General features: G+C 35.2%; 3 protein-coding genes across 3 annotated transcripts; 2 read left to right on the top strand and 1 right to left on the bottom strand.

Moving 5' to 3' along the window:
* Positions 1–36,050: 36,050 nt before the first annotated feature.
* On the top strand, positions 36,051–46,011 carry LOC137396542 (retinol dehydrogenase 13-like). The gene is made up of 8 exons (XM_068082854.1): positions 36,051–36,150; positions 37,030–37,148; positions 37,586–37,741; positions 38,560–38,670; positions 40,559–40,768; positions 41,243–41,360; positions 42,913–42,993; positions 45,225–46,011. The coding sequence occupies exons 1-8, from the start codon at positions 36,074–36,076 to the stop codon at positions 45,352–45,354; spliced, it is 1,002 nt and encodes a 333-aa protein (XP_067938955.1). The 5' UTR covers positions 36,051–36,073; the 3' UTR covers positions 45,355–46,011.
* Positions 46,012–46,226: 215 nt separating this feature from the next.
* On the bottom strand, positions 46,227–55,490 carry LOC137396299 (coiled-coil domain-containing protein 170-like). Its single transcript, XM_068082505.1, has 13 exons — positions 55,205–55,490; positions 55,026–55,097; positions 54,742–54,910; positions 54,048–54,225; positions 53,517–53,646; positions 52,771–52,962; positions 51,616–51,770; positions 50,847–50,994; positions 49,894–50,094; positions 49,078–49,334; positions 48,650–48,809; positions 47,450–47,686; positions 46,227–46,975 (listed from the first exon to the last, which is right to left on the bottom strand). Exons 1-13 carry the CDS (start codon positions 55,478–55,480, stop codon positions 46,613–46,615), a joined length of 2,538 nt encoding a protein of 845 aa, XP_067938606.1. The 5' UTR covers positions 55,481–55,490; the 3' UTR covers positions 46,227–46,612.
* Positions 55,491–55,841: 351 nt separating this feature from the next.
* Positions 55,842–96,666, top strand: LOC137397431 (uncharacterized). Its single transcript, XM_068083720.1, has 20 exons — positions 55,842–56,008; positions 57,588–57,792; positions 58,268–58,434; positions 58,806–58,984; positions 59,450–59,568; positions 60,196–60,269; positions 60,846–61,011; positions 61,676–61,851; positions 62,826–62,954; positions 69,928–70,029; positions 71,179–71,387; positions 73,722–73,859; positions 74,575–74,715; positions 76,560–76,782; positions 77,595–77,796; positions 79,366–79,577; positions 81,247–81,376; positions 88,929–89,095; positions 90,624–90,840; positions 96,428–96,666. The coding sequence occupies exons 1-20, from the start codon at positions 55,847–55,849 to the stop codon at positions 96,565–96,567; spliced, it is 3,258 nt and encodes a 1,085-aa protein (XP_067939821.1). The 5' UTR covers positions 55,842–55,846; the 3' UTR covers positions 96,568–96,666.
* The last annotated feature ends 13,228 nt before the right edge of the window (positions 96,667–109,894 follow it).

Below are 109,894 nucleotides of genomic sequence, written 5' to 3'. Positions count from 1 at the left end.
TATGAGCAATAGATCAGTTGTTTGAGTCACATAAGGACTATCAGTGGTGTTAGGAAGGCCATTTACCCACAATTGCTCCTGTGCAAATTTGGGTCACTGGAAACCAAAACGAATCCCCATTAATGCTCCAGCATGGATAAGGAGGGTGGCTAGCAACGCTGCGACATTAAAAATAAAACCTTGTTTTTAAGGAGAGGGAGATCCTCTGTGAGCCAACGACCATTTTACTAGGAATGGTGTCTAAATAAAAACACCCAACAGAAGGCAATGGCAAACCACTGTTGAAACCTGCCAAGAACAGTCAGGGTTATAGGAAGTAGGAGAAAATGATGATTGCTTACGTCTCACAGGACATGGCATTTAAAAAAAGATGCTATCAATAGAATATTTTTATGCTCTGGGCTCACATAGGTGATCACTTAAGTTTGTTTTAATGGCTCAAGTTTCTGGCTAATTCTACGATCTATTAACATACTTTTTATGTTTTGAAACAATACCTAAATGATAAGGCAGTCATCGTAATAACTGTTTTAATTTTATTTAAATTAAAACAGTTATTACACAGGTAACAGACACTGAGATTTATATATATATATATACATATACATATATACATATATATATACATATATATATATTGTATATATACATGTATATATATATGTATACATATATATATTGTATATATACATGTATATATATATATATGTATACATATATATATATACATATATATATTGTATATATCAACAGAGTAATTACGTTATTAGTTGCGCATCCTAGAAATGGATATGTAGAAGAAACTTCAATTAAGATTGTAGAAGTTTTTTTAGTTAGGTGTTGTCTTACTTTATAGACAGCAACGGCCTAAGTTTTATAACAACGCATCGAGTAAATTTTGTATCATTTCATAGCGTATACATTTTATACTTTGTATGAAACAATTTTAGCGGTTTTTTCATAGTATGAATGTTATACTTTTCCATAGAATAAGTATTGTATCATAGCATAAAACGACAGAAATCACAAGAAGAATGACAGTAACAGGAGTTTTGTAGCTGACAATCTCATAGCATTACGTATAGAGAATTATGTTCTTACGCAAAAAGGAAACCATGTATGTTTATTTTGAGCAAATCGTATCACTTTTTTATGAAACTTTCTACCTTCTCCGCAACAAAAATTGTTTTTGCATTTTAATATGTTACTCTTTTGTTTTTATTTTTTTTGGCTAAAACTCTTAAAAATAAATTTTGAAAGTTTTTGTTTTGATTACTGCTTATCTACAGCATCTTACATAGAATGCGTTTACTTGTCCACCCTTGCACACCTTGGTTAGACGCCAAAACCATAGATTCCAATAAATAATTGTAAAAAGCTTGTCATTCCGAAATCCATACAAAATAATATGATTGATGGGTCGACCCAAAACTTTTGCAATAAGAGTACTTGTACTTTTATCTTCTCCCTGGTTAGTGATCCCACCTGTTGAAGAGTTAATCACGCAGCTGCCAGGTATATATCAATGATCAGGTATTATATTATTATTATATTATATCCAAGTATTAATATCAAAACGGTATGAATATTTTAAAGCTGGATTTATAACAAAGTTAATCTCCTTTCTGAGAGCCTTCTTTTCAGCTTCAGCTACAAAAAGTAAAAAAAGGTTTTAAACACGCATAAAAAAACAAATTCATTCTTTTTGAAAAGACTTGGCTGACAAGAAGCATAGTATACTGTTTATTAACTCAGTTTCAGATTAAAATGAACTACCCTTCTGCAGGTCTATTAAACTGTTGACAGTTCTAATAGCTCCTATTGTTGCGTAAGTATTGCTACTGCTTTAAATTGACATCTGAAAAATAATGCGTAAAAAGGCATAAATTATGCAAATAATGTAATTGAAGTTTATAACGAAAGAAATAAAGTACAGTTTTTTTCCTACACTTCACCACACTTGGACACACCGGACCAATAAATGAGAGCTGGTGAACTTGTCAAAGTATTTGAACAGTGTAATCATCTCTCATTCTCCGTAAATCCTATTATTATTAAGTCTGAAATACAGTCCTTAGTTTAGTTAATCTTTATCTATTTTCGAGTTGATCCTACAATTTCTGTACCCAATATATATATATATATATATATATATATATATATATATATATATATATATATATATATATATATATATATATATATATATATATATATATATATATATATATATATATTAGTAGTTCAATACGTGTTTCCTGAACTCATCTTCTACTATAAGAACATTTTGGTCTGTTTATGCTCAACTTTATTAGCCTTTAAAATCTCTAAGTTTTTTGTAATCTGCACTTTTTCTAACTGCTGTGTTTTTTGACCTTATAGTACTTAAATTGGGTTACTCATAGTGAGCTTTTTTGTTAGCGTTATGACAGGGCATTTCTCTAATCCAACTTTACTTCCAAATTAGTATTATTATTCCTATATTTCCTTTGGTATGTAGTTTTGTCACAGCAGTAGTAGCTGGCGTATCCATATCATGCAATCAGTTTCATTAGGTTTTGATGGATATGATCTTCTCTTGGATGTTCGCTGATACCAACAGTGCAACCTGTTATATTCCAAACTTCCAAACTTCTTCACATAGATTTTCACCCAGAGCCACCTAGTCTTGGATTTTGTGATTCATGATTGGTTCCAACTGATCCAATCACAATCGGGATCACCTTACTCAAAAACCTCTAATAAGGGTCAGTGCTCGGGTTTGGTATTTTTCGGTCTTTTCTGTTTCTTTCTTCTTCAGGTAATCACCAGTGACAACAGTATCTACCATAGGTATTTTGAAGTGTCACTTGTTGATTATCACCATATCAGGTCTACAAGCTTCAGCTACCCTTTTAGTGGGAATATTGATGTTCCACAAAATATTGATTTTATCATTGTCTATTACGGGTTCAGCTTGGATAGCAAACCAAATTTACTCATCTGGATTCCATGTTGGGCACATAATTCCAAACGAGTGATTGAAGCCACAAAGTCATGTCTTTTCTTGTTTACACCTTATGCTAACTTTTCACACTCATTAATTCTATGAATCGCTGTTTCATTGCCTCGGTAGAAGTTTGCCCTTGACCGAAATCACTAATGTTGGTTTAGGGCTCGAAGCTTAACTGAGCCCAAGGAAAAAATCCTGGCAGAAAACTCCCAAATGTCTCAAGGTATTGTGCCTAAAAGAAGCTCACAAAAGTAATGTTGATGAACCCCCCTCTCCACCATTGCCTTGTGGGATTGATGGACAAGCACAAAGGCCAAAGCAGCACTCCCTAAAAAAAATATATAAGGGAGTGCATGCTGACAAAAAACAAAACCACTGACACATACCCATGATGAACTCAAAGAATGAACAGCAGATTAACAATGTGGGAATAGCCTAACTAGCCAATCTTTTGTTCAGCATTAGGGACAAGGAGGATCAAGTAACTCGCGGTTGTCAACCTGGTTCTGGCTTGTCATGTAGGAATTTTCAGCAGTGGGATCATGGAGGATCAGGATTTTTTCTAAGGATAAGGAAATATTCTAGGGAAAAAAACAAGACTGTGACGCATTCTCCTGTAAGAGTAAATCGGAAGTGAAAGATTAAAAGAGACATATATACAGTACATAACATCTGGATTGAGCAAGGAGGTTCTGTTAGCAGTAAACACCAACTGGCAGATTAAGTGAGAGCAATTATCATTGACATTATGTGGTTTTGTCACAGCATTAACTGTTATTTATTCTGATCATCGACTTTGCATTGGAAGTTCACCGATTATTATTATCATTACTATTATTATTACTATGGCATAGTCTTTTCAGTCTTTAAGATTTCAAGGTGAGTTTGGTTTTATTCAAGGACCAAAGAGTTTTCTTTTTGATGCTATTTAGCACTTTTTTAGCATCCATGCTGACTCTGGATTGCTGACTTTTCAATTGTTTCAAAAAACATGTCTGACCATACATCAGCATGGTGTAACTTTATAGTTTTGAAAGCTACAACAATGGTAAGTACTACTTCCGGTTTTACACCCACATTCTTTCCAACTTGAACCCTAGCTATTCATACTTGTCTATTTTCTGTGCCCATTTTATTGTCACACGCGTGTCACTTGACATAGTGGTATAATATGTAGTATAATCTGTCATTATCTTGATCTCCATCTACCAGTACCAGGCCCAGTCTTTATGTCTCAATCACTCTGGCTGTCCAAATAATAAAACTACAGAGTAATTTTACCTATTCATTTGCCCTGACTGGCTCAGTATGATGGTTGTACCAGTTTTCGGTCTGCAGTAAGTTGCGCTTTGTCCATGCACATCAACCTCGGCTTGACAATGTCTTTAGTTGTATTCTGTCAGAACAATTTTTCACTTAAAAGGGACTTATGTTCTCTTTTTTTTTCTTTGCATGATCTGTGTTTTATATCTTGATAGGACTTTTCAAGCTTCATTTTTTGATAATCAGTTCATAGTCCTTGATCTTCAGCAACTTATTACTAAGGAGCAATTACACATGGGTGATTTTATTGCGGGTGTCATGAAAAGTGTGGAGATATTGCTGCAGTTTTTGGCATGTGCCCAAACACACTAGTGTGATCAACCATTGTAACGCGGACACGCTCGCAAACATTCAACAACATCACCAAACCCCAACACACCAAACACCAACAACATCATCAAACCCCTAACACCGAAAGCTCCAACCACAATGGAGATAACTTGAGATGTTGCCGTCCACATCCAGGTTACCTTTAGCACCAGGCTCTGGTCTTCTTCGCTGATTCTTTCTGTCTCATTTGGAAAGCACCAGGGTCAGCAACATCTACAATCAATGTTTCTGACCTCAGCTTATCCACTACTATAATATCATGGCCTTCTAGCCTCTATGACCCTGTCAGTATGTATACTGAAATTCCACAAGAACTTTCCATTACCATTATCTAACACTGATTCAGTGTGGCGGTCAAATCAGTTCCTGCTATTCGGGAATTCATAGGCACTATACAGTTCCCAATGAATTATTGAAGCCACATGGTTGTCCATCTTTTTATATTCTCCCTTTGCTAACTTTTTACATTTGAGGACCAGGTGCATCACCATTTCATCCCACTCACCACACATCCTAGACCTCTTGCTGCCTAATTCTTTCATGATGTTCACAGTGTAATTGGGGGAGTGCTTGATTTTGAGTGGCTAGAATTTATCATTCTGTTTCCTTCTTCAGCCATTCAGTCTTCAACCAATGTCAAGAGTGGGTATGTTCTACTTACCTACGATACTGGCTATGAAGAGGCATATTTTTCTGTTCCTCAATCCTTTCTGTGTTACCTTCTTTTTTCTGCACTGCAGCAGTCTTTTCTTTCATAAAATCACCCAAAACCAATCTACATCCAAAGTAATTCTTTTTACGTGTTTTACAAACTGCATTCCTCTATCCTCCCACATTCCTCAATTAAAACCATTCCTCCACATCATACATCTCTGCTAATGTACAGTCTGTCTACATCTGCTTTTGGATGGAATGCATGCTTCATTGTCATCAGTTCTTTTATCTTGCTATCCGTCTTTTTCAATGCGTCAACAGTTTAATCAACTAGGCGGCAGTGGCAGCTGTGCAACCCACTGGTGCATGTGTTCATTACTTTAATTATAGTCCATCCTTCAGTGTTGACTCGAACACTGTTGTATTCTTCAGTAATGTTCCTTTCTGGCCTTTTTTTGTCATATCTCTCATCTTAATCTGATCTGCCTCTAATACTCTTAGGTACTTATAGGATCCCTCTCCTAGGTTTTGCAACGCCTGTCCTTCTGGCATACTATTACCTGAACCCTTTATCTTCTTTCCTTTTCTCATCACCAATTTTTCATCACCAGCGCACTTTCCAATCTAAACTTCCTACGTATATCACTTGTAAATATTCTGACTATGTTTACTAAGGTTTCTAGTTCTTCTTTAGACTTTTTACAAAGCTCCTAATCATTTGTGCATGAGAGGTGATTGACCTTTCTGCTTTGTCAAAACTTGTATCCCTGAGTAGCTTCTCTCTCAGAGGTACAAGTTCTGACAAAGCAACAATATTACTATTACTATTATTGTTATTATTTCAGAAAAAGTTTTGCTTGTAACATGTAAGGTTGGTAGAACATGAGCAATGAATCCAAGCTAAAAGTTTAAAGGTTGACATATTTGTCCTTCTACTCTAGAGCCTTCCACAAAATTTGTGCCATTAATAAAACTACTGGATTTTGGAGAGTTTCATAAGACATATTTGCTCTAATATATGCCAAATACAATATATGAAACCATATTGAAATTTATAATGCAGAAGGGACTAACGACAACGAGTAGCATCCCTAGTTTTTAATTATAGGAGCTCACATCTGAGTTCCACTTTGTCCTTATTCATCTTTTTCTTTATTCACACACTTGTATCCGCTGCTATAGTTATGTCACCAATCTCACACTCTTCCTATATCAACTAACCAAACTTAGTCCGAAAGTCTCAAATGACATTTTGTTTAAGTGATACAATCTTTGAGTAGTTTATTTGGTTACTTTAAATCAGCTTCAACAAAAAAAAACAACAATTGTTTTGTTGTTTTTAATCGAGGTGTTATATGCTCACCTCGATGTTCATGCCACTTTTTAGAGTGAAGCTGACAGTATAGTCATACCTTTCTTGTATTTAATCTACTGCGTTTTTGAACACTCATCGATCAGGTAACTCACTGTCTCTCCTTTTTCGTTACATAGTTTTTATTTTGGATCATTTTCTGTATTTCTCTATAATTCTTGCTTTCCTATCATTTGTGTACGGTGTTTGATTTTGAGCAGCAGTTATAAGGCTTGAAATATCTCTTCCAGTGTGCATCTTTTCATCCACCTTGATTATTATTTGGTGTTTTATTATGGTGGTGTCTCACATATGAGACCCACCAGCATAAGTATAAGTGTTGTCTATCTAAAGGTCTGTTTGTCTATTCTTCACACCAGTTTTCTTTAGACCTAACGGTTTTTCCGCAACCTTCTTCGTTGCTAGACATAATGAGTTTTTGTCTAGTCCTTATCTTTTTTACATTACTAGGCTCTGTCCATCTCTTCAAACTGAGGATTTTATTTATCAATGCTCATCAGTTCTTTCTTTCTCTCTCTCTCTCTCTCTCTCTCTCTCTCTCTCTCTCTCTCTTTTGTCTCTGTTAACCTTCAACCTGTACACGTCAGACATTGGCTGTAGAACTTTGCACATAGTGACAAGCTTTCTGGTTTTCTAGTCATAAGCTCTTCTTTATTTCATTTGATTATGTCTGACCATATTTATACAGGAGTGTTGATAGCAGTGAACATGTTTCCTGAACCTATTTTTATTATTGTTCTCAACTTGGTTGTTAGCTGTTGTTTTATACCAAAAATGAGATTGGATCAACTAAATGTAGAATTCTAGAACTTTCCTTAAATTATTGCTGATCTTACAGTGCAGAAAATTGTATAAGTCAATGCCTAACTTACACAGTTCCTTTTTACATCTTCCTACAGTCTCCAGTAATTCTATCTCTATAAACACTAAATATACATTAGTTTCCACATTTTTCCCAGTTCTCTCACTAAATCTTGATATTTCTCTATTTGTCTTTCTCGTTGTCTCACTCTTCTGTCACTAAGTGCGGCAATGTTCATCGGCCAGATGTGTTCAAGCTTGTAACCTTTCACAATATGTCGGGCAGTATCTTCTGCATCCTTAGATCAGTTTGAATACTCTTGTCTCACAACATCTTTGTCTCAGGTCATACTACTTTTCAACCAGCTTGAATTCATAGTTCTGTAGCGTGTTCCAATATAGCAATCTTATCACTACGTCATGTCATTCCTTGTACTATCATCCTTCAATTAGTTTACTATATTTGCTCAATATATGAAATGTTCTTTCTGCTGACTTGTTGCACATTTTACACAACTTTTTTCTAGGTTGACTTTAATATTTATTTTGCTCCATCTTGTTGGTATAACTTAAGCACCACTCCTTAAGTTTCTCTTTATATGTGTCCAACTTTTATCCATCTCAATATTTCACTATGATCTGTCTGTGTTATTAGTTTAGGCTATTGTTCATTAGAAGGTTTTCTTTTCAATCATTTCTCTTTGCTTCGTTGGTTTTATCATTGGCTTCTCTCTTGCTCTTTTTTATTATTTATGTTAATAGTCAATTATATTTTTATCTATATTTTTTAGTTTGATAGTATGTATTATTCTACTAGAATTGCATCTACTGCTGACAAAAGTCCTCTTCCTTCTTTGTCTCGAAGCATGCCTGAGCTCATCATATTATTTTGAAAATATGATTGCTAGCTGTTTTAATAACCTCCAACTTAATATCTGTTCTCTTAGTAGAGAAAGGTATTTTAATGCTACATATCAAACCATTAAATTGATTTTATTAGTTAACTGTTGTCCTCTTTTCTTTTTTTTTGTTTCAAGATTCTTGTATGACATTATTTAGAAAACACTTTTGTTTGAAAAAAAACTATTTTCAATTCTCAGTATTCACAGTATTTTCTTTTTTCTTTCTGTCTTCATCTCTCAACATGTCCTCTTCACCTCTCAACATGTCCTCTTCATCTCTCAACATGTCCTCTTCACCTCTCAACATGTCCTCTTCACCCCTCAACATGTCCTCTTCACCTCTCAACATGTCCTCTTCACCTCTCAACGTGTCCTCTTCACCTCTCAACATGTCCTCTTCACCTCTCAACATGTCCTCTTCACCTCTCAACATGTCCTCTTCACCTCTCAACATGTCCTCTTCACCTCTCAACATGTCCTCTTCACCTCTCAACATGTCCTTTATTTAGTCGAGAATTCCTGCAGAACATCATACAACAGCCACTGCCCTTTTTGATGTTTTGCGTATTCAGTTGTAATTTTATTACCATTTTGACTGCTTTTGAGATTCATTTGTTACTTATTTTATTTTATTTATCCTTCTTGCTGGTAAACTCAAATGATTATGTTCCTCTTTCACTGTCTGTCTGTCAGGCAGCCATATTTCTACATCATCTTCCTTCTTCTAGTGGTAAGTATTGCACACTTCTGGGCTAACCTAAGCTCCAATCTCTAAGCATCTGTAAAACCTAGCTTGTCTATATAAGCATGACAAGATTATCTTTGTTTTTCTCCAACAGTTCAGGTTACTCATATAAAGGAGTGTTGGTTGTGTCATCTTTGTTTTTATTTAATATTTGTTTTGGTTTGATGTATTACTGTTATTATTATCATTATGATGATGATTATTAGTATTATTATTGTTATTATTATTACTGTTGTTAGAGTATTTCTTCACAGTCGTGTGGTGGTAGATGACTAATTTTAGTCCGTGTTGAGTCCGGGCCTTAACAAAAGGCCAAAAGATCCAACCTCTTCTTTAATTCCACTAAGAGAGGGCCTTCCACAATATGTGAGCTGTTCCTAAGATGGCTGTCTTCTGTATAGTCTCAAAAGACATGTTTACTCCTACCTCGGCCAGGTATGCTATATGCCTCATTGATATTGTTCCAAATGCACCAATTACTATTGATATCACTTCTGTCTTTATCTTCCAGTCTGTTTATCTCGAACCCAAGCTCTTTGTATTTACCAATCTTCTCATCTTCCTTCTGTACTACCCTTATGCCTCCAGGTATTGCTATGTCTATGACCTGACATTGTTTGGTTTCGTTGTTTATTAGTATCAGGTCTGGTCTTATAGCTTCAATAACCTTGTCTGTCTGCACATTGAAGTCTCATAGCAGCTTCACTTTCTCATTCTCCAATACAGCTTCTGCACGGTGGTAGTACCATTTTTCTGTGTGGGGCAACTCATGGTTCTTGCATATACTCATGTTTCTTGTATATGCTCCAGTGCAATGCACTGGAGCATATGCAATAATAATAATAATTATTATTATTAATGTTATTGTTATTATTATTATTATGGAGGCTGTTATCCGTTCAGAACCGTTATACCTAAAAAGACAGCACCTTCCTCAGAGTGTTTGCCAAACCCAATAAAGAAGTTTATTTGTTGTTACTCTTATTATTATTATTCTTATTATCAACATCATCATCCTCATCGTCTTCATCATAGAGAATCTCATCTTGTACTGGTAGATAAAATAAATAATAATTTCCTGATGATGTTAGACCATCCCAAAGCAAAAGTTTGTGGGATGTTAGTCAGCTGCCTGTAGTAAAGATGAAGTACTCCTATCTGTCACTCAGGTAACGAATAAATTTAATAAGTATCAGTATTATTGTTATTCTACATACATGTAATGACAACTTTTATTACTAGATATTTGTCTTTTGTTATTTCCTTCTGTTCTTTTTTCTTTCTTCTATAGTCTCCTAGCACAACAATGTTAAAATTGTTTTTAAGTTTTTCTTGTCCACCACAATTATTATTATAATTTTTGTTAATGTCATTATTATGGATAATATTACGGTTATAAATAGCAGAAAATTACTAGATCAACTAATGCAAAGTATTTATGGTTGATGGAATAACTCCAAAATTCAAGTGTCCAAACCTGCTCATATAACAAAATACTTTTATTGGAACCTCATGAGCGGCTATGATCGTTAAATGCTCTGCTGGTAGTGTTGATACATGATGACCCCATCCGGAAGGGAACAGATCCGTTGCGAGGCTAATCGACAAGGCTGGTAAGAGAGTGCTGAGTGCACTCAATGGACTACATATATAATCACATTTGTATATTGTAAATCATAATCCGCTTATATATTCGCCACTATATCAGGTACCTGCCAACTTGTCACGCTAGTCACATAAATTAGAATATTCACCTCCCACCTTTAAATAGCTATTTTCTTTTGTTGCAAAATAATAAGTAGCAACATTCCATTCTTTCATTTTAAATTAAATATTTACAAAGTAGTTGTACTTTGTGGAATTCTGACCAATATTGCTAATGACCTCGTATGAAGATTAGTGCAGAGAACTTCGTTGCAATAGAATTAAGTCTATTTAACTGGAGAGAAATATCTCAGTAGACAACAACAGGAAGTGCCTGTGATCACTTTAGAAAAAACCTTTCAAAGTTTACAATCTTACTAAAACTAATGCAGCGTATATAAAAGTTTTGTATTGTCATTAGCAATTAGCGGTTGTAATTAGTATGAAGTTGTCATTCTTCTGCTTGTTACATACCTTGGTATGTTTGAACTTTTTTCTTATAAATCTTTACTAAAATGAAAGCCACGTTTGCTCATCCTTGGACAGTTGAAAAAACATAGCATCATATAGGATTCGAACCCGTGCCATTCAGCTTGGTATACTGATACCCTAACAGTGAACGTAGTTATTCTCTGTGCTTTATCAGACACCTGATGATCTCTCACAGCACACTAGATTACTAGGGTACTGGTAGAAGTAATAGAATACAACAGCCTGTTAGTTGGTTTACATAACAACATTATATAATATATAGATAATACACATACATGTGTGGTAATAATCAACCATTTATTTATTTTTACACGTTTTTAACTTAGCTGAAGTTTTGACTCAACAAATGAAAGTGAATTTATCATTGTATTTGAGTGCCTTCCCCACCACCCTGATCAAAGACTGCAGGCTATTCAGTATGTTGTAAATAATAGCAGTGAATAGCTTTGCAATTATACATTGTATATTAATGTTAAAATGTTATTATGTTAAAATGTATATTAATGTTAAAATGAAATGTTAAAATATTTCATTTTTATTTTTTACCGGCATCATTGTAAACAAAAATGGATGAATTTATAACCTCGCAGTATAAGTTTTGTAAAATAATATAAATTGTGGTATGGTTCATGCTCTTTTAGGTTAGCCTAATTTTTTTGTAAAATGTAATCAAATTAAGTCAAGAAGATACGTATTGTTATAGTGCAGAATGGAAGCTACTGTATATTCTCTAATTAGCTACGGTATATTCTCAAATAAGCTACGGTATATTCTCTAATAAGCTACTGTATATTCTCTAATTAGCTACGGTATATTCTCTAATAAGCTACTGTATATTCTCTAATAAGCTACGGTATATTCTCTAATAAGCTACTGTATATTCTCTAACTAGCTACGGTATATTCTCTAATAAGCTACTGTATATTATCTAATAAGCTACTGTATATTCTCTAATAAGCTACGGTATATTCTCTAATAAGCTACAGTATATTCTCTAATAAGCTACGGTATATTCTCTAATAAGCTACTGTATATTCTCTAACTAGCTACGGTATATTCTCTAATAAGCTACTGCATATTCTCTAACTAGCTACGGTATATTCTCTAATAAGCTACTGTATATTATCTAATAAGCTACTGTATATTCTCTAATAAGCTACGGTATATTCTCTAATAAGCTACAGTATATTCTCTAATAAGCTACGGTATATTCTCTAATAAGCTACTGTATATTCTCTAACTAGCTACGGTATATTCTCTAATAAGCTACTGTATATTCTCTAACTAGCTACGGTATATTCTCTAATAAGCTACTGTATATTATCTAATAAGCTACTGTATATTCTCTAATAAGCTACGGTATATTCTCTAATAAGCTACAGTATATTCTCTAATAAGCTACGGTATATTCTCTAATAAGCTACTGTATATTCTCTAACTAGCTACGGTATATTCTTTAATAAGCTACTGTATATTCTCTAACTAGCTACGGTATATTCTCTAATAAGCTACTGTATATTATCTAATAAGCTACTGTATATTCTCTAATAAGCTACGGTATATTCTCTAATAAGCTACAGTATATTCTCTAATAAGCTACGGTATATTCTCTAATAAGCTACTGTATATTCTCTAACTAGCTACGGTATATTCTCTAATAAGCTACTGTATATTCTCTAATAAGCTACGGTATATTCTCTACTAAGCTACGGTATATTCTCTAATAAGCTACGGTATATTCTCTAATAAGCTACGGTATATTCTCTAATAAGCTACGGTATATTCTCTAATAAGCTACGGTATATTCTCTAATAAGCTACTGTATATTCTCTAATAAGCTACTGTATATTCTCGAATAAGCTACTGTATATTCTCGAATAAGATTGCGAACATAGCACTATGAATAGCTTGCTGTAAAAACATTTGAAGATTTAAGAATCAATTATAGTTGGTTAAACTGCCAGCTTTTTATTTTCATATTTTATTATGGATTTCTGTAACTTATCGGCAATTTTGTCCTAAAATGACTAACCGTTTGAATAAAAAGTATCAAAAATATACGAATATGCGAGAATTTTTAGAACCTAAAAGACAGACTTTAGGCTTAAAAATAATGTAATTTTTGTACCTTTCAGAAACAAAGTTTAAAATTATAAGTTGAAAAATTAACTCATGAATCAAAGATTTTTGTAATCTGATCAAAACCCAGCATTTGGCCATAGTTCTTCTAAAAGATACTTGGCCTGAACTTTAGCTAAATTTGTCCTTCTGAAGGATTCCATGGGTGATCAGGCCTGGCGGGTGTTGACAAACCTGGAAATCTTTTGGCAATCATCCAAGTGTCAACTGAGCCAAAAGCTTCTCCTGTTTATGATGAATAGTTGATAAGCTAAAATTGTTTCCAGTATTGTGTTGGTTTACTGGTTTGACTTAATGCTATCTAACCACTATTAACAAAGCTGGCATTTGGCTAACAAGCACTTCTCAGCGGACCGGCTGGCTTGGCATATTAAAAATATTATGAACTAGTTTAGGTGGGCAAACTGAATAAAATGACTGATAAATATTGAGTAGCGCTGCAATTTTCAAAAGTTTATCCAAGAGTTTTGTTTACGTGAAGAATTGTTTTGCAACTTTCTAAAAACTACCGTGGAGGTTTTGTCACTTGAGCCAGTAAATAATGCTCTCTATCGCTCCTAGTACCCTCTCAGTCTGGTGTGCGCTGTGAGAGATCATTAGCTGTAATAACCATATATACAATTATTCAGGAATGTAAGTGATTGAAGTATTGGAGTGGGTGGTAGGATGCCAGGTGGCAATACTGTATGTCGCCAGTTCAAATCCTGTATGATGTAATCTTTTTTCAACTTCTAACCGTGGTTCGGATGGACAACATGGCTTTTGTTATGCTAAAGATTAACAGCTTCAAAGATTTTATAATTCAGACAGTTTTCATTTCTATTTCATTCTATTTCAAGAGTTGTCCTTGAGTAAATGCGCTGGGTATTTGAGATTGCAATAATTAAAACTGTCTCATCATAGAAGCTTTTTAGTTTGTTTAGAAGCCATACCATCCTTTACTGAGGAAATAATAAATTATAAAAGAGAAGAACAAATAGCCCCAATTCTCTCAAATTTCACCTGAGCACATATTGACCAGAACAATCTCTTTTAGAACAAAACCATTTGTCATCTACCAGCTGCTATAAACAGTGCATAGTGTGTAGGCCGCGCTGAACCCTTTTGAGTTACTCCAAAGGCATATTTTTATTAATAGGTTCATAGGTTAGTAGATTAGTAGGTTAGTAGGTTGATAGCTCAAAGCGTGGAGGTCAAATAGGTCAATAGTTCTTCCCAGTTTTTTTCAGATCTTTCAAGCTTAATTTCCAAGCTTTACCTTTAAAGGTTGACTTGCACCAAAATTCATATTACAGCTATTTGGTATCAAAAGATTCACCATGTCTTACTCTGTTGTGTTATAGGTGCAAAATATGTGGAAAGGTGATTACAAGCTCTTAAAAGCTAAAAAACGAACAGAAAATCGCAGCCATCACGAAAACGCAGTAGGTTGGAATCCCTTTCCAAACTGGCTCAAATGGGACATAGTTGAACACAATGGCTTTTGTTTACACTTTCATGCAACCTTATTCGTCAAAATATTTTCACAAATATACTTCACGCATTCAACAAAACCATGTCTATTGTTCTTACGCGTCTGTGTTATTGTCATCGTAATGCTGTCACTTTTAGCAGTGATATCTTATAACTTGCCGTAAAAATTCGTTTAATTTTTTAGCCTTAGCTTGAAGGAGTACATATCATTGTCTGATAATCATGACGAGCCTGTTGGTCACTTGTGATAATCGAAAAGTGCTGCAGAAATTATTTGCGAAGTATTGGGTCACACGATTAGATTACGACTTGACGATTGAATAATGCCGAAGCAAAACTGTAAAGTAGCGAACATCTATATTTGATACAGGGTCTTCGGTAAAACCCGAAGTGTTTGTCATAAACTAGTGCTACAATAAGTTTTTATTGAGCTTTTTATTGGCCTTTCAATTCATGTGAGAACATCACATGACAAGACAATAACCAAATTTTGTGGCTACGTCATCGAAATAAAGAGATTCCAATCTACGGCGGCTTTTCGTTTTTGAGCTTTTAAGAGCTTGTAATCACATTTCCACATATTTGGCACCTATAACACAACAGAGTAAGACATGGTGAATCTTTTAAGACCAAATAACTGTAATGTGAATTTTATTGCAAGTCAACCTTAAAATATACAGCGGAGCTGCGGTGTCCTAGTGATACAGAACACTCGACATGCAAACAACAGGTTGAGGTTCAACCATTAAATTCCAAATAAAGGTCACCGGTGGTGGTAGGAATGAAATCCATCCTTAAATTGCTCTCGGCAACTGGCATGTCTCTAGACATCAAGGACTCAGGCATGTCCAGACAAGATTACAGAGCCACGATGTGTGCAATAATGCTCTTACAGACAAGCACAGCCTCTGCAAGCAGGAAGCTACGCAGACATCATATTCGATATTCCAGTGATTTCTCAACCATTATTCTCTTTCAAAATATTAGTTTCAGCTTTTCTACAAGTTCTTGCATATTTGTATATTCTCTTTCTTCTCATCCAAGACTGAGTTATTTTGATTGAAACTTAATACATTCTTATAGAATTACACAGATGGTGGTCTTCATTTATATCTATATATACATACATATATATATGTATATATATATATATATATATGTATATGTATATGTATATGTATATGTATATGTATATGTATATGTATATATATATATATATATATATATAAATATACATATATATACATATACATATATATATATACATATATATATACTCATGCTACAAACATTTATAATAGATATATTATATATACTCATGCTACATATATTTATAGTAGATATATTATACGTAAATATTATATATATAAATAACATATATATAAATATTATATATATAATGTAAATAATATATATAATATAAATATTATATATATAAATAATATATATAATATAAATACTATATATATAAATAATATATATAATATAAATATTATATATATAAATAATATATATATACTATAAATATTATATATATAAATAATATATATAATATAAATATTATATATATAAATAATATATATATAATATAAATATTATCACTCACAATGTTAGGCCAATTTATAACTGGAGGCCTATAGGTAGCATATACATGTAGGTTTCCAATTCGCATGTCTACATACTCACAAGAGGTTAAAGGTCAAGATTAGACACTGCTCTTCTGCGTTTAATGTAACCAATTTTAAGTATCTTAAAAAGAAACTTTCCATCAAGAATTATTTTCCATATAAAAGAACAGCATCAAAAAGTTTTTCTATCATGTTTAAGTTTTTGAGTCACAATTTGACGCATGATCTGTCGAGACAGACCACAGCGGCAAATATTCCTTTCTATAATCTGGCAGGTCTGACAAGTCTTGACAGGTAGATTGCAAAGACGGTACTTATAATTACATTTAAACTGATTGCACCATACATAAACGCTTTTATAAAGTTAAGTACATCCGTTGTGTCATTTGAAATGAGCCATTCTTTTTTTAACATGCTTAGCTTTCTCTTTGACCTTTAACATGCTTAGCTTTCTCTTTGACCTTTAACATGCTTAGCTTTCTCTTTGACCTTTGACCTTAGTGTTTATCACTCTTTATTCTTTTTTAAACTTTTTGCCCCTCTTCTTTTCTGATAGTTATTTATCTCTCTTTATCCTTCTCTCATCGTTACTCATCTCCCTTACAGCTTTTTCTCTTCTTATCCTCAGTACATTCACATATAAATTCATTGCCTGAATACAATCAAGTACTTAGTGTTTTTTTCTCTGACACAGCGGTTTCAAAAAAGTAGGTTAAAAGATTTTAAAACCTTATAGAGCACTTTCACCGAGTATTTAGTAATTACATCGTTCCTTAGCTAAAAGCTCAGCAGCGATGTGCGGCTGCGCGAGAGTAACACAGCTGTCGCAAAATAATTTTGTTGTCTAAACCTTTTACATCACGAAGGTTTGTACTCAAAGCAAATTTTAAATGGTCTTACCATAGATTTAGCGCAAAAAGGAATCTCTGCAAATCCGTAAAGAATAAGCGCGGTTTGATTACGGATACTAAATTGAATGGTTATTGTGGGGGTGTGGGCAATGAAAACAATATTCATAAATGGATATTAGTCATAGAGTGATTGACATGCCAGGATCCAGCCAATGTTGGAATAGTTATTTTTCACATGCAATCCCTAGGCCCACGCAGCTGTCTATGCCAGTGACATATAAAGTATAATTGATTTACCGTTAACACAGATTGAATATGGTATGACAGCTGAAGTAAGTCCTGTTCTCTTTTATTGCCCTTACTTAAATTGGAAACAGTAAAGCACGGTTACTTTATTGTTTGTTTTCAAGAAAACAACGCTGTAGATTAAATATGCATGTGTATTTTAAAATAGGTCTTAATCATAACTACAGCAATACCCATGCGTATACACTCTACAGCCAACTCCTTAAAAATGAATAGTAAAAAATAACCATGATTATTTAAATAAAATAAAGTAAATAAGAAGAATGTAAATTAACATCAACCGCTGTACTATATTATAGTCAGGTTGGTGATGGACTCCTCGTACTTTAGCTGTGCACAAATTATGGACTATTATTCATGAGAGTTCCTGTATCTGACAAAAAGAGATAAATTATTTGTTTTACATTCGAATGTCTGTCAACATTCAAATGAAAATTTTTCTTGGGAGAAAGATTGGCGGAAATGAGTTGGCGCTATTGTGTCAGCCACTTCACACTTGATTTATGTTTCCAATTGAAATTATAACTTTATGTTATAATTTGCAGTGTCATATACTCATTTTTGTTTACCTGAACCATCAACAACCATCATCCACAATTTACCTATCGATGTTGACAGCAAAGAATTAAATTGTATTATATATGATGCACGTCTTCTTCCCATATTTTAGTAAGCTTTACTAGTTTTAATTATCAAATGTTACCAAGTAAAGTCTTGCTATAAAGACTTAAATTTTTTCATTCAAAGTTGGTGATTTTGAATAAAAACATGGTTTTGAATTTTAATTTTTTTTCTGTTCCCTTTTGCAGTTTATCATAAGGTGGTACTTCATATGTAATTAATGAAAAGTGTTAAATAACATTTGAATTGTTTTCGTGTTTAATAATATTTTTATGAAGGCTGCAAACCCCTCTGAAATTGATTTACATGGTATTCAAGTATAGCTGGAAAACCTAAAAACTCTTTGAATCAAAATTAAATAAATAAAGTGTCAAAAGAATAACTACCTGTAAAAGCATTAGACTTACGTACACTTTTAGTCTATCCTTTCTAAAATTAACCTTCTTACTTATCTGTCATATTATTGTAAATCAATGTGCATAAACTGCACCAGTGAACTTAAAATTTACTTAAAGGTTGACTTGCAACAAAATTCACATTACAGTTATTTGGTATCAAAAGATTCACCATGTCTTACTCTGTTGTGTTGTAAGTGCCAAATATGTGGAAACGTGATTACAAGCTCTTAAAAGCTCAAAAACGAAGTCAACCTTTGATGCAAGTCAACCTTTAAAGGTTTAGGATGCAGCCTATACACAGTGACGACTCATGCATAAGGATTTACAGCAATCTTCGTTGCCTATGTACTTTTTGGAGTTTCCCACGAACTAATTGTGTGTAGTGTCTATGTGTGTAGTGTATATCTATGTAGTGTCTATGTGTGTAGCGTCTATGTATGAAGTGCATATGTGTACTGTGTCTATGTGTGCAGTGTTTATTTATTTAGTGTCTATGTGTGTAGCGTCTATGTCTGTAGAATAGACCAATCACAATTCTGATTTGATTTAAATTAAAAATAGTACAGAGCAATTTATCATCAGCAGACAAATATGAAGCTATAACCAAAACCAAAGATCTGTTTACCACTGACTGGCCAACCAATTAGAAGGATCTATAAGTTCTTAGTAAAACCTTACGGCGTGATGATATCGGTTTACAAAAATGTAATGTCTATTATGACTGCCTTAGTATTCTCAATGTTGCAAAGATGAGATGGGGCGGGTTAAACCTTCCCTCACTAAATTACAAGAATCTAGCTATTGGCTGCTACAAACCATAAACCGCTTTAGCCACTATCTTTAATACAACCAGACTCTGTATACGTGACAGATTAAATAGCACACCCTAAACCAATGATCTGGTAAGGTGCATAAAAGTAATTTGATAAGCATGAAGGAACATGTAAGCTTACCTGGAGACATGTATCTCTAAATATATTGCGCTATACATAGTCGTAATGCCATCGCACTCTGTAAGCTGCGATAAAAACAACGCGAATGTAAAATCTGGCATGACCTAAGCTTTTTTAGCATGCCACAAAGCTATGATCTATGGTAATATCTCATTTAGCTTCTATTGCCAAGAATAACACAAACTATTATTTTGCAAATGGTGCATTTCTTAGATATTTACCCGATAACCGTAAATTATCATCCCTTTTATAACCTGATTGATTTATATCCTGTTTAAACAGATGTTACTCAATCAGCAATACTAACAACCAACAATGGGACTTACTAGGCAGTGGTCAAAATGTAAAATATTTGGTTGAGAAAGTTGACAGTAATTTATGCGTTACTAGAAAGGATTGGTGATACAAATGAAGTACATCAAAAAACTTGACATTCACTTTAACCAGGACTAGAAAAAAATAACTTCTATTTTTAATGGAATAATACCACAGCAATGGGTTAGTTGTCACCATGTTTAGTGGGCAGGAAAGGGAAATTCCCTCTTTGCATGGGTTATCCCCTCTGGCAGTTTCCTTCCTCAACAATTGATTCAGCAACTCTATGACAGTGAATTTTCATAAAAAGGATATAAAGCAGCAATAAAAAGGATGGCAAAGAAATCAGTCATTCAGATCAATCAGATTCAAAAGCAAATCAAAATCAAATTACATTCAAGGTCAAATCAAATTCAAAGATCAAATCATTCAGAAAGTGAAAAGAGCTATGAGTTCCACATAAGTAGACAGGTGAGTTTTTATGCTGGAACTACCAAACATAAATATAATGTCATGTGTGAACTGTTCGGACATCAGAAAGACCCTAAAAACTAATACAAAGACACGTTTCAACTCTAAGCATGAAACAATATATAGCCATTCTTTACCATGAATCTATAAAGTTTGGTGCTCTTTTCAACCACGTAATAAACAAAATGAAATTGGACTGGCTGGCTAATGGTCACTACGCCGGACCTGTATCCTAGAGAAGGTATGTGAACACTGGATATAAAAACAACCTGTCTCTAGATCTATGTTACCCTATTATCACATCTTTGACACCTTGCTTCATAGTCATTGTTGAGAACATGTCATAAGTCAACTGTATCAATTACCATGGACATTCGTGTAATGCAAGATAGCTGACCCTGCAATTTTGTAGTTGTCCAATGTATGTGTATATACAGTATTTTAAAGAATAATAAATAGACAATTGTTTGCTCATACTAAAAGGCAATAATTGTAACATTGTTCAGCAGTAAAATAATACAGCAGTGTATGGCGAAGTCTCTTATTAAGCCCAACCAAAGAACCATCTTAGCAAGTCTGAAGATAGTTACAGAATCAGCAGGTATGGGAAAACTGTTTCCGAATGGGAAGTTAACCAGAATTGCAATGAAGATGCAGCTGTTCTTATATGTTCTGATAGAAAAACAGGTATACACCTTTCACACCATTCAGTGGCTCATCAAACCGAGGCTTTATGTTAGCGTATGCAGTGACAGCAAGAAAATATATTGCAAAGTCTAGCAGCATATTCCACTGCACTCGGTGAACTGGCAGATGCAACAGATACAGCCTTGTTAGCTGTGTTCCTTTGTGGAATAGACAAAGAGCTCACTATTACTAAACATTTGTACTCTGTGCTACATGCGGGGTCATACAACAGAAAAATATGTTTTGGCTAAGATATGGAAAGTCGTAGTGAAAGTTCTGTTTTATAGCAATAGAAAGTGCTCAGGTTTTGATTGTGATATATGGCTATATGAAAAAGCTGAAATTTAGCTCAAAGCTAACATTGCATTACATAGGATTATTGCTTTGTTCAACTATGTGAAGTACATCTATAGCATTGTAAAGTACATCTATAGACATATCTAATGGGAACATAAACTATGTTTTCAGATCGGCGGTTCATCGCTTACTTCAGAGTAAATAAACTACATCTATTATACTTCAATTGCAACTCAAATTCATTTAGATAAACTAAATTACTCTTGTAATATACTTTTACACACTATAATGTTGTATTGTGTGTATTGTACTATGTACGGGTCATTTCATCACATACTTGAGATTGCATAAATTACATTTAATATATTTCTAATATTACTCATACAGAGAGACAATCGCATGGTCGTGTCATCAGTTTGTTGAAAAAACAGCTCAAGAAAAATTAAATGAATTCGCTTACTTTGCAGTTCCACTGCATTCTACATTGTTTTGCAACATATACTAGATGCCGGAAAGCAGTCGATGGGTGAAGGTATTAGGGTGTCACTATACTGAGCTGAATATCGAATGTTTGAATTCCATACAATGCAATTATTTTGCATGACTTGCAACCGTGGTTGTGGACAGGAGGATGACACAATAGAATGCAGTGGAATGCATTCCAGTAAAACCTGGCTGTGAAAATAATGAAATTTGACCTTGTTGTGTTATCAAAGGTCATAACCCTTGATGTCGTAACCCTTTGTCATATCTGACAAAGGGTTAAGAAATCATCAATCTCGCCAGTTTCTCAATGATATCGAATGATATCATTATACTCAACAACACTCGTTATCGAAGAGAAAGATGTCACTCTGAGCTCTCAGCCTGTAAACTGATATAACATAATTTTATGGATAAAAAAGCAACTGCTTGAATTTCCCACTGTTCACTTTTTTAATGATTTCACCTCTTTTGTAGTTATGGTGATGCAGCTTAATAATTCTGCCAGTAAAATGTAAGGCTTAAATCAGATGATTAGTGACATGTCTCATGCTGTTGAAGGGTTTTACGACAAACTTAAAATGTGGGAATTACAGTAAAAGGTAGCATTATTAGTATGGAAAAAGCTTTCCAAGGCTTTGTGATCCGCCAAGTGAACCACGACTAGAAAATTATACTGGTGTGGTGTATGGTCCAGAACAAGAATTTCAAGCTAGCTTTTAGGACATAAAACATAAAAAGAGAGATTTGTTTGTTTTCAGCTATACTATTTATATATGACATATCACTTCCTTTTCAACTAGGCGTGGTTGATATTAGAGACAATCTCATCTACTCAACTCTGCTTAAACCTGGCTTAGACCCTGACCAAGCCTATCGTATGCTTCCCTATTTAAAAGTCTCCTCAGCACAAACCATAAAGATTCATGCACCTGTGTGCATAAATTTGTCTATCCATTATGTTAAAAATAAACACAGAGCATGGCTCACAGATGAACATATCATTAATATTTTATACCTCAATGCTATACACATTACTCTATGGTGTACTCAAGTTATGGATGACATTCAATGTCAAGTGTCTGATTGGAGGTATTCTGTGTAAAAATAATCTGCTATTAGCGTTTTAACACTATTCTATTTTTTGCTTTCTATTTGTAATAATTAATGTTTATTTGTATTCAAAGGAAATTAAAAGAATTAAAAGTGAATACTACTCATTGCAATACTGAGATGAAGTTGAGTTTCTTTAGATTTTTTTAATTTTCATGAATTATAACATGTAAAAACAATATCTGAAAATTTAGTTATCAGCATTTTGAAAAAGCGATAAACTGAAGTAAACATTTTTATTTTTAAAGTTTAAAGTTATTTAAAGTTATAAGAAACTGGTGACACTGATCTTTTATCAAATTATCCCCTAAACATGGCCTAAAACCTTTAGTCTAATTGGCCAGTCTTGCAGCAGAAGTCAGTAATAAAGCTCATAATTCGTGCTCGCAATGTAAATAAGCAGTACATGTAGGTGCTGTGAGGAGCTCAAGCTCGCTTAGTTAAACCAGTTGTCCACACTTGTTACATTGGTAAGACAACTCCTTTATATGAACAGCATTGATGCGCAAAGCAAAATGAAGGCCTGTATCATTGTTATTACATCTCTTGCTGTAGGTTTATGATCTTACCTTTAGTTTCACTTTTACTTTTTACTGTTAAAACTACCGCAGAGAAACAATTAAACAATGCTATAAAAAGTTGACATAAAATGAGATATTTAAGTGTTCTTTTTTCTTACAAGTACATACTCATATCTTGTAACTTTTACCAAACTGTATAAATTGTTTAGGCAATAATACTAATTAATTATAAACTCTGTAAAAATTTGAAAAGTTTGAATAAAATGCATAAATGTATTTTATTGCACTTATGCAATAAATGTATTTCTAATGCATAGAAAATTAAAAGAGCACCAGATAGTTGGTTTAAATAATATTTATCACAGCTTGCAATTGAATCTATATGATTCTGTCAACTTGCAATAACAGTTATCATGTACCACTATTGTTAACTGCTAATAAGGTGGCATTTGCTCTATACATGTAGTAATATGACACATGCATTAGCATGGTAAATAAACAGAAATATATTATTAGAATAATAGCACAGAACATTGAGCTAATTTATTGCATAATACTTACTAGCGATATACTTTATGCTGAAAAGCAGTCGACTGGTGGAGGTATTAGAGTATCAGTATACCAAGCTGAATGTTTTGAGTTTGAATTTCATACAATGCAATCGTTTTGCGTAACCTCTAACCAGGGTTTTGGAGAAGCAGGTGGACATGACTCCACGGTTTTGGAGAAGCAGGTGGACATGACTCCACGGTTTTGGAGAAGCAGGTGGACATGACTCCACGGTTTTGGAGAAGCAGGTGGACATGACTTTTATAATAGTAAAGTTTGTGTATAACTACTAGTGACATACTTGATGATATAAATATGTTAATCGCTGTCTGACAATTTACTTACTGGTAAGTTAACTCTTTACACTTAGTAATTTCAGCCTTATACATAAGTCAAACAAGAGAAGTTATCTCTGATATAAAAGAGATAAATGAAACTGCAAATCTTGATCAAAGAAAAGTATTAGATGATAGATACAGATATATATAGCAATGTTCACAATAAAGCTGTACAAGGTTCTGTTTGTATTAATTTTAGTTAAACGTGACAACTTTGCTATTGCATACCAGCATATTTAGCATACTCAGCTGCTCAAAAACTTTAAAGTGGCAAATGCATAAAATTTAAAATAAACTATTAAAATGATAACAATGAACATTCTATAAAATACTACAATCATTTAATTATTAAGCACTAGTAGCCTGCTAGTCTAACTGTAACTTGAGGCAGATAGGTAAATAAGGCTCTTATTATAGTAGACTGCGCATCCTACTTTCTGGTCGTATACTTTTTGGTCCAAATATGTCAATCAAGGTCTATTAATCTACTAAATGTAAATCTTGAGAATAATCTATCTGGTGGTATCCAATGTATTAGCTGTTTATGCTAATTGAAACTAATTTAGATAAAACAATCAGTAAAAAGTGGTAAAAAAATAAAAAATTGAAGCAGATATAAATAGGGAAACTTCACTACATAGCTTATTTTTTAAAGTTGCATAACATCCTTCTTAAGACAACACAATAGTTTTTGCTGACATATCAAATTCCTCAACATATTATTAAAGTCTTTCATTACAGAACCAGTGCTTTTTAGTATTTATTGATGTAACCCGTTATCTATATTATAGAGTCTGTTGAGGAGTTGTCATGTCATGCTGATATGGCTATTTTTAATTGCTAGAGTGAAATGGAAGATTACAAATTGCTCAAACATTTTGAGAACTCCAGTAAAAAAATTAAATGGTGTTGGTCAAATCGAACCAAATAAAACAAGCATTAATTAACCACGCTGGTATTTTAGCACACAACGTATAGTTTATTAAATCCTGCCATCTCTCTAAAATATCTTTATTTTCGGTTAGCACACCTTATCAAGTATGCAAAACTACGATGCATATAAGTAAAGTAGGAGTTGTATTCTCTTTCAAATAATGCACATAAGCAATATTACCATAACCCATTACCTAGTTTTTCAATGACCTGAAAACAAGGTTAGATAACTTACACCTCATTAACTAAATAGAACTCTAGTTTACGACTATCAGTAAATATACAACGACCTTGACATGAGTTTGTGGACAAGAATAAGGTACTCTTTTATTTTTATCCTCTCAGATATCTCTTTTCCCGCTGCACTGTTCCTTCTTTAGCAAAGATTTGAAACTTAAACTTTAAGATTTGATATAAACTTTTCGATCAAAAGCAATTTTGGACGTTTCACACATACAGTGGGTGTTTATTTACAAATTTCACACATACAGTGGGTGTGTATTTACAAGTTTCACACATACAGTGGGTGTGTATTTACAAGTTTCCCACATACAGTGGGTATGTATTTACAAGTTTCCCACATACAGTGGGTATGTATTTACAAGTTTCCCACATACAGTGGGTGAGTATTTACAAGTTTCACACATACAGTGGGTGTGTATTTACAAGTTTCACACATACAATGGTGTGTATTCACAAGTTCACACATACAATGGGTGTGTATTTACAACTTTCACACATACAGTGGGTGTGTATTTACAAATCTTTTTCACCTGCTCACCACAAGAGTTTAATTATTAAACAAACAGAACAGCAAAAAAACAAAGATGGCAAATTACTCAAATAAAATCATAAGTGTTAAATGTCATAGAGTAGCTATATTTATTAGCCTGTGCAGATTTCTGACAATAATGCTGACAAAAAGCAACAAATTTAATACTCTGTAATGCAATTTTTTTGCAATATATATGTACATGTATCACCAAATCTGTAATAGCATAGTGTTTCACTAAACTCACTTGTTAGATGTTTTATCTCTGCTGATTAGGGTATATAATCAGCTTCCACATTCACGGAATTTTGTGATTGATTATTAAGTTGTTTGCATATTAGTGTATTTCTCTTATGGGTTCATCTCTAGAATTTTACAGATTTTCAACCATCACTGCGCTGATAAACACATTTTTCAGTGCCAGTGAAACAAACTGATTAGAGCTAGAGTTGTCAGCTCACAATCTCAGAAAAAGATAACTCCTGCGTTATAAAGCTGTAGCATGGCACGTTTACTCATGAATGGATTCAATTTATAGCTGTAAGTTTCAATTCTGTGTTATAACAAAAGAAGTATTTTTCATTTATGAAACTTTACAAACATAAATAAATTCCACGCTGACAATTCCACTCCACACCGACACTCATCGTGAATAAGGCAATAACCACAAACGTCTTTGTCTAAGATTCATAAGTGCAATTTAATTTGAGCCTATACATCAACACTAATACATACATACACTTATCAGTCTAGTGTGTCGTGAGAGATTGTCAGGTGTGACTATAAAGCACATAGAATAAGTATGTGCACAAGTACTGTTACATTCCCAGAGGCGGATGATTAAAGTGTTGGTCTATTAAACTGAACTTTATGGATTTTAGTCCCATTTTAACTTTTAAATTTAATGTTTAAAATTTTTTTTAAACGCTTAAACTTTTAACCCAACCTCAAACACTGGTATAAGGACAGACAGGCAGACATCGGTGTTATTATAATGCAGCTAAGATATCCGTTAGTCAAAAGTGGGTCAGCTGTATTGAGCGTCCCGACTTGTAAATGAGTTGGGGTCTAATTCCCAGAAAAGCAACTGATGGTAGCAGGAAGGGTGTATCTCTCTCTCTCTGCCAGATTACCAATGTAGATGGGTCTACGCTCTAACAGACGATACCCTCACTAGAGTCTCAGACTTTTGCTACCTTTTATAGACAATAATCCAATGTTTGAACAATTATAGTCTGTCACAACACGTAGTCTTGTGGTTGTATGGATATCTCCCATCCAATACTCCTTATTGGTTCAAGGAGTACCCTTATGTTAGCATTAGTAAGTAACACAGCCTAAGTGACTGTCTGACTGCACAAAGGTTTTATCAAGCCGTTCTAACTGACACCAATTCTGACTGTTGTGTTACAATCTTGAACTTTCTTGTACTGACCAATTAAAGAGAAGACAACCCTTTTTTAACTATTGCTTGTTTATTTCCGAAATGCTTTGTCGGTTCAGCTTTGGTGAGATTTTATGAAAAACTACAAATTGCGTATGAACAAATCTAATACCACTGTGTATGCAATTCATCAACAGTTTTGAAAACAAATGAGAAATGAATGTTGGTGCAGATACGGCATTAGCCAATCAGCAGTCACCGGATATGCATACAGCCATCTAAGTATTGTCAGTAATGTATTCTCTAAAGTCACCATTTGCATGAATCAGATGGAATATATGTATATATATACATCCAATTTAAAAACAAAATTAAACCTTCAAAGTGATTCTCCGACCTGAATATTTCCTTTCATTACCAGATAGACCATATAACAGAGGAGTTGCTTTCTCTTTCACCATTTCACAGAACAACTAATAACAGCATACCTGAAACTTAGTTGACACTTGGTGATCTATATCATAGGGCTGTGATAATATTTACTGTAAAACGTAAAAACAATGAGGAATGAAACCAAGGATTAGCAGCTAAAAGTAATTGCAACCTGTAGGTATGCCTACAATCATCTCTGGTGCAAAATATCAAAGGAATGGCAGAGTTAACGTGTAGAATCGAGTTATTGTCCTGATACAGTATTACTATAAATACTATGTAATATAATATTGTCCTTTCTTTGGATGCATGGCAAGATCACTTGGACTTTTTAGAACTGGCGGCATGGGCTACAAAATACAACCAGTTTGTTACCATGGCAATGCTAGTCCAAAAGCACACTAAAAGAAAAACCATATTGCTACAGAGCAGTTAGACTAGGATCACAGAGAAGTACGGATGAACATTAACACCCCTACTGCTCTGTGGTTTTCTCATTGTTTATATTGTACAGATATTATGGCATTCTAATCCAACTAGAGCTACGGGAAACAACTTATACACCAAGTGATACCCAGCGTACTCTGTAGACATTTATTTGCAATGTAGAGTTTTAGCTAAATCTTTACAACCATATTAAAAAGAAATAACAGTTATGATCAATTTCTATTGATTGGATAATCAAACCAATACGTACTCAAGCAAAATGCTAACTTGGAAATGATGGCAATCCTAAAACTAATGCCAAAAAAGACAACTCCTGAAAAACTTAAATCATTGTTTCAAGGTTGAACAACTCCTCATGTAATGCCTATGAAGTGAAACGATATAGTACGACTCCTATTTGCGATTTGCATCAGAAACATTCTTTATTTGTATGTTGTAGTTGAACTCCTGACAATGACCTTGAAGGCTTTACTCTCTTGAACAAAGTTTTTTTTCTTCCCATGTTGGACCAAATATTACATAGAAGTAGGGAAATAATTCGCCGCCGAACCCACCGATAAAGAACTATCTACACAGGCTGGGCTCGTGTTTATGAGCACTCATTTCCACCACATGGAATTTCATACCAATACCCAAGTAGCTACACAGCCTAAGCATTCATGCCAATGCTGTCTTTATAATGCCATTTTATATACAGTTTTTATTATTTACACTATTTTTATAAACATTTTCATTAGTTATAGGCTACTATTTTCACAAATATTTTGTAATATCCATGCTGGCTGTGTATTGTCTAACAAAGGTTCCCACTCAAAGCTTGTTTCACCAGCAATTCCTTATTTCAAACTGCAATAGGAATCATCATAAAGGCTGGCTCAGTATTTTATAAGTTTAAAAAAGAGAAAAATGTGTTCGCTGATAACAGAAATAGCTAATGAGAATGAGCTACGGGTGATACAAAGCACCTTGAACAAGCACCAGCAAGCAACATAGCCTACATATCAGTGCCAAATATCTGCCAGCGTACTGTAACTTATCGAGTCACAATCCTAAATAATCTTTGGAATTTCTGATAGAATGTGTATGAATCACAGATGATATTCGAAACTTTTATACACAACACATTTGTATGCAACCTCAAAGAAACTGTTTACGCATATATTTATATATATATTATACATATGCGGAATACTGTCCTATAACCTTATTTGGTTGCAAGCTAACTAAATATATATATATATTTAATTAGCTTGCAACCAAATAAGGTTATAGGACAGCATTCATGCTGCCCTATAACCTTATTTGGTTATAACAGTGATGCGCTCCCTAGCGAAGTTGTTAACAAGTAAGTCATTAATGTTTCGAACTCGAGAGAGAGCAACAAACGATATTCCAGCAAATATTCAGAAATATTGGCAAATATTAGCAAATATTGAGAAATAACACCTAATCACACACAAAAAATCACACCTAATCTGCTACTATCTCAAACCTATGTTTTACAACAATAAAATAAATATTAATTAAAGCTGTAGGCCTAACCTACTGTAATGTATGTAATTTAACAACAACAATAAGGAAATATGTTTATTATAACTCTGAAATGCAGAAGTAGAAGTAAAATGGAAAGCTACTGTGTACTATACAGTTTGAAAGTCGGTTGTGTTGAATGTAGAATGGTTTTGATAGCAATCTTTAACAGAAAGCAAGTATGAGCGCTCACGCGTCTGAAAGTTTTCTGCAAACTGGAGCAAAATAAAAAAATGTTCTCATCATAAAGGGGCATTGTAGTTCGGCCCTAGCTTGTACATAAGTTGTAAAGAATTTCGGCTAACGTTTTAAATAATTTAATGAAACCTTCGGTATTTGGACAAAAAAACATAGGCTGATAAACTGTGTACCACAATTTCATACCTGTAAATCAGTCTACGCCTCAAACGGTCTACGTTTATTACAGAAACCTTCGGATAAATTCGATTAATTATTCTTATAATTAAATCTAACAAAAATATTAGAAACCTTGGCAAGTAAACAATGCCATAGACTGGTGAAATTAGCACTGTTTTCTCATGAAATGCACACTGCTAAATAGTTCTACTATCTGTCGCACGGCTTTATTGGCGTATCGTAGCCCGATCTTAACTATTATTAAACCAAGCTTTCCAAGCGTTTTGTGGCGATTTTTGGCCGAATTAATCTGTCTATTTATGTATAATCCGATCAGACGGGTATGTTTTAAGATACTGTCGACACTTTTCAAAGACTTGGTAATATATTTAAATAGGTTTATATGTGTTTTGTATCGTTATTATACTTAAACGACTCCACAGAAAAATGATTAAATTTGTTAATGAGATTTTGGTACAAGGGTTCGCGACGTTGTTGATGAATAATTTTCGTGAGTTGTGTGCACATGCATTTATCATAAAAACTCTCAAACATTCGATCCACTCGTTTGGTCGTGGGACAATCTATTCTCTCTTAACATGTGCCTGCTGATTACATGTTACACACATGTAATTCTATGTGAGCCCATTATTGATTTATAATCCAAGCACAAGAACAGACCTGCTTGAAAGGCAAAAATGGAAAAACCATTTGTAAAAGTACATCAAAATACCTGCTGTCAGTTGTAAAAACATTTCATAAACTTTGAGACAGCTAATAATTAGCAACTCAAGCAGTCGCCAACAAGATTGGATAATGCGAACCCACATAAACCTAATTCACCACAAATAACTCGATACATTGATAACTTTCCGTGTTCTTACTCTGCTGTTCTTCCAACAGTTTCGCGAATTGACAAAATTACATAAAAGTGTGAGGAGACAACCCAACTATTTAAAATATCGACTTCATCTATAATAACCAATGTCAAGTAAATAACATTTAACATTGCAAAGCTAAACAATTTTTTACTCCATGATGTACCAGAAGCCTGTCCAATGCTGAATGTGACAACACTACTTTTCTTACCCTTTTCTTTCTTCTGCTGCTTGGCTAGTTTTTTCTCTTCCTTTGCTCTTTGCTTTTCCCGAAGGCTAGATATGATTCTATAGGCTAAGAATGCTAAAATACAGCAACGGCTACAGTTACAGTTCTGAAGAGATGAGGCAATCAGAAAAATCATAATTTAGTCTAAAATCATTTTTCGCCGAAGCAATAATGATCAATAATCATTATTGATCATGATTATTTTTCATCTTGGTTTGTAGTTTACTTTATGAACCCAGCAACAAAGGGTTCATGAAGCAAACTAAAGAATAAGATAAACAATTGGACTTTGTTCATACTACTATTAGGGAAGCTGAAAATCATTAAAAAATAAATGAGAAAGAAGCCTGTGCTGGTATGGCATTCTCCTAAAACTTATAGTGATAGCGATTTGGTACCGAGAACAGATTTGGTATAAGGTATGAGCTGTGTAGAGACAGAATTAACTAGAAAGGCAATTTTCAGGTAAGGAGCTGTATGATTGACCCCTATCAGCTATGAGCCTGAAATGAGTGGTGAAAAGGCATCACAACAAACAAGTGCATGGCTTCGGTATTGGTTCTCCATCAAGGGTTAACACTTTTATGTATGAGCTAATATATCGGTAGGTAGTCACAAAAGTGTAAACATGAATTCAACAGCAGTTTTAGTAAAATTCTTCTAACACCAAGCTGATAAAAGATATCCAGAGAGACCATTTGTTTTTGTAGTAATTAATACCAAAACTTACAAAGCTGATACAATAGATCAAGTGGAAAGTTATATGTATTTTACAGACATTATAGAGATAGATAATTTAAAATGCGTGGTATTAGTAAATATGAAATGTATCATGGCAAAAATTCAATCCAAATAGGATAAACTGCAAGCCTCCATAGAATATACACGTACTTTGGGTTTTCATACTACCAATAAGTCTTCTCATGGAGGGTATGACTATTGCATATTATCTATGAAAATTAGTAGTGTTATAATGCTTGTGCATATTATTTGATTGTCTGAAGTAAGATGCACTACATACAATCAGAATGACAGCAAGCCTTTCCTGACTTGTGGAATTGGCTTATTGATGATAGACATATTGTGAGCTTCTGTCTAGCTGTATTTGGCATTCAGTCCTCTGTCAATTGCACAGCATTCCGCTGTACTTTGTCAATATCAGATTTCATTACATTTTTAAATAGATTTCCCATTGTGTCGGTATATTCTAGAACTAGCCTTGGTCTTAGATTTGTGATTAATCAAGCAGATGTATAGATATACAAAGCAGAAGCGCGCTTCTAAAATATATGAACAAATAAAATAAATGAAACATCTAATTATTATTTGTTGATAGAATAGAGAAGGCGCTGAACGTTGCCTCGCTAATGTTTTAGCGGCTAATTTTTTACTGTTGACTTACCGAAGACAAGCAGAACGATTACTGCAGCAACTAGAAGCACATTGTTGTCTACACTTTGTTTAAATGGGGAATCGTCTCCAGCGAGCTCTACCATAGTTTCTAATGGCTCTGATAACTCTCTGACCAAATAAACTAGTTAATAATCACAAGGTAGCAACAAGTTAATGAGCTTGCACAGCTGGCAATCGGAAAGTCTGCGAACGTGGCTAAGACAATGGTTTCTGGGACAGTAGTTTCGCTTTGTCTGGAGTTTTAATTGGCTGGTTAAAATAGTAACTAACCAACCTTCCTGTTCCAATAGACGTCTGTGGTTTGAAGCATTGACTTAAATATCAGCACAGCTTTGCCAATTTCAACATTTATAAATGTTTGTAAAACCGGCCGTTTTTGCCTGGCATGCCTAGTCCCTTGTTCAACTGATCTGCTCTGTAGTTTGGAATTTGAACATATAACGCACAGTCAGCTGCAGAGGTTCATACTCAGAGGGATTTTTTAAGCTTAAGTCAAAATAGATGGACAATACGTTTTTTCTCCGTCATGCGTGGACTCCGACCTGCCAACCCAAGAGTGGGGCAATGCGTGAGATTTGGTTTTGGGGCAATTGATGTATCAATTATAGTATATATAAAATTGTGGAAATTGGGGCAAAAATCTCACGCATTTCTCACGCATTTTCATGTTTTCTTTGGGGTGATTGTGTGAGCCTCACGCCCAATGCGTGAGAGTTGGCAGGCATGCGCGTAGTCTCGCAAATAACAAAATTTAATTGGTCTATCACATGTGCTAGGGCTTTGTCAGCGAGTTGCCTTTGCGCTCCCGCTTGAGAACAACTTCGCAACTTTTATTGGCAGGTTGCTAAAGTTACAATTTAAACGGCTCTCTGTGGATTACGTATTAAGCGTTCACACTTGTTGCAGAAAATCTAGCAGAATATTCTATGGATTAGGCAAAGATTAGTCTTAAATCCCACAATAAATGTGCACCAAACATAGCCGTCAATACACCAAGGCTATACATTAGTGTTGTGATACCTACCTACCTTACAGCAACTCATAAAAGCCTTTAAACCTATGCAATACATAACATAAATATTAGTCTTCCTAATGAATGATGGCACATAAACTGGTTGGTAGAGTATAAACCGTCAGAACCATTAAGTTATGAGTCTTAATGGTTTTTATGAATGTCTGGTCACAAGTAATATTGCATACACTGATTTGAAATTCAAAATATTCTAATTTTTTTGTGATTTGCCAACCCGATTAACCTACAATGTCAAAACTCTATGTTACAAAAGGTTTTATGATCTGTTGTCTATTATACTTTTACATCTCACTTTTGCTTCATGTCTCATTTTGTTATCAAATCTATTCATCTTAATATGAATTTTCTGTACAGTTTAAGGCTTTAAATAATTATAACCATTTTATATTGGACATGTTTTATATTGTGTTGTAAAGGAAACTGTCCACTCCTTTACTCTCCACAAGATGGAAATAAATACACAGAATGTTCAGCCACAGTAATATATATGTTTCCTCAAATATGTATAAAGGTACATGAATGCAATGTATGAGCAACAAATACAAAAATGCAGAGAGACTGCGCTAGCTCTGTCAAAATGATGTTAGCCAGCTCCTTATGTATGCTTGCTCCTGCGATAGGCTCCACCTGCTTATCGTTTCCCGCCATCTCTCTTTGTTCTTCTGCCGGTTCTTCTCGGCCTGCCGAGTCGGCTCACCAGTGGCCGAGTCTTCTGCCGTGATAGGGAGACTCGGTTCGGCTGCACCCTCTCGCATAGGTTCGGTCCCGCCAGCCCTAATCACAGCGCTCTGCCTTTACAGTGTGCCCAACTTTCACTGAACTCATGCTTCATGCCTCATCTTGTTATCAAATCTACCCATCTTAATATGAGTTTTCTGTAAAGTTTAAGGCTTTAAATAGTTATAACCATTTTATCTTGGACACATTTTATATTGTGTGCCCAACTTTCATTAAACTCATGAATCATTTGTCACTTGGTGCCCAGTTCCTCCATATTCTTTTTAAGCTAAGCAATAAATGTCTCCATAATTTGTTGTGACTTGTAGAACAATCTGCACAGATAAAGTATCACTCTCAAATTCATGAAAAGCTTGATGCACATGTCATAGAATTTAGCATCTAGTCATTAGGTTTTTAACTTAGAGACCAAAACATAAGTCATCGCTCTAATTTTTCTAATAATCTTTTTTTCAAGTGCATCGTACATATATTCTCTTTTTCAGCCATTATCTCTTCAAGAGAAAATAACAGTCTGATTAGCAGAAAATGATATCCATTGTATGTCTGTCGGGTTGATTTACTAAATGTCACACATTCTTTTTTTATTGATTTTATGAGATTTTATAGTTATGCAAAACGTAGCAGATGAAAACGTGCTGAACAAGTGTAGACAATATAGCATCTAGTAGTTGAATGCGTACATGACTCCTGGCTTTTTAGTACCTAATCAATATCTGCTTGGTATGATCAGAATTTTATGTGAGAGGAGTTTAGGAAAATTTCCTTAGCTTTTTAGAGCCAAGCAGGTTCAAGATTTTTATTGAATCTGCCAACTAAATTTACAGTCCAGGATGTGGTTAAGAATTCATCTTGCCAATATACATAGTTTGTAAGCTCATTTCAGGTTATGTCATATAGACTGTTGTCGTGTTGTTGTTTTATCAGCATGTGTGTATTTCTAAGTAAATGTCGTTGTTGTATAGTTTACATGCTTTGCAAAAAATCTTTCGAGGACTTCTGCTTACAGGTTTTTCAATCGAAATGTCAACTTACTTATCATGCGCTTCAGCCGTTTGTTATATGCTTCAAGCACTCTTACTAAGCAGCATGCCATACCTTTTTTGTCCAAATACAAGTCTGATATATCAAATTATTAATGAATCTAAAAGTTGCTTAAAATTTAAATAACTCACAATTGCTTTCAAGTTATTTCTAGACTTCTCATAGACTTTATGATATTGTGGGAAATCGCTGGCTCCCTGGAAAAAGAACATGTTCCTGTAACTAATTCAGTAGTTAGTATAACTATTAAGCTAATGTGCTGATTTGAAACGCAAAGAAATTACACTAGGTACGAAATATGGATGTGCAATCAGTTCATGTATTTGATGGCACAAGATACTTAGGTACAGGAATATTAAAAAGTACAACCATTTCTTCTTCTTAAGTTTGGTCTCTGTCTCGTATAAAGCTCCGATTGTTTGGTAAAACAAAAAAAACTCACAATATTGTTATATTCATTTAGGTTTCTCAATGCTGTCTAAGGAATGAAATTGAATCTTCCTAGATTTGCTTTTCCTATCTCACTTTTTGGAACAGCAGTTGGAGTAGCTGTTTTGGTAAAGTAAGTTTTCTATTGACTTTAGTTTTCTATCATTGTGCTATAGAACTTAGCCCACTATTTAAACCATAACTGTCAAAAATCGCACTTTTTTTAGCTCATTTTCTCAGCGTTCAGCCTATTAAACGTCCTGTAACAAGCTACAAGCAATGTTAAATAGCTTATCTATCTTTCAGAAAAGACTGAGACAAATTTGAAGGTTAAATTTAGAGAATAATGGGTTTTAAGACACCCATCTCTATAATTCTAGATTGGACTAAACATCCTCTACTTCCAGCTCTAAAAAGCTAGGTTACGTCACATATTTATGGGCGGGGCTTGTTGTGTCGATTGCGACACCGATATTGAATCGCTGTATAAAAGCCTTCAAAAACAAAAATGACTTTGAAAGTTAGTGGACCAATCTTTATTTTGAGTACAAAATTGGAATCAGTGTGTCTGATTTACCTATGAACAAACAATGAAAACTGTTTGTGGCAGTTATGGTTTAATATCAAAAAAATTTGTTGATGACAATATCAACTACCAACGCAAAGTACAATTAAACGTTTTGTACATCTCACTTTGCAAAGCATTGTTACCGTTTTCTGCGAGCTTGAAAATTTTTTTCGTTAGTTATGGTTAGTTCGCAAGTAATTAGCAGACAAATAACGCTCATGTACAATGATACTATTATTATAGCTATTTTATAGACAGACCATATTATGACTGGGAGTCCATGGTAACTGGTAACTCTCACTGCTGTGTTTATTATTATCAGTTTATCCAGTGGAACAATTAACAGTCTGTTATAGTCTGTTGGTTTGTTTCAAGTAAAACGGAGCGTCACTGTAATAAACTCGTTCAGTTGAGGGTTAAATTGCTGAGGTGCTTTCCGTTAAGGGATGCCAGTCAGGGAACCAAGTATGAAAAAGATACTAAGTTGAGTGGTAGGACAGTGATAGTGACGGGTGCCAACTCTGGTATTGGGAAGGCTACAGCTCTAGAACTAGCTAAAAGAGGTGTGTATGCTTATTTTTAGATTATTTCATTTAAACTTTGCTAGCATCTTTCATCTTGCTTGCTCATGTCATGTACGAAGGTGTCAAAGATAACCGGTCCCCTACTCTCCAGTAGCAGTGTAACCATTCCCTAGTCACCAGTAGTAGTGTAACCATTCCCTACTCTCCAGTAGCAGTTTCTATGTCTTGGCTATACGTGTGCTTTTTGGGTAACTGTAGGATTGGACGCGTAGTGAGTATCAAAGATGTAGGTAACTGTAGGATTGGATACATAGTGAGTATAAGAGATGTAGGTAACTGTAGGATTGGATACATAGTGAGTATGAGAGATGTAGGTAACTGTAGGATTGGGTACATAGTGAGTATAAGAGATGTAGGTAACTGTAGGATTGGATACATAGTGAGTGTGAGAGATGCAACTATGTATGTTGTACCAGGTGGAAGAGTTATCCTTGCTTGTCGAGATCTACAATCAGCAGATAAGGTTCGGGAAGAGATAATTGAAGAATCGTTCAACCCTAATGTGGCCATTAAACACCTTGACCTTGTCTCTCTTCAATCCATCGCTGACTTTGCTAAAGATATTAACAGTAGTGAGTCTACTTACTGCTTCCGAGTATTCCTCATCTCAGATTTTTTTATTACTCAAGTTCACTCGTAGGATAGCATGTCTATTCTATAAGTTTTCTGTAAATAGGTACAGAATGATCCAACCTAGTTGGTTTTTAATAACAAGTTGTAAAACAAAATTGTATCACATAAAAATACTTTAAAGATCATTGTATACCGAGTTACCTCTTCCAATCGAAGCGCAGGATGTCATGACAAGCCGTTTTCTATTAATCTTGAACTGAGGAAAGTGTTCATGGAATGATGAGCAATGACGCATGCATTAGCACCCTTCACTATTGCTTATATGCCCAGATTATATGTATTTATCCTTCCACACATGACAAACATCGTTTTCTATTTCGTGACACCAACACACTACATCTACCATCGTATGTTTCAGTTTATGAACTTTCTGTTACTACAACCTTCAATTCACTATCCTGACTCCTTCACAATACTATTAGATTACCCACTTTGTAAGCATGTTTGTTCAACTCACTCAATAATTCCTGATCTCTGTCTTTTCAGTTTTTGGCATGTAATGAAAAACATCATTTTGTAGATTACCAATGCCAATAAAGGTTATGCATACATACATATGGCTACACAGTGTACATACAGTTATCCTGAAAGTTTTCTGATCTCGATAAAAGACTAGAGGTCTTGCTTCTGAAATAATTAAAGTGGGAGGAGATCATTGTTGTCAAACTGTTAAAAGTTACGCAACATATTAGATAATGTTTCCTGCATCATTAATTAGGCCTACGTTAGCCTTCGACACACTGCTCTTTAATTTGAGGTGAAAGAAGGCTGGATGTACTAGTGAACAATGCTGGAGTTATGAATATTGGCAGGAAGCGGCAGGTGACCTCTGACGGCTTTGAGTTGCACCTCGGTGTCAACTTTTTAGGTAAGATAGCCTTATAATTGGACTATATAGTAAGTTCATCAAGGAGATTTTTTAGAATACTTGTAGCTAGACTTGGTTAATCGTTCTTCTTTATATTTAGTGGTTTGATTATAGTTTTAGTCAATTACCTGTGTCAGGTGAAAAATATTTAAAGGTTGAACTGCAACATAATTCACATTACAGTTATTTGGTATCAAAAGATTCACCATGTCTTTGTTGTGTTGTAGGTGCCAAATATGTGGAAATGTGATTACAAGCTCTTAAAAGCTCAAAAACGAAAAGCCGCCATAGAGTGGAATCTCTTTATTTCGATGACGTAGCCACCACTTTTGGTTATCGTCTTGTCATGTATGTTCTCACGTGAATTGAAAGGCCAATACAAAGCTCAATATGAAACTTATCATAGGACTAGTTTATGACAAACACTTTGGGTTTTAGCGAAGACCCCGTATCAAATATAGATGCTCGCTACTTTACAGTTTTTTTTCGGCCTGGTCTAATTGGCAAGTCGTAATCTGATCATGTGACCAAATACTTTGCAAATAATTTCTGCAGCACTTTTCGATTATCACAAGTGACCAACAGGCTCATCATGATTATTAGACAATGATATGTACTCCTTCAAGCTAAGGCTAAAAAATTAAACGAATTTTTACGGTAAGTTATAAGATATCACTGCTAAAAGTGACAGCATTACGATGACAATAAAATAGACGCATAAGAACAATAGACATAGTTTTATTGAATGCGTGAAGTATATTTGTGAAAATATTTCGACGAATAAGGTTGCATGAAAGTGTAAACAAAAACCATCTCTCACAACTACATCACATTTGAGCCGTTTTGGAAAGGGAATCCAAACTACGGCGATCTTGTGTGGCTGCGGTTTTCTGTTCGTTTTTGAGCTTTTAAGAGTTTGTAACCACCTTTCCACATATTTTGCACCTACAACACAACAGAGTAAGACATGGTGAATCTTTTCATATCAAATAACGGTAATGTGAATTTTGTTGCAAGTCAACCTTTAAAGAAAATCAAAAAAATTTTTAGGATTATTTTGAGGTATTATGTTTCAAGTTGCTGAAATCAAACAAAAATTTAGAAAGTGAGATTACATGTACAGTAAACCCTCACTTTTTCGGAGTTAATAGGGACCGGTGTCAACCGTAATAAATGAAAATCCGTGAAATAAGAACTAATTTTGTAAAGGATATGTATGAGCCAATTTAAACACCGGAACACTGTTTTCTAAACATATTGTATTTATTTCATATATAATAATTAAGCAAATTGAAATTATCTTTATTGGCTTTTAGTTTATATTTCAATTTCAGTCCCAGTATTTTAAGCCAGAGAATCCACTTAAGTAGTATGGGCGTAGTTTGGACTTCACCCGGTCTGAATAATTGTACTTGTGATTAACTAGGTTCGTTGTAAGAAGGAAGTCACATGTATTTTATGTATGTACTAGCTGAATGTATTTTATGTATGTATATTTACGTATTTTAACTTTTAATGTATTTATTTAATTAAGTTTCTTTTATTTTTTAACGGATATTTTTTAACCGTGAAATCCTGAAACCACAGAAGGTGAGCCGCAAAGTAGCGTGGGATGTTATAACTTGAGAAATTTTGGCTTTAGCGATTCTACAAATTGGATTATCCATTCACTATTGTACTAATCTCTCCTATTGTTCCAACTTCTACACTATAAGGAATTTCTTGTACATTGAGTACTATTCATGAAGGTTACCTTTAACTTTAACTAAACTGTATCATACAGCAGTTATCTGTTGAAAATGGTTTAGACAATGATAACTGTTAGACCTTCATTTTGACTCAAGTTAACCAAATTTTTCCGGATTACTGCAACTGAAAATTTGTTTAGGACCCTTCTTGCTGACCCTGCTGTTGCTGCCAAAGCTTCAGGAATCGAAGCCGGCGCGAGTGGTTAACGTCACCACCGTTTCTATGAACAAAGCCTCTATTGATTTTGATGACTTCAACGGGTCTAAAGATTATGACCCTTATATGGCTTACCCAAGGAGCAAGTTGGCCCTCATGTCATTTACCGAACAGTTCAGTCAAAGATTCCAAGGTTGGTGATAAGTTTCGAGATAGACTCTTATATCTCTGAAAGGCTGTAGGTTTTTTTTATGGTACTTGAAAAATATGGTCGCTACAGGATTGAGATTGTCTAAAGTTAGTCATCAACCTTCATAATCGGGAATTACCTACTCTCAAAACTTACTCTGTTACTGCTGTTTTTACTGTCTATTTTCTTGCTGTATTCATGGTCACATGATGGCACTAGTTGGCTGGTTCAACAAAGTTGTTCTGGCTTGTTTATGCGCTCGCTTTCAAATTGTGTCTAACTGGAACGTGTTTACACATCATATCAGGCAATGCCTGAGCTCAAAATTAAAAATTGTATAGAAACTATACTGTGCATGACATGACTCTAGCAGCTCTTGTTACATATATATAAGTGCATGTAAGTACATATGAGTACATATATTTAAGTACCTAGATGGGGTTACTATTTATTCTGACTCCAATCTCATCTGTGTAGAGACTGGAGTGACCGCTTATGCAGTCTACCCGGGTGTGACTCAAAGCCGTTTAGCCCGAGGTATGGCCAACTCTCGTATCTCTTCCTCCCTCTTTAAACCATCAACTATATTCATGAGGTGAGACTTTAGGGCTACACTCAATATTCAATAGAAAAAATACTGGTGTTTGTCTGTTTTGCTCTATAGCTCACTTTCTACTAGCTGAAAGCCTCAATATCTTGTGTGTAATTAGAATATTAAGGAATAAAAACAGTTTCAAGTCTAATGCATCATTATACATTAATTTAGATTTTAAAAATGCTTATTATATATAGTATATATATTATATTAATATGTAATATATATTAGTATATATTTTAAAAATTTTATAAACTGAGAATTTTCGAACAAGTTTCGAACTGAGTCATATTTTCTTGTAAGAGCATATGTATAATGGAGATGTCATTTTTTTTGCTACAGGTGACCGTATTTATATTATCATATCGTTCATATATGTATTTATTTGTGTTGTATTTATTGTTATAATAGTGCAAGCATCTGTAGCTTAGCTCACGTACCTTTAATAAAAAATTGTTTTTTAATTACTGGTAGGTCATTTATTTATAATTGTAAAAGTTGATCTAATATAAATAGGCTATTTTATGACAGAAGATCAAAGTTCCCCGCTAATTGTAAAAAAGTCTAGGCTGTTTAGAGCAAGTCTGAACTATTGAGTTGCAAATAGTCAATACTCTCTCACGAGGGCATAGAGCAAGAGCTAGATGAGACATTAGTGTTTATTTCATAGAGTTCCTGTGCAAAATCCTTGAAGCATAGGACCTTGGACAAATTTTAAGATTAATGTACAGATTAATTGCTTTTGAAGTATTAATTTAACTCTGTGTTTTGGTCATTGGAACATAATCTGGGTCATGGTGATATGGTCATGGTGATATAAAATATATTTGTGGTTTAGGTAGTTTTGTTCTGTTTAGTAAATATTTTTAGTAATTAGCTATAAAATAGTTTTAGTTGTAAACTTGTGGTGAACAGTATGTTACATGCCGCCTGTATGCTTTGGTAAAGTACAAGCAGTTGAGGCTAAAGTAGTGGAAAGTTTTTAGGCTTTTAAAACGGATCTGTTAACAGAATCAATAGTTTAGTCTTTCAGATAACTAAAAGAATTTAATACTAGTCATTTGTTCATCATCAAGAATTTACGCTTTGTTTAATATTTGTTGTTTCAAAAATTTATAACTGAGTGGAATTAGCTATGTAAACAATAATAATATCAACACGTGGGGAGTGAGGGTTTAATGGCTGAAGGCCTATTGGCCATTCGACAAGGGGTTATCACATGTTACATGTAATTTATTGTTTGAGACATTTTGTGTGGTACACGCTGAGAATTTTAACTTTTACACGCATGTATTTAAAGCCAAATAGTCTTGAAGGCCTTGCTCTTCTCATTTAAAGCTGGGAGTTATCTTATCTGACTTTTGTTAGCATATTAGATATATCTTTCAGAATGTGCCTAGTAGGTTTTGATGAATAGCGATTTAGCGCAAGCTTACTCTTTAGTAATTCCACTGGATGTACACAGAACAATCAGTCAAGCATTTGTTTGGAATCGGTTGGCTAATTAGGATATCTTAGAGTTGTCTACTCATGATTATGGGGAATTCTGTAGGAGAGCTGACAGCGCTGCACAGACAATACTGTATTGCTGTCTGGAGCCAGGAGTGGAGAAGTTCTCTGGGCTATGTCTGAAGTAAGTAGCTAGTGACCCTCTGACTCTTCTTTGTCGCATCTTTGTCTACTTTGCAACCATTTTATCCACTAAAAGCTAGTTCTCATTGCCCACTTAGTGACTTCGCCCACACACCATTACGGTTTACATTGGTCAAACAAGGCAAAACATTTTAACTAAGCCAAACACTTCCGTTGTATCATACATATGTTATGCTGATGTTCACAGGCGTGTTTCATCAATCTCCTGTTAGTTTTTTGCGTGAAAAGCAACCAATGTGAACCAGGCTTTAAAAGCAAGTATTTATTTATGTTATGAATGCATTTAGATTATGAGTTTTCTCTCTTCATACCTATCATTTTTATCATCATACATCATTAAAGTTGTCTTCTCCTATCTTTAATTTATGATCATCATAAATCATCATACATCGTTAAAGTTGTCTTCTCCTATCTTCATTATATATTTATAAATCATCATACATCGTTAAAGTTGTCTTCTCCAATATTTTTGCTTTATTATGATCACCGTACATTAAAGCTGTGATAAATCTCCTTACAATTGCACAATGTGTAATGAGAAGTCATGTAGAAAATTAAAAGTACTTATTCGTGCGTAAAAGAAGTTTAGAAACCAAGACCAAGTGATTGTGTGCCTTTACAAGGGCCATAGTAGTAAGACTTTATTACAGTTTTAGTGTTTGTTGTTTGTTTATAGCCTTTGCTTGTATATAAATGTATTTCTTTGAACACGTAGTTTACTGTAGTGACGGCAAGTCAGCAATTATGTTTTTAGATTTGGTTTCTTTGTAGTTTCACTAGTCTGTTCAAATGCATCATATATATTTGAACAAATGCATCATATATAACTGCATGAACAGTAAGCCATTGATGAAGCTGCAGTCTCAATTCATATTCTGAATTGTTATCCCACGACCAAACGCGAGCTATGCGGTTGTTTATGAGATTTATGATAAATGCATATGTGCACACAACTCCCGAAAAATTATCAGTTAACGGCCATTACCAAACCCTTTTACCGAAATCTCAACAAATATAACCATTTTTGTGTAAAGTCGTTTAAGTATAATAATGATACAAAACACATATAAACCTATTTAAAGATGTTACCAAATCTTTGAAAGGTTACCGCAATATCATAAAACTAACCCATCTGATCGGATTATACATAAATAGACAGATTAATTTGACCTTAAATCGAAATAAAAACTTGCCAAGCCTATTTTAATCAAAATTAAGACCAGCCAACGAAACGCCAATAAGGCGGTGCGACAGAGAGTAGAACTATTAAGTCATGCGCAGTTCACGAAAAAAAGCATGCACATTTCACCAATCTATCACATTGTCTAATTGCCGAAAGTTTCTGTAATTGACGTAGAAGTGCTGAAAAGTTCATTTCTTTTTGGCCGATTTCAAAGTAACTGACATTTTGGGCACTTATGAGTACTTTGGTATTCCAACTGATGTCCAAAGCAGTGAAAGTAAAGGAAATGATGATATTTTTTCTAACAATTCTTATGAGATTATTACAATATTTAATTATAAGAATAATTATTCGATTTTATACGATTTAATTATAAGAATAAACATTCGAATTTACAAGATCGAAGTATATAAGGACCGATGTTGGGCAATATGTTACTGTTGTTATTTTTTCTAAATAGTTTTGTTAAATAGATTTTCTAAAAATCTATATAAATACGTATCACAACTTCTTGATATTGTTAGCTATGACGTTTTGAAATGTAAACAAAATTGTGCATTGGTTTTTTATTATTACTGTATTACTATATTAATAATATTGGTTATTCTAATAATATCAGTGCAGTTTACTTTTAATATTGCATTTCTTTTATTGTGGGGGAGAGATATAAACATATAATCTTTTCCTTTCATTATTGCTATTTGTTGTATACGTTAACACCCACACCCAGTACATTACAGCTACCATTGCAGTTAACCTATTGCACTGCAGTGCCATTTGACTGCTAATATTGCATTTCTCAACCATCAGTACCCTTTCTTTTTTCCAATGTCACTTTGGTCGTGACTAATTCATATATTGTTTTTATGTGGTTTTGTGTTTCGCCCGCTATTTTTCTTATATTATTCAGTTTTTTCCTTCATCAGTTACTTTAATCTTTTTATTTACTTTAATTTTTGCCTTAATGTTTTGTTTCATTTTGTAACCATTTAGACTCCTTCCTGTTATCATTTTATTTTTGTTCACAGGGACATGAAGCCGATGGATACAAAGTTTGTGGATCCTAAAGATGCAACTAGGCTCTGGAATATCGCTCATGTTTGGACTTGCCTAGAAAAACTCAAACAGTCATTTACTAATCCTGGTGCAGTCAGTTGAAACATTTCAGGTGACTGTTTAGTTGATTATAGAGACATCCATAGCTGAGAGGCCTGTCTCTTGTTATGTTGTCTCGTATAGCTTGATGGTTGCATTGTGAACATTGATGATTACGTTGTGAACATTGATGAATACATTGTGAACTGCAACACCTTAAATTGTACATCAGAAGTTGGTATTTGCTGTGAAATTATTTTAGCAAAAGCGAATCTGCAACTGTTTCTGCACAGCCCTAGTTTTTATTTGTAACTTCTAAAATTTGGGAGAGTACTGAAATGGCCCTCAACGGTTTTAGGTAACCTGGTTATCTTCAGCTGACCTTCAGTCTGATAATACTGGTAATTCTATTCTGGTAGTTTTATTCTGGTAATATTTTTACTGTTTGTCAGTTCATGTACTTATTTTTATGTTTACTTTTAATTCCTGAACGACAAATAATTATTTTGTTTTTGATTACCTGTGACTGTACCAAGTCTACAATCCTAGCTGTCCATAGCATATAAGCTAATAGCTGTAACTATAGCTGTAATTTAGGGCTCTTTGAGGGCCTCAATATATCAGAATTAAAATTTATGTTAAAAGTTTAAAAATTTGGTAGTTGTATTGTAATTGTATTAAATGAATTGTATTGTTGCAAATCATTCGTTTTACTAGTAATTCCGGTGTCAATAAACTCTTCAAGGCATGAATTTTTCTCTGTCTATCTCTATGACTAGATATGACCTTTATAAGGTTTATCAGTGGTGAGCCATTTGGGCATGATGGAAGGTTGACTTGAACGAATAGATGATTTAATTCATTTGTGTATACTATTTATACATTTTCATTTATTTCATGTCAGCTGCTTTTTTCAGGTGTGAAAGAATGGTTAGCAACTAGCTCAAATATACAAGGTGTATGTGATGCTTTACGTTAACTCGTTATCAAAATTACAAAATTGCATCACGTCATCAACTTGATCACAATAAAAAATGTTACCACACTTCATGCAAATCAATGCATATCTAACCAGGGTTATGAGGAATAACTGTGAATATGTATAAATTTTTCTGAAAGATCAGCAAAAACTATGGTAGCAGATTCTGCAGAAAATCTGCAGTATAATAGACTAAGCTGAACGACTGGCTACACTAATCCTACATTTAGACTTAGGATCTAGTAATATCAAGGAGTCATTTGTCTCTGCGTAGAAGACAACTCCTAGATGATCTATTCCAAAACCCTGATAAAAGGAAAGGCACTCAATTCATAGACTGGCTCAGTATTTTCTTGTGTCGATCTTGGTAGGAGATGGTGATCGGGTTCTACGTTTTTCAGGTGACCGACCTCTCTTCTCCGGTGACCTTGATCTTCTCTCTCCCGAATCACGTCTCATCATTTGTGTATGCATCTCCGGGGGTGTGCGTGGCTCACCAAGATAAAGCTTGGCGTCTGGGTAACCTGATCGGAGCCCATCTTCCATATCGCCTAGAGCGTGGTCCATTGTCCAGTTTGTTAGTGTGTGGGCGTGGTGCGCTTGAACCAACTTTTCCAAGCGTGATATGATCTCATAGTCGGGTACAGCTAGTGTGTTCACATCAAGACCGAGCATCCGCGCCACTACTGTTCGTAGGTCTACCAACTAAAGACAAGTTTGTTCATTATGCAAGGAATAACGCTATCCGTGTATTGTTATCACTCAAGGGGTTATAGTGACTCAATAGCAACCATTTATTTGTTTACTCGTAACTAAGGTGTAGGCAAACATGAGTGCAATAACCACGAGACTAATCAATAACTCACTATCTATATTGGATTGTAAACTAGAGCTCATTTCATTTAGTTATTAGCTTTCACTATTATAATGAAATAGGAAATACTTCACGAAATTAATTGTTTAAAAGCTGGAACTGTAGAGTTTGCAGATGACACGGTTAAAAAAATACCACAAACAATTAGGATTATAAGCATAGAGTCAACCCCTTATCGACAGACCATCAGATTCTGCCTAGAACTACACACTATGTACATAATTACAAAGTTTCTACTAATAGAAATTATGTTCTGTTTACAGATGATACTGCTCTAATACAAACTTCACATTAACAATCCTCACCTGTCGCTCTCGTTGTCCCATTTCCTCGAGGAGTTGTTTGGTTGTTTTGAGCTCGCTGCTGAGAGCTTGAATGGCATGTTCGGCTTTACTCATCCGTTCTTCTCCTCCAGTCTCGGAGACGTTCATCTCATCCTTGAGACTTGTTATTTTTTTCGCCTGCTTCTGTCGTATTTTATCCAATTGGCCAAGTTTAGTTTCGAGCTTCTCACAGTGTCGTACAAGGTCTTGATTGTCAACCTACATAACCGAAATGGCTTTCCTTAGTTTTGTTTACAACTTGTGTTATCCACAACTTTACATAGCAGAGTGCAGGTGTTTAGCCATGTAATGGCGAATGGACTGCTGTGGCTGTGGTTCAGTTGCTTTCTTTTAAAAAAGATGATAGCATTAAAATCAATTGAAGTTTGCTAAGCACTTTTGTGAAAATAGTTGTGAGATGGACAGCTTTACAGAAATCAAGAGTAATTTCCTCTTGACACAATTGACAGTCGATAAACACTCTTGATGCAGGCTTATGGCAAGTGTGAGGTTTTGATTATGTAGTGATCCAGCCAGCTATCTAATTGGCTAACTAGAAAATTCAATGCTCTCATCAAAGTACTTCTACCACACCATTGATTGCTGACCGACTCAAAACCTTTTTTTAAAATACCCTAATATTTCCTCGAAAAAAACTTTATCATTGGTACAATTATGAGTGCATTGTTATTCCACCTAATTGCTTGAATATTTGCATATTTGAAGCACAAAACACTCCGGTATGTTTAGAAGGCATTTTATTTGATATCAGACGACTGGCTTTGTTTATTGAACAATGTTGAGTTTTATCATTTTATGTGAATTATTCACTTTATATTTACCACTAGTTCTCTGACAGTCCGATGGGCTGGGGGAGATTGTCAGGTGTGTTGATAAAGCACAGAGTATGAGTATGGGTAATTCTTCAAGGCGGTTGATTGGGGCACGTGTTAGATGCCAGGCTACTAAGCCGAATGTCATGAGTTCGAATCCCACACAAAGCATACTTTTTGCCTTCAGCCATGACTTCAGACAGACGGCACAGTTCTTATGATAGTAAAGATTTAAATCATGTCATATCTTATTGTTTATCATTTTTGTTCTGTTTCATTTATTTTAATTTATCGAAAAGTTTTGAATGCGTTATTTGTCTAAACATATTGAGGTAACTTTTATGCTCACTTGGAACTTGGTCGACTCTAGGAGTTGTGCCTTTAGCTCCACGGTCTGTGCTCTTGCTTGCTCCAACTCTTTACAGTATTTGTCGCACGTTTTCTCTAGCCGTCGCACTTTGACTAGCTCTCCATCTCGTTCTTTTTCGAGTTCCGTTCGACCGCAAGCTCTTTAAGAGAAAGAAAATTTGATACATGTATATTACAAGGAGATAAACTAATAGAAAATAAAAGTTGGAAAGTAATGTTGTTTACTTTTGTTTCATCTCCAAGAGCTCATTGGTACATTATACAGTAACAACTTGTTTTTTACAGTGGTGAAAACGTTTGTGTCAAGTTATAGCAAAATTGGGTAATTCATAGCCTCACAACCAAACAAACTGTAGCTTGAGAACCATAGCTTATCAAACGATTATTACTATACTTTTTGGCTAGTACCTTTCTTCGACTTGCCCAATCTTTTTTCTTAGGAGGTCAAGGTGAAGGTCTTTGCTTTCGAGCTGCTCTTTCATAGTCTTAAGCTTCCTCTGTAGGTTGTAGATGTGAGTGTTTCTATCTGCTAAGGCGTCTGCTTCAAGTTTGGCGAGTTGGTTAGCCCTTGCAAGAAGTGCGTCTCCGTTCATGTCAAAACCAACTTCAGCGCTGATTCGATCCATCTTCATTATTTCCGCCATTCTTTCCATGAACCTCAGATACTACAAGGCATGCTTTAGACATATAAGATGAGTCACAAGACATTAAGTCACAAAACGTTAAGTCACATGTCGTTAAGTTACATGACGTTGAGTCACATGATGTTAAGTCGCATGACGTTAAGTCGCATGACGTTAAGTAACATGGCGTTAAGTCATATGACGTTAAGTCATGGCGTTAAGTCATATGACATTAAGTCACAGGATGTTAAGTCACAGGGCGTTAAGTCACAGGACGTTAAGTCACATGACAATATCATATAGTGACTGTTGAAGTTGTTGCCTGTTTTATTCGGCGACTATGGCATAATTTGGTTTCATTTTTGCTTTGCAACTGAGCAGTTTTTTAAATTGTGTATAGGTTGTAATAAAATGTTTGATCGTCTCCAGAACTTAAATAACTGGTGCTGGTAGTACAATAATCATGGTGATTCTAGTTACTAATGAACAAATAAAATGAATACTGAAAACTGTTTCTACTACTACATTTTTAATAAAATAACATTACTTATGGCAGTATGTAAAAACCGTCAACCAAATGCAGTCGCGCTTCGCAACTCACCTTTTCCTTGTCACTGCGAAGCCCGTCTCTATACACATCTCCATTGGTTATCTCTCTCTCACTTTTCCTCACCCTCTCCTCCATATCTCTACAGTCGATCTCCATTCTCCTTGCATTCTGTTCGGCCGCCTGTCGCTGGTTGTACATTGTTCGCAGCTGTTCGTCGAGCCCTCTTATCTTCTCCTCTAGTGCCAGAACAGTCTGCAAGATATTCACATTTAGCCTTAGCTTCTGTAGTCAACTATTGTTGCTAGAGCATGATGTGTTCTCTGCCTTGCAAAGCTTTATAGGCTAACAAACTATTACAGCTATTAATAGAAACCTTGTTAGGGATTTTGTTTTTATATTTAGCCGTTTTTGTTGTTTATGTAAAACTAGTAACTTGACAGTTTAGTGTGCCATGAGAGATCGTGATGTGTGCCGATGAAGCACAGACAATAAGTATCTGCACAATTATTCTCATGGTGCATTGGTGCCAGGTTTAACAATGTCAGGCTACCAAACTGAATGTCATGAGTTGGAATACTGTTGAGGGCGATCTTTTATCTCAACCTTTGGATGGATGGGATGGATTGGCTTTGGATGGATGGAAACGGCTCATAGAATAGCAAAGACAAGTTGTGTCAATATTACAGGAAAGCATCGCATCATTACGCCTGACACTAAATGCTGCGTTTGAAGTCTTACAAATGAAGCCGTAAAGACAGTTTCCTAGATCGGTGGGTTTAACTCAGGCATATGACTGGCCGTTTTACATCACTAAGAAAGTTAAAATGTCATCGATTTTTGCTTAAGAAAGACTTATTTTTCATAGCTTGTACTATCTTTAATGAGTGCCAGCAAAAGAAAGATTACCATGTCTAACATTTTAATCGTTAAACTATAAAAAGTGAAATTCAGAATATCAATTTATTTTCCAAACATGTCTAGTTAATCTCCCATACTATTCTTACATTCTGTCCATCCTTGGTGCATCCTTGGATTTGTCTTATCCGGTCCATGATGAGATCCTGGCTGGGGGAAACGTTGAGCATACAAGCAAGCTCTTCAATGAACATGTCTATTCTTCCTTGTAGTGTTTTGGCTCTATGAGAGTTATCTCTGTAAAAGTACAAGATACCTTGTGAAAAAAGAATGACATAATTTATTGAGTCTTCATGTGTCTTAAAAACATGAAGGCTTTAGGGTAGATTATATATCGCTATCCTATATTCAATTAGACAACCTACTACCACTAGCGAGTCAATTCAGCAGAGCATAAAACATAGCTCGAGTTTTCACTGGTTTGTAACCTTTAGTAATGCCCTCGACTATGTGACATTCCACATGGTCGCTTCCAGTTTTTAGTATGTTAATTTTTTTATAGTTTTATCTACGGTACAAGAAGATCGTCATGGTTCGTGGTCTGGAGAAGCGCACCATGTTTAAAAAGTGTCAATATTTATGCAAATTTAAACTTGTACTGTGTCTTACATTCGCAGCCAGCTAAATATAACTGATTATGCAATGCAAAAAGTGTCATTCTAAAGCAAGCAAATTTTAATTATCAAAGTTTATTAGAATTACTAAACTATTTGATTGAAGTTTTGATTATAATGCTAACCTTTTTGAAATGGTTCAAATTTAAAAGATGCAAAGATCAAAAATTATGTTTAGAGCAAATCATGATTTAATAGTAACACATCATAAGGTCTCGCTGTGGGGTCTGGTATTTTTACCCACCGTAATTCATTGTCTAGCGAGGAGTAGACTCTAGTCTTGTCTTCCAACTCTCTCTTTGTGGCACTCCAAGCTCGCTGAGATGAGTCGAGTCGTTCTCTCAGTGCTTCACATTCTCGCTCGGCCTCCTTCCTGCCGATCTCTGCAGACTCCCTCTCCTGATCATCAAAATTAGGTAAGGTTATCGATATGGAAACGACTAGCCGAATGTCCAGTGTTGCATGTGTAATAGAATAGTTACCTAATGAATTTGAGTAACTTACCTGGAAAGCTAGACCTTGACCAAAATCTTTACTAAAACAATACAAGGCTTTTGTGCCGGCCCAACAATCATTACGTCAACAGTGCTAGTTATTAATCCCAAGCAAGCGCTGTAAGTTTGAGTATCTTAACCAATGTAATGACTATTTGTCTATTGAATCCATCGTATTTTGTGTAGCTTAATGGTTAAGTTCACCGCCTCTAGACCTGGAGGTCCCGAGATCAAATCCAGTGCTGTGCAGATTTTCCATTGCTAGATTTTAGTTGCTATAACTGGACACAGGGTTTAACAAAAAGACTAGTGCTGAGATTTATATATACTAGTATATATAAAAATTACTACAGGTGTTTGACATTGCTAATAAATTTTTGCGCTATCTCATGGCGCTACGGAGATGTTTAATGCACAAGCACTCAATTTAATCATATTACATGTAGATCATCAAAACGTCCTGCTAGTTTTTAAGCTGATTTCAGACTATGTTCGCTGTGCGAAAACGATACTATATTTGACAAAAGAACTAGGAATGTTGTCAGTCTGTGATAATATTCACAAGGCATCGGGACATACATATCCAGCAAGGTCATAGATCAACCTAAAGCTTTATACTAACATATTCTTATTGTATTATTATTATTATATTAACATATTATTTGTATTAACTTTTATTTATTTTCCTTTTTATTATACCGGCTTTATCAGGTTTGGATTCATTAAAGCTAAGCATTGAACAATGCTCTCTAAATTTGTTATGTGGTTTTACGTTTATATTCAATATTCTATTATTCAATGTTTACAAGTATCTGTCAGCAGTTTTCCTTAACACGCTTGACACTTCTTCCAATCCAAGTTTATCGAAGATTTTTAATCTTTGGTTTTATAACTGCTTTACTCACTCTGTTGAGGTGTTCCAGTTCTTGTTTAAATTTGCCTGCCATCGACTGTTCATTGTTGACTTCTGCCACAAGTCGGTTGATCGTCTCCCTTGACGCCTTGCTCTCTAGCTCGCTATTTGACAATGCCTCTTGCAGTGTACACAGTCTGCCTTTAAGCATTGTGTTCTCTGACACCATCTCTTGGATCTTTACCTGTACAAGTAAAACATTCTTAAAGTGTTTCGGTAATATATTCCTATCTACAGCTTTTAGTTTCCTAGTGACTGATAGTTAATACTAAAGTTCAGAACAGCTAGCCTTTGCTCCTTCAATGTTTAGCAACTTCTTGAACATACAGGATAACAAATCATATAAGAATAGATAAAAACTAACATGAATTAATCAGATGGCACACATGGTTAATATCAAGTGGTTGGGAGGCCAAACCATGCTAGGTACAAAGAGGATGAGGAGAAGCTATCTCAAACATATTTTAACATGTTTATATGTTAAATATATATGTTACGTTATTAAGTTAATATGTTAGCATGTTTATATGTTACGAGGTTTATATGTTAGTATGCTACTATTTTAGGATGATAATGTGTTAGGATGTTAATATAATAACGTGTTAGCATATTAGTTTGTTGGTGTGTTAATATATTAGTATGTTAATATGATAATATGTTATTTGTAGTAAAATGTTAGCATGTTTATATGCTTTAAAGTTAATATTTTAGCATGCTAAGATGTTAATATGTTAATACCTTCATGGTCTCAACAGACTCGTTGTAGTCGACTCCAAGAGCCGATCTTAAGATGACCAGGTTCTCTTGGTATCTTTTTTCCCAAGAGCTTGCTTTCATTTCTGCAGACTCTCTCTCTTGAATGTAGACTCTGTAATCCAAATATATGTGAAAACACTTGAAACGGACTCTTCTTGAGATATTACTGTATTCAAGGAGCTCTGCGTTATAAATATTAAATGTATTTGCTCAGGATACTGTATGCTAAAAACAACAGGACTATTTGCGTGTTGAGAGTGCAGCTTTATTCGTATTAGTATTAAACAAATGCCACATGTGATAGTACCTCACAGTTGTTAGTCAAGGCTGGAGTGTGTACATGAGCCTAAAAACCTATGAAAAATGAAAAATAATAAAAATTAAAAATTCTGCCATCAAATCTTATTGTGTATTTGTATATCTAAGTCATATGATTCTGATCGCATGAAACTGGCCTGTTCAATTGTTTCAAGAATAACTGTGCTATTATGCTTGTTTATGAGTAATTCTCACCGTAGTCGTCCCTCCAAGTCTCTCACTTTCTCATCAACATGACGTTTCTCTTCTGATAACTGATTAACAGTTGCTTCATTTCGGGATTTCATCATTTCAAGGTTTCCATGGGCAGCTTCCATCTCACGCATTCTCTCTCGATGTGATTCAACTAAGGCCACTTGCCTTGCCTCATTCTCTGCATTGTTATTATTATTATTTATACACCATTTGAATATTATAGCTGAGACATGAGAATGATTCTTAAATTCTTATCTTTTTGATGTTATCTTAGAAAGTTGAAAATTAAAAGTCAAAATTATTTATGCGAAAGTTTTAAATTGATGTTTTTTTTCTATATCAAGTTTTTGTGATTAGAACTAACAAGAGTAAATCCATAAATGAGTTAAAAAAGAGATTATTGCGGTTAAAGACATGTAGGTTGGAAAGCATGCTGACATTGTTTATTTTTCTTTATTCAACTAGTTTCATTCACTAGCGTGTATCAGCTAGTTATTATAGGTACAATAAGCTAATAAAATGATATTTATATAAATATCACATATTTTACTTGAAAAACTAAAACTCAAACGCAGCTGAAAACTGCAGTTTGTTAAGGTGCATGCTTATGATGATCACTAAATACGTAGAGTATCTGCCTCAGCATAACAATTCTTACAAAAATATCATAAATGTGGTAGCTACTTGCACAAACCTTTAGACTGGTCAAGGCTAGCTTTAAGATCGCGGAGTCTTGAATTTAGGTTGTCATTGTCTAATTCTGCTTCTCTAAGTTTGGTCACAAGATTCTCCGTTTTAACCTGAAGAGCAGCCACTTCTGCTCTCGCGTTTTCTACAGCTACTCTGTCTGCAGCTATGTCATTCTAAAATAATAAGTAGCCAGGTTAATAGCAACAAAACAAGAGAGCTGAGAGACTGGATGATATTTTATGCCTCTTGAAATTACTGTTGTTCGTAAGAATAGCTCTGTAAACTTACCAAAGGCCTTGAGTGAATGAGACTATCTTTTCTGTGCAGTTCTTCTTTTAGCACTCTTATTTGATCTTGTAGCTGCAAAATTGCTTACAGTGGTTGAAACCTTTCACTACTATTGCCTTTTAATAATGGCGTTACTTTCTTACATAACTATTATAAGTAAAAAGTTTTATATATTTTACCTCTGAAATAGTTCTAGTTGATCTAGTTGGTGAAAGTTCTCTGTGTTGCGGAGATCTTGCTCTTACGGGCGAAGAGCTACGTTGGCTCCTACTTCTACCAGTTTCAGGACTTTCAGGTCGGAAAGCCACATGTCTAGGAGTAGGAGGGTAGGAGGCTTCAATGTCGTCTAATCTAGTTAAGCTTCCTGCTCTTCTAATACCTGGCTCAGCTAATATTCCTCTGTTGGTGTTGATAGATGGAAAGCCATTGTGGTTTTCTGATCGTAAGTAACTCATGTCCAAACTGTGCTTGTTGACAATCTCCGATTAGTAGTAAATGTGATTCCTCGACACCACAACTTGTTTTCGCGTTGCCTATGGTTACTGACAACAGCATAATTTCCGACTGGTTACCCACGGAAGTATATTGACTATCCAAAAAGGTATGCATCCGCTTGCACAACTTTATGACTATTGTGATGTTGATCAAGAACCAAGCTAAAGATAGTTGCGCAGTATTATAACACATAGCAAATCCAATAAGCCGGGTAGTAGCTCTATGCCTATAGCAGCGGGCGAAGGTTATAATCGAGGGCCGTGAATATGCCGAAGCTATGTCGGAATTATCTATTCCGCGACGATTAGTGCTTCCCTCGATACAAAATGGATGACTACACGTTGGAGAAGTTGTCTGCAAAACCGGCTAAACTAACACCTGCTTTTAAAAGCAAAACTCATGAATATTCGTCCACGGTATCGACGAATGTCGAGAAAGTTACGATAGACTGTTTGACAACTGACACAGGAGCATCCTACCAAATAAAGGTTAAAGGTTGACGTTCAGGCCTGCCAACCCAAGAGTGGGGCAATGCGTGAGATTTGGTTTTGGGGCAATTGATGTATCAATGATAGTATGTATAAAATTGTTGAAATTGGGGCAAAAATCTCACGCATTTTCATTTTTTCTTTGAGGTGATTGCGTGAGTCTCACGCCCAATGCGTGAGAGTTGGCAGGTATGTTGACGTTTGTTCATACGCTTAATGTGCAATTACTCGATAGTAATTGCACATTTTATAATTATCAACGTAGAGTATAATTATATCGATAAAAAACATTACTCATTGAACCACTTCAACCGTAGCCAAAATATTTGGCATTATATGTTGATATTATGTAAAACGTAATGATAAATTAGTTGTTGTAGTAGTATAGACTACTAAACTTAGTTAATAGCTTCTTCAAAACTTCAAGTGTAAATGCAGTAACATTATAATGCGATTGCAGTGTCTTTTTGAGATGGGAGGAGTTACATCAGACGATGGAACTTCAGTCAAAACGACGTCATTGCTGACACGTTAATTGTATTGTGCATTATTTTTGTGTTATGCTTTTACTTGTCATCAAATATATTCTGAGAGGTCTTCGTATTTGACCAAGCTGAGTAATTTACATTTATTGGACAGGCGATATAAGCAAACTATAGATATTTTTGTTTTGTTTGGAGTCTATGCTTTTATTACTGTGTTGCCACTTAAAGAACGTTTTGAAATGCATCGATCAGTCAAATTCACTGGTGTAATCACCCGTAATTCACACGTAATCCCTGCTTTGTATGCATGTCAATGACTTTAGTCACGCTGCCATTTATGCAAGTTTTTCATTTAAAAGTATTACAATTATTATACCAAAATTTATTCTGCTAGTTTTACGAATTATATTTAAAAAAACATAAATAACTTGCAATCGACACTTCCCAAATAGCTCTAATATGAAAACAGGTTTGAGAACTGAAATGCTCACACAGTCATACACAATGGATCACCACAAACAATTGGTCAAACAAATCCTTACTTAAATTTTAAACACAAAGCACACATACGTATAAAAAACATGGCCTCATCAACTGAAAGTGCATGGAAAAATGCATACAGATAGTTTTTTTGTAAATGCATGTAATCAAACGTATTCCCCTTGCCCCCCCCCCTCCCTTCCTAGGCATTGTTGTCCTTCGATAGTAACTATATTTGAATTTTTCGCTTCTGTGCTGATCCTCCTTAATTAGTTTCACAGTCAAATACGCCAACATGATAGATGAATGTTTTTGCAAATTCGAATGCATTTCAGCTAACGCATAAGCTAAGACAATTACATGTAGAATAAATTTCAAATCTCCAACTATATTTGACATTTTTCAAATATGATTGAATTCCTCAGTCTAAAAAACTATATTTTTACCAGATGTAGACAAAAGACTTCGTCAATATTACTATGTTCCAAAAACTATCTACCTAAGTAAGTGTTTTTACTTTGACACTGTGGTTAGCCTAAGCTTGTAAAATAATGAAGCCAAATGCATTCCCACCACAGCACCTGACCCCAACTTTGGTTCACATAATGATTTAGGGTAATAAAGGGTCTAAAACTGTGGAACTGCCAGAAGGGAAGGTTACTGAAATTGATATTGAAGTTACATCGGAAGATGGAACTATCGGCCATTATATAATCAAGATAAAGCGGCTTAGTGGAAAAGATGCTTCTCTTCAATCGCTCTCTGTGGACAAAGGAAAGCTAACTCCTGATTTTGACAGCCAGGTAGATGAATATTGGGGTAAGTTTGGAATAATAACATATTTTATGTATATTTCATTAAGAAAAGGTTTATGACTGTTGCTAACTTATAGTTTCACACATGTGTTATATCAACAAATTGCCTTCTGCATAGATGGACAACAGATTTTGGTGAGCAGGGAACATAGTTTTGAAGTAAAACGAAATTACTAATTGAGGTAAATCTATGTACAGTAGATTTAGTATATTTGTTAGTATATGCTAGTATATTTGTTTGTTAGGTGTAGTTTTAAGGCTAGTCTGTGTTCCTCACAATCACCACATTTATGTTGGGTTTACTGAGTTACGGCTGTATTAGTTGAAGGGGCAATAATGTTATGGTTCAGTAAAAGCACTAAAATTTAAAGGTCAGTTTTATTGATGAAAATTCCATGCTGTCGGTACAATGTTTTGGGTGTGTCTTCAAATCTTCTCAGGAATGCCCATGCTGAATGGAATGTATTATATTGTTGCAGTAAGCATACCTGTAGAAGAGACGGACATAGCTGTGACAGCCACAGCCCCTGACTCTAAGTGTCAACTGACTGTGGGAGGCAAGGCTTCTGGTGAAAAGACATCTCTAAATATTGGTGAAACTCTTGTGGAGGTCGTTGTAGGTTCTATCGATGGCTCAACTTCTAAGGTATAAAGTATGCTTGTATTTTACTTTCATGTATTTTTGTTTATTTGTATTTTTATACAAGTTATTTTTTTACAGTTTTAATGGAAACTGTTTTGTGACCATGTTATTCTTTTGAATTCAATCTGGCAAGACCATTTGATGTGTCCCCAGTTCCCAGTAATTTTTTTACTATTTACAAGCCTCTGATCAGGAGAAAATAACTCTAATAAAGTCAATAAATTTCATATGATATAAAATGAACTACATGCTGCTATTTTTATTATTATATATGTTCATGTTGAGTAGCACACTAACGATTATGAGGTAGCAACTCTCAACTGTTCTGATTTAGCTCTGCATAGCTACAGTAATTACTTTATAATTTGTTTAAGACGTACAGGGTGTACGTAGGAAAGCCCCAACTTCCAAGATATGTCAAGCTCACAGATCCAAAACTCAAACTCAAGTTTGAGGATCCTTTCTCCCTCGCTCCGTTTCATCAGCCAATCAGCATCAAGGAGAGTGATCCAAAAACTACTTACTCATCTGCCATAATTTCCGAGCTGGTTAGGTGGGTACTTTATCCCCCCTGTACTAGAGTTAGTGTTTACACAGCTAAGACATAGTATCACGGTTAAACCTTGAGCTAACTTTAGTATTTCTCTGTGATTTAGGTGGTACACATACTTGTGTTAAATTATGAAAATATAGCAAGTTCTGTTGGTTAGTAGGCCTACACCTAGACTGTCATTTCTTTGGTAAGTTAATAATTTGGATGTACAAAAGGAAATGTAGTTATTTGGTTTATTATTTATTTTTTTGTTTGATAGAAATTAAAAAAATAGTCAGTGTTACTAATTTTATCAAGAAAGAATTGATACTAATCAACAGTTCCAAATAGTAATTCACATTTAGATCAGTTGGTTACGCTAAATTGCTATATAGATTTACTTAAACTTGAAATTGTCTGCTCTTCTGAGTTAAAGTTAACTTATACATAGTTTCCCCTTTTTCATTTTATTCTGTTATTGATTAGAACTAATAAATCAGATCCTTTGAGCCAGCTGCCTCTCCCAACTGGATGGGCTGTCAAGGACTATCAGATGGACAAAGACCTGTCTAGTGCTGTCGGCATCATTCCACTGTCATATGGAGGTAAGGTTGTGTCTGTAGTTGGTTGTTCTATAAACTGTAGTTGGTAATACTCTGATGATCGTCATTAAAAATTATGTTTGAGTGAAACAATCACCAGAGTTGTAGTGGGGTACTAGTAAGTGTTTTGTCAGTAGTTAGTTTATTCCGAGAGAAGGTTTACCCAACAGTAAGTAAACTTTGCTGCTGATACGTATCACATTTTCATTATAAACCAACAGCACATATCGCTGCAAGATTTTCCTTCTGGACAGAGGGAATTCCTTGTCATGTCACGAAAAATGGTTTATATTACGCAGTAGTCATATTTAGTAGAGTTGATCGATGCCGTTGATTAATGTTAAAGTGAAGTTTTGCTGTTTACTTGTGTTAGAAGCGATTGAAAAATTAAAAAGAGAAAAAGCACAAACACTAAATGTTAATTACTTTTATGTCTATGATTCTCTAAATTAAGTATTATCATTAAGTATATATAAAATAGGGGAGACAACTCGCATACAAAATATAATTCATAGATAAATGAGAGTAAATATGTTGAATGGTAGATGCGGGCATATAGAAGGCAGTAATTATGATCTGTTTATGATTGTACGTACTGTACACATATCTAACAACCTTGTTGTATCGCAGGAGGTACAGATGAGTGTCCGGTGAGAGAAATAGGAGCAAAACTGAAGTCTGTTAACATCACCCCAAAAGAAGTGGTGAGTTTATACTTGTTATGTTACTTGTTATACAAGTAACCTATTGTGAAGTTGCTTAAACAACTGAACTTTCTAGATAGCCGCTGAGGGTAGCTCATATACGTCTGTTGGCTAACTGTTGATCGTTTCATTAAGCCAAGCCAACCTCAAAAAACCTTTTTCTGGAAATCGTGTTTTGTATTTATTGAATTTTAGTGTTCTATAATGAAAGCATGTCAAAGAAGATTTTTGAGTATACATATGTAGTGTCTAACATTATCAATGTTATACTTATAGATTGTTTTGGTTTGTATGGGTTCCCCAAAGCCAATGAATGACTAGATAGAGTTTGATGCTAAGCTGGATTTTGCCAGCACATATTATTTTGATGTATCTTTAACAGCAACATAGAGGTATTTGCAGGTTGCAAATAAGATATTCCAGATATAAAAACTAAATGCATAGCCTAAGTTCAGCGCTCTGTACAAGAAATACTCAGAGAGAGATGTAAGCCACAAACAAGTAACCCATGAGTCTTTTTTATGTATGTTTACTCTTGGTTAGAAGAGTGCCTAGGTTTCTATCTTATGACTGCAGAATGTTGGGGCAGAATGTGTAAGTCTATCTGTAAGGCACACATATGAACTGAGGCAATGGGAGAAAGACCTTCAGAGAATATATGACGAATCAAATGCAACAAAACTGATGACCATGTCAAAAGCAAGTGTAAAAAAATATCTTGCTTCTTTGCCATCTACTCCAGGTGAGATGGTAGGATAACTTAGGGGTTCTACTGCAAATTTCTCTACGAAATGTTTTACTGAAAACTTTATATTGACTTAGATCAGCAGTCGTGTGGTAGGTATTAGGGAAATTCACAATTTGGGGACTGAATGGTCTTTTTGAAAATATGGAAATATGAAGACCAGGAAAATACTGTCCTGCAGAATTATCGTCTCCTTTTGTCTGCCCAGGAGAGCAGATAACTCCATGTTGTATTTCAACAGTTTGTCCAACTCACATAAGCATTTGTTAAAACTAATTATTTAAAAGCTATTAAGTTGAAAAGTTGCACAAGTTTTCCTTTTATCACAAATCTGTTGCTTTAAGAGAAACCTCTCGACTTCATTATTACACCCACCACACATGAAGACTTGCTGCATTAGCTAGTCGGAACTTGAGGCTTATATGCAGTGATACAGTGTTCTTAAAAGGAGCCAGGTTTCGGTCATCGTAGCTGTAGTATGCACTGCATACGCTGTGGACATCTAGTAAAACATATTTGCGTATGATTAGTCACTCAGATCAAATACAAAGCCAATATGTGCGTATAAAATCTATGATTTAAGGAAATGTTTAAATTTTCTTTTGTGTTCATTTGTTATGCTAGTTGTATGAATTGGCTTGAACTTTAGTTTTTCTTGAAGGTGCAAGTCACTCATGGTCAGATGGAGAGAGTCCTCTAGATCATATTACCCATGCTGCCCACTGTCTCGCCTGTCTGGTCAAATCTAAGAAGACCGATGCCAATGCCCACCTTCAGCTAGGCCTCGTGCTAGAGGAGAGATACCTCTCAGAAGATATTTATGATCTCAAAAAGTCTGTGAGTTCTCTTGTTTACTTTCAGAATAACCCAGTCGGTTGAACGTGTGTGAGTTAGCTGCAAAGGTATGGTCTAGGACTATAGGCTCTCACAGTTAGTGTTGTGGGCTCAGTGATTTTGTTTGTTTGTGCTGCACAAATAACAATAGCATGCTGCGATACCAGCTTTTTATAGCTTGAGCTCCTGGTAAATCACTCAAGTTTCATGGTCCTCAGTGATCATTTGCTGACTAATGTAGATCTATTGGTACTAAACACATACCTCTTTCATAACTTTATTGAAACCAAACGCACAACCTTATCGCAACTTTATTGAAACTAACCAAATACTTTTATTGTAGCTCTATTGAAACCCAATACATATCTCTATTATAGCTCCATTGACCCCTTAGTACTAATTCTATTGTAACTCTATTGAAACCAAATGCATACTTCTATTATTGCTTTATTGAAACTAAATACATACCTCTATCATAGCTCTATTGAAACCAAATACATACCTCTATCATAGCTCTATTGAAACCAAATACATACCTCTATCATAGCTCTATTGAAACCAAATACATATCTCTATCATAGCTCTATTGAAACCAAATGCATACCTCTATCATAGCTCTATTGAAACCAAATACTTACCTCTATCATAGCTCTATTGAAACCAAATACATACCTCTATCATAGCTCTATTGAAACCAAATACATACCTCTATTATAGCTCTATTGAAACCAAATGCATACTTCTATCATAGCTCTATTGAAACCAAATGCATACTTCTATCATACCTCTATTGAAACCAAATGCATACTTCTATCATACCTCTATTGTAGCTCAAGCTGCTTTTGTTGTTGTAGAGGTTGTTGCATAGCACCAAGACTTCTACTTCTCTGAGACGTTGTGTGACTGTTTGAAACCTTAATGATATAGTCTTTGATACTATAAAATGTCATTAAACCTAAGAAGTGTGATATTTACAGGACGGAGGATTGAGTGAGCTGGCATCTATAAATCAGATGGTGAAAGCTGGGTCTAAAGAGGAGGAAATAGCTGCTATTTGTAAAATACACGGGGTGGATGATAAAGGCCCCTTATCTCTTATTCTAAAGGTAGTCATTTTCTGTTAGAATAGCTGCTATTTGTAAGATACACGGGGTGGATGATAAAGGTTCCCTATCTCTTACACTAACGGTAGTCATTTTCTGCTATAATAGCTGCTGTTTGTAAGATACACGGGGTGGATGATAAAGGCCCCTTATCTCTTATTCTAAAGGTAGTCATTTTCTGCTATAATAGCTGCTATTTGTAAGATACACGGGGTGGATGATAAAGGCTCCTTATCTCTTACACTAAAGGTAGTCATTTTCTGCTATAATAGCTGCTATTTGTAAGGTACACGGGGTGGATGATAAAGGCTCCTTATCTCTTACACTAAAGGTAGTCATTTTCTGCTATAATAGCTGCTACTTGTAAGGTACATGGGGTGGATGATAAAGGTTCCTTATCTCTTACACTAAAGGTAGTCATTTTCTACTATAATAGCTGCTGTTTGTAAGATACACGGGGTGGATAATAAAGGCTCCTTATCTCTTACACTAAAGGTAGTCATTTTCTGCTATAATAGCTGCTGTTTGTAAGGTACACGGGGTGGATGATAAAGGTTCCTTATCTCTTACACTAAAGGTAGTCATTTTCTGCTATAATAGCTGCTATTTGTAAGATACACGGGGTGGATAATAAAGGCTCCATATCTCTTATACTAAAGGTAGTCATTTTCTGCTATAATAGCTGCTATTTGTAAGATACACGGGGTGGATGATAAAGGCTCCTTATCTCTTACACTAAAGGTAGCCATTTTCTGCTATAATAGCTGCTGTTTGTAAGGTACACGGGGTGGGTGATAAAGGTTCCTTATCTCTTACACTAAAGGTAGTCATTTTCTGCTATAATAGCTGCTGTTTGTAAGGTACACGGGGTGGATGATAAAGGCTCCTTATCTCTTACACTAAAGGTAGTCATTTTCTGCTATAATAGCTGCTGTTTGTAAGATACACGGGGTGGATGATAAAGGTTCCTTATCTCTTACACTAAAGGTAGTCATTTTCTGCTATAATAGTTGCTGTTTGTAAGATACACGGTGTTGTATATTGTTAGAGTTATCATATCTTTATTAATTAGTAATTGATAATCAGTCTGGATAAGAGTTGTCTACCCTTCTTCCCATGATGCTAAAAGACCTTCCCATGATGCAGCCAAGAATAGCACTTCCTGAGGATCTGATGAAATGCTAGAACGCTAAATAAATTACTACTGTAACTTTTATCTTTAACGATCGACATCATCTAGATAGTCTAGGGCTGGCCAGCCATTAAGTTTCATCATCAACTAACCAGACAACATTTAGGTAATTATCACAACTTATAACATGGTGGCAGCAAAATACATCAAGATTTGCTGATTGATGAGAACCCAGCCAAGTAATATATTTTGAATATCAGCTGATTAGGCCTGCTTCTTATTTGTTTTCCAATTTCTGTGTACTGCTTGTGTGTTGCTATGGATGGTTTTGGATTAACCTCACCGGCTGAGCTGTGCATGGATGGAAATTTGGCGGAAAACTGGAGGAAATGGAGGAGGAATTTTGAAAATTATTTGGATGCAATAAACCTCATTGCTGGACCTGCTGATGAACATGGGGCTTGGCCACCGGCAAATAATGCAATATGGAGGAGACAAATAGCTATACTACGACATTGCATTGGCGAGGATGCTGTGGAAATATTAGATCAATTTGAATTTGATGAGGAGGCAGAGCCACCTGAAGTTAGGACTCGCCTTCCTGATGTCTTGGCAAAATTTGAAGGTTACTTCAACCCGAGGAGAAACCTACTGTATGAATGGTATGTTTTTATGTCTTTGACTCAAACCGAAGGTGAACCTATTGATATGTTTGTTAAAAGGCTAAAAACTCAAGCTAATAAATGTGAATTTGCTGAGCAACGAGACATGATGATATTAGTACGCTGTGTGTTTGGAATAAAAGATCAGAGGCTCAAGGAAAAATTGTTGCAAAATAGAGACGTAAACCTGAACAATGCCATTGATATGATCCGAGCATCAGAAGTCACAAAAAATCAGTTAGCTGAAATGGCTAGTGAAAAAGTGGTGGCAGTTGTAAACAGAAGCAACGGAACAAGTAAAGGACCTCCTATACCAGCGCCTAGGAAAATTATTGACTGCAAATTTTGTGGTTATGACCACTTTAAAGGGAAATGTCCTGCCTATGGAGAGACATGCAATAAATGTGGCTTGAAAAATCATTTTAGAAAAAAGTGTACTGGTACCAAGAAGGAAGTAAATTCAGTCACGGTAAAAAGATCGGATATTGGGGTTAGTGACCTATTCATTGGAATGATAGCCAACGATAGAGATTCGAAAAAAGGATGGTATAAATCATACAAACTTTCACATGATTCTGTTTCAAAACAAATCACTTTTAAAGTAGATACTGGTGCACAGGCAAATGTTTTACCATTGAAGTATGCCAAAGATCTGAAGGCTATCATACAAAAAAGCACTGCAAGACTTATAACATATTCCAATGATGTCCTACCAAATGCTGGCAAAACCACGCTAAAGCTAAATACTGACAAAACAGAAGATGAACTCGTATTTGAGCTCGTTGACGAGGATGTTGTACCAATATTAGGCCTTCAAGCATGTGAGGAACTGAATATAGTCAAGAGAATTGACAGTGTTAACAATCAAGCCATTTTAGAGGAGTATGCAGATTGTTTTCAGGGAATGGGCTGTCTCGAAAAAGAACATACTATTAGGGTAAATTCTGAAGTGAAACCAGTTATCAACAGAGCAAGACACATACCTCTGAGTATGGTAGACAAAGTGAAAGCTGAGCTAGACAAAATGGAAGCCAATGACATAATTGCCAAAGTTGACCAACCAACACCATGGGTAAACAGTATGGTGGTGGTAGAGAAACGAGATGGCAGTGTCAGAATATGTCTAGATCCAAAAGAGTTAAATAAAGCGATTCTTCGTGAGCATCATCATATTCCAACGCTAGAAAACATATCATTCAAGTTCACAGGAAAATCTGTTTTCACCATTGTAGACATGAAAGCAGGATACTGGCATGTTCCACTCGATCGCCAATCACAGCTACTTACAACTTTCAATACGCCATTTGGCAGGTACTGCTACAAGCGTCTACCCTTTGGGATTAACTCTAGTGCAGAGGTATTTGAAAAGAGAGTCGAAGAAGTATTTGGTGACCTTGATGTTTGCATCTATTTTGATGACTTGATTATTGCTGGTACAGACCAAGAAGATCATGATAGAAAACTCAGAAGATTGCTACAACGGGCAAGAGAGAACAACATTAAATTTAACAAGGACAAAATTCAACATAATCAGTCGGAAGTTAACTATTTGGGCCACATTGTGTCCAAGCATGGGCTAAAACCTGATCCAGAAAAGGTCAGAGCAATCAAGCAGATGCCAAACCCAGTAGACCGACAAGGAATTCAAAGGCTCATGGGATCACTTAATTTTCTGAGAGGATATATTCCAAATATATCAAAGGAAACTCAACCAATTAGAGACCTACTAAAGAAAGATACTCCATGGGTATGGGGCAATCAACAAGAAGAGGCTATGACTAAAATAAAAGCTGTTCTAACTAATGAACCAGTTCTGAAGTATTTTGACACAGAGAAAGACATTGTTTTGCAAGTAGATGCTTCTCAGGGTGGTCTAGGAGCAGTTTTGCTTTAAGCGAATCAACCAGTAGCTTATGCCTCACGGGCTCTAACTAAGACTGAAGAGGGCTATCCACAAATTGATAAAGAGTTACTAGCTATAGTATATGGGTGTGAAAAATTTAACACTTATACTTATGGACGTGGAATTGATGTTCAGACAGATCACCAACCTCTGGTCTCCATTGTTCAGAAACCACTTTGCAAAGCATCACCTAGACTACAGAGACTTCTTGTAAGATTACAAAGATACAGAGTTGAAAAGATCCACTACGTACCTGGCAAATATCTATACTTAGCTGACACTCTGTCACGGGCATATCTCAAGGGCATCAGCGATAACATTGAAGATGATGTTGTCATGATTCACTCACTTCAGTTAGAAGAGTCCGCCAAAGAAGAAATAAAGATGCATTATGCCATGGATGATACCATGAAACTCCTAACATCGGCAATTCTAAGTGGTTGGTGTTGGGCTGTAAAAAAACAGGTTCCAATTGAGTTACAGCCATATTGGGGTGTACGTGATGAGTTATATATCAGTGATGGATTGATTTACAGAGGTGAGCGTCTAGTGATCCCTAAGTCTCAGCAACGCCCATACCTCACAAAGCTTCACTCAGGACACTTGGGAATGGATAAATGCATCGAGAGAGCGAAACAAAGCATGTACTGGCCTGGCATGAATCAACAGATTAAGCAACTTGTAGCTGAGTGTCCTATATGCCTGAGATTTTCTAATAGACAACAGAAAATGCCGTTGCTACCACATGAAGTACCTAAGTTACCATGGAATAAAGTTGGAATGGACATACTAGAGTTTAAAAACAATAGCTACTTACTAGTGGTGGACTTTTATTCTCATTATCCAGAACTAAGGATCATCAAAGGGAAGACTGCCAAAGATGTCACACTAGCATTAAAAAGTATATTTGCTGTTCATGGGGTACCTATTGATGTAGTTGCAGACAACATGCCTTTTGGTAGTATGGCTCTACGTCAGTTTGCATCCGAATGGGGCTTTAACATTACAACTTCTAGTCCACGTTATCCCAAATCCAACGGTATGGCCGAAAGATACGTTCAAACAGTTAAGCAGTTCTTGAAAAAGGCAGCTGCTGATGAATCTAAGTCGGACATTTATCAATCATTGTTAGCCTACCGACAAACTCCAGTCCAAGGTCTACCTTTCAGTCCATCTGAAATGCTCTTTAACAGATGTATTCGCGGTCCATTGCCTTACACTAGAAGGACCTTAAAACCATTGATTCCTGACGCATATCCCTTGCTATCAGAGAGACAAAAAAGTCAAAAGTCAAGCAGTGATAGACAGGCTAGAGACTTGCTTCCTTTACATAAAGGAGAAGAGGTAGTCATCAGAACAGATGACGAAAATGAATGGAGCAGAGGACAAGTGTTAAGTAAAACACCACATCCACGGTCTTATATGGTAGACACTGGCACATCAAACCTTCGTAGAACTAGAACTCATATCAAGCCAGTCCAAAGTATACCCGATGAAACAGATGAAATGACAACCATGAATGAACGAGCTATTCCTGATGAATCACAAGACTTAGCTCCCGGTAGCACACCGAAGAAGCAAGACACTCCAAAGTCAACGCAACGAACAAGTGCACGTAGCAATCGTGGCAAGCTTCCTTCAAAGTACGACTCCTACAAAATGTATTAGCAGCTGTCCCAGCTGCTACTTTAACTGTATATATGTTCTTTGTATTAATTGTTAATCATTTAAAGACTTTATGTTTTGGATCTAAACTTCCGAGGAAAGGAAGGATGTTGTATATTGTTAGAGTTATCATATCTTTATTAATTAGTAATTGATAATCAGTCTGGATAAGAGTTGTCTACCCTTCTTCCCATGATGCTAAAAGACCTTCCCATGATGCAGCCAAGAATAGCACTTCCTGAGGATCTGATGAAATGCTAGAACGCTAAATAAATTACTACTGTAACTTTTATCTTTAACGATCGACATCATCTAGATAGTCTAGGGCTGGCCAGCCATTAGGTTTCATCATCAACTAACCAGACAACATTTAGGTAATTATCACAACTTATAACACACGGGGTGGATAATAAAGGTTCCTTATCTCTTACACTAAAGGTAGTCATTTTCTGCTATAATAGCTGCTGTTTGTAAGGTACACGGGGTGGATGATAAAGGTTCCTTATCTCTTACACTAAAGGTAGTCATTTTCTGCTATAATAGCTGCTATTTGTAAGATACACGGGGTGGATGATAAAGGCTCCTTATCTCTTACACTAAAGGTAGTCATTTTCTGCTATAATAGCTGCTATTTGTAAGGTACACGGGGTGGATGATAAAGGTTCATTATCTCTTACACTAAAGGTAGTCATTTTCTGCTATAATAGCTGCTGTTTGTAAGATACACGGGGTGGATGATAAAGGTTCCTTATCTCTTACACTAAAGGTAGTCATTTTCTGCTATAATAGCTGCTGTTTGTAAGGTACACGGGGTGGATGATAAAGGTTCCTTATCTCTTACACTAAAGGTAGTCATTTTCTGCTATAATAGCTGCTGTTTGTAAGATACACGGGGTGGATGATAAAGGTTCCTTATCTCTTACACTAAAGGTAGTCATTTTCTGCTATAATAGCTGCTGTTTGTAAGGTACACGGGATGGATGATAAAGGTTCCTTATCTCTTACACTAAAGGTAGTCATTTTCTGCTATAATAGCTGCTGTTTGTAAGATACACGGGGTGGATGATAAAGGTTCCTTATCTCTTATACTTAAGGTAGCCATTAGCTAACCTACTCAAGCAAGACTGATTGTAAATAGTTGCACCTTTTCACTTCTTCAATATTTGACAATCATAGCCTTGACATTGCGATGTCACACAACAGGCTTTCAAACAGGTTGTGTTACAACCTCCTAAGTTCATACAGTACATATGTTTGCTTGAGGCTATAGAACCTACTAAAAACTCTGTTTTTGGAAACCTTAGGTTAGTAAACAGAAATTGACTTAAATATAATCCGTTGTAAATTTTCTAATAGCATGTTTTACTTTGTGTCACAATGGTTTATGCAATTTTCCTACACTGGTATATTCTACAGCGACGCATATTGCATTGCCTGTTATTGATATGTTGTTACTATGAAAGTTTCTTTATATCTAACACCTGTTTGTTTGATATCCACTTTTAAAACACTGCCTATTCCTTACCAATCAATTGCAGGTGATAAGGACATTTCACGATTTTCTACAGCATGGTATAATTTAAGTTAATATACATATTTTTGTCCCTTATAAAGGCGTTGGATGCAGAATATCAGGCTATGAAGAATGCAGGGAACTCAGCTAAAACAGAGCAAGTTCAAAGATTGTTTGCTTATAAGAACAAGCAGGCAACCCAGGTAAAATGTGCTACAGTTTTACTGGGAGTTGTCTCACCACAACCTAAGTGATTTTAACTTTTAAAATAACAGTTTAAAAGACAGTTTAATTTTTAAAAGACAGTTTAACTTTTAAAAGACAGTTTAACTTTTAAAAGACATGGCTTTGAAGAGTTTTGGTTTGGACATTCCTTTATTTCCTAATGGAAGTTAGACAACCTTCTAATAAAATTGTTTTTAAGAAATGTTATGGCATATTCTGGACTCTAGATTATTAGATGATTGGGTGCGCAGCGCCATTTTCAGCAGCTATGACAAAATATTGTCTCACAGTTCTAAGGCCTAGAGGTGATGTGAAGCTGTGTCTTTCCTCTAAAGATTTCATGGACGCATGAAGCAATGACATACCTTGTTCCAACAGGCTAGATGCTTACGAAATAAATACAAATATAGTTTATATTATTTTATTTTACAGATAAGACAGCTCTGAAAAATTTCAAATAGCATCATCAAGTTGTTACCAGAAATAAGGCTGGTTGCAGGTTCTATTTAAAGTTTTTCCGTTAAATACATTAGTATTCCTTGTGAACAAGTTAGGTGTCAAAATTTCTAAAATATTAAAATGTTTCCCTATAGGTTCTCCATGTTGACACTATCAACAGTGTTCTGTTTCATCTTACTTTGCTACTCGCTGCATATACAGCTTTTTACTTATGGCATCGGTGGTCATGGTTTGTATACAAAAAGTCCGAAAAAAATTATTTGGAGTTTTCACAGAGCAGATGGCAGATTCCTTTCACCTGATTAAAACACATTTTCAGGACAGCTTTTTTCTTCCAGTTTAGCGAATATTCTCAAAACTGAGCAGTTTTAAGTTTTGCTAACTAACAAAACACATCAATAGTGAACTAGTATAAAGTGAGTTTGCTAGCAAGACGTAGCTTTGAAAAGTTCAGTCGGGTAACAATTTAGCCTCAGTTTCATAACTCATAGAAGCTACATACTTTGCTAGTAGCTGGTCATAGATAAGGTTTTACCTAACACACCTAACAAACATGATCACACCCAACAAACATGATCACTCCTAACGAACATGATCACACCTAACAACCATGATCACACCTAACAAACATGACCTAACAAATATAACCTTAATATCACATTTTTCAGGAAGGAGCTGCTGCCCAGAAGGCGTCAGATGACCAGAATCCTCTTGGGCAAGCCTACCTCAAATATCTTGATGCTTTGAGCTGTGACGAGACCAAGTCTGTGTATCACTTTCATGTCGGACGGTTGCAGGTTGTCCAAGGATTATATGATGAAGCAGTTCTTAGGCTACAGTCAGCTCTTAGCTGGAATAAACAGCATCAGATGGCCAGGTCTGTATAGGATTAGTAATACATGGACTGTTGGAGTGTATAACATATATCATAGATATTTGTTAACTGATACATGGACTGTTGGAGTGTATAACATACATCATACATATTTTTAACTGATACATGGACTGTTGGAGTGTATAACATATTCATACATATTTGTTAACTGATACATGGACTGTTGGAGTGTATAACATATATCATACATATTTGTTAACTGATACATGGACTGTTGGAGTGTATAACATATATCATAGATATTTGTTAAGTGATACATGGACTGTTGGAGTGTATAACATATATCATACATATTTGTTAACTGATACATGGACTGTTGGAGTGTATAACATATATCATACATATTTGTTAACTGATACATGGACTGTTGAAGTGTATAACATATATCGTACATATTTTTAACTGATACATGGATTGTTGGAGTGTATAACATATATCACACATACTGTATGTGCTAGCTGAAGTGTATAAAACAAAAAGTATGTACAATATATATATATATACAATATATATATTATACATATATACATTCTATATTATACATTATAATTATATTTATATATTTTATATAAATATAATTATAAATATCATTTATAATTATAAATTAAATGATTCGGTAATGATACAATTAATACGAACTGAGAAAACAAAATAAAAATTCTGAATATGGTAAATTAATCATAACAATTCTTGCATAGAAGTGTGTGTGTATAAAAAAGGTTACTGTTCTACCAGAAGCTATCCATCAAAACTTTGATTACGACGATACAGAGACAATATAATTGTCCACGCGAGAAAAATTGGCCTTGACCTTATACACGTGTATAGTAATTGAAACTTAGGAAAAATATTTCTTAGCAGAGGCATCGTAACGAGTGGCCGCATTGGTAAAATAATCAGCGAGCGCTATAGCTATAGCCGGAATGACAGATCCACAGACATACTTTGAGAAATCTATATATTAATATATATTAATTAATCCTCAGTTTGTTCTAATTTCAAATATGTAAGCCAGCAGTTGTAAAATAAAGTTTTTTAAATGATTATGTAAACTAAATTCTGAACATTTCATTTTTTATTGGTTGAAGATAACAATCTATACTGATATGATCACACCACATGCATTTTTATTTGCTTATTTCAAGTTACACACAATATATGACTGTAATATATTACCTGTAAGCCCTCTCTGGAGTATGCTATGAGGTACATTATATGTTCATGTAAGTAATAACTGGAAGTCTTGGCCGTGAAAATGCTGTCAGTCACATCATTAATACCACCTCCTTATGAACTCTCATCATTCACTATGTTTTCATCATAGGAATCCCGTTTAATCCACAAGTTTTCATCATAGGAATCTCGTTTAATCCACAAGTTTTCATCATAGGAATCCCGTTTAATCCACAAGTTTGCATCACAGGAATCCCGTTTAACCCACAAGTTTTATCATAGGAATCCCGTTTAATCCACAAGTTTGCGTCATCCGCAAAATGGAAACAGAAAAATCCGCAGATCAAGCAAGTTTCGTTAGTCGCAATTTTTTTGCTAAATATTTCACGCTTGTGAAAAATGAAAGTGGCATTGCGAATGATGTGCAAGAAAATGCCGCACAAGCTACTCTATTTTAAACACCTTCCACACTTCAGCCGTTCATATTTCAATTTCAGCAGTTTCAAAAGCGTCGCTATGGCTTCTGGCATAGAAATCCTTACCATTTTAACCAAACGCCTGCGTTAATCCGCAACATGTGAATGTCTATTAAAACGCTTATCACACGGCAACTCAATGTGCGCACAACTCCAAATCCGCAATCTCCGTGTCATGGAAACAAAGTGATATATAGCAGGTGTCTAAATGTTTTGTTCCTCTGTGTTCATTATGTTGAGGTCAAGCCCTTGTTTAGTATTTATAATTTATAGCAAACTAGCCAACTTACTGCTAGCTGGTACAAAATTGGTACATGCTGACCACTACGCTATACATCCACCTTGCCATACTATGGAATAATTGCGGACATACTTATTACACCTGCCAATCTTTTATAGCTCACAGAACTGCCAGTGTACTAGAAGAAAAATAGGCGTCGAAACTTGCCTAAAATACTATTAATTTTTATGTACATATGGCATAATCTTAATTAAACTTATAGCAAATACAGAAATAAACAAACACCTTCATTTAAATGTTAGAATGGTGAATGCTCTATATGTTGATAAAAAATTAATTTTTTGTGTAAAAACCTTTTTGTTACCCGTGGAATGATGGATATGCATCTAGTAATAATAATATAATAAACTTAGAGGTCTAATGCAGGTTCTACCTCGGGTTGGCGCTGTCATTAAGAGAGAATGGACCTGGTGATCGAACTGTAGAGGCATTTGGTTATATTCAGGAAGCTATGGAGCTGCTCTTAACCAGACAGACCAACATAGCCCTTGGCACCCACAAAATGTAAGCACTATAATCAAACCCTTTCTTCTCTTCTCTGTTCATTGTTTTTCAAGCAGTCAATAATCTTTATTTTCTTTTTCCTTGTGATGTAGCTAAATTATTATCATTATAAGTTTTTTATTCTAAGACTGTTTCTTTATTTTTTACTTTTATAGCAAATTTTATGCTGTGCCTTAGGTATTTCCTCTATTGAATGCGAATACGACCTCTAGCAGGTCATATTCATGAAATATAATTTCACTATTTTTCTTGTTTTTGTTTGACAAATAATTCAGCTGCTAGTTTGGATTCATCATTCGCTCCTGCATATCTACTCTGGTTTGTCATATATACAGTCATTTAATTTGTTTCTAGTTGTGCCTGATGCATATGTCTATGTCTGATGTATAGGTCTGTGTCTGATGCATATGTCTATGTCTGATGCATATCTCTCTGTCTGATGTACATGCATATGTCTATATTTGATGCATATGTCTATGACTGATGTATAGGTCTGTCTGATGTATTTGTCTATATCTGATGCTTATGTCTATGTCTGATGCATATATCTATGTCTGATGCATAAGTCTATGTCTGATGCATATGTCTATGTCTGATGCATATGTCTATGTCTGATGCATATGTCTATGTCTGATGCGTATGTCTATGTCTAATGCATATGCCTATGTCTCGTGCATATGTCTATGTCTGATACATATATCTGTGTCTGTCACAGGGAAGAATTGATGTTTGTTGAAGACCTGCTGAGGGGAACAAATGTACACATTCTGAGAGGAATTGTCTCCCTTGGTAAGATGGTGCAAGGAAAGCCAGAGTTGGGCACGTCTTGCATGTCTGCTGAAGATCTCTTTCACAGGTAGGAATCTATATCAGCAGCTATAGCTTGGCAACTTTGCAACGTTTGGAACTAAATTATTGATTATAACAGAGCAGCCTTGGTATTACTCTAACATGCAGTCTGCTTAATTTTAACGTTTTGTTTGGGCTCTATCTAAGCCTTTCTTAGTCATAGTAGGATTTTAAATAAAGAATAAAGGCTATGACTACATCAAACACATTTTTATTGATTGAGGCCATATCAATTAACATTAATTCTTGATGTTTGCTGAAAGCTGAACTTTGAAATCAATTGACCTCAGTATTATCGATTATACGATCCGTATTAAACTTGTTGTTTATTGTAGGCATCCGGTATTATTATTATTATTTGCTAAGTTTGTTTGTTTGTTTGATTGCTTTATTCCATCATTAATATGTGGATATATACAAAAGAAATGAAAACTAGACAACAAGCATTCAGAGAAGCTGATGATGAGGCCATGTGCACGATAGCAAAAGCTAATATTTAGCACGGACCCAGGTGGCAGATTACAGGCAACAAGGAATTAAACATTATAGTTAAAAAAACTTATCTCAAAAGCCATGCCCTAAAAGCTCATCTTAAAACCTGACGTATTTTGTATACTGTGAATAGGGAGAGGCAGAGTGTTCCATAAAACAGCTTGTTAAATTGTTCTTTTGTGACCAGCGGCGGAAGATGATTTAGGTAGAGGTAAGTCGAGTTTAGAATTTTGAGTGAAATAGTGCTGTGAGAGATGAGAATATGATGAGTATATGAGCTCTAAGCAAAGTCCAAAATTTAAACAGCTGACTAACATTCCAAATGTTGCATCTTTTAAATATATACCCAGTCGAGAAATATAAAGGTTTCTTGTTAATAATGCGAATTACTCTTTTTTGATGAATAAATAACTTTTCAAGATAAATTACTGGAGCATTCCCCCAGGCTGCAATAAAATATAAAATTTTGGAGTTGATCAATGATCAACTCAATAAATATGAAATATGAATCAACCTATATCAAAGCTAATAGGTTGATTTATATTTTATTAACCGAAATAGTTTATTTGTTGTCTTACATCCTTTGAGAGGTGTGATTATCTAATAGCAATCATATTGTACTTACACTGCTTTTAGGACTTATAAAGTTGTCAAATCACGAACTTCTGTGCATAATCTAGACTCCCTTTCCGCTCTCCACTCTCCGTTTTAACAAATACATAATTGTGACGCAGTCGACAAGCAACCATTATGATTTCAATAATACTCATAATAATTAGCATGGCCTCTATCCATGTTTTTACTGATCATTATTTTTTATCATTATTTACATCATTATTCATAGTTTTTACAGACATTATTTAACACTAGTACGCTGGATCTTCATGTGTAATAAATATGTGCATAATTATTCTCAAATATGGAAAGTTAGTTGAGTAGCTCAGATCTTACTGCACTTGCCTGAAAATCTAATCATCATGGTTCAATTTCTACAATCTTTTTGCAATATTTTTTCCAAAGCTTTTAGCATGGCTGTGGGTGGACACGGCTCGTATTATAAAGACTAATGTCCTTGCCAGTCCCTAGCACTGTAAGAGATCATCATGAGTAGTCAGTACATGGAGAATTATCCTATGAACCAGAAAGGCTGCCAAGTGGTGTAGTGGTAGTGTGCTTGCTCTTGAATCTGATGCCTGGGTTCGATTCCCGTGCAGGGCAATCTTTTTTCCTATCGCTCTTAGCATGGCGACAGATGGACACTGCTCTATAGCAAAGATGAGTAAAGATTTTTTTCTTTTTTCATTTGCTGTTGTGGAGAAGCGATACCATACATATCAGCAAAGTATGTATGTTTTTTAGCGCTGTGCTGTTGGCCACACAAACACTTCCTACAATATCACGTGGAGACCTTTATAAGCAGATTGAGTGGGTCATACTGGAAGGACATAGCCTGTTGTTAGACATCGTGTTGGCAAGGGGAGATGACCCATTGCACATAGCTAAGAGGTGCGAAGGGTTAAGCGCTTTCATTAGGTCTGCTACGATAGAGCACAACCCGCAGTTAGCAGCGCTTCAACAGAAGGTGAGTGAGTGAATCACTGCTGGTGCTAAAAACAGTCCCACCAATGTTGTAATATATGTGACCTTTGATTATTGCAAGTGCTCTGGTAGTCTTGAGTGCTGTGAGAGATAGTCAGACGTGCCAATAAAGTGTAGACGATAAGTATATACACAGTAGTTATTGGCCCAGATGGTAGCATGCAATGTAGTGAAGCTTATTGTCTCGGGTTCAAATCCTGTATACGCAATTTTTTTTTTAGTTTCTACATTCTGACAGAATGGCTGTTTTACATTTTTACATAAACCCTTTTTGATTCAGTTTGGGCATCTGTATGCATTTTCTATGTAGTTTAGTAAACTTCCCATTTTTGACCAATAGCGGGTATGCTATGGCTTAGCATTGCTATTTTAAGAAAATGGAAGTGCCAAGTCAGGAAAAATTGCTAGCTGAATAACCACATAAAAGTGAGTCTTTAGTTTTACATGCGTCGAAGGCAAGTTATAATGTCCTGGCCTGACTCACTGTTTAGATATGTTCTATAACACACAGATACATTCTGTTTTTTAGTAATTTCTGTTGTCAGATTCATGCAGCTGCAATTACAGGGAGTGTAATGCCTGCTTGGGAAATTAATAGAAAACTAACCAATATTTTTTATATACAGCACAAATTGGCATAGTTGAAAATCTCCCAAATAGCTTCATTTTTTTTTAAACGGTCTGTTTTAGTATTCTTTTATCAAGAGCTTCCTAAATATACATTTCAGTTTTGACATAATTGTCTGCTCTTTTTGTTTGACATTCTCCAGTAATTTCATATAGTTATCTTTATAGACAAGCCAAGCCTTGGTAAGTATACAGCCAAGTGGTAGTCAGGCTCTCTATCTACTCGGCACTGCACAATTGGCTATGTATGACCTTGACCCTAAGGCTGACAGTGCTGCTGTTCTATTGGCTGATTGCAAACGCTCACTAAAAGCTAGTATAGAGCTTGAGGGAAAATCAACACACAGTGATCTATCATCAGAACTAAAAGGTTAGTTCAGATCCAATTTAGAGTATAATATTCTATTTTTACTCTAAGCACTTCAGGCTATTTTAAACAAGTGAAGACAATTTTTGCCGACATTTTGTACAAGGTTATTTGTATTTTATACAGGGCCGTATCCTTCTATACTGCGGTTACTGCCATATCAGTATCATTTTTTGAGGCTCAAATCCTGGAATTCATGTCATTTTTGCTTGATTTGAATCTTGGGCTGGGGAAAGGGTGTCGTTTATCGTTTTAATGTCGTTTATCGGTTGCGTGGGGAAATGAAATTTATATCGCTTTTGATAGACGTTTATAAAGCTGTCGTCTAGTAACGTTAAACAAAGGATATGTATTCTAGTAAGTTTTAAATATCATCAACAAGATATTAGTCGATGAATTACAATATGAAACGATTATCTGAGAGGCGCTGCTTTGTGCTAAAATCTAAAGAAATCGTGCCTCCTTGGAAAGAATAAAAATTGGAAAACCCAGTCAACATAGGCTCGACTTTAAAAACGGTAAAATAAAAAATTATTTGATCCTGCGATCGTTAGTGATTTTTTGTCTGATCGGAATAAAAATAATTCAGATGATAGAAGTGATGTAAAATTTTTGAACTTTTATTATACTTGAAATATACAGAGAAAAACGATCATTATGGTAGCTCGCACGGCAACTTTATAGTGTTGGACTCTACTGAAAGGAATGCTTTTTTTGTAGTAGTATATATGTAAATTAATGCTTATGTACAAAAGATTTTGTTCATAGAAATAAATTTAAGTTTGAGCTATGCATGTAACATGCATAGCTCAAACTTAAATTTACTACTTGCTGAGTGTTGTAAACTATAGTATAATGTGCATTATTTTTAACATGGTGCTCTATTAATGTTACTTTTCAACTTTACGATAATATTTGATTAAATTATTTCATAAGAGACTACTCGTCTCCTACACCATTCAGCGTTGTAACCGGTGATAATTCTACCTCATGCTCGCTGTGGCCAACCCTTTTAGCAGCTTTCATTCACATTATATTTTTAATAAGCGTTGTTAAAAACAATCTCAATAAACAGTTTTATATTTAAAAAACTGGTTTATAATGTCAAACTTGCTGTTAGAACATGAGCCCCATCAGGAGCCAAGTGTGCTAGATTTGCACCATTTTGACTAGTTATACTAAAACATTTCCCAGGGGAGAACCCCCGGACCCCCCTCACCAAGAGGGCACTCAGCATCCCTCTCGGGCTCTCCCTGCAATACCATTTTCAAACAGGTAGATACAGCCCTGATTTTATACGCTTCATAATATTAATCCAAAATAATCCAAATCTATTTGGGAGTTGTCTGCTTATGTTGTTAATTTACTGTGTGTCAGTCACATGGCAAGACCCTGGGCTAATTATATAAATTATATTACTTTGTTGCCTATTAAATAACTAGCAATCTTGCTGGATGCCTTTATTGGACATAAGATGGCAATACAACCAGCTTACTTCTTCCTTATGATTATGATTCGGAATTTTTCATAAGTTTTTGCAAACTTGCTCAGAAAAGAAACTTTGTGCTTCAGAACAGAGCTGGTGGAAGCAGAAGCAATCTGCTGTGTCGAAGGAACCACCAAAACCTGCTACTTCTCAGCCAGTTGCCTCATCTCCTTCACGCGGTGCTCCTGCAGCTAGAGGGAGGGGTGGTACTGCCACCCGAGGTGCGCCAGCTCCATCAAGGGGTGCTGCCAGCAAACCTGCACCCAATCAGAAAACTACTCAGGTAGCCTTTCTGCAAGTATGTTCCTCAGACTTAGCTGGTATCCTCATTGCGGCACTGATTTTGTAGTGGTAGTTTTGAGGAACTCAGGCTTGATGTTGAGGCCGTGTTGTCATTAGCTAGAGAGGCCTGTTGTTGCTATAGTAGTTACAGTTGTTATCATGCTGAATCATCATTTCCTTGTTCTAAGATGTGTGTCGAGGTGATTTATTTTGTTCTACCTATCATTTTGGATGCAATGAAAGGTTCTGCTAGTTTGCTGACCCCAAAGATTTTGTAATTGTTAGGGATATTTCAGTAAACAAAATGTATACACACTGCAGTTTCTCAACTGAGAAAAGGGGCAAGCGAATATTCAGTATAGTGAATGCATTTTGTTTTTACGATTTGATCTGTTGTATTAGATTACAACAGATCACTTAGGAGTACTAATGAGACAGAATGCAGCCAAACGTTAATGCAGCCAAATTTACATAAAAAAGTAACCTTTCATCATGGAACTGTTGCTGGTAATGCATTGAGCTTTACTTCAGTATGAGAATATTTGATCATTTAAATGTTGTTGGTTTTGCACAGAGATAAACTGTAAGAGCTTTTCGTTAAGCTTTTTCATAGGAAAATTCATAAGGAAACTTGTACTATATATTAGAACACCCGCCATTGCCTATGTAAAAAAAACAACTTGAATTTCTAACTTTTATTCTAGTTTCAAATAAATAAAACATAGATATAAATAAGCAGTTTTTATTTCTGATTGGCACAAAATTTTATTCTGAGGCAGAGGAAGGTGACTGATTAGCTCAATTGGTTAGAGTCGGTATGCTGAATGTCAGGGGTTCAAACTTCATACTGGCCTACATTTTAGTCATCTTACTACAAAATTGTATTTAGTGTCATTTTCATTCACCAAAATGTCTGTTTCAGTCCTAATGACCTCAAAATTCTTTGGGCGTAAAACCTGGGGAGCATCGTAGAAAGGATGCTAAATATATATATATATATATATATATATAGATGATATAATTGTATATATATAGATGATATAAATGTATATATAATATAAATACATTATATATATAGATGGCCTGTTTATCTGCTTTGTAGTTTACTGGTTATTTATTAACTGGCTATAGAGTACCTCATGATGTGCACAGCAAACACATGTCTTAACAAACTTAGAGAAACGATAGAGTTTTGTAGAAAACTTCTAGAGAAATACTGTCATAGGTGCTGGCTGTGGGTGCCAAGCACCTGCTATCTCATGCCTTATATTTCTAATGCTTGTTGTTTACACAAAAGCTTAGTGAAGTTAATCCAGATTTAATAGGCTTGATATAGGGATTATTCAGACTCCTGTCACGCAAGCCCTTGGTTTGGTTAAAGTCACCCCTGGATGAATGGATAATCTGCTTGCGCTAATCTTACTCCTTAAATTCACGCCTGGTAATCTTAAAGTCATCTTATTTACAGAAGTGCAGCTAGTTTGTTTATCGTACTTATCGCTGGCAAATAATACAAATCTGCACAGAAATCATGGTTCACTGAGAGGCACCCAACTTTGCACCTCCATATCTTCAACTGCAGATAGCTCACGCAGTTACTTAGAGAGGTCATTACGCTAGCCCAGGTGTTCATTCATTAAAACTGCCCTGTCAAGCAGCAATAGCCCCCCTTTTCTCTCTAACAGAGCAAGACTCCTGCTAAGCCTGGTGCTAGAGGAGCTCCTGCCTCGAGAGGAGCTGCAGGAAGGGGCGCTGCTAAGGCACCCGCAGCTGTCAAACCTGCTGAGACAACTAGTACAGCAGAGCCTACTACAGGTAAGAGCTAATGTGGTGCGGGTTCTATTAAAACAAAAAAGTTGGAATGTGAAAAAGCTAATAAATTGGGTATTTTTTAGAAATAATTTTTTGTGGGATAATATTATTCATAAACATGAGAATGACTATTAGATGGTATAACACATGTGCCTATGCTTATGTCTATGTCTATGTAACTAGCGGTGAGCCTGGCATTGCTCAGCATTTTGTTCATTTTCTACCAGATAGCCAGCAGCACGCGGGTAGATGTTCTACGTCTACACTGCTTTCGTGGTCACAATCCATGAATGCATTCATTTAGGCAATTGTCCTGAATGCATTCTTAAGTTTCTAATCCATGTTTAAGGGACTGTTTCTCAAGAACGAGTCATGAAATACAATAAGAAATATATATATATATATATTAACTAAAAGCAAGTGCAAAAGCATATAAAAAAAGAACTCTACACTAAAAAACCAAAAGATTATTAGTGGAGTATGAAATATTTGAAAAATTATTGCGAAAAAAGTAAACTTTTAGTAACGCAAATACTAAAAGTTTACTTTTTTCGCAATAATTTTTCAAATATATATATATATATATATTGTAATATACATTTCATATATATTATTAAATACATTATATTATTATATACATTATTCATTCAGATTAAAAAATATATTTTGAAATACTATACTTTTGGTGATCCGAAGGGAGGCGCAGAGCATATATTTGAAAATATTTGATGAAATCAGCCAAAAACTGTGGAAATAGACAGCGTTTGCACAGACACACACGCACACATGCGCAATGACAACATAGGTTAGCTTTAGTTTTTGACATCGCAATAGTTTATGTGAGATTTTTCTAGTATGGAGTTTCCATAATCATTGTCTATTCGAAACACGCCGGTCTGAAGTATTGAAGATATTACAAAGCTTAGTGGCTATCTCACTGGCTGTATGGATTTTATGCAGCCGTAATAAAAGGCTGTAATTTAAAGCGTTTATTTCGCACTTGTCTTTGTTCACACGCATTGATTTTTTTACAAACTAATGCTAAATATTTATAAAATTATTAGAATAGACGTCTTATGCCTTATATCCTGTTTGAGACAAACTTCATAATCAACATAATTAATTTGTTGGTAGCGTTTGGCTGTAAAAATGTTTCACTGTTTCCTTGTTAGGACTGTTTTCATATCTTGATTTGCATCTTCTAGTCATACATTTGTCCTTTTCTCATGCTCATGCTTCTATCAAATAAGTCAAACTTTATGTTTCTTTGGCAAACTTTTGTTTCTTGTCTTTTTTGGGAGATCTTAAAGGTTTTCCAGCAACAATCAAATTTTTCTAACTTTACGACTCACTGAAAGTTCATTTCCTTCTTTATGCGATTTTTGTGATTTATGTAATTTTGTGTGACTGAAACTATTAGCATGGAGTATTAGTACCTCTTCTGTTATTTTAATTCTCTAAACAACTACAGTGAAGCATGGATAACTCGCCCTCGGATATAGCGAACACATGGTTAACTCGAATGGATTTGCTTGGTCCGTTCCCACGCAATGATAAATGGCTCTATATAACTCGAACTCAACACTGTTAATTTGAACTGTTTTTTGCCCAACGGCTACCGAAACGGTTGCTATCGCTTTAGAAAATCACTTTATTCCAAGCCATAGAGGTAAACCTCAACTTTTCGTAATTCATAAGCGTCGTTATTACCTCCATCGGCAAAATATTTTTGTCAACGACTTTTCTAAAGGTTTGGTGAAATTTGATTTATATGCTATACGATGAATAGCACGGGCTAGCCGGGTCACGCGCGCAAGGATTTTTGCCACGCACATACAAAACAAAAACAGCATGTTGTATTTGCGTGGCGAAAATCCTTGAGTGCGTGACCCTGCTAGCACGTGATGAATAGTTTTCCGACGTTGATTCCGTGTTGAATCAATGTCGGAATGTTGAATGTTTAAAACGTCTTAAAAATTGTTGTAATTAAACGTATACGTTGTCTTAGCTAAAAAAAAAACTATTCATCGTTTGACCCAAACACAGAATACGTATCCATTCAAAAAGCGGGAGTAATATACAATGTACCGTAAAAACTCGTAAAACTTTTAATTGAACTGCCTCGGAGTGTTGCTCTTAACGAATCCCAGGTAAAGTAAGGTAATCTTTGCATAAACTTCAAGAAAAATCGGCAAAATTGATCGTGATTAAAACGCTCAAAAGAAAAAGATGTCTTTTCTTTTGAGCATTTCAGCAACGATCAAGTTTTGCCAATGTCAATCTAAAAAAACGTCCTGGCAATAACATCACCTCAAACAACAAACCAATCTCAAGTGATAGAAAAATCTCTATACTTTTTGATAAAAACTTTTTAAACTTTACATTAGAAGCATTTAATTTGAAACAAGCCATTTGTGCTTTTGATTTATATTATAGTTTGTATATGTACATGTATCTACTAATATATAAGTAAATACATGGACTTGTGACAGTGCTCTGATAACTTGAACGCTCTGATAATTCGAACACTTTTGCTCGGTCCCTTGAAGTTTGAGTTATCCGAGTTTCACTGTATTTGTTTGTTAATGTTTAATTTTTGTACAGTCATGTTGCCTGTATGCTGTCTGTATGTTGCCTGTATGTTGCCTGTATGCTGTCTGTATGTTGCCTGTATGTTGCCTGTATGCTGTCTGTATGTTGCCTTTATGCTGCCTGTATGCTGCCTGTATGCTGACTATATGTTGCCTGTATGTTGCCTGTATGCTGCCTGTATGATGCCTGTATGTTGCCTGTATGCTGTCTGTATGTTGCCTGTATGCTGCCTGTATGTTGCCTGTATGTTGCCTGTATGCTGCCTGTATGTTGCCTGTATGCTGCCTGTATGTTGCCTGTATGTTGCCTGTATGCTGTCTATATGCTGTCTGTATGCTGCCTGTATGTTGCCTGTATGCTGTCTGTATGTTGCCTGTATGCTGCCTGTATGTTGCCTGTATGCTGCCTGTATGCTGCCTGTATGTTGCCTGTATGCTGCCTGTATGTTGCCTGTATGCTGTTTGTATGTTGCCTGTATGTTGCCTGTATGCTATCTGTATGCTGCCTGTATGTTGCCTGTATGCTGTCTGTATGCTGCCTGTATGTTGCCTGTATGCTTCCTATACTGCCTATACTGCCGAAAGATGCAAGACTCTACAGATGCAAGCTGTATGTTCCACAAAAGTTTGACTTTAAAAATATTTATCTATTAAAAAAGCGTGTCAGAAGGCAAACACAGTTTGACTACATATTTGACAAGCGAAAACGGTTTCTTTGCGTGGGAATCGAGTCTTCCTCATTATTTTGATGATTTATTGCTATTGATTCTGTGCCATTATTCTTAATTCAAGGGGATGTCTAACAAGCGAATTAACTCCATTTTTTGCTTATTCTATATATTTGTATTAGAATTTCTAGGGTCGACTACCTGAGATTACGGTAATTACTAGTGAATAATGGTTTCAGTGACTTCTGTTAATGAAGCTGAGCTTTGGTAAAATATATTCCACCATCGATCGATATTTGAATTTCTGGAGAGAGGCTAGGCACTATGACACTGTGAGAACCTTCACAGCGAGGACATAATTATGTATAAGATTTCACCATATCGTTCGCCCACCGCTATCATACCTGTCACCCAATGCCAGCATACCTGCCACCCAAAGCCAGCATACCTGCCACCCAATGTCAATGGTCATAAGGTCATCATTCTTTGAAATGCTGAAGTGTTGGTTTTTGCATAATGAATATAAAACTGCAAGTTAATTATTACAAACGTTAGGAAGCCCAAAAGGCTTTTTTATCTCAGCTTGGAGCCTCTCATAAAAGGATGTTGTTTTGTTTAGTATCGCTCATAATATCCCATAGCAATAATAATTTCCTTTTAGTATTCTCCTGAAAGTCTACCAATGGTAACAAATAATAATCATACAAACTTGAGGACAGAAATCTTGCAGTTTGTTAATTCATTTGTTACCTACAGTTTTTATTGTAATTTTTTTTAAAGACAAACTCATAGAAATCAAGTAAACTTTCTTTAAATTATATCTGTGTGGATGGCTAACAACGAGTTTCTTTTTTGCTGCATTACTCGATGGCTCATTATGGATATCGTTACAAGGCAGTTTCCATAGAAAAGCTCAACAAAAAGTTACCATTTTAAACTAGTAATTTCAATCTTTACCTATATATAAAGGTGTTGAGATATATATATATATATATATATATATATATATATATATATATATTCCAATGTAGTGTGTTAAAGCTGCCAGATAGTGCTCAATGAGTGGTCAGAGCTTAAATATAAAATTTATTCATGTAAAACCTTAGATAAAAAACAACTTCATTACTATTAGTTTCATGTCTGTTACGCAGACAATCATCAGATAAAATTGTTTTAGTCCAACTGAGTTATATATGTAAGAGAGGTGTAATTACTATAACGACTGATAGCTATGTAATTGCATTTCGTAGTGTGTATTTAGTAGAATGTCGGCATGTGGAAGCTAGCTCGTTACGCTTGTTGAGTGAGCTCATTTCTGGTTTTGTGAGGATGATGTACTTTTCTGATATGCACAGGTTACAACGCTTGGTGGCTGGGTCGTATGGCCTTGCCTGTTGAACGATTTTCCATTTAATTGTATACGGTGTGTTCAGGCCTTTTAGCTGCCAGATGTAGTTACTAAGCTCTGTGGCAGATTGCTTGTCCTGGTGCCTGAAAGATGATATGTGGCCGCTGAATCGTGTCTTTAAGGTATTTTTTGTGAGGCCAATATAACTTTCTGTAGGTTTGCTACCGTCGTCTGCGGTGACTACAGCTTGGTAAATGAGCGACTTGCTAAGACAGTTTCCTTCGAGAGGGCATTCATTTGGTGCGCAACAGTTGCATGTTTTGTTGTTTGCTGGGTGCGTCGAGGCGTTGTTCAAGAGCTTCTTATTGTGATTGTTGATGGTTTGTTTGATGTTAGACATGCAGCTGTAGCCAATCTTTGTGTTGTTTCTATTAAATAGCTTTCTTAGAGGGTGATTGCTCGGAAAAGATTTATTTAAGAAAGCTATTTAATAGAAACAACACAAAGATTGGCTACAGCTGCATGCCTAACATCAAACAAACCATCAACAATCACAATAAGAAGCTCTTGAACAACGCCTCGACGCACCCAGCAAACAACAAAACATGCAACTGTCGCGCACCAAATGAATGCCCTCTCGAAGGAAACTGTCTTAGCAAGTCGCTCATTTACCAAGCTGTAGTCACCGCAGACGACGGTAGCAAACCTACAGAAAGTTATATTGGCCTCACAGAAAATACCTTTAAGACACGACTCAGCGGCCACATATCATCTTTCAGGCACCAGGACAAGCAATCTGCCACAGAGCTTAGTAACTACATCTGGCAGCTAAAAGGCCTGAACACACCGTATACAATTAAATGGAAAATCGTTCAACAGGCAAGGCCATACGACCCAGCCACCAAGCGTTGTAACCTGTGCATATCAGAAAAGTACATCATCCTCACAAAACCAGAAATGAGCTCACTCAACAAGCGTAACGAGCTAGCTTCCACATGCCGACATTCTACTAAATACACACTACGAAATGCAATTACATAGCTATCAGTCGTTATAGTAATTACACCTCTCTTACATATATAACTCAGTTGGACTAAAACAATTTTATCTGATGATTGTCTGCGTAACAGACATGAAACTAATAGTAATGAAGTTGTTTTTTATCTAAGGTTTTACATGAATAAATTTTATATATATATATATACAGTATATGTATACACATATGTATATATATATACGGAATATATATACCTTGTATATATAAACATATATATATACATACATGGTATATATATACCGTATATATAACAATATATATAGTATGTATATATTACTAATATGTACATATATGTATGTATGTATGTATATAAGCAACAATAATAGCAACATAATTTAATTGAAAAGTTTTTTTTATTTTTTCTGTTCAACAGTAATGAGAAATGTAGCATAATGTTCCTCAGACTACTGTGTGAAGGCAGTAGTCTGAGAAGTTGGCAGTGATCTATTGTTATTGCTGTACAGTAGCATACTTATTGCATTTTTAGAACGTTCTCTAGAAATGCAATTCTTGGACTAGTTTTGCGTCAGTGGTTGCTCCATCTCTGTATATTCTGTTGGCTTACGGTAATTTCCTTTCAAGTTGATGTGCATTAACTCAATATTCACTCCATTGCCTATCCTTGCATTTTGATTTCCTGTAGCCACTATGTCTGGCTCATTCTCTTTTGTAAATAGTTGGTTTCCAATCTACCATATTGAACTGTAATTAAATATGACAACTATTTGATATCAGACCACATGATTATATTCTGTTCAGTGTGTGAGAAACTTACATGGACTTACAAGGAAATTACATTTTTATTTCGTGTGATTGGCCAATAGGATGAGAGTGCTCAGGCTGCATATTTGTGGAGGTGGAAAGGGTGGTTTACCACCATTTCCACCTTCACACTATATGCAGCCTCCACTTTCCATGAGTAATACACACTGTATTAATCATGGAACTCTTTTGAAAGTTTGTATATTCTGTTTGAAATCACTTGTTAGCTTGATTTTGCCCGACCCTCCTTCATGTCACCTTGGATCTCACGGTCATCTGTCTTTCTCTTACATCCATCTCATTGCTGATTTAAGAGCTGCCCCTATGACTGCATAATTTACTACTATGTTAGTTATATACATGTAAGTGCAATTAGTGCATACACGGGTATATCAGTCTCACCGCTATTGTATGTGATTGCTATAGAGACACATACACAGGTATATCAGTCTCACCACTACTGTATATGATTGATATAGACACACGTACACAGGTATATCAGTCTCACCACTACTGTATATGATTGATATAGAGACGCATACACAGGTATATCAGTCACACCACTACTGTATATGATTGATATAGACACACATACACAGGTATATCAGACTCACCACTATTGTATATGATTGATATAGACACACGTACACAGGTATATCAGTCTCACCACTACTGTATATGATTGATATAGACACACATACACAGGTATATCAGTCTCACCATTACTGTATATGATTGATATAGAGACGCATACACAGGTATATCAGTCTCACCACTACTGTATATGATTGATATAGACACACGTACACAGGTATATCAGTCTCACCACTACTGTATATGATTGATATAGAGACACACACACAGGTACATCAGTCGCACCATTACAGTATATGATTGATATAGACACACGTACACAGGTATATCAGTCTCACCACTACTGTATATGATTAATATAGAGACGCATACACAGGTATATCAGTCTCACCACTACTGTATATGATTGATATAGAGACGCATACACAGGTATATCAGTCTCACCACTACTGTATATGATTGATATAGACACACGTACACAGGTATATCAGTCTCACCACTACTGTATATGATTGATATAGAGACTTTGTTTTAGTCGAGCAAGCCCCAACTCCAAAGACATCACAGACCTCGCTTCCCGCAGTTATAAACAGAAAGTCCCACCATGCTAGGCTGGCTCTTGCCCGTGCTTTAACCAGAACTGAGGAAGGTTTAGACGATGCCCGAAAATATTATAACGAAGTTATTGTCATGGCTCCTGAGGTAGGGTGTCTTCACATATTTTAGCACATCGCGGCATTCTTCGCCAAAGCACTCAGTAGCAAACTTTTTTCTTGTATTTGTTGTCCGAGTTTGGATGGTGGTGAACCAAACGGCATTGCATACAGTTGGTTTCAAACGTTGATACTCATTCTGTTGCTGAATGCTTTTAAAATATTATTAACTAACATTTGATAATATCTATAGAGGCTTTAGGTTTAGCTTGAATTTGATATTTGTTTCACACATTTTAGCATTTTTCAAATAGTTGGGACCAAAATGTTCAATCATAAAACAACGCGGTGGTATATTCATAGAAAGTCAGCTTTAGTTTGTATTTGATATCCTGATTACTAGAAACAAGATGACTCTGCAATCACCACTCAGAAACACCACTCTGATAATCACTGTATAAACGTCAGAGAACTCACTTTTCAAAAATGGCTGGATGATAAAATTCTCATAAAACTTCAACCTGATATTAAATATTAATAATATCGATAACAATATATAAAGTGTATCAGTCCAGGAAACGCTGTGTTTAGTAGAACCAAGTATTTCACAAAATTAACATTTGACACGCAGCAGATGATTTCATCTGAACTAGGTGTTGTGGCATTACTTCCCAGGTTCCTCAGCCGTTGCAGGTTTAGTTGTGAAATAATATCTGAGATTAAAAATTTAAATATTGACGACAGGTATTTTGTGTTTGCGGTGAGAAGGGTGGTTAGAACAAAACATTGGATAAGCGCTAGGAACTCGAATTAAAAATAACCATAATTTATTCACAAGACTTGTCAGAGCCTTTCATTACCTTTATTGTATTTACCCCCAAAAGCGAACAATCTAAGTATTGACGTCTCCATTGACGTCTTTCTTCTCCAAACTGCGTTCTCACTTAAATGGTCTCTTATCGTCAAATTTTAAAAGTTTTCAAAAAGCATAGAGATTTTTCTATCATGTGAGATTTTGTTTGTGGTTTTAGGTGATCTGGCTGCTCGGAGGTTTCAAGATAAAAACCGGCAAAACTTGATTGCGGTTAAAGCGATCAGAAGGGTACTTATATGTTTACACTGCGTTTAGGAATGAACAATGGTTATATTTTTAACCAACTTATCTTTAAATCATTTGAAGCATCTATAGCAATGTAACTGAGGCTATATTTGCAGTTTTATTCTAATAATCGCAAACAAATGCAATATAACATCTATGTCACTAGAGATGCGTAACGCTGCGACTCGAGCGCATTAGCCGATGTCATAATGAGAAGGACAAACAGGAAACACAACTACTGGTGTTTTTGAAAAGGTCTCTTTTTTCCTAGACATTTTAATCGCAATCAAGTTTTGCCGATTTTATTCTTAAAGCATCCTAGCAGTTCGATCACCCAGCACAACAAACAACATCTCAAATGATAGCAAAATATTTATACTTTCTATTAAAATCTTTTAAAATTTGATGTAACTTTTTAAATATAAATAGAATAGCTGTAAGCTGGGGAATAATTCATGGTTTTGGTTGTGATGGACAGGTGCACGACGCATATATAGAGCTAGCGGAAATGCTCTCTAAAACCGATCCATTGGCAGCAGTCGACATTTACTGCAAGTTTCCGGTGCCGGAAGAACCAAGCTTTGATGATGCATACATATTCGGGGAAATCGTTCTCATTCTCTTCAAGCATGAAAAGTTAGACCACCCACACCTGGCTGACAACATGGTGCGACTTGGCAGAGTGATGGGTATAGGTGAGCTCTCCACGCTGCTCTAAGTCATAAGGTTATAAAGTCTAAGCCATATGGTGATTTATTTCTAGCATCAGACTCAGGTGTGTAGCCTAAAGTCCTTATTCACTGCGCTTGCATGCTTAGAATGGGTTCTGAATTGCTTCCACTCCTTATCATGGAACATAATCATTCGACGCCATTCAGTAAACTTCAGTCCATAACCGTGCGGGTCTCTGCTATGAACACATTCTACTGCTACTCTCTACTGTTTCTGCTTGACTTTTTGCTTTTACACGAACATTTACTGAGAATAGGTTGTTTGAACAAGGATGACAAAATAATTATTCTTGCAGTGCAGCCAGTTGACTACTCATGAATTGAAAAGTGACAATGATCCGAAAGCGAGTCTTTAGGAACTCTAGTCTTTATATATATATATATATATATATATATATATATATATATATATATATATATATATATATATATATATTACTTTATTGGTAATAATTCCATTTCAAATAGAATTAACTTTAACAAATGAAAGTCTATTTTAACAAGTTTTGTTTTGAGGGATACATTGTTGAATGTTCAAACGATCTATAGTGCAACTCCGAATTGTTGAAACAGTAGGGTAAAAATTTGTCAGCATCGGGGAACTCTAAACCTATTCGAAGCATGGAAACGCGTTGTATGTAGACACACTGGGCATGAAGTACCAGCTGTATGTAGGCACATTGGGTATGAAGTACCAGTTGTATGTACAGTAAGCACACTGGGTATGGAGTACCAGTTGTATATAGGTACACTGGGTATGAAGTACCAGTTGTATGTAGGTACACTGGGCATGAAGTGCCAATTTATGTAGGTACACTGGGTATGAAGTACCAGTTGTATGTAGGCACACTGGGTGTGAAGTACCAGTTGTATGTAGGTACACTGGGTATGAAGCACCAGTTGTATGCAGGTACACTGGGTATGGAGTACCAGTTGTATGTAGGCACACTGGGTATGAAGTACCAGTTGTATGTAGGCACACTGGGCATGAAGTTCCAGTTGTATGTAGGTACACTGGGTATGAAGTACCAGTTGTATGTAGGCACACTGGGCATGAAGTACCAGTTTTTAAATACTTTGTTCGCGCTGGTGACAATTCTCTATATATTCCTAGAGTGATGTTTGTATGCAGTTTCATTTTAAAGATTGTATGAAACTTTGTTTTAAGAGCCTATATGCAGCAACTTCATTTTAATTTTCATATGTATAGCTGGTGCATCGCATTGACGCTACTAAACAAAGTGTTACATTGAAAAATAAATTGACCATGAAGAATTGCCCTCGGTCGTGTCAATGTCATGAAAAAGCCTCATTGAAGAATCGTCAATGTGTTAATATTTATTATTGATCATGATGATGGCAACAGCATTTGTCATGCTATTCCTTGTTGTTATATTTGTATTCTCGAAAAAGTATGCTGCAGACGATAACCATTAGTCAATTACAAAACTAATTTGGATTCATGAAACGAACCAAACTAGGGAAAATGTCGGACTTGAATAGAGTTAATCGGCTAAGGAATTAACTAGATCTTTTTGTCACCAGTGACCTTCACATAATAAGATTAGTTTTGCTCGTATATAAATAATTATTTGTGTGAAGTTGTCACCTCGATGTGACCAAATGCTTCTCAAATAAATTCAGCTTGCACTAAAAATAAATAAAGTGAAATTGAAATTAATTTTTCTGCTTAATCACAGATATGTCAGTTTTTTCTTTACCAATGTAGAACAACGCGTTCATTTCTTCGTGACAAGTTGAAAATATGTTGCCTTTGCATTAGCTATGCAAACAATGCGTGTGTGCAACCATGGCTCAACACTGATAGCTATCATTACACCACAATGCAGCATTGTTACTGTTTGGTAATACCGATAGCTGTCATTGCACTACTATGTATAATTGCTACTGTTTAGTAACACTCCGACAGCCATCATTACACTACTATGTACGCTTGTCGCTGTTTGCTAACACCAATAGCCATCATTACACTATGGTGTATCGTTGTCGCTGTTTGGTAACACTCCGACAGCCATCATTACACTATATGTATGCTTGTCGCTGTTTGGTAACACCAATATCTATCATTACACTACTATAAAGTCATTTTCGATGTTCGATAACACAACCATTTATCATTACACTTCCATATGTTGTTGTTGCTCCTTGGCAACGTGTACAGTTTTGTTATTTCATCGCCACTTCTTAACATTAGCCGTTAGAAAGCTACGTTGTTGTCTTCTTCCTGTAACGTTATTATTCCGGTGTGGTAATATGATACTTCTGGTGTGGTAACCAGTTTGACTATAGAATTTTCATGGGAAAGATATTATTAATAGTACATCGTGGTCCATCCATCATTATTATGGAGTATGATTTGGGCTGAACATTTATCCCCTCCTCTATTAAGTACTTAATATGGATTTTTAGCTTTGAGATGAAACACACCAAATAAGCCTTTTACATGTTTCTTTTGTTAAGCCTTTGTTGCAATCCATTCTTTTATAAACCTAATTGATACATTTTTTATATGTTCTTTCCCATGATTGGTCTTTTGTTTGGAAGTTTATAATAATTCATAACGCTTTGAAATTTCTTAGAAGATCTCTGAGATTAAAGGGCGGGCGTGTATTTTGAGGAATGTCGAAAACCACCTACTTGAACCAAATACTTTATTAGAAATCTGGTTTTGTGTTTATATGAGCACAATCGGTAAGCTCTCTGGATTATCTGGTACACTCGCATACAGGATGCGCTGGTTTAGTCGTAGCCTAAACAGTGTCAACTACCAGCGTTACGAAGAACAGTTATTTGTATGAATATCATTGCTGCATTTTTATATTATTTCATTTATCGATTTTGATAAGAAGGATAATGATAATCTTCATTGAAATAACAATGTTGATGGAGAGCAAATTGATGACACCCTGGTACTTGCAACTTGCTAGCATCTTTATTACTTAGCTTAGGCAATGGGGTTGACTCTAGAGTATTGATGAAGGGGTTAGTGGCGTAAGTTATCATGCACCAACCTGCCGACCCTACAGTTATTGCTCTAGGGATGCTTCCTATTTGTAAAAATGTGTATAGTAAAACTAACCTGAAGCTTTTCCCCACACAACTATAGAATATTTGTGCAATATTTACCATGTTATTGTCCTCTCTTTGCTAGTAGAGGTCTAGATCTGAGTGCTAACCTTAATGTAGCCTTGTGGGCGCTGTTATATCTTATTGGAGTTTTACTAATTAGTTAATTAGTTATGAGCTTTGGTTATTATAGGTATATCATTTGGTTATTATAGGTATATCATTTGGTTATTATAGGTATATCATTTTGTTATTATAGGTATATCATTTGGTTATTATAGGTATATCATTTGGTTATTATAGGTATATCACTTGGTTATTATAGGTATATCATTTGGTTATTATAGGTATATCATTTGGTTATTATAGGTATATCATTTGGTCATTATAGGTATATCACTTGGTTATTATAGGTATATCATTTGGTTATTATAGGTATATCACTTGGTTATTATAGGTATATCATTTGGTTATTATAGGTATATCATTTGGTTATTATAGGTATATCATTTGGTTATTATAGGTATATCATTTGGTTATTATAGGTATATCATTTGGTTATTATAGGTATATCATTTGGTTATTATAGGTATATCATTTGGTTATTATAGGTATATCATTTGGTTATTATAGGTATATCATTTGGTTATTATAGGTATATCATTTGGTTATTATAGGTATATTACTTGGTTATTATAGGTATATCATTTGGTTATTATAGGTATATCATTTGGTTATTATAGGTATATCATTTGGTTATTATAGGTATATCATTTGGTTATTATAGGTATATCATTTGGTTATTATAGATATATCATTTGGTTATTATAGGTATATCATTTGGTTATTATAGGTATATCATTTGGTTATTATAGGTATATCATTTGGTTATTATAGGTATATCATTTGGTAACGTTTTGGGTTGATAAGCCTGTCTTTCAATGTAATGGGAAGCTGAGCTTTAGTTATTATAGGTAAATCACTTGGTAACATTTGGGTTGATAAGCCTGTCTTTCAATGTAATGGGAAGCTGAGCTTTGTTTTAATACTATTATACACTTAAGGAAGGGGTTACCCAGGTCGATCTTTTACACCCAGTTGTCTAACAAAGGGTTAAGAACTCAAGGTGGCGTCAATATTACTTCTAGGAAGTAGGTGTTTGTTTTCAACTTTTGTATTTCATAGCTAGCACTGGCTATCATAACTATCATCTCATTCGCTATCCTGACTCACCAACACTCACCAACATGCTACCCCCCACTGTGATGTGTTTTAGTTAATGAATTTCCTTTACTACAACCTTCAATTCACTATCCCGCTTCTCTGCAATGCTATTAAATTACCAACTTTTAAAACACTTTTGTTCAACTCACTCAATAATTCTGATTTCTGTTTTTTCATTTTTGGCATGTAATGAAAAAACATCATTTTGTTAATAATTGCTATTGCTAATGAAGAGTAATGCATACATTGACTGACTCTATTAGCAACGGTCCCGTTTTACTTTTTGAATAGTTACCGGAAAAATAAGTTGTCATTGTAATAACTGTTTTTGCAACTGCGAAAATAATAAAGACTCACGGAGAATAGCGTTCAATAAACAAGCATCAGGATTCTTAGACCAAGTTCCATATTGTGATATCCTAGAGCCACACCCCATATGGCGCTGCAATGCCATCATTGAAACAGCCATGTCCCTCTCATTCTGTTGTGATTCAGTGTCGCTGGTTGGAAGAGAAACACCCATGCAATGCAAGGCCTTGGAGGCCCACAACGTCGTACTTGTGCGTGTGCATGGGTCTTGCTTTTTTATTGCTCCATACGCAGACATATGCTTTGACGTATGGCGTCGCACAACCGCCTCTCGACTTTAGTGCCCTCTGGAAACATGATTTGCTTGTCTGCCCGGCGTAGCGCTTCAGCACTAGTACACAGAGAAGTCGCTACGCTATCGCGAAATGGCAACTTGGTCTTGGAGACAAATTCTGAATATGTAGAAAGCATTGTGAAAAAAACATTGGCAGCTGAAACATCATCACCAAACTGCATGGTGGTGTCTTTAGTTATAGGCATGTGTACCCAACCATGATATTCTCATAAACTGGCGGGCCATTGGAGTATTTCTCAGTAATATAACAATTATAGATAAGAACAAAGGCTATATGGAAGTTTCCTCTGCCACATGGTTAGTCAATAATTACTCGTGTAAAATCAGCTGATAAACAAAGATGGCGGATCATAGGATGAAATATTTTTATTCTAATTATAACTATAATTTATTTAAAGTATAATTTATTGTCTAACAAGATAATGGGCCACAATTCAATAAAGGCCAGCATATCTAGCTAATGCTCTCTTGCCTACAATGTCCTATACGTATACATCTTACTCCGAGTTTTGTGGAATGTCTTTCTAGTAATAGCCTGATGTTTTATGATGTAAGGCGGGTGTTGTATTGTTACAGCCTACCTTGACAAGTATGTAAAGAAGCTAGAGGAGAAATTCAAGAATGACATATTGAAAAAGGTGTATGCTGGGGTGAACAGAAAGTCTGTCGATGATCCTGATATGGCAGAGTTCTTCAAGATGAAATACTGGGACTAAGTCTCTCACTCACAACTTTTGCCTTTTAACTTCCAGGATTTTCACATTTCTAGCGTCTCTTGTCGTATCACCTCACAGAGTGTAACAGTAGAAATACATAGACGGCTCATTATTTATTTTGTTTCTAAGTGTTCATTTCAGGTATTTATTATTGATAATTCAATCATTTATATTTATTATTGCTATTTATTTGTCCAATAAACAATAACAATATAATGGTGAAAGCAACAGTAAATCTTATGCATTGTTGCTTTTTTACTTTTAAATCACTTGACTTCGGTCACTCATTTAAAGGAGTTTGTTTTGTTCGCTGCCAGTGAGGTTTGGTTGGGAGTTTTTTCTTGTTATATATATATATTACTTTATTGGCAGCAATTTCATTACAAAAAAAAAGTTTTTCAAATTATGCCATACAAGAATCATAAAACCAAAAGAAAAAAGGGCAACAGTTAGTCACTAAAATCAATTAAGGGGTTTGAGATTATGCGTAAAATACCTTTCTCTGCTAAGGGAACGGATATTAGGGGAGAAGATTGTTAAAGATTGCTCAAATATCTTTGATAGCTGTTGAGCAGCTGGCAATATTTTCAAAATAATTGTTAGATGTATGCAATTTGTTCATATCATGTAAGTTGAAATGAGTTGAGCTCTTGTAAGTGTCATGTAAACAAACGAAGCCACGAACCATGAAAAATCTTAAAGGTTGACTTGCAACAAAATTCACATTACCGTTATTTGATATGAAAAGATTCACCATGTCTTACTCTGTTGTGTTATAGGTGCAAAATATGTGGAAATGTGATTACAAGCTCTTAAAAGCTCAAAAACGAACAGTTAATCGCAGCCACACGAGACCGCCGTAGTTTGGATTCGCTTTCCAAAACGGCTCAAATGTGATGTAGTTGTGAGAGATGGTTTTTGTTTACACTTTCTTGCAACCTTATTCGTCAAAATATTTTCACAAATATTTTTCATGCATTCAATAAAACTATGTCTATTGTTCTTACGCGTCTGTTTTATCGTCATTGTAATGCTGTCACTTTTAGCACTGATATCTTATAACTTACCGTAAAAACTCGTTAAACTTTTTAACTTTACTCGATGGAGTACATATCATTGTCTGATAATCATGACGAGCCTGTTGGTCACCTGTGATAATTGAAAAGTGCTGCAAAAATTATTTTCGAAGTATTTGGTCACATGATCAGATTACGACTTGACAATTGATTAATGCCGAAACAAAACTGTAAAGTAGCGAGCATCTATATTTGATACGGGGTCTTCGGTAAAACCCGAAGTGTTTGTCATACACTAGTGCTACGATAAGTTTTATATTGAGCTTTTTATTGGCCTTTCAATTCACGTGAGAACATACGTGACAAGACGATAACCAAATTTCGTGGTTACGTCATCGAAATAAAGAGATTCCGATCTACGGCGGCTTTTCGTTTTTGAGCTTTTAAGAGCTTGTAATCACATTTCCACATATTTGGCACTTACAACAAAACAGAGTAAGACATGGTGAATCTTTTGATATCAAATAACTGTAATGTGAATTTTGTTGCAAGTCAACCTTTAAACCTTTAGTTTATAAAAGCATGCTTACACAAAAACAGGGTTATAAAGATACGTAAATAAAATTAAAAAGGCAGCATCTCGGAGGCATTTGGTTAAGAATCGCTTCATTTAGGCCTTTTGTAATAAATAGACTCTTCAAATTAATTGGGAGTTACTATTTCATGACATTGTTTTCAAGCATTGAATACACTTGGATAAAGCAAATCAATCTCAGGAATGTTATAAGTACTGCACCTGGTGCGGGTGGTTTATGCTTGCTGTACATTACATTCTCATCAGAGATTTGTTTTAGAAATTATGAACCTGCGTATCCTGGTGCTAACCTGCATGGATTGGCACTATTCCTATAGCCTTGTTCATACAAATTGGCTACCAAACAATTTTGGTTACAGTAACGCATCATTCTATTGCGACAGTCTTGAACAGGTGTCTTTCATTGTCTCTCTAGCCAATAAACTGTTGTCCATTGTTTAGATTTGCAGGTCATTAGGTATTTCTTTATAGGGATTATCAAGCAATATTGCTTTTTTATGACCTTTTTGCAATAATACCGATAAAGTTGTTTATCAAGAGATCATTGTTTAGTAACACTCTGATTATATTCACCAGATCTCCAGTGGATATGACACATTTATGACTGACCACAAAGTCCGTTAAGATGCATTACACAATGAATTTCCAAAGTTTGTTGCGCTATCTTCATCAACAAAAGATTTGAGCTTGAGATAAGCACGGAAGTCATTCTTCTGTGATTTCTAGTTGAATGGGTAACAGAAATACTGAAGTAGCCTCCCACTCTGCGTCTGTTTGAGGTGGTGGAGTACCAGAATATAGTCCTTTTTGATCTTACAGTTCTCAGCTAATCATTGCTCTCAAGGTCTCTCATTGGTTGATCAAATACATTCTAATGAGTGTTTTTAGCTGTTTTCCATTAAGAGTTCTTTTGAGTGGTATACATAAAAAATAAAAGCCTGTTTCTTTCTACATGATGTACGTGTAAATATAAGAATGAGGGCCTATATTCCTCACTCAATCTATATGAATATAATAATGAGGGCCTATATTCCTCACTCAATCTATATAAATCTCAGTGTTTGTCTTTTGTTTTCTGTCTGTCCATGTGTCCAGTTATAGCAATTAAAACTTAATCATGAAAAATCTACTTTACGGTGGATTTGATCTCAGAACCTCCAGATCTGATGACCAGCAATCTAAACCACCACACTACAATGATTCAACTGACCGTACTTATGAATGATTGTGATGACACTCATTACATTGGTTAAAATACTCATACTTGAAGCACTTGGGGTTATTAACTAGCACAGTTGATCATTACGCTTAACGATTATTATGCTGGTTTCAAACACGACTATTGTTTTAGTAAAGATTTAGACTACTAGCTTGCGAGGTAAGTTACTAAGATTCACTGGGTAACTATTTTCGTACCATGCAACACCAGGCATTCAGCTAGTTGTATTATATATGTAATAATGAGAGCCTATATTCCTCAATCTATATATTTAGATCTCAGTGTTTGTCTGTCGCCTTTTATTCATCTGTCATTCATCTGTCTTCACCTGTAATTTTTTACTATTACCTATTTTTTTATAGTTTTTAAATATGCCGTTTTAACTACAAATGTGCCATAACATTTCTATTTCTGGTTTTTTCCAAGGTTCGAAGGTTACTAAATCTGTAAAGGCTAAATACATTTCCAGTGGATAATTGTATTATTTAGAGTAGGAATTGCCTCCACATTCTCTCTCCGTTCAGTCAGACAATGTACCGGACAAAGACAGTCTGATATCTCATTTCTTCGTTTGTGCCAGTATCGAGAGGTACCAGTACCGTCATATTTAAAGTTTTGATAGCTAGCTTCCGTTACAACATTCTGCTGGCATTCTGCTAGTAATATAAATATAATCATGAGAGCCTATATTCCACACTCGATGTCGTGCAGTATACTTGCAAAGGTCCATATTACTCACTCGACGTTGTGCAGTATACTTGCAAGGGTCTATATTACTCAATCGATATCGTGCAGTATACTTGCAAGGGTCCATATTACTTACTGGGGGTCCTACCACACAAAGTTGTCGTCAGAATAGTCACTTTTAAAATCACTGTCGTCACTTTTAAAATCACTGTCGTCACTTGTAAAATCACTCACCTTTTTCAGTTGGCAACCAAATCAACCTTTTTCTTCACATTCGTTATTTTAATACAAATATCTATTCTGGTGGCACTGGGTTGCGTTAAAAATCTGAGACTCGCTTAGTTTGAACTTCTGCTAACCAAAAGCATGGCTCAACCAGCGACCTTCACAAACTTATTAGTGACGTTTGGGAGCGTTGCTGATTACTCCGCGAAGAGTGACAGCCGTGTTAGGTTTTTAGGGCTATATTTCTTGTACTGAAAATAGACCGAGATTGTCTTTAATAATCACTGTCAGTCACAGACTTGGAAACGGATTTGCTGTCAATGTCGTGGCATTTCATTGCTTTAATTTTTTTGGCAGTCTATAAATGCTGGGCCAGATGCTTCAAACCAAAACTAGTAAAGTTTCTGTTGACCGTGGTGATTTATGAACAAATAAAAAGTTAGTAAAGGTACGGCTACACGTAACAAAATTTCCGTTGGTTCTAACCAAAATCACGAAATGATTGAAACAGAATTATTCTGCGCTGCTAGAATCGTGCTAGCGAGCACGATTCCAGCAGCTTTTGCAATTAGAGAGACGTATGATGACGTCCTATAGACGTATAATGACACACAATAAAAGTATAAGTGCAATTCAACATAGTACACACGATGCAACTGCTTAGATTGCGTTATTGAATGTATTTATTGTTTAGATGCTATAGCTACAAATTGTTTATTTTTTAATTATATTTCCTTTTTAGCAGCAAAAGTTTTGTGGTAGAAAATGTTGACATCTCTAGCGCAATCAAGTTGGTTGCATCGTATTTACTATGGTAACTTTCTGTAATATTTTTCTTGTGTGTCGCATTATGTTCTCGGACTACATATATCTTAAAATTTGCTAGAGTCGTGCTCGTTAACCAACAATAGTGCGACCTAAACAGTTACATCGTGTGTTCTATGTTGAAATACTTTTGTATTTTTATTGTGTGTCGCGATATATGTCTTGGACTACACTAATTGCTAAAGCTGCTAGAATCGTGCTCGCTAATAATTTGTTTAATCTGTTAATTCAAAGCGTTTCGTCGACGAACTCGGTGGGCATGCACAGCTCAAATAACTCTTTGAATTTCGACCGATTAATTCTGCGTTTTTCGTGATTTCGGTCAGAACTCAGAACCGACGAAAAATTCGTTACGTGCAGCCGTACCTTTAGTAATCATACTTACAAAATCATCGTCACCTCGTCACCTACATTGATAAATGGTCGTCTCGTCTGTCACTCTTTAAATATCCCTGTCGTCGGGTCGTCAGAATCGTCACAAAACATGGGAGGACCCCCCTTACTCGACATTGTGCAGTATACTTGCAAGGGTCTATATTACTTATTTGATGTTGTGCAGTATACTTGCAAAGGTCTATATTACTCACTCCATGTGGTGCAGTATACTTGCAAGGGTCTATATTACTTACTCGATATTGTGCAGTATACTTACAAGGGTCCATATTACTAACTCGATACTTGCAAGGGTCTATATTCCTCACTTTTTATAATAAAATCATGAAGATATTTGGACAAGCATCACAGAGTTGTAGTTAGCCATCAGCAAATGAGAAATCATTACTCAGTCTAAATATAGGAATTGCTTTCCTTTTGTGAACAAAGTTGTTAGCATTATTAAGATTCATTTTTGTTCAAATAACTGCTGCATACTTCCTGCATCCATTACATCTCGGCTAGTGTTGAAATGCATTTGCTACAGATATTTTATCATGGTGTCTCATGTGTTTAACCAGTGGTTGCTCTCAAAGGTGTTTGCGTGCTCAGTAATCGTATATTGATTGTTACCATATAATAGCAGTCCTACAGACGACTCACATTTTTTCAGTTTTTTTTTATCCAGTCGCAGATCTTAGGCTAACAATATTTGTGAAACTAGCTGGTTTCCTTCAAACATGACCATTCAAATACACTTTTTATGTTAGATTGCTTCAGATTGTCTAAAAAATATTTTTTAGGAAAATGATGCTGATCATGTTTCGTTATAATGAAATTCAATCACAAAAAATTAAGGCTATATATGTATGGATATTATTCTTTTGTTGTCATTTAACTTTCCTTTAGCAAAAATTCATTTTAAAATGCGCAGAGGTTATGATCTGTACGCACTCCTGTAACCTTTAGATACCACGATCATAAACACATCATATATCTATTGTTCAATAGAGTAAACAACTTCATGTGCAAAAGCGTTTAGCAATAAAATTATTGAAGGAATTCAAGTAAATATTGAACATTAAAGGAATGATAAGCACTTATCTATTTAGGACAGTCTTGAAATGGCTACCTCTGTCGAAGCTGGAGTAGTCTGCTAGTAGACTAGGGATTTTTCATCCACGTGAGCCCTAACTCGCTTAATGGTTGTCAACTGGGCTCTGCACTTTGATTAGCCTATCAATTGTACACATGGAGCCTTCATCAATTATTTTAACGGTAGATGTTTAGTAATTTTTTTTACTTGATGAGGATAAATTCAATTCAACTAACAAAAATTTAAATTCAATTCAACAATTTTTTAAATTCAGTTCAATTTAAAAAAAGGACTCATAAATCTTTATAGCAAAGCAAAAGCAAAACTACAGTGTACATATTGTTTACATGCCTGATTATGAGTTCTGGTTAAAATTTTGGCTTAGGTATATATGTAGTACTACTTTAATACAAGGGAAGAAATTAATCATAAAATTATTATTCTTTACACTCAGGCTAACAGTTTCACTCTATTACTTTAGTATTTTCAGAAGCAGACAAGCTTGTCAAATGACTTCTCGTGGTATAATTTCAGTTTTTGGGTTTTACTTTTTAGACTATAAATTTTAAAGCTTCTATGAGACTTGTTGAGCAGAGTGTCCATCAATGCTAAGATAGATTCTCTTCAGCTCTCATTCATGCCTTCAACAATAGGTAGTTGTCACTTAATACCATAAACTTGATGTATGGTAAATTATCAGACAATATCACAACATGTCTATTCACCACAGAGACAAGCATATGCTCTATTGAGTGCTAGTTCGAATGAAAACGTAATAATATTTAACAGGATAACAACATACATCTTACATGTAGATAGTTTTTATATTTTTTATGAAGATTTACACACTATGTAAAATGTGTATGTAGGCTTTGGCAAACTTCTAATAAAGTAAACACAAGAGAATGACTGTCTAGGACTTCTACATCCGGACTGACAAGCATATCTTAGCAAACCAGCCAGATATTGTAGCGGTGGACAAGGAGAACAAAGTGGCTACTATAATAAATATAGCAGTACCAATGACTATAACATAGCCAAGGAAAGGAGAAGGTAGAAAAATATCTTTAACTTGCAGAGGAGATTGAAAAGTTCTGTCATATAAGAACAACTGTAATTCCGGTAGTCATTACAGCATTGGGTGCAATAACACCTACACATCAAATGTGGCTTGCCCAAATACCGGCAACAGTCAACACGAGTTGCAGAAAAGCATTGCTATATGGAACGGCTAACAACTTGAAGCAAGTTCTCAAACTCCCAGGTCTCTGGTAGGAAACCTAAGCTTGAGTAGTCACTACCATCCACTCGGGTTAACAGGGATAAGAAAATATATATGTGTATAATCTTTTGAGTGTTTTGTATTTTGCTATTGGATGAGCTGAGTAGATTTATTTGCTCATGCTGTATTTGCTCATGTAGACAATTTGCTCATGCTGTGACACAGATATGCTTATGATGTGATATGGATATGCTCAGATAAGGATGACACAATAACACTGTTCTCATGCCATGATACCGTGATATGGATGTATTCAAAATGTGAAATGAGTATATTTACCTTGTGATACAGATATGCCTACATTGTGATACAGATATGCCTACATTTTTATGTAGGTATGACTAAACTGTGAAACGGATATGCCTACATTGTGGTTGAGTGTCTTAATATTCTGCTACAGATGACTTGAGTCAATGGTATTCTGTCACAAAAGATGGCGGAGAGAAGCTATAGGGTAAAATCATTGAACAGCGGGCAGCCATATCATGAAGTTTTTAATAATAGATTATTCTAGAATATGATTATGGTAAGTATGGTAAATATTCAACTGATGGACACATTCAGTCTCTTTAGTCAAAATACATTATCATTCAATGCTTTCAAGTCCACGCTACCCATGTAAAAATGGTCATGCTATACCAGATAATTCTCAAGTTATGAGTGTTTTTTATAAACACAGCTATGTCACTATTTTTAGATTTCATTGAACTAAGATTTTATTTGAAGAGTGATACAATCATCTTATATGCTGTCAGTGTTGATAGTATTCAAAATTTAGCCACGAAATTGAAATGATTCTCCAAAAAGCTTGATGATGTCATAACAAATACAACCTGCTTTGATAATTTAACCGTCAAAAATTTAATGCTATGCATATTTTTAGCATGGCTGCAACTTGGAATACATTATGTAGGACTCCATATGGGAACATGCAGCACGTAGGAAAAAAATATTTAAACATTCTTCAATGCATAGTCTGACACGCATGAGCCAAACGTGACACAGTGGTATCTCCTGGCAACACGGGACAGCCACCTGTCCACCAACCATTCCAATAGTGAAAAGCAATAATTCTCTTGTTGAATGGAGTAATCCTTTAGTTGTAGGTCAGGTTGAATTTCTATCATCTTGTTAGTTAATTCAAACAGTATTAATAGCCTATTAAAGTATTTTATCGCTTTGTCAAGAGGGCCGTAATGTAAAACTGCGGGGTCTATTAGTCTCTGAGTCATTTCCTTGGGCCTCCGCATGGGAAATCAAGGATTTTGTGGTAAGACTTTACTTCCTACCTTAAAAGCAGCTTCTTTCCTTTTCTCACACAGAATCTACAAGAACAAGAAATGTCATCAAATAGGAGACTGCTTCACATGCGCGTAGAGGGCAACATAGTTTATAGCGAGTCATGTTCCACAAAGATGTGTGTATGCACAGATTTTTATTGACATAAATATCAATAAAATGATGTTTTTCATTACATGACAAAACAAAAGTGAGAAGATAGAAATCAGAAATATTGAGCAAATTGAACAAAAGTTTTTTAAAAGTTGTTAAGTAGGTTTGCAAGCACTTCATCTTTGTTTATCAGGAGTTATGTTACAGTCATGTTACAGTCATGCTACAGCCATGTTACAGCCATGTTACAGCCATGTTACAGCCATGTTACAGTCATGTTTCAGTTGTGCTAGCCATGTATGGTAGGCAAGGGTTTCATGATATGCCCTATTAAAATTATTGATGCTGTTCTTAGTCGATAGCTGACCTGCATGCTGCCTTATGATGACATGCACTGTAAATTTTGTATTTGATCATTTGTATAGCGGAGTTAGATCAGCACCGCACAGTTTGCAATGCATGCGACTTTTACGTGGCTGTTAAAATAAAAAAGGTTTTCTTTTTTATAATAAGAGTTATGTCCGTCTGTCCATCTGTCTATCCATTCCGTCCTTCAGGGGGCCCAAAGCCAGGGTTAGAGGTTAGGATAAAAAGACCATTAGGCATAGCAGCCCAATTCTCTGCCTCCTACACTAATCCAATGCTATAGCAATGCTAAGCATAATTGTGCATATATTTATTCTCTGCGCTTTATATGTCCACATGGTGATCTCTCATGGCACACTATATATATACGTATATACATGTATATATACATGTATATATATATATATATATATATATATATACGTATATATCATACTTTCTACGTAAGTTGAAATGAGTTGAGAACCTGTAACTGTCATGTAAAAAACGAGGATACAAACCATGAAAAATCTTGAAACCTTGAATTGAAGTAAAATAATCATTTAGCATAGGCAGAGTAAGAAAACTAGACTAGACTGCCAGGGTAATAATAAGAAAAGTGTGTCACCGTTGATTTTGTTTTCTCCAGGAGATTAAGAACAATGACAAAAGGAGATAAGAAAAGCTTTACTTTAATCTTGATGCTGGTACTAAACCCTTCCAGCACCATATGTACACTTACAGAAACCTGTATAGTTAAAAATATATATTACAGTTTTTAATAAAATAAAATGTACTCCCTTCACCAAACCCCCTCATCTAACCCGTCAGGTTTAATGCAACGCACAGAGTTTGATGCAGTGAAGATGGTATAGAATCTGCCAGTCAAAGCAAATCAACTTTTAAATCAACCAGCTGATGAGATGCCGTGATATCTGTAATTAGGTGTATATAATAAAGATTCTTAGAGATCAATGTTTGTATACAATATAATGAGAATAGGAATACTCAAGAACTTGCATATTCAACCCTATTTCGCTTGTATTTTAGTTACTGTTGTGTTCTCAAAAAAGGGCTTTCGTCTGTCTGTCATTGCTCTCCGCATGACTTACTCGCAATACCTAATATTGGCACATCGCCAGCTGTTAGACCGCCTCTTTGATGTTTTCAATGATTGTGTATGAGTCTATTGACATCAAAAGCTAGGCTAACGACCACTTGTTAGCACCTGATATGTGAACAACCCAGAAACTATACCCTCTCCAAAACATGTAAATTATATGCAAATGAGAACTAGACTTCAATACTTTGAAAAGAATTTTTCATCATGGTGACAAGGAATGTTGTCTAATGTGTCTTTGGGTCCACTCCTTCAAACGGTCATGCTAATGTAATAATCAATAACTTCCCACCACCTTCTCTTGTTGTTTTACATGGTTTCCTAGCTGATGGGTAATGGTGGGCGGTAAAAACCAGATGTATTTATGTTACCGGCATACTTTCTACTGGTTTACCCAGTTTGATAAGTTCTACACTGTCATCGCTAGTTGCTAGTTACTGTCTTGTGCCAGCCTTTCACCGTTTTCAGACACCTGTAAAAGACTGCTATTCAAACAAGCAGCGGAGTTGGTGCCGACATACCATACATGTACATAATTTCAAGTTATTTAATAATGACCTTCTTCATGCGGTGCTGACATGTGTTCACACTGTGGGCATGTAACAAACTTGTTGCTTGGGCATACTCTCATAGTGTGTAATTATCATGTATTGTAAAATATGCAACCTAAGTGCCACAAAAGATCTATTATAGAAAATGACTTTACAAGTTATGCCTAGACTTGCAGTTACAACTGTTTTAGCTCATGATATATTATAGCATTGTATTATAATCTATGATATGTTATACTATCGTATATAGTTTATTATATATCACAGTATTATATTATAGTTCATGATGTATTAACGTATTGTGTTATAGCTAATAATATGTTATGGCATTGCATTATACTTTATGATGTATTATAGTACTGTGTTATTGTTTGCGATATATTATAACATTGTATTATAGTTTGTGCAATACTATAGCATTGTATTACAATTTATGATGTATTATAGCACTGTAATATTTTTTTTGTATTGAGGTTTTGAGTCCAGTGCGCTTTTTCAAACTGGTTTGATAACTGTCTATCAACAGTTTAAAAAATATTTGAAAATACCTTTTTGTTTCTTTATATGTACAACTGTGTTACAGTATTCATTCAAACATTCAACACAAAATTTAGGATGGTTTTAACCAAAACAATCTAAAATGGTTTGTAGCATAACATTCGGTATGTTCCTAGAACAAATGATACTATATATTATAAATAATATTATTGTTCTAATTGTACTATTGTAACAATAATACTAAAATATTGTTATTGTAATGTAATGAGTACCTGTCTGACCACATCATTCATGTCTTCTTCTTCACTTACTTTTTGATCTCCTTTTGATGACAACAATAGCACTGGTAAGAATAAAGGCAAATCACAATACTCTAAATCCAATTACCATGTAAACACAAACTCATCAGATCAATGTCTCCATGTCTATGGGTTGATGAAGTTTAAAAGCAATAGTGATTTGAAGAGAGTGGACTATGTATGATTTGCTCAAGGGGATTGTACTAAAGAAAAAAGGGAATCCTTTAAGTATTATATGTACTTGTTCAGGTGGTCATCATAATTGTGTGACTTTCGCTCAGTTTTGAGTAACTACGCTATTGCTTGTGGACGTCGTGCTAGATGTAAATATTCAGTATGATTTGTGTAGCCAATAAGAGGATTTCGTTACTCTAAGCACTTAGGCATTCTATTCTAAGACTATTATGTGTTACACACAGTGTTTTTTGTGGAATTTTTTTAAAAATTTGAATAAGCTATACCCAGTAATCCAGATATAGATACCTCAGTATATTGCTCAACCACAAGATGTTGTTCTTGAATTAGTGAATACCATTGCAAGGTCTTCTAGTTCCGATTCGATCTCTGAAAAGCTTATTCTTGAGGAAACTAAACAGTTGTGAAAGGGTTTCTAACTTTACTCTTGTTTTTCTGCCATCTTTTTATAATAATTCAGCTGATCATTACTACCAGTTGCCTAGTTTATTTGTCTTCTGTGCGCTTATACCGATCAAGTTTTGTTGATTTTAATTGGAAAACATCCTGACATTCAGATCACTACAAGCATCAAAAGTAAAGGAGTTTGATATTATTATGGCTCTGACACATACTGCTAGTTGCCTAGTTTATCTTATCCAAAAAACTCTAAACTTGAAATTGTAGGTGAAGTCGTTAAAAACCCAAAAAGTTTGCACTCCCATTCAGTCATGACAATTGGAGTTATGAAAAAGCAGTTACTTATTTGTCTGTGAGTAACATTTCTATTACAACTACATAGTACTAGCAATCACTTTTTGTGCTTGTATTTTTTAATTTTAAGAAAGTCAAATTATTAAACTGGGCTGGAATTATAGATGGAAGCACATGTTTCAAACACATGTAGAAGAACCGTGAATCAATCCGTCAAAATTTCTATTATGATATGAATAAGCTTCTAAGGAGCGTAACATAGTCCTGGCAATCATTCTTTGTACTTATATTTTTCAATTCAAGGAAAGGCAAATTACTAAACTGGGCTAAAATCATAGATGGAAGCACATGTTTCAAACACCGGTGAATCAATCAGGTTACTCTGAGTGCAATCCACATGTGGCTAATATCCAAGACAACCAACTTCTGCGCAAAGCATGTACATATTATCAAACTGAATTACTCTGTCAACACTTCGGTGTTTAGCACTACTTTTCTGCAATCATATTATGACCTCGTCAATTCAGAACTCGTGGCAAAAAATACTTACTCTCACATGAATTACTTTGAATTCTGAGCTGAAATTCTCAGAATTCAACTGATATCAATTCCTCCTGACATATGTGAAGTGGTAGCCAGTTATTTATAAAATCCACTTGGAGCAGCTTCACTATTCATTTTCATTTCCAAATCTCCTTTGACTGGCAATGGCAATCTCACACCCTTTGTTTGGAATAAAACAAAAAAGGTTCAGAACAAACTAAATAATAAAAATATTCTAAACATATTTAAAATATATGAAAACAATATGTTATTAGAAGGCAATTCTAAAAAGAGTTTAATGTTTTCACACAGCAGCAACATATAAAAAACAACTCACTTTATAATCGTTGACTTTTCCGGCTTTTTCTCTGCTA

Source organism: Watersipora subatra, chromosome 5 (assembly GCF_963576615.1).
Source record: "Watersipora subatra chromosome 5, tzWatSuba1.1, whole genome shotgun sequence".
Lineage (NCBI taxonomy): Eukaryota > Metazoa > Bryozoa > Gymnolaemata > Cheilostomatida > Watersiporidae > Watersipora > Watersipora subatra.
The sequence above is the reverse complement of the archived record's forward strand: the minus strand, read 5'-3'. Positions and strand labels throughout refer to the sequence as shown.

Coding starts and splice junctions, on each gene's coding strand:
- LOC137397431 (XM_068083720.1), top strand. CDS start 55,847: ATGGATGACTACACGTTGGAGAAGTTGTCTGCAAAACCGGCTAAACTA. Junction 57,793..58,267: donor CCAGGTAGATGAATATTGGG/GTAAGTTTGGAA, acceptor ATATTGTTGCAG/TAAGCATACCTGTAGAAGAG. Junction 62,955..69,927: donor CCTTATCTCTTATTCTAAAG/GTAGTCATTTTC, acceptor TCCCTTATAAAG/GCGTTGGATGCAGAATATCA.
- LOC137396542 (XM_068082854.1), top strand. CDS start 36,074: ATGAAATTGAATCTTCCTAGATTTGCTTTTCCTATCTCACTTTTTGGA. Junction 37,742..38,559: donor TGCTAAAGATATTAACAGTA/GTGAGTCTACTT, acceptor CTTTAATTTGAG/GTGAAAGAAGGCTGGATGTA. Junction 40,769..41,242: donor GTTCAGTCAAAGATTCCAAG/GTTGGTGATAAG, acceptor TCATCTGTGTAG/AGACTGGAGTGACCGCTTAT.
- LOC137396299 (XM_068082505.1), bottom strand. CDS start 55,480: ATGAGTTACTTACGATCAGAAAACCACAATGGCTTTCCATCTATCAAC. Junction 50,995..51,615: donor TCGCTAGACAATGAATTACG/GTGGGTAAAAAT, acceptor GTACTTTTACAG/AGATAACTCTCATAGAGCCA. Junction 47,687..48,649: donor TAGAGTCGACCAAGTTCCAA/GTGAGCATAAAA, acceptor TCGGTTATGTAG/GTTGACAATCAAGACCTTGT.